The sequence below is a fragment of the Boleophthalmus pectinirostris genome, unplaced genomic scaffold, assembly GCF_026225935.1.
Source record: "Boleophthalmus pectinirostris isolate CB_2022bp ecotype Guang Dong unplaced genomic scaffold, ASM2622593v1 HiC_scaffold_23, whole genome shotgun sequence".
In the NCBI taxonomy this organism is placed as follows: Eukaryota; Metazoa; Chordata; class Actinopteri; order Gobiiformes; family Gobiidae; genus Boleophthalmus; species Boleophthalmus pectinirostris.
Window position 1 is genome coordinate 18,619,777 of NW_026571207.1, and position 139,810 is coordinate 18,759,586.

Sequence of the window (139,810 nt, forward strand, 5' to 3'; positions counted from 1 at the left end):
ACCGCAGGTCAGACCGACACACATGGTTATGGCTCTATTGTGCTACAACACATAACACAGAGGTTGTGTCTGGAAGAGCTGTACTCACACTGGGCTGTGAGCCAGTATGCAGCAATATTTAATCATTAAAAATCTCCAAGAAATATATTAAGTCATGAGAACTACTACTTTTTACTATACTATTACTGTTTTTTCTAATTATGACAGTTTGTGAAGAAAGTTGGGAAACAGTACATATCGCCAAGTTCAGATAAGGAGTCTCTCTGTGTCAATTTATGTTTATTTACTGTAACAATACCAATTAACTACTTCCCTCACACTCCCAATAACATGCATTCATTTCTTTAATTCATTCTTATGAGTCTATCCCAGCAACTCAGGGTCCTAGGTGGAATTACTGAGAAAGGCTTCCACTTTCACTGGCGTTTTTATCTTGTATTTCTATAACAATATTGTTAGAGATTCACTCCACACAAAGAGAGTGTCAGCCCACTCAAGGCTAAACATAAGACATGGTACAAAGTAAAGCTTTAAAAGCAAATCTAAAATATTACACATAGGCAGTAGGTGTTTATAGTTAAAGTGGACCAAGCAACCATTGGAGAATCTTTTTAAATGAGACCCAGTAAGCTTTGAACTCCACATATCTGTATTGACTATTGCTATTCCATGTAGTTTTAACTTCTGTGACTCTGCCATGTTTAAAGTTTGTCTCATAATTTTTCAGCAGAGGAGCCGGAGCATGAGCAGGACACAGTACTGCAGTTACAGGAGGTCATCGAACAGCTCAGAAATGTCTTCCCATCTGAGCCCGGTGAGTCCTGCCTTTGCCAATCACAGTGGACTTTAACAGACAGACTCCATCACTGCGGGGACAGACGAGGATAGAGACAAGTGCAAATATGTACAGGGCGGTCGATATTCAGACGGACTGGCACACAGATTAAATGAGGCCAGATAGAGACAGTTGTAAAGAATGGAGGAGGAAAGTTTGTTTCCTGATTAATTTGCAATTTGCAAAGCAACATCTTCTGTGACAAAAAATAATTATAATTACAGCTCAGCTAATCATAAGCTAAAAAGTGCCAAATTAATGGTGCAAAAAGGAGAAGTAGGAAAGGGATAAAGTCCTTGCTAAACACTGAACAATGAATTCACCCTCATATGCCTATGGCATGGCTGCAAGTGTTATATTTATTCAATGGTTGACATTGTAAATACATAATGGCTACAGATGCTGTATTTCAATTGTTTAATATATTACACAAAGTTGAGTCTTGTGATCTTTAAGCCATGTTATATAATGTTGCTACCTCATCAAAAATATACCTGGAGTTGTGTTTTGTTTCATTCACAACTTATTATGTCATGAAACAGTAGCTAACAGCTGCTTTTACCCTTTGTCCAGTAGAGATTGGCAATTCCAAGTGAGGGTGTGTGGAATTTAAAAACACAGTGGAGCACTGTATTACCACATGAGATCACCAGGTGGAACAGAGTGCTTTCCATTTGAGAGAAGAACTCACCCTAAATATGGAGGACTTGTGTGTTAAACAAGTGTGAATGAAACAAAACACAACTCCAGGTATGTTTATGATGGGGAAACCATCTTGTAACAGAGATAAATTTTTTAAAAAGCTGAGTATACGCTCTTTAAACAACAAATTCTACAGTAAAATTCAGATGAGACCATATACAATGTTGGCTGCAGTATATGGCATCATAAACATTAAATGTGATGTAATGTTATGTAAAATGTACTTCTTTTTCAAATACATACAAAATAATCAAGTAAAACAAAATATCTATTGAATTATAAAGATAATGTATAAAAGATAAAAGTAACAGACAAAAGTTCTTCTAGATGTAGGCTATTTTGAAAAAAAGATTAGATAGATGGATTGGAAAATAGACACAAAAAATATAGCATGTGTTCTGTGCTTTGCAGTGCTTTTTTGTCAGTTCAGTATTCAGTGACAAAAAAGATGGTTATAACTGCAAAACTCTTTATTACAAGCAAAAACACTTTTAATATGTTTTTCTTCATTTTTTATTGCAGGCACCACCTCTCACATCTAACTCTGAATGGGATGTGTCTAATCTCTGAGAGGAGATCTCGAGGCTGCAGCAAAGGTCAGGCCCACGATCAGGGCTAACCGTGCAGTGGCTACGCTAACAGAGCTAACCCTCCACTGGAACCCTGTGCACTAAACAGCCTTTTTCATGCAAACTGCTAAAGGCTCGCGCTGATGTCCGATTGGCCAGGCTAGCACCACGTGAATGCACCAAAGGAAACTTAAGCAGAAGCAATTCAGGGAAACGTCAAAGGAGCAGCCAAGACACTGTGCTCACCAGTATCTGTGTCGATGGGCTTTAGAGTCAACCCACAGCACAAACTGGACCGTTACTGGACACGTTTAAAGACAGATACGCACTTGTTTCTCCAATGTGTCTGCTCCAGTTGTTACTTTTGAAAAGTTGGTGGCATAACGTTCAGAAGATCAAGGCGGAGTTGGGTGTTGTGTTTAAAATGGCTGGTGGTACATTGTCAAGGAGTTTGACAGCATCCACAACAAGCTTATTTACTTTGTGCGGATGACACCACATCAGTTAAAACCATGATTTATTTACGACAGCCAAAAGCACCCACTAGCACAGCAGCTCCGTATGCACTCACTGAGTACACACACACTCCTCTAATCCTCTCCAAACGCCTGTCGCCTGCCTCTCCTAAGTGAGCCCTTTACCCCACTGGTACTCTCTCACTTTCTTGCTGCTACATACATTTATGGATCACTCTTTACGCATTGCACACAGCTCCATGAACCAGCTTTCTACATGACAATGAAATGCAACCACGACCCTTTTAACAGCAGGGTTTTAGACAAGCTAAAAGTTGTGCATCACTTTTTTTTGTGGACTAAAAATTGAGATTTCAAAAGTCTGTGTGCATAGTCCATTGGCATACCTGGTGCTATCCTGCTATGCCCACAAAAAGAAAAAAGAAAAGGAAGGAACTCCAGGCTACTGAGCTGCCAGAATCCTTCTCAACACAAGCTCACTTTTAGACACTGTACGGGGGTGAAGTCTGTCATCTTAATACAATCCTACACAGACTTCATTCCTAATCAAGTGAATCTCATGGATATATTGTTGTAGCGTTTGTTCCAAATCATTTTATTGTCTCATTTTATGTTTCTTCGTCGTGTTTTTACTGCACCGGAAAAGCAGTACAAAATACATTCCCAAATGAGTCTATAAATATAAAAGATAACATGAATTATTGTTTAAGTGCAGGTGTTTTTCTTACATAATATGTCTTAGAAAAAACATCCTCTGAGAGCAGACGCACCACTTCACAGATCTGACTTGTAATGTGGCAAGGTGTCTATGACCTGCTTGTATTTTTTTTTTACCTGAAACTGTCAAATCCACCACCAAAAGTTACAGAGTACTGCTTTAGAAAGTTCAATACATCAATAATATATTAGATTCATATTCTTTTCTTATAGTCAAGTCATTTCGGTTAATAGTTAAAGTACTCAACACCACGGTCCATGGGTGCTTCCTGTTATGAACATAGCACAGTCAACAAATGCCTTAAACTAAACGTAAAAACGTTTCTCACGGGAAACCGGGCGTAGCTTTTGTTGTGTTCATTGAGAGAGGCGGGTCTCATCTGGAGGACACAGCACCAGGAGGAAGAGGAAGTGCACACAGCATGTGAGCATCCATACGTTCTATCAACTCATGCCTGTTGTCAGTGAACCCACGATGCTCCAAGCGACTAGAGATCAGAGAAGTGAGAGGAAAGGTGAAGAAAAGATCCCGTTTTTGTTGCTTGAGGGCTAGAGGGAGGGAATTACTTTGATGTGCCTGCTGCAGCTAAAGTCTGGGTGAGTGGACGAGTGCTCTGAAACAAAGTCGAGTATGGGCATGTGAGAGTCGTAACAATCAAGAGGAGACAGACACAGCTCCATCTTGGACCTCCTAACTTCCTCTGATCTCTGCTACTTGAATGTGAAACCCAGAGCTGCATTCATTACATTTACAGGCTGATGCTTGAGGCACGTAGAGCCCACATTTGACATCCTTCTCCTCAGCACCCCTCTCCACTGCCTGCTCAGTTTTGATACAGTTGCTATGGGAACTGTCCCCAAGGACGCAGTTCCACAGATTTGCGGGTGGGAAAAGGTGATGTGCCGTTCATAATACAAATGCTAATAGCCTTAAGGAAAGCAGAAGAGCGATTTGTTTGCCAAATAACTCTCGTCTTCGCTCACTCTTCACTGAAGTTTAACCATTTTGTAGCTACTCAACACAGTCATTACCATCTGCTCAAGTACCATAGGAACAGTAGACAGAAATAGACTTAGAGTCTATGTAAAACATAATAAAAGAGTTTAGCAGAAGTCTCATCTAAAAGGTGCATCTAAAAATATATATATGAAAAAGACTAATGCTTTCATTTTTTCATTTCATTTCATTCAAAGAGAAACCTAAACTGCAGAATAAGAAGTATTTATATAAGTATATGTATATTTTGACAATACCATTTAAGTTTGATTACAACTCCCAAAATAATATTACTTTGCCCAATTATTCTAACTTACGGAGAACCTGTCCTGTATTGACTAATCACCACTTGCCTCATCTGTCATGTGTTGTTTTGTTCACCGTCTTTTGTGCAAACACCATTGATGCCACACTGACAACGTGTGAATAAAGAGAAAGCATTCCCCACAGGGCTTGCATGTCAACATTTATTCCATTTAATATTAGCCATAATTAAACACACACACTACTTAATGACATGACAGTATTGTACACAGTTTGTCCACACACATAACATCTTACTACTGAGATCTAGATTAGCATTGATGGTCACTCAGTTCAGTCCCATATGTATTTGTATGACGTGGGATCAATGTAGGGTTTTGTATGGAGGGGGTGTCCGTGTGTATAAAGCGCGTTCAGACATGCCCTAGCACCAAACTACTCCCTGCGGCGTGACTGAAGCTTTGAGATTGAAGAGAGCCCAGTCTCAAGAGAAACCCCACAACCAAGGCCTGGTATTGACTGGTGTTACAGCATGCGGTGGCCCCTCTAGCCTAACAGCTCTCATCATTATTATTCCCCTTGCTTCACAACATCATACCATGTCACTTTGCACATAAAAGGGCAAAATATGATGACACTGTCCTACCTTAAATCATATGTTTTATTTTGAGTTGAAATCACCATTAATATACCTCATGAATAACTTAAGAGTGTCTGATATGTTGATTTACTGTTGTTGTCCATGTACAGCACTTAAACACTAATTGCTGTCTGGAGTTTTTAATATGTATGTGTAAAAGAGTTTTATGAAAAAGAAAGGATTTATACTGTAATAAGTGAGTGACTGGCTGCTTTTTACTTTGTGTACAGAAATAAAACTTTGTATTTGCAATTAGTTGGGCCAATATCTGTGTTTTGTTCCCACACACTTTTGAAATAGTTTATACGAGTGTGTCCTCTTTGCTTAAAAATGGTTTTGTACGTGGAAGTAGGGCTGAGATTAGTAACAATTAGTAAAATCTGTAGCTCAGTATTCATCATGTCCAAGCAGTTTCCCCATTCCCAATTTCTCATAATTTATATATTCACATTTTCTTAAAGTAAAGTATACTGTAATATGGCTGTAAAAAAAAAAATCTATGGCCAGATACTAATCAAATCTAAAACTAGTATCATACAAATGAGAATAAGAATATATTTTTTAAAAAGAAAGAAAGCAAAGTAAAAATGTGACAATAATAAGTGTCTTGCTCTATATTATCAAAATTATTATCACATTAAGATCACATGGGAATAATACTATACTACTACTACTATCTTACATTAAAATGTGCAGTCTACTGTATTAAAAACAGTCTTTATATTGTCATTGTGGTATACATTAGTATCAAGATTTTTCCTTTGTATTGGGATGGAGTTTGTAATTTTAGCATTGTGATAAAGCTATATATACACTGTACACCTTATATTTAAACTGTATGCTTGTATAAATGCTACTCCTCATTGGTCCCAGCCTCTGCTCCCTGTGCCCTGCTCATCTCAAATGGAGTGCTCCCATCTCCTGTCTGATCACTGCTTTCTTTGTTTGGCTTTGTGCCCTTCTCTGGTTCTGGTGCGTCATGTGATCGACGCTGGCCTTTCTCTGTCGCCTTATCGCCCACTGATTCTCTGCTCTGCCTACTATCGCCTGCTTCCCTGATGGGCATCGGATCACTATCTTTAACTGCGTCTCGATTAGCTGCTGCTTCCTCCACAACATTCTTTCTATTATCTGACTCTCCCCCACACTCATCACAAGCCTCTCTTTTCTGATCTGTAAGTTTCTCAGTTCCATCTCGTACCATTTGATCTTCTTTGGTCTCCTCTTGTGCAAATTTGACATTCTTTTTCGGTTTTGCGGCTTTGGCCTTGCTCCCATCTGGCCCCCATTTTTCCTGTGTCGTCTCCCAGTAGTTCTTGTTCTGGCTTGAATGCTTGATGCGTACACTCTCGCCTAGTTTTTTCAGCTCCTGCCGAACAATCGGTCTGAACTTGGGGTCCAATTTCTCCACCATGGCAAAATCCTTTCTCGCTTCTTCCTCATTGCACAAGGCAGCGTGCGCCCGTGCCCGCTGGTAGATTGCCTTAAAGTTACCTGTGCAGGGGGGAGAAGTAAAATTATTTGTGTGAAGGAACAAGGATCACAAGGTCAGCTGGAGTCAAATATCTGAGTGCAAAATTGATGGTGAGACATAAATGAATAGAAAAGGGAAACTAAGAACAACGGTTTCACACGGGCTTTGACTATAAATAATTCAGATGCAGCAGAAACAAAAACAGTGAATATATTTCTGACTGTGATGTCCATGGGGTGGGTGCCAAGGGAACAAAAAGAAAGACTCAGCAATGCGGTGCTCAATGTTTGGTTGCTATTTCCCTGGTAAACAGAGGGATCAAGGATTGCTGCAGCATGAAAGCAGGCATTTGCTAAGGGCCATACAACAGATCTTATTATTTCTACAACCAAAATATATAAAAAAAAAAAAAACACCCAAAGTATATTAAATCTGAGGTATCTTTGATCCCATCTCCTGTTTTCTTCCCCCAGACACAGTCGCAGCCTTATATAATAATAAATTACCTTTGTGTTTCTTGAGTAACTTGTTGTTGAGCTCCACGACTTGCTGGTGCTGCTTCAGTTCCAAAAGACACTGGCTGAGGTTGAGGACCAGCGGAAGGCGCACTTTCTCCAGAGAATCCCAGTCATCTCCCTTCTGGTCTACCTGCTGTGCACACAAAGGACATGAGATTTAAAGGATGCTAGCTGGGTAATGTTTGTAACAAAATGTTTGATTGACAAGGTGAAGCAGTTAAAAGTAATTAAAGACGTAGATCAGTGTAAATGATGGAGGATGGTTGAGGTGCGTTGACTGAAATAAGGGATGACAGGGGGCGTGCTGATGAGTGCAGTGGACTTGATTGTGTGTGAAAGGTGTGACAGGCGAGACGGTGAGAGGTGGGGCAGCAGCAGAGCAAGTTTAAGAACGAAACAGCAGAGGCGCAGGCGAGCTGTCACAGTGATAACTCTTTGCATAGCGGTATTTTTAGCTCTTTCTCTCTGCTCTTCACTTTACCAGAATACCTACAATAGTGCAGCTGCCTCTGCTTTTTGAAAAAGAACAGATGATAACAGTTTATAGGCAACTGCAGAGGATTTTTCTGGCAATGTTTTTGTTACTGTGATAGATCCAGCTGGATGTTGTTGTCACAGAAATTACTGCAATATGGCATGCTTAAGTTTGAGGTACTAAAAAATATATATTTTTAATGGAGAAATCTTTGTTTCTAGAGTTTACTTTAAAAACATTTAACTTTACTTAAAAACATGATGAAATAATTATCTATCAACAAAGATATTCACTTTTGAGTCAAACATGGTGGTAGTGTACTTGTGTACTAAAGTTGCCTATGGGCAAAGTAACTGGAGAAATTGCCTTGCCCAAGGGCACATCAGTATACAAAATAAATAGAAGTTGAACAACTGAACTGAACTCACTGTATTTTGCAGGTGGTGCACATACTCCATGGCCTCTTTGAACTTCTCAGATGCCTCTTTAAATTTTCCTTGTGTTATCAGGAAGTTTCCTTCCTTTTGAAGCAGCATGACCAGTCGGAGCATCTGCTGCCAGTCTTTGCCCTCGGTCAAACTCGCCTGAGACAGCTGCTCCTCTTCATCACCTGCTTCATCTTCACACACTTCCTCACTGGGCGTTTCCAAGGTTTCTTCACCTTCGTTTTTCTCCTCCTTGTTCTCCAGCTTATTCCAGTACTTCTCCTTCTCCTCCCAGTACTTTTCTTTCATGCTTTCAGACAGGCTCCTGAGCTCTCGGTGCACCAGTGAGTTCAGGGTGACATCCAGTTGTGCGACCATGTTGAAGTCTCTCCTCGCCTCCTTCTCGTTCCACACAGCGGCGTGAGCTTTTGCCCTTTTGTAATAACCTTTCACACAATCTGGAAGAACAGAGAAAACAGTAATGGAATAACTAAGACAAAACAATGTCATTAGTGTCAGAGCTGTGCATATAATGATAAAACACGGCCATCCTCTGCTCCGTGTAATTTGTGTTATATAATTCTGTCTTTCTCGCCAAAGTAAAATATGTAAACATGACATATTGGATATCCACTGTAATGCCTCCCCTTCAGATAAATTGGATCCTGAGCTACTGGGTTAACTCAATTTCTCTGTTCCTTGGCATTTCATTTACCTTCCTGCTAAATCTTCATCCAGCCCAAAATTCAACAGATATCTATGTAGCCCGGGGCAGTGGCACAGACGTTGCAGCAGACTTCAGCAAGAGGAGAATTTGTATAAAATGATGGGGAACGGGAGTAATGCTAACAACCACAGGGAAAGTGATGCAGGTGGGTCGGAAAAAGCCATGCATCCGCCCAGAAAGTGTGACAATGATGATGATGACAAAGAGGCAGGCATTGGCATGTACATATTTCGCAGTTGCCATCTCATACAAGTATAAATCTGAAATCCACGGCACATAGCGAGCCAATGGCTGACTGCTGTGGCCGAGTAGCATAATTCATAAGGCTCTGGTCTGGAGTAGAAACTTTACCGGTATGTCAGCTCCTCAAGGAATGTGCATGTAGCCATGGGCATGACAGTTCAAGTCTCTAACGCGCTCTAAAGAACCCCAGGTGATGTGAACCTAAGTCCACCACACACGCTTATTGTACAATTGCAGCATACAAACTTGTGTTACTGTGAGTCAGTTACAAGTAATGAGAATAAACAATATATGCTGTGTGTGAATGAAGATACTTATTTGCTCTTGTTGCATACACCGGGTCATGTACAGCTGTAGTAGGTTTGCTCCTTAAAGCATATCGTCATGGTTGCCAGACCTTTATCCAGGTTTGGGACCAGCACAATGTATTATCTATTCATAGACTGTATAAACAAGTGGATTAAGTGAGTGTGACATCATATAGAGCAGTAAAATATGAACATTTTAAGACCAAAACAGCAAGGCTCACTGCAGAAGAGAGAATTATTCAATGTAAAATGAATTGGAGTCAATGGAGCTTGAAGATCCGCCACGCTCACCTATTTGGAATGCAGTGGCAAGCAAGTTATGTCCATTTATATATATATATACAGTCTACAGAACTAACATGCGATGTCTTAAAACAGGATTTCATATTACATAGGCAGTGATGGGATTCAGAATACTGAATGCCTGCATTAAAATGTATTTAGTTAAATATGATGAATGGATGGAATCCAGGACAGATTCTCAACACTCAGAGTACCTTCAAATTAAATAGCCTTAAATTATATTGTTTTTTTGTTCCATTTGTTATGCATTCATTTATCACTAATTTGAAAATGTACAGGCACTCACCCCAGGAGCAGTGTTTTTTTTTCCCTTACTAACACTGTGCATGATGAAATATGTAATGCCTTGGCTGGAGGATAGGGGTAATTTTACAGGAATGCAGTTACTCAAAATGAATATTATGAAAACATATTTTTGGTACATGTAATGTATTTTGTTAATTCCCAACACTGAATACATTCTCCACATTTTTTTTAGATAATCATTGACTTGTATGTTTTAATTATTTATACAACATAAGTTAGAATAAACCAACATAGTATAGGAATAGGATGGAGAGGACAGGAACACAGGACTGTTCCCACATTCCCAGTCTCTATTACTGCTCTACATTAATCTGGAAAGTATAGGACTCTTGGGAATGACTGTCATGATGCTAACAGCTAGCACAAACCCATAACTGCAGCTCCCACAGCAGTAGTTTTTCCTGCAATGGGGCCTGTTATGGAAATCATCTCGCATTTGCTCTGAATCTATTTTTGTCTTTGCTAGTAGGCCATTTAGATACACGCCACAAATCAGATTTTTCTTTCCCTTGTAGCATATAGTATCTCTGATTTCCTACTATGAGTTGTTAAAGCAATGACCAAAGTTGCAGAACCAGCTAGGTTTAAGATTACAGAAGTAGTATTAAGTAGTAATATAGAGCGGTGAATTGTGTTCTGTTTCAAACAAACAAAAACTGAAAAGCCGGCCAGATAAAAGTCAAAGGGCTGTTCAGGAGGGAGGGATTACCTTTGTGTTTCTCCAGCAGCTCAGTGGTGTGCTCGATGACTTCATAATACTCCTCCAGCTCCAGCATGCACTGGCAGTAGTTCAGCTCCAGAGGGATGATCATGCGGCCCAGATTTATGTAGTCGATATCACCGGGCATCTCCTGCACTCAAACACAACAGTGTTGATATGCCTCAACACTCACAGCGAACTTATATGTAGTGTGTACCACGTATGTATGTATGTTTGTATGTATGTATGTATGTATGTATATAATATGTGAAATAATAATATATAATACAATATATAATATAAATTATATAATTTAGTAAATAATATTCCACTGTACGGTATAAAACTTCATGGATTTCAGGACATTCTCCATGGTTTTAACATTCCATGGAATCATGCAGATGCATGGCACCTCCAGAAAGTTCCTTGATGTTACTTTAATAAAACAAAAATCTACCGTGTCTTACTATATGGACCTTAGTACTGGATTGTTGCGTATATATTGACATTATGTCCAATCAGCCACATGGTCGGACGGCTGTTCTGGACTTTTCCAGAATGGACAGATTGCCAGTCTGCCCCTGCCTCTACTCACTCTGGACTGGACCGTTTTGAGCAGCAGCACAGCCTCCTTGTATTTGCTGGCGGCCTCTCTAAACTTCTGCTGTTTGACAAGTGCATTGCCCTGCATGTGTAGGATGGGTACAGTCTGGAGCTTCTCATCCTTCTCCATCATCCAGGACTCCCTGTGGTAAGACATGGGGTCTCCCACCTGGAAACAGCAGGGGGGATGACAGCCGTGGCAGTGGATGAAGAGGGTGAGTGGACAAGGCAAGCATTAATAATAGCCTTTGTCTTCTTGTGCACAAATTTAGTCTGACAGTGATGTTAATTTACTGTAGCGACTGAATCAGGAAGTAGTTCAGGGTCATTTATAATTTCACAGTTACACATTTTTGGAGACAGGAAACCAAGATTTTTTCAGCGCCCTCACAGATTTATAGAAAACCAGTGTAAGGCCGCTGTATAAATAAATAAAAAGGTCTCTGACAGTGCCAAACTATTTTTACAAATGTCAGCAGACAAGCTCCCACTATTTAGGGAAGTTTACCTGTAAGAGCTCCATGATGAAAATGAGAGGCTGGGGCGTCCTCATCAGCTCATCCAGCTCTGGAAAACCTGTGGAGTGGTAGTGGAAGAGGTTCCCCATGCCGCACATGTGCCGCTGGCCTTCCAAGGGGTCTTTGCCTTGAGCGATCAACCGCATACCCTTAGACACAATGGGGTACAGGCCTGTGTGCTGGAAAAGAAACACCTCACAATCAGATACTATACAAGTCCTGTGGAAAACTTTGGTCAACCTTCCAGACTTTTAGATACGGTATAATAGTAGTGTCTATTTTCCCCACAAATTATAAAGATTGATTTCCAGAAATTAACCAATACCTTCTGTCAAATTTTGTGGTCTTCCTTTGGTTGATTCATAAACAACCGTGTTTCTTTCATCATTCTTTCCTATGGTCCTAATAATACTTTTGAGACAGACACTTCATCATGTCAGCCCCCTGGCGCTGTTGCCTTGGACCAATCAGTGCCGCATGAAAAAGTGGACACCATCTTACTTGCAAATGAAACATTTTCTCTCGAAGGAAAGGACCAACATTTGCACAAAGGAGCTATGCGGATGGTAATGTTACAGTGTGTTTATTATAGAAAAGATGTAGGTGGCTGGGAGCATACTTCATGTGCATGATAATAAGGAGCTCCCTTGCTCTCATAAAGACTTATTAGACCTCTCTCACTGGCTATTATTCTGTTTCTGTGTGTGTGCCTTCAGAATAACTTACTATGGCATCGCACCAGAACTCAGCCACTTCTCCAATTCTCATTGATGTCAGCAGTGTCTCCCACACCTCCAGTTTAAACATCTTCCCAACAAAGATCTCGGCTGGTCGGCCTGCACACCGGCTGTCATCGATAACGGTGCGTTCAAAGTTGTCTAGAAGCGTTTGGAAGTGAAACACCAACTAAAAAAGAAGGAAAAAAACACACTGATTTTTAACATTATATATTATATATCAGGTAGAAATGAGAGACATTATGTCTTTTCATTGCATTTCATTGGAAATTTAGTTAAAACTGCATCTATTATGATAGTTCATGGCTATATAGTTGCTTTGTGTGTTTTCAACATAGTGGTAACTGTTATTGGTTAAATGTGAGTGGGAAATTGAGTTATTTTCAGACTGGTAGATCATTAAAAGGTCTTTATTTATTTATTTAATTGTTAAATTGGCCACCTCTACGTTTCAGAAAATGTCACAATAATCAATTTGTGGGGCTTTTGATGATCTAAAAATGAAAAAGAAGGCATTGTACCAGCAACAGATGATGAGCAGAAGCAAAGACTGAGATTTGGAAGATAAAATATTGAGATGAAAATGATCAAAGTCATTAGGCCTATATCTTCTACAGAATGAACCAGATGCAATGTGTAAGAACAGGCTCCATTTTTATTACCTCCGCCAAGGAGGTTATGTTTTTGCCGGCGTTTGTCTGTTTGTTTGTCTGTTTGTCTGTTAGCAACATAACTCAAAAAGTTATGGACCGATTTTGATGAAATTTTCAGGATTTGTTGGAAATGTGAAAAGGAAGAATTGATTTCATTTTGGGGGTGATCCGGAAGAAATCCTGGATTCTGGATCACTTTGAAATTTTAGTTAACATTGTGGTAAATGGGGCCAAAAATTTTGTTTCTCAATATCTCGGTTAATTATTGACCAAACCCCATGAAATTTGACTCAGGGATGGACAATCGGATCCTCTTTCATATTCCAAATTGAAAGATACGAGACAAATATTTATGGAAAACACAATTAATATGAGGGGGACTGTAGTCCTTGGCGGAGGTCTGCGCTCTCTGAGTGCTTTTCTAGTTATTATAATGCGATGTACATAGTTCAATTTGCGTAATAGGCAGGTGATCACATTAGAAAATACAAAACAGTAAAACTAAGACAGCTGGTCATATAGTTTTTACAATATTATGGTAGTAAGACAAACATATGTGTGGAAAAATGTTCCACAATAATGAAATGTATTTATGGCTGTAAGTATAACCATAGTAATCTTATGTGTGCGAGTGGATATGGGCCCTAAGGGAGGAGGACACACATTATCATGCAGCCACGCAGGTAATGCTGGAGCCTTGCTGCTGCTGGCATTGTCCAGGGAAACGTTCGTCAGTGTGTCCAGGCCTGGTGCCATATGGAAGATGTGAGCGGGAAAGAGAAAACTCTACGACCAGCGCACCAGAGACACACGGCCACACTGCCAAAAAACATGTTGCAATTTGGTTGACCAAATGTTAGCTCTGCGCGTACAGCCAGACAAGAATAATTTCCTCCCCTTATGAATAATTCACACAAGTCTGACTGATGTGGACAATGGCTCACTAAACTAAAAATAGACCTTTTCTATGGAGCCAATACATCACAGAGGAATTAGCCTGACCGTAATTTAGCTTCAAAAAGTCTGGTTTGAGTAGTTATGTTACTTAGAATTAGGATTCTGACTAACCTTGGTGCCAGGTGGGAAATGTGGGAGGGGTCCACTTCCTCCTGCCAGGATCTTCTTCTTCACTCCTGGGTGCTTGAGCAGATACGTGTCCTCCATTGTCAGCACTCCAGACAGAAAAAGTTATTTTCTTTCCCTGGTGTTGTGTCCTTGTGGCTCTCTAATTAGCCCAGTGGAGAGTGTCTTGGCTGTTAGCTGCTCTCTGACAGATGGCAGGATTAGCCCGGGTTTGGAGACGGCCACTTTAATCTGACAAGCTAATCCCCAGTCTTCTCCTGCCATTGGTAGGGCAATTCCTGCAGGATGGAGCCAGAGAGCAGGGGATGACCACAGGCCAAAGGGAAAAAGGTTTAAAAAAAACTGAGAAGAAAGTGCCAGAAGAGTCTTGAATGTCAAAGTTCCTTCTGGAAGCGCAGGAATCTTATGACATAAATGATGCCTCATCCATAGGTTTATAAAACTTTAGATTATCAAGATTACTGTAAAATTTGAGTGTGACTTGAGAAACATGAGAAACAATGACTATGGATGGACAAATGTTTTTTATTCATTGTAAATAACTAACAGCAGAGAATGATTAAAAAAAAAAAAAAGATTAAGGGGAAAACACAACCCTATGATACAATTTCAGTACAACACAAACACAGAATAGTGATTCTTCAGACAGACTGTCTCTTCTGTCTTCCACTGTGAGAGGGAACAAGGCATAAGGCTGCCACCTGTTGGTCACTTCTCGATCAGAGAGTCCAGCTGCTCCTGCAGCGAGGCCAGCTGTTGGAGCAGAGAGTAAAGGTGAGATTGAAGTCCCACTGCCCTCTGTGTAATTGGAGGGTAAGTGGATGATGATTAACGTGTCTTTTCACATTAAATTATGGCCTTCATTTGTCAAATACAAACACCAGCTTGTATCACTCGAGGTGGTCAAAGCCAGAAAGAGCAGAACAGATTGCTACACTTGCTACAATGAACACAAGAATTCATGTCGAGAGCTAATAAACAAAGACACTGTCAAGCTGGAGTGATGCTGGCATTTTACAGAAAATATCTTACTTGTTCCATCTCTCGCTCTTCCTGCTGAATAATCTCATCCAATAAGGCCTGGAAACGGTTCTGTGAAGAGAGACAGAGGGTCTTTAGAGTCGACATGCTGAGCCTCATTAAATTGTGATTGTCTTAAATGTAGCTCTGCCTTGACTGCTCATGACACTCTGACACAAAGGCCATTTGGAATGCCAGTCAGATACAGCTGACCTTTTCCATGGGTGTGTGATAAAAACAACTGAAGAAGGGTTTTTGTGCAAAATCCCTGGCTGCTCATATAACAATGAGTCTTGTTCAATAAAACACAATGAAACATTGAGACATTGTTATGCTTTGGTGTGGGATTAATGTGATTAGAAAGTCACATGGGCTATTATATTTTAAAGCTTAAAAAAAATAATAATAATAACAACATTTTGTTGTTTTACTTCACTCTTGTGGCTTCAGTTTGCTTTTGCCTTCAAGCTCCTCTGTAAGTGATATCTGGTTAGTACATGCAGACCTACTTTCTGTAAGGCTGGTTGTGAGTCTTACTTTGAGGGCCTGGTTTTCCACTTTCATGATGAGCTCCTCCTGCTGTTTCTTTCGAGCACGAGTCTCTTGAAGCTTGGCCTTGATACTGTTGATCTGCACCTGATATTCCATTACTGCACAAACACAGGGTCAGAGGGGAAAGTGTCACATCAGAAATTTTTGCTCTCAAACAACACACGTCAGCACTGTTTGCCTTCAGAACCATGGGGACACCATCATTTCATTTTATGAGGAAACAAATACATTTCAGTGGTTTTCAGCCAGCAGCCTGCAAAGTTAAAGGCACAAAACTATCAATTTGCTCTGAGCTCTACAGAACTTTATTAAACCAACAACACCTGTGACTTCCTTTACCCACCAGTAAACTAATTGTGTCCAACCTCTTCTCTGGTCATTTTGCTGACAGGAAAATTCTCTTAGACAACTTTAGTGTGTAGAAAGCAGCCCATAGGAATCCCTGCAGACCCATTCATTAAGTTTCTTAAGGATGCCAAAACACAGCCAGCCCTGGACTCATTTTAAAAGGCTCTGCTTGACTACGGCGCTGGAGCTGGCCAGGTGACAGCTCCATGTATGTAGATAAACAGGCATTGAGCTGTCAGACCAGACCGCTGAGCCACAACACCTGTCAGCCCGGCGAGCTGAGGCGGAGAGACTGTCAGAGTGAGAATCTCTGTGGGCGAAGCTGCGATTTCAAGTTTAAATACGGGCTACAGTCGACATAAGTGTGTGTCTGAGGAGTGACCTGAAAAACTCTACTCTTATTAGAAGTTCAGACACCTGAGATTATTTCTTGCCTCTGTTTTGGCAGGAAGCTGGGAAGGTTTGATTACTTTTCTTTCAGGCGGTCAAGTCTCCAAGTACAGATCAGCATGCCAAGTACTCTTGACTACTGGGGCAGGTATTAAAGATTCAAATGAAAGAATGTAGCTAATGTTTAGACAGGGCGCTACCCCAAACCCAAGCAGTGAGGGGACAAATGTATAAAGATTTTTTAATTGTAATGCATACATAACAAGCAAACAGATTATGCATTATTTGTAATTAGCACTGAAACATGCTCTTGAATACCCTTGCTTTGGCAACTACTTCAGTATAGAAAACACACATTCCCTCCCTCAGTCCGGGCTCCCTCGTCTAGATTTTGTGTCAACGTGCCATCTGCAGTGGGAATTAACCATGAAAAAAGTTTACACAACAGACTGCTATGCTAATATAAGCATGTACTTTGTCTGGTGATGATTTACAGACTGGAGGCCTCCAGTTCCACTGAAACAGAGTGATTGTTGAGGCTCAGACCAAGAGGTCATAAACAAGATCAATAGGCTCTGTGCACAACAGCATGACCACTAGCTCACTGTGCTCCAGAGCTAACAGTCTTTTTACTAAAATTGTAAAACATAACATAAACAACCTACTTCTATATTCTATATCCAAATAATTAATTAAAATAAAGGCTACCCAATCATTTCCAGAATCCTTCAGTTTGTAGTGGAGTTGTAATATTTATTATGCCTCACCATTAGCATTAGCATTAGCATTGAGAAACAAACATTTCTTTCTAAACACAGAAAAATCTCCATTGAAGTATTTATTTAATTTGTGTAGTTCTTAACATGTTGTCAGTGACACTCACCCGCAGCTTCCTCTTCACTGCCTTGTTTTTAAATATGTACTCATTTAAGCATGACTCAAAAACCTCTTACAGATAAAATTGGACAGGAAGTAGTGATGCTAACCATGAGGTTGCCAGGTACTACTGTGTACAGAGCCTATTAAACAAGCATGAAGGTTAATACAACTCCAGTTATGTTTTGATGAGGGAACAATATTATAACAGACTGACTCCCCCCCAAATCTCTGCTGCCATATTCTCACCTATCTGATTGGTCTGATCGGCCTCATTCTGGGTAGAGTCAGACTCATTGAGTTTGTCATGTAGTTGTCGGACCAGATCATCCTCAGTGTCCATGATGTTCAGGTCTTCATCCTCGTGTCTGTCCCCTTCGTCCTCCTCATCCTCACTGGAGCTGCTTATGTCGTTGAAGATCTCCCTCAGTTCATCGCGCTGGGCTGCTCATGTAGGGCACATAGAGAAGGAAGTTGGCATGAAACCAAAAACAAACTCAGGGCTTAGAGTTGACTTGGACATGATAGTGAATATACTAATTATGCTAACAAGAGAACCACAAATGATATCTGCCTGGCTCTATAGCGTAAATCATACAACTCTATACCTGTAACCTGTATGGACCAGCACAGTTTCTTGGGAGACTGAGGTAGGAGGGAACTTAAAGGTCAGAGCTTAACAAATGCTTGAGTGGGCTCCATTTCCTTTTCATAGTACTGGGTCAGAGGTTATCACTAGTGACAGGGTGAGTGTGTACATTTAAAATAAAGGTTAATCTTCAATGCTAACTGAAGGACTGAACAAAACACTACTGAACAGGAGAGGGTCAAAACACATGCCACTTGTACATTGCTGTCTCTTCTCTAAGTGAAGAATGTTTAAAACAATTTTGTCATTTCATACATTTGTGTTTGGTTTTGCTTTTTATGTATTTGCTGATTTTGTTTGTTTGTTGCTACTTATGTTATAGATACTTATCCTGCAGACATCTAAATAACTGCTGTTTTATATGCACTGCATTCACACACCAGTGTACTCAGACACTGGGGGAGAGATGGATTAAGTGTCTTGCCCAAGGACACAACGACAGCATTCGCCAACCTGTAGGTCAGTACCTCTAACTGTTCTACCAATGATGTCCATGTGTCAAGAGCAGGATTCAATCAGCCAACTTCCAGATCAGCAAACAAACACCCAACTGAGCTACTGTCTCCCTAATCAAAGCAAGTCAGTTATATCTGAAATACCGACTGGTCTGTTTCCATATAGATTTAATTGAGTCGCACTTTGAGACTGGTTTACAAATGTTTAGAGCAACATAAATAAAATATATTATTAAAAAAGGAGCAGTCAGGGCTCGAAGGGTGTCCGGTTTGAGAACCACAGGACCACGGGAACACATGATGTTGTCCTTATGACTCCATCGAACCAGGACCTACAACATGCACTGGGTAATGATGCAGTCGCTGTATTAGATCATTGTGGTGAAGAGGAAGCTGAGCAAAAAGGCAAAGCCCTCAATTTTGCAGTCAGTCTATGCTCCTATCCTTGCCTCTGGTCATGAGTTCTGGGTAATGACCGAAAGGACAAGATTACGGATACAAGCGGTTGAAGTTTGTTTACTCCGCAGGGTGGCTGGGCACTCCCTTAGAGATTGGGTGAGGGGTTCAGTCACATAGGAGGAGCTCAGAGTAGAGCCACTGCTCCTCCACATTGAGAGGAGCCAGCTGAGGTGGCTCGGACATCTGTTCCAGATGCCTCCTGGACGCCTCCCTGGGGAGGTGTTCCAGGCACATCCCACCGGGAGGAGGCCCTGGGGAAGACACAGTACACGCCGGAGGGACTAAGTCTCTGGGCTGGCCTGTGAATGCCTCAGGGTCCCCCTGGAAATGCCGGAGGAAGCGTGTGTGGAAAGAGAAGTCTTGGCTTCCCTGCTCAGACTGCACCTCCGGAAGAAAATGGATGGATGGATAGATAGATAAAAGGAGTCACTGATTGGTCAGCTGTTTTGGTTTTAATGAAATAAACGCACTACAGAGGGTCAACATGAGATGAAACTACAAACGGAAATGGAGGAAATTTAATTGGGAGAGATTCCAGGGAATTGTTCTTGGGGCTCTTTGTCCAATCTGATGCCCTGGTTCAGATGAGAGAAGAGATACACTAGATACCATCCTATTGTCACATTACATTGAGACATGTGGGGACCATGCAAACTGAATCACATTTAGTTGTAATAAATCTATACTGTATGTTATAAAGATGGTCTTACCACTTTGTCCATGTCCCATCTTGTGTCCTGAGGTGCCAGGTGAAGAGTCCAGGTTGCCCAATGAACCGTGCTGATCTGCATCTTTGGATTCATCTTCAGCTATGACCTCCCATCCTGCAAAGCTTTGTTAAGGTCATGTCCAAATCAGGAGCTTGTAAAACACAATTTTCTCTGAAGATGTTTTTAAAACCCTTTAAATATGATATGTGTAAAATGTTTTCTTTGTTGTTTTCAAGCAGCAGCCTCATGTTATTACTTCTCTCAAGGATGTTAGAAAAATGTAATAAACATTCAGACAACTACAGACATTATCTACATTTTTGTCAATTACAAATAAATACAAATATATAGGAAGGATACGGACACTGACAGCCTCAGCATCTGTACTCAGCAATCTCTTCACTTCCTTCTCCACATCAGGAGATTCAATGTACTGCAAGACAGAGAAAGACAGATTGCGTTGCATATTGTATTAAAGATATTTTAATGCCCTCCTGCATCTCACAGTCTCTCTCTAAATCATGCAGACCGTCCCAGTAGGCAACATGCCAGGAAGCACATTAGCGATTAAAAACAGAAGGGCCAATCGATATGGCTCAGATCTGGAAGTTTTTTTTAAGAACGTAGCGGATGTGCAGGGTTCGTTCACACACATACACACACACATTATAACTACACTGAAAATGCCTTATCTAAATGTAAATGCTGGATTGAATTTGTCACAACAATATAACATTATATATAATAGAGCTAAGAGAAAAAAGCATACATCATCAGAAAGGAAATAGACTTATAGTGGTTATTGAGGAAGAAATGAAAATGTCATTACCTTCTTTTTAGCAGTTTTCCGAAATCTTCTCTTGCGAGTGTTTTTCAGGGGACAGGTGACTGAAAGGGGAAAAATTGTGAAAAATCAAAACAGCATACCAAGTAAGAAGTACAACAAATTGCATTAGCGCTGACTTTGTTGACTTACTTCCATGGTTCCAAACAAACTTCTTGTCCTTGTCTTTGTCTTTCTTCTTGCTTTTGGGGTCAGTCCCCGTTGGCTCCTCTAAAGGAGGGTAAAGATCTCCATCTAATGTACAAACCAGCATCTAGCACAGAAGTGTTAAATAATGTTATCAAGTATCTTACATAGGTTTGATTTGGTAGAATAGACTTGGGTCATATTGTAACCACAATGGTGTATACACAAAGAACAAGTAATGTATAGTTTTACCTGACAAACATCAGCTGTTTTGTAGAATGTCTTCTTATCAACAGTTTTAAGTGATTCAATCATACAGGGGAGATCAACAAGTTTGCAGGCCAAAGGGACGCGGTCGACTCTTACAATTCCGTGACGTCCATCAGCTGCAAATGAGGCCAAACATTCGAGCTTATTATTCAGAAGAAGTTCACATTTTAAAATGTTGGTGTACTTGTCCCATTTTCTAAGTTGTATTGAGAATATATCTTACGGTGCAGTTCAATGGTAAGTCTGTCCTTCATGTTCATGCTACTGGATTGGGCTATCCTTCTCACTGTAGAGGCATACTCCTGTGATGGTAAATCACATTAATAAAAGCATAGTAACTAAAAAGTAACTAAACTGACCATCTCTAACTACCTGAAGTGCTAGGACTTACTGTAGGCAGGCGCAAAACAAACTGACTCTCAAGCTCGTAAGGGGCATCTTCCTTGTTCTTGGAGCCAGCTTTCCCAACTAAGTATCACAAAGTGACAGAAATACATTGTAAAGAAGTATTGTTAAAATACATTTGCAATGGCATTAGTACAAAAGAAATCTAATAAACACAGATGCTGATATTAATGATGCCAAGTTGCTACTGACAATAACGTAAATTAAAATAAAATTAAATTAAACATAAATTATTTAACATCATAAAGGCATGGATAATGTGTTTTGTGTACATACTGTCTGACTAGAAAACTTCCCCAATCATTAAGCTTCAGATTTTCAGAACAATGGTGCCTAATTAGACATACATTGCTGTTCATGGGTTTCAGGCAAATGATTCATTCTGGACTTTAATATTTCTGAGAACAAAATGAATTATTATTTTATTAAATGTAATTGCTTAATTTCTATGGTAATAAAGGAATGTTAACACAGAATTTTTGGGTATACTCTAGTTCTAATTTGCAGTATGCATAAAATTCTGTTCTGCGTAACTTACAGAAGTTATTTTGGTCTTAATCTGAAGATAAATAATGGGGGATGTTTCCCAATCACATAAAACATGGACAAAATGTAATATGTGTAGGAAAATATTCTGGCATGTTGACCCTGCTAGATCCAAGAATATATTTTCCACATCAAGTCAGGATAGTATGTACCAAATTTCAATATCTCAGAAAATACACGTGTGTGTGGACTCTAAACTAAAAAGAATCATGTTCCAAATCTCACTGGTTTGTTTAGCCAGAACCAAACGCCAACTGGAAATCAAATCGCACCCAACCCACGTTAAATGCAAGGCACTTTAGCATAAAAACATGGATGCCAACTGCTGACGATTCTGTTCCCACATTCGTTTCAACAGATTTTTTTCAGAATTTGCAAAGTAAGGAGTAAATCATGTTTACAAGATGGTGCTAATGTTGTTAGCTCTATTAGCATCGATGGCTAAACATAGCACAGCCTTACCTTTAATCTTAGACGTCATCTTTAGAAATATTACTTAATATTAATATTAATCCTTGGAACTACAAAAAACAATACACTATCAACTAGTCGAACTCTCTAACTGCATTAATGTTTTGTGAGAGATTTAAGATTTGAGCGACAATGTTAAACCGCAGCCTCAGCTTGCCCTGGCGCTGCTGGTGTTCGACAGAGGGCGCTGTGCTCTCGAGCATCACCTGTGATGTGCAAATTGTATCATTATTGTTTTGAAGATGTATTATAGTCCTTGACATCAAATTGCCATTCTTTAAAACAATAGGATACAATTCCAAAAATAAATAATTACTTTTTTGTGTCAGGTTTTTTTTTTTTTTTTTTTTTTTTTTTTTTTAAGTATTTTGTAAATTAGTAGCTTTCAAATTAAAAGTCAAAGAAAATTAATGTATCTATCTAAGATACTCATGGCAGACTGTGTACTAGAATAAAATCCAGTTATTTAATATGTTACAATTTGGTGACAGACAGTCTGGCATCGTTATCTTTTGTATTTTTTCTTAGTTAGAGAGAATTTCGCTTTTGTTCTGAAAATCAAACGCACACTTTCTGGAAAATCACATTCCTCTTCCGGGTTGTTATCAATTTCTCTGTTGCTGTCGTCTGTCTGTTCCTGCTACCCGGTTGGTGTGTTGTATGAGGCCAAAGTAGTGATTTTATAGTGCACACCGCTGCTTGTGAGCGCGGTTTGGTAGGTATGAGCTTTACTGTGACTGTCAGATGGGCACGGAGGGCCATTGGGCCCCGGTGGCTGCTCGTGCTGGTCAGCCTCTGTGTGTGCGTGCGTGTTTGCCGAGCAGCATCACCTCCGGAGGAGGAGGATAGTGCCATGGAGAACATCGTTACGGAGAAAAGGGCAGAGGAGAGCCACAGACAGGACAGCGCAGACCTGCTCATCTTCATCCTGCTCCTCACCCTCACTATCCTCACCATCTGGCTCTTCAAACACCGCCGCTTCAGGTTCCTTCATGAAACTGGGTTGGCCATGATTTATGGTAAGAGCGGGGGAATGCCAGAAAAATACCACACGAGTTGGGTCTTTCTAGGGATGTTATACACATTTTATGACCAATAGTCTGAGTAATCACTCCCAGAAACCTTTTTCCCTGTTTGACTCATTGTCTGCATCCAATTCGTAGGTGGGTACCTGAGCGTACCTGTACCCCTCAAACTCAGTATGGGCCTAAAATGCTTCAAAATCAGAACAGACCAGTGTTAATATTTTGCATCTGATGTCATCAACATGGGTTACCCTGGGGGTGTGAAGATAACTGTAGGCTCTGCTCTGTTTGAAGCTCTGTTACTCAAATTACATTTTAATCCGAGCTTTATTTTTACACAATCTGACCATAAACTGACTTAACTGGAACCACAACAGGTGAGCTGGTGAGATTTTAAATAACATTAAGGTCCCAAGCTAGTTAACATTAGCCAATAGTTTTTCAGACAGTAAAACGTTCTTGACAGTGTTTACTAATGTGTGCATTGTGCCTCCATGGTAACTGATGAACATACAACCATAGACATACATAGAACACTCCCAGCAGGATGTCACCACAAAGTATCACTAATCCAGTCACTAAAGATAAATCATAACAGAGTTTAAGATTAAAACATCTCTTTTAGTGATATAGTCAAGAGGCATTAGCACTCAAGGAACACATTTGCAGATCATTCATTATCAACACATCCACCACAGCTATATTTACAAAGTCTCTCAACATAGATTTAAAAGAGTTTAGATCAGCTCTTGAACACACAGCTCATTTTGCAGCTGATTCCATTCGCCAGGGGACCTGAACCAAAAGACTATCTATCCATCTATTTATCCTAATTTTTCATGAGGACTGACAGAAGGAGGTGATCCTGGGATTGAAGAATTAAACTGCCCCACTTAATCATGCACACCTGTTTTTTTTTTCAGGGCTGCTGGTTGGTGTGGTCTTGCGGTACGGCATCCATATGCCTCGGGATGGTACCAATGTTATTTTGAACTGTAATGTTAATGCCAGCCCTGCCACTGTCCTCGTCAATGTCAGTGGAAAGTTCTATGAGTACACTTTGAAAAGAGTCATCAGCTCCAGTGGCAACAAAGTGGATGATATGTCTGACAATGAGAATGAGATGCTGCGCAAGGTAAGTTTCATACACATAAAATTGTTTTGCCACTTATCTCTAAATGATCACTTTTGTCCCAGTTTTCTTCTTGATGCCACATAGTTGGAATTTTCTTCTTTGATGGTGAATTTTTACCAATCTTTCATTGCTTTTCTATGTCAAAGGTGACCTTTGATCCTGAAGTGTTCTTCAATATCCTTCTTCCACCCATCATTTTTTACGCAGGCTACAGTCTAAAAAGGGTATAGCATTTGTTATTGTTAAATAAATTAACATAAAATTTGCTAAATATGTGCAATATGTTATTTAAAAATCATCTGAATTGTTGTATGCATTATGTTTTAGAGGCACTTCTTTCGAAATATGGGATCCATTTTGGCTTATGCTTTTTTGGGGACAGTAATCTCTGCCTTCATCATTGGGTAACTTCTTTGCTTCTTATCCATGCTGCTTGATGTGTTCTTTAGAATTTCATGTGTACCCACTCTTTATTTCCTTGTTAGATTGCTGATGTATGGCACTGTGACACTCATGAAGCATGTTGGACAACTGGCGGGCGAGTTCTTCTTTACTGACTGCCTCTTCTTCGGTGCCATTGTCTCAGCGACAGACCCCGGTAAAAATGCTTTTTACATACTACTTTAGATATTACTAGCTGTGAAGTTACACATTACATTTATAAGTAATATTCTGTCATTTGCAGTGACTGTCCTGGCCATCTTCCATGAGCTGCAGGTTGACGCAGATCTTTATGCGTTACTGTTTGGCGAGAGTGTGCTCAATGATGCTGTGGCTGTTGTCCTGTCTTCGTAAGTTATAGTTACATGTCACATGTTATAAGTTATATGTCTTTAAATTGTGATTTTTGCACAGCTTCTGGCTTTCAGAGGCTGTGGTCTTAAAATTTAAAACTGCTGAACAGCCTGTTTCAGTTCACAAAACAAATTTTCCAGCCATGAATTTTATGTTGACTGTTAAAGTTATATATAAAATCTGCTTTGTATCCAGCTGATCCAAGTGGATATATTTGTATATTTTCATGGGCTTTTAAGATTCATAAATGACGGTATACTAAACCTGTGCTAAGGCGAGGATAACCTTTTCTTCTCTACTTAACCTTATCCCTGCATTGGCAACCTGACAAACTAACTGAATAGGTGAACTGAGCAGTCCTTTCATTGTGTGATATTGCCTGGGGACACACATGACAAATTCATTACTGAATAGTCTTGAATTGCATTAAAGTAATTCACCATACTCATTGTGCATTTTTCAGATCAATAGTAGCATACCAGCCAGCAGGCGACAATAGCCACACCTTTGAGGGGATGGCTCTTCTCAAATCTTTCGGGATGTTTCTAGGAGTCTTCAGTGGATCTTTTGCTCTGGGCGTGGCCACTGGGATTGTCACAGCTCTTATATCCTTTTGGGATTTTTGTTGTCCACAAACAAAAAATAAACTTTTTTTTTCATATTTATGGTGATATAAAATAATAAGTTGATCTCTTTGACACCTGTTTGCACGTTACAAAGTTCACAAAGCTGAGGGATTTCCAGCTCCTGGAGACAGCCCTGTTCTTTCTCATGTCTTGGAGTACATTCCTTTTGGCTGAGGCCTGTGGATTTACAGGTAACAGACTTAGGCCCTGCACACCTCACAGTTACACACAGAAGCTTACTGTTGTGTCTGTTCTTCAGGTGTTGTAGCTGTGCTGTTCTGTGGGATCACTCAGGCCCACTACACCTTCAATAATCTCTCTCCTGAGTCCCAGGACAGGACCAAGCAGGTCAGCTCAATACGTTGTGCTTTGGAAACTAGCACAAAAATACAATTCGGAAGAAATGCATAGCATTTACAAGCCTAGCAGGCATGCTTAAAAATATGTAATACCTGTTGCACTTGACTAGTTAGACTTTGCAGTGTGTTTGAACATACACTTTGACACACATTCAGTTGAAATATAAATGTGGACATAATGTACACTTTTGTGTTTTCCAGCTTTTTGAATTGCTCAATTTCCTGGCAGAGAACTTCATTTTCTCTTACATGGGTTTGACCCTGTTCACCTTCCAAAACCATGTTTTCAATCCCATGTTCATCGTTGGAGCTTTTGTATCCTTTACAGTGGAGTAGGTCAGTGTTAAAACACACAGTTTTGCGTTGTTTCCTTTACTCACTCTCTCTCAGTTGGCCGTGTTCCTGGGAAGAGCTGCTAACATCTACCCACTGTCTTTACTGCTTAATCTGGGCAGACGTCATAAGATCAGATCCAACTTTCAACACATGATGATGTTTGCAGGTGAGGCATGTCTTTTTGTCATGTGTCACATAAACTGGATGTCACAGAGCAACAGATCCGTTGTAACAAAGTGTGATTTCAGGCCTGCGAGGAGCCATGACGTTTGCGCTGTCCATCAGGGACACTGCCACATACGCTCGACAGATGATGTTCTCCACTACACTGCTCATAGTATTTTTCACTGTTTGGATTTGTGGAGGAGGCACCACTCAGATGTTATCTTGCCAGCGCATTCGGTAAGTTTTCCGTTTGTTAATGCAAAATACGTGGCTGTATTCACATACATGTTATGTTCTTATCTCTTGTGCAGTACATGAAAATAATGATATTTAAACTTTTTTTTGTTTTGTTTTTCAGAGTGGGTGTAGATTCTGACCAGGATAACTCTGTAAGTGACAGAGTAAATATGTCATTTAATTATTATGACTAACATATCAATCAGGAACTAATTTTCTCCTTTTTCTTTTCAGATGAGTTTAGCCGAGGGTCCAGAGAGAAAAAGCACCAAACAGGAGAGTGCTTGGCTTTTTAGGATTTGGTACAACTTCGACCATAAGTATCCTTTGCCATTGACTCAATACACAATGCCTGTGTTTTTTTAATGTAAATATACAGAAGATTTTTACACTAAAAGGCCACTGTAATGTATATTAGTATAATGTATATTAGTGTAGTATGAAATGCTTAGTGTAGTTTGCATCTGTAAACAGCAGAGGGAGCACATTCTTCACATGTATTGATCTAAGCTCTGCTTTTATATTATAAGCCTATTGGTTTATGGACTTTTATACAGAGTTAAGCAAGTTGCATTTATTGCAGTCATTGATATTTGTATATGTTTTTATATCTGTCTACGCTGACTCTGGACATGCCCTTGACACTGACCTCTTCAGTTACCTGAAGCCTATCCTGAACTCATAGTGGGCCCCCTCTCACAGCCACGTTGCCCCCTTGCTGTGGTCCTTTGGCCCGCTTCCTCACCAGTCCTCAAGCTTATGAGGTCAGACTTTCATTTAATATATGAAATATATATAATATTGACATATTTGAAAAAATGATTGATGTTTTATGTTCCCCATACAGTGAAGATGAATTTGGTCTTGGTGTATTAGACTGGTAAAAGACATGATTGTGCTTGATGGTAACATTCTTTTTCTTTTAGAATGAGGGACAACTGAAGGATGATGACTCCGACCTGATCCTGACAGATGATATTAACCTGGCATATGGGGACATTACAGTCAACACAGACGCTTCAGGAGTGCACACAAGCAGTACTGGGTTTGCCAGTGGAATGATCTCTGATGACCTGGACCGCGAGCTGGCCTATGGAGACAATGAGGTGGTGATGAGGGGCACTCGCCTAGTACTGCCCATGGATGACTCTGAGCCCCCCCTCAAAGACCCTCACATACACTTTTGAATTGAAAAAAAGATGCCCTAAAGAGACCTGTGTCTTTTAACAAACAGTACCTGACGTCATTCTTCCAACTTCTCCCATTTGTACTTTTTCTTACCTTTTCTTTTACATCTTTTACATTTCCACATCTTTCCCACATTTTTTGGCAGCAAATTTCTGTCTCTCTACCTCATTCTTGTCCTGATCATTTCATATATGCTATGTGGCATTCACATTCATTTCATACATTTATAGTTTTGGAATTTATTTACAGTTAGCTACTCTTTGGGCGTTGGTATCGATCACATTACTGTAGCATTACACAAAGGTTCAGCTGCATGTGTTAGTGTGCAAATGCAAATACCAGCCACTAGCTGTTTTCTTTCTGTACAGTATATTATAAGAGTACTATATCTTTGATATGCATGCTGAGGATGCTTGTTTGACTTTGTATGAAAACTGGGAGCCTGGGCTTTTATGTTTTCAGACGTTGAATGTTGCCTTTGCTGACCCAGTCAATGACTTTACTGTACATTTGGTTACAATCAAGTGCCTGGGAATTGTAGTTTATCTTGGCAACTGATACCCAAGCCAGTTTAGGGTAATTCTCCTTATTTCTTAAATACACCATTGTCTATACATAGCAATATACTCAGTGGTGTTTTGCTGTTACTTTGCTGTAAATAGTAGAATATACAAATGCGAGACAGCGTATCAGGCAATGTGAGTCTCTCCCAATGACCTTTGACTGTGACATAGCGAGGGAAAAGACACTTTATTTTTAAACGGATGAAGCTTGCGGCAGACCAAAGGGCTGTCGTTAGGAGACAAAAAAATACGATAGAGTGCCATTTCCATTCTGCATTTGTTTGTCAATATTGTCAAATGTAAATGCAGAAGTACTTCATATTATTCCTTATTATCTGTAATATTTGTAGCCAAAACAAATTTTACTTTTTCATTTTATTCTTCATTCCCCAAAGTAATGTGGAATGTGTTAAGATGTAGACAGGCTAAAAATGACATAGTTTTGGAATAAAATGCAATGTAATTGTTTATAGAGATTTTCTACAGAGGGCTGTGAACATAGAAATCAAACAAAACTTTGAATGCTGACTCTGAGCAAAAAGCCCTTTGTAGAGCGGTACAGTGACTATCACTTTAGGAAATACTTGTCTCTGTTTTTTTTTTTTATTTTAGATTTAAATGTGAACCAGAGTAAAGTATTACCATGAAAAGGTACTGTGTAAAAACGGAAAAGGCTGTGATCTCATTTGGACGCTCAGTAGCAGCTGTTGTTGCCGGACGAACAGGATAGGACGTCTCCATGGTAACACAGTGTTGATGCAGACAGGAGCCAGGAAACAAAAGTACCACAGTGGCTGTAGTGAACACTGGTGTGCTGCATGTAAAAACAGGATGACATTGTGAGCGCATGCAGTGGGCTTGACAGGGATTATCTTCTGCTGTGCAGAAGTTTAGCAAGTGTTTTATCAGGCTCACCCTAGACTAAAACATGCCCAGGAAATTATTTTCACCTTTCTTTTTAATTTATTGAAAAGAAGCGCTAAAGTTTGGGAAATGTAAGGCTTGATTATTTGCACTCATCTTCAAAGAATGTTATTTTTCTGTATAATTGTCTTAATGTCTATTGTATTTACCTGTTTTTTGGAAAGATGTGTATAAAACATACTCTCACTCCTTTGCATTAAGTTACCTTCTAAATGATCAGTGTTTCATGAAGCCATAATTACATTTAAGGAAATTTGAGTGTATTATGCTTGCTTAAAGGCTGTGTAAATGCTTTTGTCCCAGTGAACAAGGCAGGGCTGTAGCCTCATCTGTTCTTTTTTCTTTATAAATGTATAATTCAAAGTAATTCAAGTACAGTTGTGTGCACAGTTTTCCACCACATATTTATATTTGCTAACATTCGTCTGAAGTAGCTGACCAAAGAGGCCTGCCGTGCTTGGTGTTTCAGACAGTATACCTGTACTGCAGTTATCTCTGTATGTGAGTGAGTCCATGCTCAAGTATCTGTGTGAGAGAAGGAGGGGCTTGTGCTGTGTCCCCTCTGTGTCACCGGTTGTGACTGTTTACATATGTGTACATATTTACTCACGTTTGTGTGTGTGCAGCAGTCAATAAACAGAAGCCTGTGCTTTTGATTAAACCTGCACTGGAACTGCCTCCTCTTTTGTATACACACAAAGAAATTTGAATAGAAATAGGAGCCAACATATTACAACCAAAAGCATTAATAATATAATAATAAATAACAATCTGACAAATGTTTTCAAGGTAAATGTTTTTATACAATTCAAGTGGCATCAATGAAAAAGTGGGACAGGGACCTGAGGCACAACTAAAAGAGGGACAGATGATTGCCCTAGTATTAGACTAGGTCCCATCTTAATTTTATAAGGATTATTCCCTTTACGATGCTCGATTCTGCACCTCTCAGACCCTTGGCCTGGGACCCCCTTCCTGTTTACTCACCTGAAGAACAGTAGTGTAGTGGTGCTTTAACATATTCAAATGTCATAGTAGGCTACTTTTTGTCTATTCAAACATGCATTCAGAATCCATAAGTATTGACGTAGGTGCGTGAATGTACCAACATATCAAATAGTGCGTCTAATTAGATAGGTTAGATAGTTTCCAGGATTTAAAAAAACCTAGGAGGTCCCACTATTTGTGAGTTAATGTGATGGTAGGCAGCTTCATATTGTAGCGCATTTGCTCATCATGACTCATCTAGGTGCGATTTAGTTTTTTACCAAACAAGGAGACGAATGGCGATCTTACACCATGTTTTATAGTTTCCTATTTGTCCTTAGTTTCTCAATCGCCCCGGGTGCGGAGAGAAGTCTTTTTTGATTGCTTATAAATTCCTGGTTGAGGTAATTGTTTATGAGGTCTTAAAGAGGTTTGGCTTGGTCCAGAAGTTTTCTCCCTCTCCTCTCGCTGTGTCTTTTAAAGCAGAGCAGCCACAACAGCGCGCACCTCAAAACTACAGGGAGGAGACGTGACAGTGCGCACAGACAGACGCTCATCTGCTCCAAGAGGTGAGTCCAAGTACGGTATCCTGACAGACTGAATGTTTAAATATGCGTTTTAGATTTGATTTGCAAATAGTTTTGGACATGTTTTGACCACTTTTATATAATCTTGGATAAGCTTTATTACTTCATATGCATTTTAAACATTCTCAGTTTCTGCATAGATTAGTATGGAATAAAGACAAAATCACTTGAAACAATGTAATGGCATTCACATTTAGCCATAACTTAAGGCAACTTTTCTGGTGGAGGGTGCGCCACCTACTTTTTTGCTTTGCCTGTAATGTTCAGTAGGCTACAGTATGGCATTGTATATAGGCCATTTTATATGATTATAGATGTTTTGATGAAAAACAAAACAAAACAAAAAAAACAAGAAACGATTATTTTGACCGAGGGAGACAAATATAGCCTGCCAGTAAAGATGAACTGAACACAGTCTGCTACATTTAGATGAGAGAATATATTACTTTATCTTTGTAGCCACATCCTTGCTAATAATGAGTTGTATGTTATTATGTAAGTCTCGCATTTTTTCTTTTTTGTTTGTTTGTTTTTGCAAAGTAGACCTAGTTATAAACACTGTGATCCCGCCAGCATAAGATTACTTCATGCAGTTGATGTCACTCTCAAATAAAAGCACCCTTCAGGTGCAGAACAGAAACTGGAGATCTCCTCTGAGAGGACATGACAACATAGTAAGAGGATAGTTATACTTTTTATGTGCCCTAGTTCAGCCCAAAAAATGTATAACAATCCTCTTACTGGTACTGGTACATGATGAAATGGTGAATTCTGATTAGAAAGTTTTTTAATCTTCACTTTTTTAATGTTAACAAAATCATCATGATTACATCATTGTTCACAGTTATGGAGATTATGAGCCAACAGTGACATTGTTTAAAGCATCAACCACTCTTCTAGTAGCTCTGAAACTCTGAAACAAAGCTATTGTGACATAAACAGTCAAATACAAGTGTGTTTATAAAATGATCACAATTATTTAGTTCTCATGATTATACAGTAACTTGAATAATCATTATGGTCAATGAACCAAATAATCTTGATCTTCCTGTTATGAACTATGCGTGTGATTCACAGCATTTTTACACAGCACTTTTACATTTGTTCACCTTCAAAACACATCTGCTTGTGTGCACAAGCTCCTCCCTTCTGCATGGACTAGGGCCAAACTAAAACCATGAGGTCACCATGGAAACCTGGAGATTGTGGTCAACTGTCTAGTCAAACAATGACATCACTACCACCCATCCATGTAGTGTTTACAATGCAATTAATCAGATTACTTGTATGTCTTGGGAAAGCAGTTTTTTATAACTACATTTAGTGATGTGTCATTTTAGTGAGAGATTTACCACTAAATCCTCCGGGAGTGTTGGTGCCAGCCGACAGTTTGAACATGTCTTTTATCTTCCTAAATGGAGTGAGGCGACAAAAGGAAGAGAGGAATGGTAGAGATGAGTGAGTTGAAGAAACACATGTGATTTCAGAGCCCCAGTGAATGCCTCCTAAATAGGGAATGCAGCCTGATAATACAAGTGGGGAGAGAGATATTAAAAGCTGTATTAACTCAAACTTATGTTTAATGGCTTCTGATCCACATACTTGTAACAACCTATTTACAAGTGATTTGGGAAAAATATGTAATTGAGATTTTTCTGAAGAGCTTTGCGATTGTTGTTTTAATAATAGGATTCTGTTCAAAGTGCACATTTTAAACACAGCTGAATTTATAAAAAGACTGGAATATGAACAGACAAACAAATAAAAGATCTCATTTCAGAACATGTTTGTATAGATATAAACCGCAGGGTTAGCAGTTTAATGCAGAATAAGACAGCATATTTGTTATTTGTGCTGGACAGTATGATATTTCAAAAACTCAGGTCTTCTCAATTTGCCAACTGAGTCCAATCAGTCTATTTGTACTACTTTGTGATTTTGTTTTGATTGCGATTCAATTTGCAGCCGCACAGTTTATGCACCTTTCAGGCCTTGTGTGGCATTGTTGTTCCAATAATTTACTTTCATCTGTGAAGTTTGCCACTATAAATATATTGGCACAGCTATATGAATCATTATCTTGGCCACAGACTAGCACAAAGCACTGATCCCAAGAAAATCCAATCCCTTTAATAATGGGCAGTGTAACAGTGTTGACAGAGCTGCTGTCCTGACCTTTTGGGCCCTGTGCTCTGGGCTTGGCTGTCACACCCTCTCTCTGTGGTCAAGTGCCAGATCTCTGTCCACAGATCTCCATGTTCAGTCCAAGCCTTTCCTTTGGACGGCTCAGACTGGCAGCTTGTTCCTACACAGATTAATATGCTCTATTATTTTAGCAGTACTGAGAGACATCCTGTTTCCAATAGCAGCTAAAGAGGAAGTAGGTGATAGCCCTCTGTTATGTCTCTACATAGCTGCTGTATGCAATGGTATCATGGCAATCACACACTGTAAATAGGCAGCTTTGTAAAGTCATTTAACTATGATTATGAGAAGCTTAAGAAACAGACACAATTGAAATTTACATTAGACTGAAATTAGACATATTATGTACATATTTCTCATTATTCAGACTATAGCATATATTATTATCTTATATATTGCCAGTATAATGCTCTACTGTAAAATTGTAAAAGAAAATGTTATTTTGTCAGCATCAAATGTTTTAGTGAAGATTCATCCTAGAGGTTTCTTCAGTTCTGTTCATTTCATCTTCTTCAGAACTGACAAGGCCTCTTGGACGACTGTTGAAACTTTTGTCCAGTTGACAGAATTGAATTTTCTTTTTCAATAACCTGAATGACTGAAGGATTACACAGACATTTTGTAATAATTTACCCAGATACCTGGAGGATTACACAGACACCTACAGTAAAATATTCTCAATAAAGAAGAGCAGGTGGTGGTGCCTTCCACCAGAAAAGTTACACAGTGCGTCTTTAATTACAAATATAAAACACAAACAGTACTGTGCTGCTATTTAAGATCTATTTGTAATCTAAGAAGCACATTAAACTGCAGTAAAACAAAGATCTTCCCATCCGATTGTTTACAAAGAGCCTGGAGCAGTCCATCTACTGGAAAGCTTTGCCAGCCTCAGCCCACCCGGTCATTACAGTCATTACTTAGAGCTCGTGGGTTTGCAATAATTGGGTGACAGAGTACAACAGGACAAACCTAATGTATGCACTAAATCAAACTCTTAATCACAACCAGATGCCCTTTGCAGTTGTAGACAGTAGACGCCTCATCAGTTTGTTATAAGTCTGCAGATGGTTTTATATGGTCTATCATCTTATTATTGAAAGAAAAGGCAAAATCATTATTTTAAAAAGAACTGTAGAAAAAATATGCTATACCACTGAAACAATATACTCCGTCCTCTAAATCTGAATTACCTGCCTATCGTTTCTGTAATGAATACAAAACATACATACCAGCGTAGATAGGCAGCGTGAAGCGGACTACTTGATCCAGTGATAACAGCCTAGTGTAGTCATTTGTACAGGATCAGAACAATATTTCTCACTTGATGGTGGTGGGGGTATCTGCTTTCCCCTGTGGCTTTATCATTCTGGTATTTTTACTCCTGATGTTATAGCAACGGAATTCAACGTGGACTTAATGCAACAAATCAGTCCACACAGTCCCCCGTCCTGTGCACTTTAATGTCTTATGGGAAACCTAAAAAGGAGCAGAGGGTTGTGAGGGTCGGGTCACAGAAGGGTATATAGACCACTGCCCATATTACGCCAAATAGTCTGCAGCTTTGACCCTCTCTGGATGCTACTGTATCGTTCTACATATAGACCAACAGACCAGAGCAACCATGACTTTCTACAGACACTCAGGTATCAGCAATTTAGTGTTTTTAATGACTGAATTATCTTTCTGTAGATTGTTTTTGAACATATGCCTTCTCTTATTGTGATTGCTAATACATAAATATACATAAATATATATAATGTTTTGTGAGCGTATGAGCTTATGTTGCTTTTGCTTTTGAAGTTAATGCAGAATTGATGTTTAATCCCCAGCGGTGTTGGTCAAGAGAACCCAAAACACAGGCACTTGTGCTTTTGGGTACAAATGAAAATACTTAAACCTGCACATATTGATGATTCAGTCATGTCTAATGGTCACTGATCAGCTCAGGCCTTTTTAATCAAGAGATCTACAGCCACTCTTCTGTCAGTAAAATCATGTGTTTTAGAGCGAGGTTTGTTCTGTGGAAGAATAAACGGGGCTCTTTTGTGCTAAATGGTACTAATTAAAAGTTTATGTTCATTAAGTAAATACTGAAAACCCAGATAAAAAATATTGCTGGGTTTCAGATTACGCAGCATTCCATAATCCATTAATACAGATAGATGAGATTTTTGTTGAAATGTAGTGAGTTCTTAGGTTTCTAATAGCAATCATCATGGTCACCTTTTATGAATTTACCTTTTAGATATTTCATGGAGAGTACAATACAATCAAATGGCAAATCTGGCTCTTGCCCACCAACCAGAAGTATGCCATAACATTCAAGAATCTGAAAACCACAAAAAAAAAAAAAAAAAAAAGAAATGTTTTTTGCCATACAACAAGGGTGGGCAATTATTTTTTTCCGTGGGCCACATGAGAAACAGAAAATATTGTGGAGGGCCACGCCAAAATGCTTAACTCAATTCTGTATAATATTAATTGTATTTCTTTATAAAAAGCAGAAGTTTTGACTTCTGGTAAGTATATGCTATGATGAGGCAATGAAATAATGAGGCTGCTTTACAAAAAATACCATATAAAAACACCTCTAAAATAAAAGCAATGCAGCTTTAGTCCATTTATGAGTTAAAATTATAAAATATGTTTATTTCATAATTTCAAATAATCTTAAACGGGCCGATCAGAGTCAACCAAAGGGCTGTATGTGACTCAGGAGCCATACAGTGCCCAGGTCTGACCTACCGTATTCCAACTCTCCTCTTAATTACGATTACACACTGCAAAAAAACAATAGCTAAATTAAAATGACTTAAATTGAGATCATTCTGCTTTATTTTATTTTTACCTGTCAACTTGACAGGTAAAAGTGGAATAAGTGTGTTTTTCTTAATTCAAGCAACATTTAAATTTGTTCCTTATTTTAAGTGTAGTACGATATTTTTTTATATTTTAAGTACAAAAAGTTCCACTGGCAGATAATTTTACTCGTCAGGTGAAATTTATTCAAATCATGATAAAACTTTCTTAATTCATGTCCTCTTAACTTGGATAGATTTTGTTTTTTTGCAGTGCAACAAACCGAACTAACTCATCTTTTGTTTTGCACAAGGGCTAAGCTTGTCCAATATGGAAATACATCATTTAAATATGACCTGCGTCTTAAACCCCCAACAGTGTAATAAAAATCACACACGGAATACCTGATTTTATAGGCAAATTGTTACTGATGGTCTGCATGATCTATGGAGTAAAACAGGTGAAGTCCCTCATTAATGATATATATTGTATTTCAACAGTATAACAAACACTTTTAGAACAATCTTATATAATACAGTAGTTACTCATCCTAATCCCACCCCTGTTGTTGTTGTAGCCCTGTTGCTATTGATGTCCAGTTGTAGACCAAGAAACTTTGCTGGCTGCATCAGATCTTCCCATGGCGCCTTTAATCCCATCTCTTCCATAGCTGTGACTCACCTCCATAACTGATCCTCCTTTGACCTTTGCATCTTCCAGTTGGACTTCCCAGTGGGGCTAAAGTGGTTTAGCCCTGTCCATAAAGAGCAGAATGTGGGTACATACCATGGCTGTTTGAGCGGGGGGCAGCTGTCATAACAAAAGCTTTACGTATCTCCACATCTCATCGTACCACAATAGCTACATAGTCCCACTGGTCTTCTGCTCATTTGCCCCGGGCTATGGAAGGTCACTGTACTTTAAATAGAGCCTGCTGGATAATATTGACTGCTTGGATTGATACATGGACTAAGTTGGGCAGATTTGAGAGTGGTGTGGCATGCCCCAGTTTTTACCTCTGATGCACAGCTGCCGATACAAGCTGTGTATACTTCTTCAAAATAGCTGCACTTAGAAATATTTCCACTATGTTTCTAAAAAAAGAACTATTTACTCGAATCTAAATGGTCTTATTATAGAATGTAATTACCAAATGGTGAATCTGATGGATGTCAGGTTTCAAATACATTGGGACAGAGCCATAAAAGGGCGACAAAAGAACCTTTTATTCACACTGTATTCATAGACATAGACTTCTGAACCATGCTATCTGAGTTATGCAAGTTTAAGAGTCTCTATTGAGACACAGAAGATCAGAGCACCCCAAACAAAAGGGTGCTTGTTTCATTTAACCAGATGCGTATCACCATTTCTGAGCCATTATAAGTGATATATCAGTGTTTATCAGAAACAGTAATTCATTTGTGATACAAAAATTCAAATTAGCTTTTTTCTTTTTTTCTTTTTTTTTTAGGTTTAAAGGGCCCATATTACTATTACTATTTTCTGATTTATTTTCTAATGTTGTTTCCTCATCACAAACATACCTGGAGTTATGTTTTATTTGATTTACACATGTCACACACAAACCCTACATATTCAGGCTGTGTTCTTTTCTCAAACTGAAAACACGGTTCCACTTTGTGATGTCATGTGGCAATACAGGAAGTGCTCCACTGTGTTTTAAAACTTTTTACACCTTCATTAGTATCATTTGGATAATTTCAACCCTGGAATTTCCAATCTCTACTGAACTAAAGGTAAAAGTTAACTGTTAACTTAATAACTACCACTTCATAACATCACAAGGTGGAACACAGCATTTTGTAGACTAATCATTAAAGGGTTCCTCAGACATGTGTGAATAAAACTATATTCAACTCCAGACATTCAAACATGGCTTAAAGTTTCATACGAGTCAATTTTGTGTAATATATGACATTTAAATTATGTTCACATTTTTTATTGATTACCAATGAATAATTCTATCTATTGTTTTAATATATTTGGCTATGTATCGTCTGGCTGACCCGTTTGAGCATGTTCCAGTGTGAACATTTTTCAGCTACAACATTGATAAGCTGTTAGAGTAGTTCCAGGAAACCACTCAGGCCACTCCAATGGGACCACAGGAATGCTGATGAATGAACAAACCAAGGCAATCCAGATCTCTGTGTTTAGACTGACTCATAAAAAAATGCAATCCCACATGAAATATGTAGACTCCATTTTGTGTTGGACAGTGTCAGAAGGTCTGAAGTCTGCTCTTTGTGTGGGGGAATAATGCAGATACACAAGTCTATAAATAAGGCCTAAGCTTTTCCAGGGAGGGCTTGATAAAAGTCACTTAAGCTGGAGGCGTGCAGACAGGCTCATATGAGTGCACTTTACTCTACTCACACATACCTCATCTGTGTAGTATGCTCATGTAGATGATGTATCTTTGTTTTTTTTAAGGAGAAAACTATGTGTTCAGGAATTATAATATTATAACATAATATAAAAGGACAGTTTTCAGTATAGCTGCAGCTGGAGAGTTTTTCGTTAAAGCAATGGGACCTGTTCCTCTGTCTATAAAATTCTGTAATACAGAAAATTTGCTATGCTTTTGAAACGCTATAACGCCAACACATCCAACACATACTTGAAGTTATTATCATTCATGAGTCATTGTCAAGCTATGAATGTTGAACACAGAGGATGATGTGGTGTATATACATAAGGCTTAATCTGCAGAGGTTCTGTAAAAGTGTTTTCCCACTGATAGGCAACTCATTTCCGTCTCCCACAATTGCATATTGCTGTTATGACACACCCATTTTGGCGATAATTTTATGTCTGATTTGCTAATTAAGTCTTTTTATGTAAATTTCCCATCCTAGGCAAACTAATCATTTGAGATAACCCTGAATACAAACCACGCTCTGTTGTTGTACATTGGCAGGCCCTAGACACTACGTGAGCTCCACCATGACAGACCGCTTTGACTGCTACTACTGCCGGGACAACCTGCATGGGAAGAAGTATGTGAAGAAGGATGACAAACACGTGTGCACAAAGTGTTTTGACAAGCTCTGTGCCAACACCTGCGCTGAGTGCAAACGTGCCATCGGAGCTGATGCCAAGGTCCAGTCCGGCTCATTTACCACATTTAGAGCATTCTTTCTCCTTACAAGGCAGCGAGAATGTCTTGCAATCAAAGTATTGTACCTCATGTTTTAGCTAAGTAAGATGCATAAGGCCAAGAGGGGTCAGTAAGCACTTTCGTACCCACTCAATCTACTTGTCTTGGATCACCACATCTTCTTTCTGACCCAGAGTCTGACTCCACAACATGAACAATGCAAACCCCAGTTTAATTAAGGGAGACTTTACTCTTTGTTTACACTTTACATTACATTATGCTTTCAGGAGCTGCACCATAAAAACCGCCACTGGCACGAGGATTGCTTCCGTTGTGCCAAGTGCTATAAGCCCCTGGCCAATGAGCCCTTCTGTGCCCGGGACGATGGCAAGATCATGTGCGGCAAGTGCAGCTCAAGGGAGGATGGCAACCGCTGCCAGGGCTGCTACAAGGTGGTGATGCCAGGTAACATGCTGCAGTCATGAATGCTATCTGGTTGAACACAATGTAGATTGCTCTGCTCAAAATAATGTTTTTGGTATTACCAATTAGTACTTTATATAAACGTGTGTTTCAGGATCCCAGAATGTGGAATACAAGAATAAAGTATGGCATGAGGACTGCTTCACCTGTTTTGAATGTAAGCAGCCAATCCGCACGCAGAGCTTCCTGGCTAAAGGAGATGACATCTACTGCGCTCCATGCCATGACAAGAAGTTTGCCAAGAAGTGCTACCACTGCAAGCAGGTACACAGACCAAAACAGTTCACCAGCCATTAAAATGTTCAGTATATTAGTGGTACAAGAGGATTTTCTGTTTCCTCAGCCCATCACCTCTGGAGGCATCAGCTATCAGGACCAGCCCTGGCATTCGGAGTGTTTCAAGTGCAGCACCTGCAGTAAACCTCTGGCAGGGACTCGGTTCACCTCCCATGACAACCATGTTTACTGCGTTGACTGCTACAAGACAGATGTGGCCAAGAAATGCCATGGCTGCAAGAACCCAATAACAGGTGAGACCAGGGGGTGGTTGAATCCACGTGTAACTATATAATATTTACATATATCGTAAAAATGTAATTAGCTTGTATTATAAGGCAAGATATCAACATATAAATCTGGAACAGTTTAAATACAAAACAAACATCAGAGGGGCTGAGTTCATCCTCAACATCTCCACTGTCTTCTGGGCATTAAGCTCCAGCAGCTGGGCACCTCCCTGTCGTAGACAGTCATTGGTGCCCAAGATCTGTTGTTGAGAATAGTAGTGGAGAGAGTACACACCACTGTGGAGATCCTGTGTTGATCATCAAGTGTACAGAACATTCTTCCCCAGCCAAGTATTTTGCAGTTATAAAAAAGGTGGGAAAATGAAAAGCTACATTTTAATGAGTAGGTCTGAGCATCCCCAAAACTGAAGTTTTTGTTTATTCCCAATCTTCATAGATTACATCTGTGTACTTGATTGGACAGACATGTTTATAAAATATCAATGTTTATTAAATTGCTTTTAAATCTAGGTTTCGGCCATGGCACAAATGTGGTCAACTACGAGGGCTACTCCTGGCATGAGTACTGCTTCAACTGCAAGAAGTGTTCCCTCTCTGGCCAATAAGCGCTTTGTCATCAACGGTGACCACATTTACTGCCCCGACTGTGCAAAGAAACTGTAAAACCTGATCATGCACATGGCAACAGTAGTACTGCTATGGAATATGCTGAGGTTGCATTAATAATTGTAGACCGGCAGTTTTAGACAGAACTCAGTAGCTTGAAGCATATGTATACATTATGTAAATAGAAGGTTTTGCTGCACATTAATATTGTCTAATCCAGATTACAAATGCTTGAGAGCAGATGCTATATTACAGGAAATCAAGCATGCCAGCTAAAAAGAGTCACTGCCTCTGAATGTTGCCAATCCGTAAAGGATCAAATAAAAATGTTCAGATGTTTCGCTCTGAAAATAAAGAAATGGCAAAGTTCTAATTTGTAAGTCTTTATTGTTAACAGTTTGAATTTTTTCAATAACATATTTACAGTCCAATTTAACCTCTTAACAAACAGGGCGGGGAATGGAGACTCAAAGGTGCCCTCCTTAGGTGGACTGATTGTCGAGGCTGAGGTGAAGACATTTTTTGTTAACTATATTATAATAAAAATAATCTTTAAGACACAGTTCTTGTGTAATGTTGAGAGGAAGGAGTCATAGTATTTATGAGTATAGGTCCCTGATAAGCAGCAGGCTGGGAATATATACAATATCTGTTCAAGCAGCATTTTAGAACATCTCCAGGAACAACCATAAAAAGGGCTTGGAAAACATTGGTGCACATATAAATTTCATTTTTTTATTTTAGTTACAAATTGAAATGGGCTGGTATGAGGACTTTTTTTAACTAAAGATCGACTGAACATTCTTTGAGCTCATTTTTCAAGGCTAAAAAATTAAGTCTGAAAAGGCAGAAATCTAGGTCCACACCTATCAAGTTTTACCACCAGCCCTGCTGTAACAAGCAAATATTATTTTCACAACAAGTTGGGGTTTATGGCTGACAAAAGTTTCCTGAATGCCGTAACACAAGGCCTGAGTCAAACAGCTACCTTCTGACACCAACTTTTCACAAATTCACGTCTAAGCCTTCCATCACCAATAGGGCTCCACTGGCCTAATACTGGCTATGCACAATACAAAAACATTTAAATATGTAGACTTGCATTTTCATATATCATCGGTCAACCATCAGTTATATTTTATGTAGCTATGTACATTTAAATGGCTGAAATGCGGTTTGTTAGTAGCAGCTAGTGAACTGGGATTTCTTAAGTTTTATGAGAACTCAGAACATACAACCTACAGGCATATCACTTGGTTGGAACACTGTGATTAAGTGTCCAGCTTTGTAACAATGTGAAACTAGTGGACCTCACCAAAAGAGGAAATTGTGCTTTAGTTTTAAAATGTTTGCTTTAAACAAGCTGAAATTCAGTTACAAAATGTACAGTAATTCCATTAGTAAACATACACCTAAACAAATAAAACCTAAAAGGACCATAAGCCTTACTGAAACTAATTGCTAAAACTTCACTGACCAAACACCTCCATCAGGCTTTCTTTAGTCGTTGGTTTGTAACAGTTGTGCTGCTAGAGCCTCTGGTGGCCAAAAGAGGAATCACAAAAATAAAGTCTGGAAAGCTATGAATCACGTGGATAGTGGGTCTACTCTAAGCAGATGGTAGAGTGTGGTGTGAAGTTTAAAACAACCCAAACAATATAATATTGAACTTTAAATATTGGAAAATAAGAAAACAATAAGGCCATACATCTGGTTGCTGCAGAAAACAGCTGGTCAAGTAATTCATAGATCACATGCTAAACTGGGGAGGACCGCAGCCCACCTTCACTCAGATTACAGCACATTTATCAGTCCTTCTAGTTTATATTGCCTCAGTACATAAATGATAAATGTGTAGTCTGTAATCGTATTATACAAATGCATTAACTATAACAAATACAGCAAAATTAATAAGTTACATTAATGTACCCCAACAAACAAAATTATTATAAAATATCATTAAACTTGAACATGACAAAGAAAAGGAATTTAGTCCTTCAGAACCAAACAGTGGAAAAAGGATGAGGCCTGGAGCTAAACAGGCTGATTAGAGGAATGAATTGTGTTTACAGGAGTAGTTTTGTCTTCAAATGTAACCCTGTTCCCATCAGGGGTCCCACCACAGTCCAGTAAAACCTGATTACAGTCCCCTGCCTCCATGAGGGGACGGCTGTTGTGACCATTAAGGTCAATGAGGCCCTCAAAGCTCCACTGGTTAGACTTTCCATTGAGACCGGAGACGACAATGGCTGAGTCCTGCTCATTCACAAATTCCGAGCCTTCCACAACACGAGTCTTGGGCACAAGGCTGGAAAAGAAGTGAGTAAATAACAAGTCCTTAATTTAATTGTTTTCTTATGAATATGCACAAAAACAAATAATGCTCAAATGATCATTTTTATTTAGCATATAATTACATATTAAATGGTGCATTACTAGTACTAATGTTGTCGTACCTGTCAGGTGGAAGCTCCTCTGTGCTCAGACCGTTGTTATTCTCCTTGTCTTCTGTTTCTGGGTTTCCATTCACACTGCACACAGGCTCTTGAGGTATGGGCTCTCCAGAAGACAGTTCACACACAGCTTTTTCAGCTTCAGCTAAAGCCTCACTGGTGTCTGATGCACCACAGAAAACCATTAGTCTTTTATAATTATGTATATGCTCAATTACACATCTTTACCTACCATTAAATTCACAGTCCTGGTCCAGATCCTGGTCTTGGACTTCTACATCTTCTACATCTCCATTTATGTCTTTATCTTCATCTTTCTACAAAAACAAAGGATGATGTTAAACACAGCCCTCAAGTTATTTATAAGCACACTTGTACAAGCATTTTAAGAGTACACTTTTTATACTTTTAATACTATACAAAAACTGAATATGGTTGACTAACCTTACAGTCACTCTGATCTCCTTTCCTAGTCCTCTTCATTATTTCTTCAATCCTCTGGGAAAAACACAACGGTATATTTAGTGATCTGACTTTACTATTACTTGGTAATTTGTAAATGGTCATATTTTTATATAGTGCTCTTCCACAATAAAGACATTCAAAACTTTTTACATCAAGGAACCAGTTCACCTATTTGTATGTGCACGCACACACGCATGCACACACACAGAGGCATTCATTTTTGGGAGGTGGAAACACACCCCCAACCTGTGATGAATTTGAATTCAGAATTGAACCGGCAACCTTTGGATCGGACGAACACTCCACTACTGTTGCTACACGCTACTTCATACCTTCTTCCTCTCCATGCGCTCCTGCTGGTTCTGTTGCATGAGACGCTCCCTCTCCTCTTGAACTCTCTTGGCATCCTCCAGGGCCCGGGCCTCTGCCTCCTCTTTCTCTTTCTGGAGCTCAGCCTGTCTCTGTGCCTCCTCTGCAGCTGCCTTCACTCTCTCCTCTTCAGCCTGACGAGCCTCTTCCTCCTCTCTGATCCTCCGCTCCTCTGCAAGCTGCTTCTCCTCCTCAAGCCGCTTCAGTTGGGCCTCCTCGGCTAATCGCTTCTCTTCTTCTAATCTGACTCTGAGAAAAAAATAATGTTAAATGTTTGTAGCTGTGTGCGTGTGATGTCATACATGAATATTAAAGGATATGAATACAAATGAGCTTACCTCTCCTCTTCTTCCCTCTGTATCCTCAGTTGCTCCTCCTTCTCCTTCTGCTCCCGCATCAGCCTGCGGTTCTCGGCCAAGATCTTGGCAGCTTCAGCTGCAGTGTTAGTGCCTGTTCCACCTTTTGCATCTATAGTTTAAAAACAACAAAATTGGTAGAGGAGGAGGTAGAGAAGATATGTTTAGAGTTAGGTTTGATTTTTAAATTAGATTTAGCTTCTGCCTTACTGGGAGACTTGAAAATAGAAGTGATCTTGTCAATTTAATTATAACCCTAGGAAAATGTTTTATTTTCAAAGCAAAAAATCTATTCTCACTTAATATTAACTATTTAAAAAAATATATTTACCAATACTTAACCTGGGAAGGTTATACAATTGAAACGGACAAAGAGAAAAAAAAAAGTATAAAGAGCTGGGAAGTTCTTAAATACCTGTGAGAAAATTAGTCTGTGTATTTATATGCTAAATATAGCATATAAACTGTTGTCGGCCATAAGGATTTAAAGTAGGGACATACATACTATTCATATATCCACAATTTATAGTAAAATAAATAAATAAATGCAAAAAAAGGGGAAAAGAAAAAATGCTTTGAGATTGTGACGGGTGGTGAAAGATGATGAAAAGGAAATGATGGTGAAAATAATATTAGTTTAAGTATGGGACTAAAAATGTATTTAAAAATGGGGAAGAAGAAAAAAAAGAGATGCCTTAAAATTATGATTTGAGTTTGTAATAAACTACATAAAATGATAAAAGGAAATGATAATAAAAATGGTAAAAGTAATGGTATAATAATGGTAATGGTATTTAGTAAAAATGGTAAAGGTAAATGCAGTGTGGTTTTCGTCCTGGCCGTGGAACACTGGACCAGCTCTACAATCTCCGTCAGGTGCTCGAGGGTTCATGGGAGTTTGCCCAACCAGTCCACATGTGCTTTGTGGATCTGGAGAAGGCTTTCGACCGTGTCCCTCGTGGTGTCCTGTGGGGGGTGCTCTGGGAATATGGGGTTCGGGGCCCTTTGCTAAGGGCTGTCCGGTCCCTGTATGACCAGAGCAGGAGCTGTGTTCGCATTGCCGACAGTAAGTCAGACCTGTTCCTGGTGTATGTTGGACTCCGCCAGGGCTGCCCTTTGTCACCGGTTCTGTTCATTGTTTTTATGGACAGAATTTCTAGGCGCAGTCGGGGGTGGGAGGGGGTCCTTTTTGGGGACCACAGGATTTCATCTCTGCTGTTTGCGGATGATATTGTCTTGTTGGCTCCATCAGGCCAGGACCTTTAATGTGCACTGGGGCAGTTTGCAGCCGAGTGTGAAGCGGCAGAGATGAGGATCAGCTCTTCTAAGTCCAAGGCCATGGTTCTCGACCGGAAAAAGGTGGCTTGCCCTTTCCGGGTGGGTGGAGAGTCCTTGCCTCAAGTGGAGGAGTTCAAGTATCTCGGGGTCTTGTTCACGAGTGAGGAGAGGACGGAGCGTGAGATTGACAGGCGGATCAGTGCAGCGTCTGCAGTGATGCGGTCGCTGTATGGGACCGATGTGGTGAAAAGGGAGCTGACCTGAAAGGCGAAGCTCTCGATTTACCGGTCAGTCTTCGTTCCTACTCTCACCTATGGTCATGAGCTCTGGGTAATGACCGAAAGGACAAGATCGCGGATACAAGCGCTCGAAATGAGTTTCCTTCGCAGGGTGGCTGGGCGCTCCCTTAGAGATAAGGTGAGGAGCTCAGTCACACGGGAGGAGCTCGGAGTAGAGCCGCTGCTCCCCCACGTCGAGAGGAGCCAGCTGAGGTGGCTCGGGCATCTGTTCCAGATGCCTCCTAGACGCCTCCCTTGGGAAGTGTTCCGGGCATGTCCCACCGGGAGGAGGCCCCGGGGAAGACAGGGCACGCAGCGTGTCCCTCCAGGACACGCTGGAGGGACTATGTCTCTCGGCTGGCCTGGGAACGCCTTGGTGTCCCCCCCCGGAGGAACTGGAGGACGTGTCTAGGGTGAAGGAAGTCTGGGAGTCCCAGCTTAGACTGCTTCCCCCGGATAAGAGGAAGAAAATGGATGGATGGATGGGTAAAAGTAAATATTAGTTTAAGTATAGGGACTAAAAAATATATATATATTTTTTTTTATTTAAAAATGACAGAGGGGGGGAGAGGAAAAAGGGAAAAAAAAAAAAAAGAAAGGAAATGAAACAAAAGGGAATTTCAATTATGAATTGGCCGCAATGTGTCAATGTGAGGGAGCCTTGCGGTGTATTTATTTTGCACTATCACATTATTTATCGGTGTGGGTGGTTGGGGGGACATGGAGGAGCTTTTTTTGTTGTTGTTGTTTTGTATTTGTTATGAGTGTTGTGGGTGTTGCTTTATGTTTTTGTCTTTGTTTTATGCTGAATATTGTAATTGTTAAATGTTGATTGTTGTTTTATTTTCTAAATGTTATATTCTGTTGTCCTTAATAAAAAACAAAACAAAACAAATAAACAAACAAAAGAGTTTATTTAAAATGAACTACCGAAAACTGAGGGGTTTAATTACAATACATTTGCTGCTGGTTTCTTATGAGAACTTAAGCTCAGGGCACTAGGCTACAGAGACTGGAGAGTTAGTGGGGCGCCTTCTGGTTTAGCCCTGGTTTAATGGAACTACTCCATAACTTTTAATTAAAGTAGAGCTCTATGTTAAAATGCCCAGAAAGAAAAGCTTGACCAGCTATGAATACAGGGCCCTGGATGTACAACTGATGGCACAATCACTTGCAGAGCACCACTCTGACCAGATGGTGGCAGATGTGGGAGCTCCCAAGTCTGAAACAGGAAGTGTCTGCAGCTGGGGGTTAATGGGCCTCCAGCTCCTTTGAGATTTACTGCAAACTGAGCTGTGCCACCTCACTCCCCCTTGTGTGCTCAGGGAATGAAAACAAATAGTATTTCAACTCCTATTGTGGAATCAACACAATTTTAAACTGTACCTGTATACAGCTTTAAATTAACTGCTCTAACATTTAAATAAGAATGTATTCCACCTCACAAGCATGTTGCTAGTTCTCCATGTTTTAAGTAAATCAGGACATTATTTTACTTGAATAGCCATATTTTCCACTAATGCTACTATTCCTTCTGAATACAACATCTTCCTCTGAAATTTAAAAAGTATACAAGAGGTTATTCACAGAACCACAGTTCATCGCTTACCATCTTTCTCTTTGGCTTTGCTGGAGTCTGGTGATGGGGCACCCACAGGCTGAACAGAGCACAAATCCTTGGATTTTGAGTCTCTTTTTCTGAGGGTGGGGGGCCCTGTTGGTGTAAGAGCTGGTTTCTGGATGGGTGGAGGTTTGGACGTTATAGGCTGAGGAGATGGAGGGCGCTGCTTCAGTGCACCAGGTGAAGGGGGTCGTGCTTTTGAATTTTGCCTAGAAAAAAACAAAACAAACAACATAACTGTAAACAAAAAAAATTCTATATATGTGTCAGTGTTAAGTGTTTTACTAACTTGGCTGCTCCTGGGGAGGGAGTTCTCATTGGAGCTGCATTGGGGGCAGGGGATGGAGAGCGATTTCGTGTGGAAGTAGACGGGGAGGCTGGACGCTGTGCTCCTGTCGGCCTGTTCTTCTTTAATGGAGGCAGAGGTAAGAAAATGTAAATAGAAATTCAAAATGCAATTTGATGTCATATACAAAGAATAAAGTGTATTTTCACTCTAATTGTAAACTACAAGAAACACAAGTTTGTTGTTGTTAATGACATACTGTAGCAATGAATGTAATATTGGTCTTAACATTAGGCCCATGGGTCAGGGCTGGGTCTGCTTTGCATAGTCAGTCTCTAATCAGGCCACTGTGATGCCTTTGTCTCACGCGATCACAATGAGAGCCTTCTCTGCTGCACAGGAGGAGCACTGGAGCCAGTCACCGCAGGCTACCCAGTAACAACCCAGTGCTGGCTGTGGTGTTGTCAGGACTGTACAATAACCCATTAAACTTCTGATTCATTTTGCCTATAGTTAGCATCTTGCATAAATATATATGGGCAAGCTGTCAATGCTTCATCCACTTATTTAAATGCAGAGCAATTTTGTTGGAACATTTTTTGTCATTTTCTGGGATTCATTTTGCTAATGATCACAAAATAGGAAAATCTTTCAAAAAAAAGTACCAGAATAAGTATTGAACCAGAAGTGTTCTATTACCACTGAATGGTCAAGGGCTCCATCGGCAGACACAGAAGTGCTCATGCCACTCTTGTGCCGATCACTGCTGCGGCTCCGGACGGGCCCACGCGATGGGTGCAGTGGGCTGGCAGAGGCTGAGCGAGGACACAGGTGACACTCTGGTAAAGGACAAGTCATTGCACGGCCGGTGAGGGGAGTGGAGGGGGGCAAAAATGGTGAAGAGCAAAGCAGCAGAGTGCGAGTAAAAGGGAATGTACAGGAAGGAACCAGAGACAGAGGGATATGAAAGGGTTTAGAGGATAATGGAAAGTAGCGGGAAAGTTCATTTGTTGGGGACAAGAGCACAAAAAGAAAGCCATTTTTTAGAAAGAGCATCATGAGCAGGCAGCAGGTTTAAATGGGTCTGATTGGTATGGGCAAAAAATCACACAATAAAATCTCCAAAAAGATCCCAAAGCTTCTATACACAAAGAAAATACAACCTTCAGTTAAGGATCTACACAACAAACACACATTTACACACAAATGCAGATTAGTCCGCTGAGTCATCAACTTCAATAGTACCTTCTACTCTTATGACAGAGGCAACAGGTTTCTATGTAAAAGATGAATGTAATGTAATGCAAATGGATCTCCCTTACTGTATAAAAACAATATGTTACAGTTCTCTTGTAGCCAAAGGGCAGCATAAGCAGTAAAAGGGGGAATCACTGTTGTCTCCAGGCTAAAAGCCTGCTGTGTCAGATTGAGAGATTAGCCCTGATAATCCTTAACCTGGAGAACTGTCCCTGTTGTGCCCTACCCACAAGTACCTTCTGGATCATTTAGGCAGCTGTCAACAGCCAAAAGAAATGACATGAGCAGAAGTCACACACAAGTCAAAACGTGCCCATGAACAAGGCTGGTCCTCTACAATGACAGAAAACTGACCTACAGAGAACAAATGACCATGTTTTATCAGTTATTAAAAGTATTGTCAGATATATTAAAAGTCCCTCTAAAGCTACCAAGAAACATTGTAAGTGTGTGTCATTATCTATGGAATAATTCTGATGTACCACAGTCCCGCACATAAGCAGCTTAAGACAAATCTTTCGGGACAGTCAGCCTCCTCAGGCACAACAGGTTAACTCACAGTAACTAACTCTTACTACAGAATCCACAGTTGTGTCCAGTCACAGAGTGCATGTGAGTTTGAGGGCTGATGTGTCTGCACCAACAGACCATGCAGCCTCACATGACACTAGTTTAGAGCAAATGACTAGCATGTGTACCACAAACAAACAAGAGCAAGAGCCCTACACGTCTACCACACTGCTTAAGATTGTGAAAGAAAGAAGAAGAAGAGCAATAAATAAAAAAGGATCACTCTACTATAAACTATACTATAAATAATCTGTCAAACAGGAGTCTGTGCCATCCTCCCTCCTCATATGTCTATGTGGATGTTACCTGGAGAATCTGTTCCTTCAGCGGACAGGGCAGCAGCACTCTTGCTCCTAGCTAGTGAGGCCTGGGTGGGTGTGAGCAGGCGACTAAGAAGCCCTTCATCCACAGAGCTGACCGGTGGCTTGCGAGCTACACGGCCGAGAAATACCCCCCAAAAAAGAGAGAAAGAAAAGACCCAGAAGAAAGAGTGGGGTAAAGAAGGAGAGGACAAGGGAAACAAGTGTGTTAATTTTGAAAAGGTCACCATGTGATTTAACATAGATTCAGATTCAGCATCAAGACATCAAAATAGTCTTACATGTGTCCACAACAACATATCTTTACTGTAACCTAAGACTCCAGCTGGGGAAAGGACACCATGGAAGAGTATTTAGTTTCAAAGCTAAGTATATTAAAAGTAGTAATACAGAGCTGAATTAGATGATCAAGTCAAATCAATGGGTCCTTTAGTTGTAGAGTTGTACTGACTAACAACTGAGGAGGAGAGACATTTGTGAACATCAAAGACAACACACCATATTACAGGGGAGAAGCAGACCAAAGGTTATAATACACTTGCTCTGTGAAATTAATCAAATGTATCAAGGAATGTAGAAATTAATGTGCACTGCTGAATCTTGGCCACAGATAAGGAAAAATATAGAAGTGTATATTTTTTTCTACACTCAAGCTTTCTAAATCGTACACTACACTAAAGTGGGCAGCTGTAAGTGGGTATTCAGGGGCCAGAAATTAGCAGTTATGCTGCCGTTGCTGTATTTACCCAGTTTCATCACAAAAAACACATTTTGCATTTGACAAAACAATACATTGAACAATGAGTTAATAGAAAGATGTTGTTGTTAGTTCTGAAAGAGTGAATTTGAAATGGTTGTGATTAGAGATGCAGCAATACTGTTATCAGGACCAATTCAGAGAGATTTCCCAGATCAATATAGATTATCTGTGTAATGTGGGCAATACTGAAGGATTCATGTTTTCATGTTAAATAGTTAAATAATTATTTTCATTTGGTTTAATGAATAAACAATGGTAATGACTCATTAGCATTGATATGAGGACTGAAAAAGCTGGATCGGTGCATCTCTAGTTGTGATGCAGAATAATGACATTGTCTAAAAAGAAAACCATCAGCGCCTTGTGACAAAAGACACCATGCTGTGTTAGGAGACATTGCAACACAGGACTGAGGATAAAAACATGTTAGAAAGCACATCAACTTGCACAATTATTTGGGAACGTGACAAGAGACAAGATGGAAGATATCTGAAATGAAAAATCTGAAGAGTAATGTCTCCATGAGACTGAAAGGTGTTGAGAAAATGTGTAATAACCCCGCCAAGCTCATGTGCAAATGCATGCTAGTCTTGAACACAGAGGCAAAAAGGCAAAAAGGTTGATTGTTCATGCCAGCCACCTTGATCATCCGTTCTTCCCTTATCAGGTTTGGCAGGGCTTTGTGGTCTGGCCACACTTACTCGAGTAAGGGAGGAGCTTCTCATCTTCATGGAACGGCCTACACACATGACATTGTTATGGCTAAACACGCCAAACCCATTACATATAGACTTATATCAAAAGGATAATAAATAATTCAAGACTGATAAAATATTTTGAGAAAATAAACTGAAATGTATAGTCTGAACTGATTGGTTAGACCATGCTATAGACCAGCATATGCTAGACTATATGATGTTGTTAGTTAAAAAATTATTTTTTTTTGCACCTGTCTGCTCCACCTGAGGTTTTTTGACGTCCTCCTTAGTAACCTGTGCAGCATTACGGTTGCTAGGCAACCGGTTACAAGATGAACTTCTGGCTTTAAAACCTGGGACACAATGACGAAACACCCAGCAATCAAATTTGGCACACAAGTACATAAAATAAGACTACCACTGAAATACTAACTGGATGTAATCTGAAATAGTAAAATCACTTAAATCAGATTTTCTAAGGCTGGATAACACTAACAACGTAACCTCAGATTAGTGAGATTTACAGCTTTTACATTTTAAAATTTTCAAAATGGCAATAAATGACCCTTGTTAATGCATACCAGCCTAACAGCTGATAACACTGAAAGGGTTAAAAACAACTGAGGAGAGAAAGGGAGAGGAAGGACAACACAAAGGTAAGGAGGACTTACTCTTATCGGGAGATTTGCCAAGGGCGGAGGAGGAGGAGGAGAGGCGTTTGCTGATGCCAGCCTCGGACGGCTGCTTCAGGTTGGTGGTGGATGTGGAACGGTTGTCCACTGTGAGGGAGGAGGAGGAGAGACAAACAAGGGAGGAAGGGTTTACACTGGAGGCCGGGTGATAGAGAGGGCATTTGGGTCACAACAATAGGGATACAGTTCAAGGATAAACACAAAACCCTATAGCCCAACAATGTGTTGAGATAAAAGACTATTCATGTGGAAATGCACCATGTTTACTTTCAGAAACTTCCTGTATTAAGAGTTAGTAAAGACAACTGTTAAGAGCACTGACATGTCACATGCTTCTTGATCAAATTAGGCTTCTGCAAACAACGCAAAACTCACTTCACACCAAAAACCAACACTACCAACAACAACAGTGCATATATCCAGCATATTCATAAGATTTGCCCAGGCCAAAGCTCATGCTGCAGAGAAAAACTGTTAATGAAGAGAACTGGTGAGGGTTCGGTTCAGTGAGGAAACTGTACATGTCTAAGTGCCCGTGCTGGTTCAAACTATCAAAATAAAACCTTGTCGACTCCGCAGGGGCTTTTCTGGAGAGGCAGGGGAGATTACTATAGTTACTGGAGATGAGGCGCTGGCATCAGAGTCTCCTGTAGGGATACAAATCTCTCAGGGAGGAACACTACAATACAATGCAATTACATGTAGGTGATGCACAACCTCCACTAAAAGTAAAGGTAAGAAAAACATTGACATATAGGAAATATATAGGAAAGTGATCTACCAGTTAATTTCTATAACTGAAAAGATTTTGTCCAAATAAGCAATTGGGAAATAATTTATGATTTATGTTCACTTTAGTTTCATGCTAAAATGTGACATCAGAATTTCAGACAGGCACGTTCCAGTATAACTCCATGAAAGATTCAGACATTGTGGCAGTTTTTCTTGTGGAAAAGCTTGGTAATGGCCATCTGCATTTTCTCTTTTGACCGGTCCTCCAAATAGATTTTAAAATATGAGGAGAGTATAACCTTATGACATCACAAGTGTACAACCTAATAATCCCAATAAAAATTGTAAATTCAAACTAAAACCTCTTACCTGCTCGTCCATCTGAGTCGAGCCCTCCCCAAGACCACCTTTTCTGCCTCTGATCCACTCTTTGGTTCCGCTCCAGTGTCCTCAGCATCACTGCTTTATAGTGTTCCTAAGAACACAGACAATTTTATTTGTTCAAAGTATGAAAAATAATTCAGTGAAAAGATAAATATTTGTTAAATCCTCGTGAGCGCTGAGCACCTTTTCCTCTTCCTGTTTCTGCTTCCTTTTCTCTTCCGCCGCCAGTCGCTTCTGCTCTTCTTTCTTTCGTTGTTCCTCCACTTTTTTCTGCCGTTCTTCCATTTGACGTTCCACTTGTATTTTAGATTTTCGCTCCCGCTCCATAATCTGGGATTCTCGTAGAGCTTTTTCAAAATAGGGGAATAAAAGAATGTTACTCTTTGTACAACAGGACAAAGAATTTACTTTAGATCTAATTCAGTGGTTTCCAAACGATTGTAAAATATACCCCAGGTGTATGCCGAATGACCTATGGGTGTATGCCGCTGGACATCAAAAGTCTGAGGGGGTACACCACTACACAAAGTTTGGGACCACTGATCTAGTTCACTTTCTAAAATAAAAATCTAGTTGTATATTCTTACCTTGTTGTTTTTCTGCTTCCTCTCTTCTCTCTCTTGCTACTCTCAGTTTGTCGTCTATTCTTAATGTGGCACCGTCAATAACTGAACAAGTACAGACAAATAAAGGAGCATGTAGACACAGTGACAGAGTGTGTTGTGCTGCTGCGGAGGCATGTCACCTGTTATAAGATGATGACTAAGGACTAGCTGTAGTAAGGCCTGACAACAGTGTGTTTAAGCCTTGAGAGCAGTACATAGACAGGGGCAAGGCACAGACAGGGGCAAGGCACAGACAGGGGCAAGGCACAGACAGGGGCAAGGCACAGACAGGGGCAAGGCACAGACAGGGGCAAGGCACAGACAGGGGCAAGGCACAGACAGGGGCAAGGCACAGACAGGGGCAAGGCACAGACAGGGCAAGGCACAGACAGGAGCAAGGCACAGACAGGAGCAAGGCACAGACAGGAGCAAGGCACAGACAGGAGCAAGGCACAGACAGGAGCAAGGCACAGACAGGAGCAAGGCACAGACAGGAGCAAGGCACAGACAGAGTGTGCGTACTTTACCTGGTTTACAGCCCTGAGCTTTAGCGGCGGTGTTGGCTGCAGGCACAGGACTGGTGCCTGTGAGACTTCTCCGCTCTTCAGCCTGGGCCTGCGCTGCAGCAGCTGGAAACGAAAACATAGCAGAAAAATACAATCACATCAAAGACCAGAACTGCAACCATTGCAACATTTTTATTAAAAATATACATATATTTCATTTGCTCCCCAGATAGATCCAACAGATTTGAAAGTACTGAACAATCCAGCTATTGAGCCATGTGCACACCCCACTCAGTGCAGCCTGGAGCCAGCACACTGCACTCTGTCACAAGCTCAGTCAAACAGGCCGCTGTGAAACACCTTTAGGACCAGCACTGTGAACTCATGCAAACTACTCTCTGGGCTACAGAGAAAAAAAATTACAATAAATAAATACAAGTTATTCCCTCTAAAATAGGCAAAGGCAGTTTGTCAGTGTATTCTACAAAAAAAGTATCATGGTGCTTTATAGTCTCTGGGATTCTCCTCCCTGTATTTTCTAATCAAGGATCCACAATCTGATCAATGCCTCCTCTGCTGCTTCTCATGACAAACAATGCAAAAAGCATTTCTGTGATTGGCTACTCAGCCTGTCAATCACACTGATTTGCACTCTGGGCATAAACCCAGACGATGTGTCTTTGTGTGCAGTCTTGGTTGGCCAGGCAAACTGTTTTTGTTGAAGTTATTTCAAGGCAAAACTAAACTAACCAGACAAACAACAAATGAAATGTAATGTGTGTACAGAGCATGATAAACTACCCTGCTGACAGTTACCACAAAGGAAATACATTTTCATTCAAATCCCAATCATACAAAGTAGCAAACAATTCATGTGATGCAGCAGTTACCATCTCGCCTTAGCACACTCAAACTCCATGTAAAAAATAAGAGAAGTTTGAAGTGAAAGACGCAGGAAGGAACAAGGAGGATGTGATGAAGCATTATGAAGCTTCGAGTCAGCCGGACCTCTTCCCTTCTTTTCCACTGTGTCAGACAGATCACACTCAGCTCATCCAGGTACACATTCTAATTATTAAGGTGTCACTTTCTGGGCCAATGGGCAAGGCTGATTTTTAAATTAAAATTAGATTATTTCCCCAAATAACCTCATTTGAATTCAATATAAATTCACCCACAGCCTCGTTTTACAACAAACTGCATGAGAGAGCAGGCCAAACAAAATATCGGCCTCTGTAGGAGAAGTGTTTAAGAAAGATATCAGATACACTAAAAAAGTGCAAATACTGACCAACTGATATCAGTCTATATCAATTTTAATTCAAGCAAGACCCTCAACAGACATTTGTATAATACTGCTCAATATTATGACGCAATTACAATTAACTGGATGAATGAATTGTATGAAGACTCTAGTGGTACATCTATGTGATCCAGGGGGTAAAAACAACCAAGTTAAGTGCTGTGACCTCAGACTACAGCATTGTGGGTAATCCTAAAGCTGAGTGATCTAATGAGGAGAAGAGCAGATCATGTATCTCCATTGCCCTTGCTCTGCCTATGGTCAAAAACCTTTGTCTCACATTACTCTCTCTCCTCCGTCTCTGCACATCCAAATGCACAAGTCATAAATGAGTAATCACAGGACTACAGCTCAGTGATGCCCGACTTAAGGCCAGTCATAACAAACTTTACCACTGTACATGTGAAACATGCTGGTGGAGACCATTTTATTACCACCAAAAACATCAACCTTATGATAAGCAAGATAATCCCATTTAAATTATCATTATTATTTAAATGTATTGGCATGTAAATAAATGGCACATTAGCTCAATGTTAGCAGTTAAGTAAATAGTATCTATGATTCATATTGATACTTTGCAACTGATGTCATGCTAACTGAAGGCTCTTCTCTGTCTGACAATTGGATCTGTTAATCAAGTTAGACTTTAATCTGAGCCGGTTTTAACATCTGAGCAGAAAGATCTGAACTAAAACTGGTGAGCTGATTTGTGCTGTTCAACAAGTCTCTCTCTCACATAAAATTACTGTGACAAGCTTGTTAGCATTAGCCAACAGTTTTTCAGTTAGTCACTCTCACCTTTTTTGTTAAAAACTAAAACAGGACCATGAACACTCGTAATGATCAGACTTCTGAAAATGTGTGGTTTAAAAACATTTCGTATTTGTTCTTAAGATTTCAGACTATCTTAAAACTTTTTGAAAATGTTTGCTAATGTTAGCACTGTGGTTGGCATGGAAACTGCTGAACATTCCACCATAGGCATATGCATAACACCCCCAGCAACACTGCAACATATCAATAGCACCAATTAGTTCCGTAGTGAAAGTAAAAGATGCATTCAATCTGAAAAATATTCAGTGCTGGAAGAGGGCGATTTAATTTTTATTATTATACACTGTACACTAGTGTTGTCACGTAACTCACAAATTCACTCAGTGCTCAATACCAACTACGATACCATAATGGAGATAAAATTTTCCTTTTTTAGAAATAGAATGTAATATTCATATACAAAATCATAATACTTTATCTTAGTATGAGGTCTTTCACTTGTTCTAAAGCTCATAATCGTAAGACAGATTTTTTGCAATATTGATACTTGCTCAAATGAGTATCTAGTTTGGATTATTAGTTTTAGTATCAGTTTGTATCTGATTTGATACTTTTGACAAACCTGTTAAACCTACTATAGATGGTGCAGAAAAACATTCACGATATTTTTGATATTTCATGCCTATTGAGTGCCAGTTTATGTCTAATTTATTGAACAGCATAGTAATAATCATGAGATGCCTAGACTTATGCTCATGTTAAATATCAGTGACATGCAGTATCTGAGCAGGAGTTTGTGTAAAAGCCCCATTAGCAGTACTGAAGCCAGCCCTTACAGATAGGACTGCTGATGGAGCTGACTGAACAGTAGTCTGTATGGGGCAGGTGTGCTGTGGTCATAGACATGCAAAGAGCCCTCACACATCACTTCATCACTATGGAGATCCTCGTCACGCACAAATCCAACTGTCTCCTTCACACAGTCCACTATTAATAAGAAACAAGAACCATTTTTTATCATTTGATTTTTCCTTGCTTTAGTGAAAAAGATATTGCTTCCCAGGAAACAAAAATCTGACTTGAAGTTGAAGCAAGTTAATCAATTAATTGCAACAGATCAATATTTGAAATTGTTGTCATATTTTAGTATTTGAATAATAGTATTAACGGACATATTTATACCAAAATTACACTGGCTGCAAACATCAAGACATACACATTTCTGAAGCTTGTTGTCAGATAAAATCAAATTGAAAATCGTAATTGATCAAGGCAAGCCAGTCCTAATAATAATTTTATTGGTGAGTTTTAGGGATGTAAGGATATCCAAATCTCATGGTAAGATATTATCACGATATTCATCTCACGGTACCATATTTATTGCGATATTTTGAAGAGGCTAATATAATTGTACATGAAACACTTTTTTGCTTTTAAAATACATTGGGAAGATTTGGTGTGAATTATTTCCATCAATTCAATTAAAAAAAACATATCTACATGTTGTCTGCACTGAAATCATGGAATATGTAGTTTCCGATGTTCATAAGCTGTTGCAACTATAAAACCATGCATTTAAGCAAAAGAACTTGTAATGTGATATACTGTGACCTTCCACGATATTATTGAGACTTTTGACGATACGATATCACAATAGTTCGGTTATTGTAACATCTCTAGTCAGTTTTCATATTTTAGATTGTAATGGGGTCATACTTCCAAACGAGGGGATAAGTATAAAATATTATTGGCCTTTAAATTGTTATGTCATCTGAAACCAGGTAATACCCTTGCAATATTGCATTACTACATGTTGCAGTGATTATACACTAATTTTTTTCTAATTTTGCACATCTCTACAACAACAATGTGTATCATTGATAAATATCTGCCATCTCATTCTCTAGTCTAAAACACCTATTGCAATTATGATGTTACAATGGAATACGTCAATCCTTCTGAAATTAGATGGTGCATTCTCTTTGGACTCAAATGTAGCTTTGCTTTGAAGCTGTATGGAGCACACTGCAGTCACTGAAAAAGAAGCACTTAAAAACAAGGCTGAACGTTATTTACCTAAGTCAATTTCAACAAACCAACTGCACAAAATCAAAAGTCAATAGAAAAACTACATTAATCTGCTCTAAACTCTAAACTAAACTCGAACATATTTACTGTAGTTTCATTTGCTCGTGCTCCACACAAGGCTTCTGTGGGATTACTTAGTGCTAACGTGCAAAGGTAAGCCTCAGCTATTTGAAGTAAGTTAATGATGACACAGGCTTTCTCCTTCATCTAATAGGTCCAATTTCACACCTTTAAAAAAGACTTCACGTGTAACTAATACCCAACATTTTTAGTGAATGAATACAAATATTAAGTACAGCCTCAAATATTGTGATGCCAGTCTGAACTTCAAACAAATGATTTTGTTTTGCAATTCAAATCTGAGCGTGTGCACAGACTAATGGATTTCATCAGTAAAAAATAAAGCATGTAGTACTAAAAGAAAGCATTTCAGGGCATAGTTCCAAAGACCTTGTGTAGAATTAAGGCAGGTCCATTTCCTCTTTCGGTTAAATTCAACCAACTCTGAAATATTTGTCATGCTTTTGATTCAACAGCAGCTACAGTACAGCTGACCAGGGCAGCCTTGCAGAGTGACTTGCTGCAGACTCCTCCATTGTATAAGCTTGCACACATTCTTGTGGAAATATCTATGTACAGCTCCAGTCCCCCCCCTCCTGTCTGGAGAAAACATGCTAAATCTGAAACTTGAAGTAAAAATACAACCTCAACTTAGACTGAACAGACATTTTTGTAGAACCACAAGTATGGGTGGATGAGAATTCCAGTTCAAACTCTGAAAAAGTTAGGAACAGGAAGAGGAGCACTGTCAAATATACACTGTTGCCAAAAGTAAAACAGCAATTAGTGCATCAATGATCCAAACATATTTGTATTTCTAGAGGAGCATATAGAAATGTAACAATATATCAGGCCAGTGCTTAGACAAAAATGTCATACTGCAGAGGTTCCAGACTAAATATGCATATTACTTCAAGGGATACGCATTGCTTTGTCGCTATACCACCACCAAGTAGTGTCCTGTCACAGGCCTGTCTCTCCTGCATTATCTTAAATTCAGGTCAGACATTGTTGTGATGTTCTCTCTCTGGGCAGTGGAGGGGGTTTGCCATATGTTGACAAATAACTGTACTGGTGTAATGCTGATCGATCAAATCAAATAGTTATCCACTGTTGCATTTACGCATGGGCCATCACTTTGAAGACGTGGCCTCCTTAAAATGTCTCACAAGGCAACGGTTCAAGTATGCATGGTCGTGAATAAAGCTGTTAAGAAACTAAGATGGAATAATATATGCTAAAAGGAGGGTGTGATAAACATTGTGAGCAGATCAACATCTACAAAACAGTACAAGATGATCTGGCCTGCTCTTAAAAGAAGAAAATATAACGTTAGTTCACTTTATCAAACGGAGTCTCCATTCATTCAGTAGTAGCTTTGGCGTCACATACACGGAGGGCAAACGCCTATCACAAGCACAAAGCAGATATTATACACTGATGAGTTTGATGGATGAAATGGCCTGGTTATTACTGACTTATTATTATTGTTTGGACACAGGCGCACAGTCATAAAGTGATGCGCTGTAAGCTAACGCTAGTCAGACGAGTTTCTGCATGTCAACCGGCTCTTTCACACAACAAGTTACAACTTTGGCTCATGTAAACAAGACGAACAAACCTAAAACCGACGAGAACTTAAATAATGAAAGAATACCACGTGTAGGCTCATGAATTCATAACTTTTCGTCTTTGTTAATTGAAACCTCACCATTATAGACCGATCTGGCGGCTACTTGCTAACCGCCTTTACAAAGCGTTCAAATGACCCGGTTAGCCGAGCACGGGCCAGGCAAACGCAGCGAGTAATTGACATTTTACAAGATAAAATAGAGCCAAACAAGCATTATGATCCGGGTTAACCTTACCCATCTGAGCTCGCAAGCCTTTAAGAGTTGTAGCGCCATCCGCCATTTCTGTGAAGTTTTCCTTTCCTGTTTTTTCTAACCCAGGGGCGCGTAACACATCGCAGCCGGTGGACGGTGGGGCGGACCGTGGGCGGACCCATGGATCTATGGGTGGACCGTGCGGACTTTACTGGGCCAAATAGTCAGTGAAACTACACTACACACTCTGCTGCATTTCCGGAGGAAATCACAAACATAAATAATGTGGGAATAAATTTATTTCAAATAACAGGATAATAAATTAACGACATAGAACTTATATACATAGCAAAGACTATCCAGTTGTTTCAGGCTATGTACAAATTAACTTTTGTAGTGGCATGTTGTTATTGTCTATTTAAAGTGTTTTATAAGCTAATGGGTATAACACTGCCACATGCAAAAATTGCATGTGCATGTGCACTGCTTGATTATCAGCTTGTCTGTAATGTTTGAAACAATGGCTTGACACAAATAGCATGATCTGACGTGTCAAATACACCAAGCACTCCCTCTAGTGTTCTGTGTTGACCGCCTACACACACACACACACACACACACACACACACACACACACACACACACACACACACACACACACACACACACACACACACACACACACACACACACACACACATATATACATATATACATATACACACACACACACACACACACACACACATATATATATATATATATATATATATATATATACATATACATACACACACACACACACACACACACACACACATACACACACATACACACACATACATATATATATATATATATATATATATATATATATATATATATATATATAGATATATATATAGATATAGATATAGATATAGATAGATAGATAGATAGATAGATAGATAGATAGATACTCAAACAAAGATATATTAGTAACATATTACAACCCCAAAAGCCTCAGTTATAACAATAATCTCGCTCTAAAGGTCATATGGCATCAATGAAAAGGTTGGGCATTTTCTAAATAAGTGGGACGAGTGGCAGAGGCCTAAATGGTTGTGGCAGAGAGGGACAGGTGGTCATACTATGCAAAGTGCAAAATCATTAGCAAATGAAAAGTAGAAGAAATGTATCTTTGAAATGTTATATCCAGAACTACCAAGCAGGATAGTGTTATTCCAATCACAAGTTGTTCAAAATTCTAAGAACACTTCAAACAAACAATTGTCTATAAAGTAACAATATAACAAAGAATATAAATTGAACAAAAAAGTCTGTAATAATCTTACCAGTTTGAATACTTCAGAACCAGTAATGTCCAAAGTACCTCAAGGAAAGTATCTTTTTGCAGTCTTCATTTGAGAGACTATAACACCAATTTGCAGGCTCTTACTTTTATTGTTGAACACTACACCCTCTGTTCTGGTCTCTCTCACATGCTTTAGCCAAAGGGCTCATCATCTGTTTTACAGGGTAAACAGAAAGTGCATGAAGGTAGATGATCTGAGACATCTTGGATATTGTGTTGAAATATAACACACCATGTAGCCTATGATTGACCCAAAGAAAAGCCTATTTAGTTTACAAGAGGTGTATTGCCTAAAGCATGCCTTGGACTCATTGTTTTATGTTGTATGAGTATTAAAGGGAGACTTTCTGAATCCAACATCTCTTTTGGCAACACTGGAGCAGACCAACCTTAGGTGCAGTGTAGCAGATTGACAACTGTGTCTTCAAAGCACATCCCCAGAGGTTTAAGTGGTCACTTGAACAGCATAGATATATCCTAGCAACTAGTCCTACTTGAGGATAGGGCAGGAGTGTAGTGGTTTGGGTCAGCTGCTGTAATACTGTTGGTGGACGTATGCTGGAAGAGGTCCGGAGTCTTGGCTGGAACAGAATCTATAGGGACAGCTAATGAACACAGCCCAAATTCCACATCATGTTTCTGTTGTTGTCATCAGAATCAAGAGGCCAGTGAGGATAAGTTCTTCACAGAACCAGTTAAGAGTCTACTCTTCTCAGGATCAAGCCATAGCCTCTATTGAATAAGTTAAAAACATGCTTTGTCTCCTTCTCATATTTTGCTCATAGAAAGAGAAACAAGATTCATCTTTTATCAATATTATGTTATTTATTCTTTCAAAACACAGAAATAGCATATGTATGTAGACTGCATCTCAGTGATCTCATTCCTTTTTCATTCATTACGGAAATCTAAACTTTTACTCAAATCTAATTAGTAATCTATAGAACAGTATTTCTAATGCCCTTTTAAGTCTATGAAATCAAAGAAAATTTTGGTTACAAACAAGTGAACACGTTAACACGAACCAATTAAATCCAGTGTTCAAGAAAGAGCGTTTATCTTTAACGTTGTAATACGTATATTTAACCACAAGGTGGTACTGTAGACGCAATTTCAAGTGTAATATCTGGATTCCGTTTTCTTTAATATGTTTTCCTTTCATTTCTCATTAGCCTAGCAAAACAACAAAGTGTGCACAAAGAGTTCTGTTAGGTTGGTAGGCAGCTTGAATGTATGATTGTTGATTGTTATGATTGATTTTATGTAGGCCTATAGGCCTATTATGTAAGTCGCAGAGGCTTTTAATTGCCCCTCGGGTATAGGTTACATAAAACGATTGAAGTGAATTTGAGAAATTTTGTTAATGCTAGTTAATGCAAATACAATATAACAATAACCGTGTTCTTGTTTGTGTTCTTGGTGTGGTTGGAGCCATGGTTGGAACTTGGATTAGACTTGGGGCTGCTGTCACTGGAGCTGGATGCCATGAGTCCCGCGATACGAAGCCCAACCCGTGCCTCTTCTTAAACGAGTAAGTCCAGCGGAAACACATTGTTATAAAGTAGACTGCATTGTGACTCGTAAACTACTTGTAATACCCCACTTGACCACTGCTGGGCAGGGTGCGGTTAAAATTACCTGGGACATGAGCCTATTTGTATGTACTAATATAGTGACTTTGGCAAACAGTGTATGGCCCCGCTGTGCTTCTGGCCTTATGAAGCAAACATCCTACTGAAGTCATAATCCCCCATCAACACACACTATAAACTAATTAAATTTGTTGAAATTTTGATAACGTGGGAACAAAAGTAATAGATAGGGACATCATTTGACTGTGTTTACACACAATAGCTGGATTTAGGATAAAAACATAATTTTCTATAATGTTTAATAGAAATTTTCACAGGTGAAATGACTCTTGTTAAACTGTAGATTGCATGATAGCATAATCACAAATGATTCATGACCAAGTTCAACAATTGCAGTTTTTCCTTTGGTATAGTAGCCTATCACTGAACAATTTCCTTCTCTGATGGATTAAATGCTCTACCATTTAATCAATCAGGGAAAAATCCGCTCTTGGCCTTCATCTGATAGTATGACATAATTACAGAATAGAATGTGAAATAGGCTACATAGATCTCAGTTTACCGTCATTTGTCTCTTTAGCTTGCGTTGTTACTAGTTAGCTACACATACTGTGGTAATTTATCAGTAATAAAGTGACAGTGAAATGAAATGATTATCATTTCAGCAAATAAAGGTGTGGACCACTGTATTGCAAAGTTTACTAGGCAACTGTAGATGCCAATGAACATTTCTGAGGAAAGATTGGGCAAAAGTTTTACTTATTTTAACTCATTTTACAATAGTCATTCTCATGTCACACAAGAGATTATGTTTAAACATTTCTCCTTGTTTCATGTTTATAGCGGTTAATTAATGAGTAACTTGGCCAGAGGGCGTGGAACATTTTTTCCATAGGAATAAAGACATGAACTTACATATTGATGGCTTCAGTTTGTGTAAAAACATATTGTGTCTAAATATGTGTTTTACCTGTGACTGTAATTCACCGCATTTTCCATTATTTTGAGGAAGTCAATCTGGTAAGTGCAAACAAATATTTTATGACACTCAGTTTTAGATAATAGCAACTGTCCTTCTTTTTCAGTAAACTGTCTTATCACCGCTTAGCCAAGACTAGTTGTCATGCATTTTGTCAGAGGTCTGTGTTTACTGGTCATATGTATGGAGTTACCATGCCTACAGATCTCATGTAAGATTTAAAATGTCATTTTAGCTACTGTAAGTGTGTCTCTGTCTGAACATGCCTATCTGTTCTGATTTAGCGGTCTTGGCGAGCAGCAGCAGTCTTTGGGGTAAGAAGCTGGAGTTTAAGCCTTTCTGTCTATGGCAGCTCAGCCCGGACACTGTTATACCTGCCCTGGAGGAGCTGAGCGTATGCCTGCTGTTGAGGAGTGCGTCTGGCACAGAATGGACAGCGTTTGTGTACAAGGCTCCCAAGAGTAGTTACATTGAGCTTGGTCTTCAAGGCAAAAAGGATAATCTCACATTATGGTTGTTTGGAAATGAAACAAAAGTTGTAAAAAGACTAAGTCTTAATCAGTGGCACTCACTCTGCATTACATGGTCTGGGAAACAGCAAACATTGCAATTATATATTAATGGAACTAAGGTGGCTTCTAAATATTTAGAAGCTAAAAGCCCCACTCATTTAGCCTCAGGTGGAACGCTCACATTGGGGAGATCTCACTTTGTGATGGGAAAAGGAGTGCAACCAGAGTATGGGAACAGCCTCATTGGTGACATTAGTCAGTTTAGGATTTGGTCCAAACAGTGGAGTGAAGAAGAGCTTCAAAGACAAGAATGCACTGATGCAGATGTGATCAGCTGGGACGAACGACACTGGAAGTCCGACTGCTCTCCTCCGAATGACCACCACCTTAAATGTAGTAAGTATCCCTACTTTAGATTTTTGTCTTTATGGGCTTCATGTGTGCTTATCTGCTGTGCGTTATTATTTACTGTACAATAACTAACTGTTATGATAAAGACCTATAGGTGATACTTACAGTAAATGTTAACCCTACAACTGCCAATTTGTTTTCCAGACTGGTCATGGTACAAGGTCAAAATGAACGTTCTGTATCAATATGTTGGTGGAATGTACTCAGTTACATTTTTGAGAAATGCTACAGAGCAGTGGGTATGAACTTATCATCTGATTAAGGTTGACATAACACTCTACAGACGACCAATTTAGTGCATTCTTGGCTTGTTTTTTCCAGTTGAAAAGCGTTTTTCCAAGCAACGTTTCTATCTCTGACACCTATGTCACACCAAGGTACTGTAAATAAAAGGTACAATTTAGAGGTGAGTATTGACAAGATTTCAATTTGACATTATTGTTACTTGTGTTCCCATATAGCTATGCATGCAGACAAGTTAATAATTCAGCAGTGTTAAATGGACAGCAAAGGCAGGTATAGTCATTGAGTCTTAACTATTATCTTTATAATAAGGCTTCCTCTTACATATTATTACATATGATCAGCAATTGTCTTTGTCTCTGTCTGTGTTTAGGAATCACACTACTCGACTTCCATTGGCTTTACATGGTAAGAAATTAAATTCTCATAAAATATGACATAAAACATCTAACCATATTTTGTGAATAGTTATCTTGTCAAGCTCACTGTAAAAGTGGAACCTGCAGCTGATGTGGGACTGGTTCAAGCAGAAATCACAGCGAAGCTCAGTTTTCCATTTGCCTCTGACTTCCTAAATGCACAGCCCGACCCTGAGAGCATTCTAGTGTTATCTGCTGGTGAGTACTATTACCTGCAGGATCAGAAGAACTACAATCAATATGTCAAACTGTCTAAAAAAGGAACAACTACGGATGATAGATCAAGATAAGGAGGGAAAGGGGTTTATAATGTAAATTCTGGTATTATGAACATAATAAAACCATAGAAACAGATCCCCAGATCAACAAACAGATAAAGTCACATATCAACACTAATCACCACATCATCCCTCATGAATGAGAAAATACTCAATCCATCCAGATAAAGCAACAAGAAATAAATGAATGAATGAAAAATATATAAAATGTAATGACAATTTTTTTCAAACAGTCAAAGGTAAAAAAAAAAAAAAACAGGATTTTTTTTTTATACACCAGAGGAGGGGCATTTTGATCTTTTGTCATTAAGCACATCTCTTTGTTTTGTGCAGATTCATATCCTGCTGTGACAGATAGACCATCAACAGTCAACACAGTCAGTTCATCAGGTACGTCCATATGTTTACTATGTTCTCAGCATTATATGATGTTTTTTATATATGTATTATATTACATACAGGGGTTAGGCCAACACAAAGTGTGCCAGCATATCCTGGAAACACAACAGAGGAGCCTGTAGATATAAACAAAACACTTGGTGAGTAAAATTTAAAAAGTCTTTACTGATCATTTACATTTTGACATCATTAAATGTATTTTGCTGTTGCAGACAAAGCTGATATATTCTTTAGAGTGAATCTAGTATTAGGAATAACTGGATTTCATTCAGACCCCCTGCTTTTTATAAAGACATGGGTAAGAGCTCCTTGAAAAAACAAAACAAAAAGCTGTTTAATCCAGTATTATAAGTCCTTGTTGTTATTTGTGGGAAGGTGAAGGAAAAGTTGATTTACAGCAGCACCATGAAAGCACTGAACTTTCTAATATCAGGGACTGCTGCCAGGTAAGTCCAGTTCATCTGGAGACAAATTATATACAGCTTTTATGTGTCAACTAAAAATGTGCTGTTGTACTTTTACAGCAATCTTGTCCTGTACAATGGGCCTTTGGTAGGTGCCCAATATTTAATTTCCGAATTTTACACTAAACAATATGTGCCTCTGGATTGATGCTTTGTTTTTTTTAATTTTATCTAGGCTCCCATTGAACAACAAAAACAGTATGTGAAGAAATCAAGCTTCTCTGTCCATATTTGATTCAATGCTTGCATGACCTCCTTTTTAAAGATTTACCTTACTCCTTGAACAGATACATTTGTAACTTCCACGTACAGGAAGATTACCTCTACAGTGTTTCTGAGGTTCAAACCTATATTGAAAACACCCTGAATGTTTTATTTTCAAATGAGTCCATCACTCTTCAAACAGTTAGTCTGAAGACAAAGCACATAGGTATCTATTTTTTATTTATATTAATTCAATCAATTAATTGTTGATCTTATAAACCAACTTTGATTATTACACACTGTGTTCCAGAGCCATCGGACTGCTTAGAAGAGAGAACATCTACAATCTATGGAAAATATTTTTGGGCTAGAACATTTCCTCAGGACATTCAAACCATGAGATGCCAAGACCCACCTCAAGAAAATGCATATAGGCTTTGGTATAACTGACAATTACCAAATGAGTATTTAGTGTATTTATTTTTATCATATCACAATGAATAGTTTTAATTTGTGTTTGCACATTTTTGTAATTAAATTGTTATGTTTTGATTTAATTAGTAAGTTGGAGATCAGCACTGACACAACTAAATGGGCTAAAGCTGATATGACTAACTGCAACCCAAGAGTGACCATACCCCAAATAGAAAATGTCACTGTCACTACAGGTGAGAATGACTATTCCATGTATATTGCATGTACTATATTCCAATTGAACTATAACAATGTTTTTCTAATGATCAGAAAATGCGGGTGAGGTTGTGGAAACCATTCAGGACTTGGTTAATGAGCAGCTCAGTAATTCCTCTCAGCTCTCCCCCGATGACCTGACCACTGTGGTGGGAAAACTCAGTGAAGTAGTGGACGTGGGCTCAAACTCTGAGCTTGGAGCAAACATTGTGACTATTGTGGCTGACATTCTTATTTCCAGTACAGATGTTACTACGATCTCCAATGTGTAAGAGAAGAAGATCTATTGTCAGTGGTTATGTGTGAGAGTACTGTGATTATTTGTGTGCTATTACTTTCAAAAGAGTGTTGAATCTGACGTCAAAGATGGGAGATACTCTGGATTTCCACGGCACTGCTGAGACTATTGCTGCTCCATCTGTGGCTCTTTCTTTGTGCAACGTGGAAACACAAGGATTTAGTGGCCTCACGTTTGGTGTATCCTCTTTGTCAACAAACCTGAAGCCACAGGTGGGTCTCTATATAAACCAATAAGAGCCTCACACCTGCTTCAAGGACACAATGTTTAGTATTGAATAAATAGGTAACAGGTAAGTAATGACTTTGTCACAATAGACTAAGTCAAAGGACAAGCAACTATGTAACTTTTCTCTCTGAACTGGCCACTTAAATATATCTGTTTCCATGGAGATAGATGGAGACCCAAGTCACTTTTAGAATGTGTGTTCTTCAACATATTTTAACAGTAAAAATACAACACATAAAATAAGTTAACTGGCATAGTGTTGAACTTTTCAGTCAAAGCAATTATAACATCTCCCTAAGGACTCCCTTGAATAAAAGATGATGCGTCTCAAGGGGCTATCCAAAATAAATGAATGAATCTCCTCTTTGTTAATATACAACAATTTTGTGCTATTCTTAGGTTTTTGTCGATGAGAAGTTTGTCAGTGATCAAATCCAAAACATAAAGGCAAGCATCTCAGTGCCACCTGAAGTTCAGAATTTCTTTTCTATAGAGAGGAATACAACACGTCTCCAATTCCAGTTCTTTGCAACAGACAGACTTTTTCAGGTATGGTTGTATTGTAACATATGTGTCTACCAATGTGTTTATAATGCTTACTATGTTGAGGTCTTTATTTTATAGGATCCTTATTTAGCCAATTCAACAACAAGGGAAAGAATGCTAAATTCCTACATTGTTTCTGCCAGTATAAATGATAGCAATGTGCGGAACCTATCAGAAAGAGTTGTGGTGACTCTTAGTCATCAAAAAGCAACACAAGTAATACATTTATTTAACCATTGAACAAGTAAAATAAACAAATTTATATCATTTTAAAAATTTTGCTTTTCTATCTTCACAGCCAGATGATCAAGTGCACTGTGTATTTTGGGATTTTCAGAATAATGGTTTGGAGCTAGTTATTTAGGCTTGGCCTAGTGTAATGTTTGCTGCTTTTGCTATGTTGTGTGTGTGTGTTTTAGGTGGACGTGGCGGATGGAACGAGAAGGGCTGTGAGACACAGACCACCTCTCACTATCAGACCAGATGCCTCTGTGACCATCTCACACATTTTGCAGTGCTACTGGTGAGTGATTTCAGTTCATTAACTGTGCAACAGCCAAACACACATGTGCAAAACAGACACTGTGCAATCTGGTTAATTGTATTGTTTTCCTGCTCTTTAGTTTTTCTGTTTGAATTAGTGGTGTGCAATATATAAAATGATCCACTGTAGTGTGAATGTTGTTTTGATGATGAAAATTTGAAAATGACTTGATATTTCTGCACTTTTGTGGGTACATTTTCAGTCCTTTTGATTCATCTGATAATTAAACCTGTTTTAAATTTGGATTACAGAAAATATGTTCTGATAATCACTATTGAGATACTCCCAAGAGCATTCATTTCTTCAATAACTCCCATCCCTAGTTATAATACAATTTATCTTTATATATTTTATCTATTCTTTTTTTTTTTTTTTTGATTCTCTCACTAGGGGGAGCCATACTATATATTTAACCATGTATGTGATTGTGTTTTAACAGGATGTATCCAGAACTCCCATTAGTGACATTGACTCTCAAATATTGACAATCATCTCCTACACTGGGTGTGGAATTTCAGCCATTTTCCTTGGTGTTACCCTCCTCACTTATCTTGCATTTGAGTAAGTGGGAACAATGTTTATGATTGTGGAGTGTACTTTTGAACTATAAGAGTTTTCTCTAACAGGAAGCTGCGTCGGGACAACCCTTCTAAGATCCTAATTAACCTGTCTGCAGCTCTACTGGGCTTGTGTATGCTTTTCCTGCTTGATGGCTGGCTCTCATCTTTCTCCAACTACAGTCTGTGCATTGCCACTGCAGCTACTCTCCATTATTTCCTGTTGGCCTCATTCACATGGATGGGCCTGGAGGCTTTGCACATGTATCTGGCCCTGGTTAAAGTCTTCAACATCTACGTGCCCTCATACATACTCAAGTTTTGTGCTGTTGGATGGGGTGAGGAATTCATTATTGTACTCTTATTAATTTTATTCAGACATTTTAGTCCAGACTCAGAGATAAAGTACAGCCTGGACTTTACAGGAGCTGGGCTAACAGACTTACACTTTACCTTTATCTGCATGAATGAACTGCAGAATCACATGAGGATTTATTGAAAAATGTATAATATTTGCAATTGCTGTTTTGGAGGTACATAACTAACCTGACCCAGATTGATATGTGTAACCCCCTGAAGAGTTCTAGACATCATTCTTGGATGGCTCTCACCGAAAGCGCTCGGAACAAATGATCAGAGTGTTCATACAAATAATAATTCTAATTCTACGTAATTTCTATGTAAAAAAAATACTGTAATTCTCAGAACAAAGGTAGAGTGATATATCTGCACTTTTGTGGTTTTGCGAACATTTGCAGCCATGTTTTAGATATCTGTAAGAGCAATCACAAACCTCTAGACTCCACCCCTCACGTCACTCTCCCCTTTAGTCCTCAGGTATTGACCAGTTTAACAGCTTGATTTGAAATGTGATTGTGGGTGGAGTTTAGGTGTTTAGTTCCACTTCACGTTAACAGAAGAGCTAAGCACGTCAGGATTCTGCAACTGCATAAAACCTCATGCATTTTACATGTTCCTGCATTAAAAAAGATGTACAATGCTCTGTTGTTGTTTTTTACAGTGAAAGAATGTAATATCAGATATATAGATAATTAATTAATATTAGGTATATAAATGTACATTTGAAAAGATTCAACTGTGATTCTGTTTTGGGCAGGTCTTCCTTTGGTCATTGTGAGCCTGGTGCTGGCTATTGACAAAGACAGTTATGGAAGTTCCGTGTCACAAGAGACTACAGTGCTTCAATCCAGTGATCCCTTGTAAGTGTATATATCATTTTTTATTGTCAGTCTAACACAGAAAGAGCTGATTATTAGTGTCGTTTCTGTTCCACTAGCTGCTGGGTGAACAGTGATGAGGTCTACTATGTGACAGTGGTGTGCTTTATCCTGCTAATCCTGCTGGCTAACCTCTCTGTGTTTATCGTGGTCCTCATCCAAATAAAGCGCATGAGGCTCAATAAACCATCAGCAAACAGCAGCAACCCTATGAATGACCTGCGAGCAGTGGCCAGTCTCACCGTCCTGCTGGGCCTCACCTGGTCTATGGGCTTCTTCTCATTTGGCCCTGGGCGGGTAGTCATGATGTATCTGTTTTCAATTCTCAACACCTTGCATGGTAAAAATGCAACCACTGTGTTTAATTAAACGGCTCCACAATATAATCAAAATCACAATTGTAAACAACAAAGTGTGTGTTTTTTTAATTTTTTTTTAAATTGCATTAGTTGAGCTGTTCCTATTCTCGTCCCATCTTATCTAAAATTATGCAGCCCTATTTATTTAGCTTAATAAGGAGCAAAGTTTGTGAAAAAAGATGGTGTGAAATTGTGTCTAATTACTACGCTGCTTTGTCCTAGGATTCTTTGTGTTTTTGTTCCATTGTCTTATGAAAGACAACGTAAGAAAACAATGGAGGATTCATTTGTGCTGTGGCCGGTTCAGACTCAGCAATTACTCAGGTAGATGATGGAGTAAAACTGTGGAAATGCAGTGGAATTTAGTTTTTACTAAGTTGTTGTGTCTTTGTGTTATGTGTTCAGACTGGACTCAGTCAGTGACGGGAGTACACCAAGTCAAAAAGAGACATCTGGTGAACTTGGACTCAGATTCTTCCCCCACAACCAGCACCAGGAAGATTTCCAATTCCTCGAGTTAACATGAAAACATGCAGAGAGAGTCCATGAGTCAAACTTATTGTGATATCACATATAAATTCAATATATTTTCAATATTAATAGCCTAGATACCTTATAATTTTCTTAAACATAAACTGTACATGTATTTTAATGGTAAAGCTAACTTATTCTGCTTTATTAGATTATAAATATAATAATAAAAGAGATCATTCAAATCTCTCTCTCTCTCTCTCTCTCTCTCTCTCTCTACCTAAGTTACCTTCTTTCACACACTTATTTCTTCATCAACCTGAAGTACCCCCTGCTAAGATTTCATGTACTAATGGGTCTCTCGCCACATTGAAAACTTTATTTAACCCTGGTGTTAGTGATTGCTGTTGGTAATTGTGCATGTCATAAAAATTGCAATCTGATGCCAACATAACTTTGTTAGAGTCTGCTTATATCCTTTAGTCCCATTAGATATGAACAACTGGATTTAGGTTTGTTTGAGCTAAAGGAATGTATTTATAAGGTGTCATTTAGCTTCTGGAGGAACTGGCAGGTTAACATTCTGCTCATAGCTGTCTGCATACAAGAAGCATCACACCCTTTCACTGTAAGCCATATAGTCAGTGTTCAGCTTTAAGAGTGTGAACCCATTGGACTAATGACGTGGATACATTTACAATAGATTGTTCTCCTCATGTTGGCAAACAGGGCCACTTAGGTTCATCTTTATACAAACATCAAACCAGGTAAGAAAAATTGGCATGTTAAATTTGTGCATGTGTCTATATCTAGATTTTTCTTCAGCATAGACTAGACTGAAAGTTTTAATAGAGTGATTAAAATAGTGTACATAATAAAACTTAAATTATGTTATTAGAAATGTATTAAATAATACATAATTTCTGACCTTTTTAGTGGCAGATGACCCAATGGAAGACCCAACAGAGAATCCAATAGCAGTGAAGGTGGAGGAGCACTCTCAGAGTCTCATTCTGACTTATTTCCATGGAGACAGCAGCAGTATGGTGGATGCACACTTTAGCCGAGCCCTAAACAAAGCCACTAAAGCAAAGGCACCTGCAGGCAAACCGAAGAAAATACACAAAAAGATCAAAAAAGGTATTTTCTATTTAAACTATAAATAAATAGTTCTTTATTGCCTACAGAGTATTTTATCTTTTACAGAGGATGTCAGAGTTTTTCAAAATACCTCTGCAGACACATACCCGGAGCCACAGGTTCGACCGGTAACAGAGCACCTTGTTTCTTTTAACCCTGCAGAAGAGTTATGTGGCCCGTGGCACACGTTTCCCAGCAGGACAGGAGAGGGGTCGGCAGGGCCGCCCAATGGCTGTTCACTGTCCCCTAATGATCTTAGTGCAACAGCACAGCACTGCTCTGCGTCTTTGCTCAATCTGTTACACACTGACCGCACAGATATGCCCCCCAGCCTGTCTTCCAGCTCCAAAGCCGAGCTGCTCCCAAACTGGATGATGCCACAAATGGACCCTTCCACTGTCTTTGAACCTGGTAATTCAACTCTCACCTTACCAATATCAGTCAGGTTTGAAAATGGCTAACATATACATGAATTATATCACAAGTCAGTGAGCAGTTTTGCCTAGACAAAAATTGTCCTCAATGATGACAGGAACTACAGTACTTTCTTTAAAATTACAAGGCAGTGGTGCATTAATATGAGTCTGGCAGATATAAATTTAATACCAAGTTGTAATGAAGTGCTCTTATCTGATAAAGTAATGAGTAAAGAGTAATGTAATGAATGAGACTTTTCTTCAATTTGGCTGTATTAAGCATGTTAACTCTGTTATACACTGTATAATAGACTGTATGCTTTTGCACACTATATACATGTATATGTATACATGTGCATACTGAGAGATAAGAAAACACCAAATACTAACTGTGTTAAACTAGTATTTGTTTTCATTTTTTTTCTGCTGAAAGTTGGTTACATTTTTAATAGTTTGACTTTCTATGTTTTAGGACGCCGTTTAGATAAGAAGGATTTATACTGGTATTGAGGAGAACCATGAGGATCCCCAGGTTGACAAACATGTCATATTATAAACCCAAAGACTCGGACTGGCTAATAACATTGCTTCAGCACCTGCCTGTCTAAAGTGGAACAAGGTCTTGAGGGAACAGTCTCTGGTAAACCAGTTTGTCTGCTTTCACATTCCAACAGTAAATCACTGTAGGTCTTTTTATATTGTGTCAAGATGAAGGGATTTAGTTTGAGCCACCTGAGTGAGTGGGCCAGTAAATTATAATACAGTATTAAACTAAACATTGAACACTGTGAATAGGAAATACATTGTAACTTTACCTGAAGGTACACTGTGTAATTTATCTGGTGGAACCCTGGTCTCTTTGGAGATGTTATTGCTTTGTCTAGATTAGAGTGTTCCACAGTTTGGCTTTAAACGTATCTACTGCCATGGAAACAAGCATGTAACACCGCCAGACCATATATCTGATCAACCCTGCTCTCAGCAATAAAGTAATTTTAAGGTATTTTGGAGCAATAAGAATACCTTTAATGAAATAAATGCTAGAGAAATAACAACTCCATGGAGGTGACACACCTGCCACCAGAAAATCTATATAGTACACCTTTAATGATATTGTCTGTATTTAGAGTTTACCTGTATTTTTTTACACTGGGGTTTATGAGATTATATTTACACAATTGTATCTCTTCACACACATTCTCAACTGTGTAATTAGAAATGTAATGTAACGATGCCCAATGTGATTCTATTTATCTTGTGTAATATATTGTGTAAAATTATTAAATTTACATGTGTTGGATATATATCTCATTATATTATCATCAATACAAACATTATAAACTGAACCGGGTGTTTTTGTTTGTTTGTTTTTATTGTTTTCATTAATGATGAATAATTAGGAAGGTCTAGTGCTGTTTAGCTAATCATTCACTACTAGAATATTGATAAATGACAGAATATGCTGCAACTATTGGCCATGATATCTGCATTGATAACTGACATGTTCAAGATGTGATCAATATCTTCCAGTATGCCAATAAAGACGGTGCAATCAATATGACTAAAGGTAAGGACAGGGCTAATCAACGGTAAAGGTAAACATCAGTTTTGTGTGTTATTATAACTTATTCTTCGGCACTATGAAATTAAAGGTGCACTAAGGAATTTTTCTTGTGGTGGGTCTGGCACCTAGCCAGGCAGGCGCCACCTAGTGCCATTTATCTTCAGACAGTTAGATCTATTTTTCTATCTCACAGTAGGAATGCATATTGTCCAAGGTATACAGCACCTTTAGTTGAGTAAAAGCAAGATAGATAAGGTTAATGCCATGCTTCGAAACATTCCAGGCAAAGCATACATAGTGCCCAGAACATTTTACATAATTTGATTTAGACAAACTTTATTGATCCACAAGGGAAATTATTTGGACACAGTAGCTTATATATCACAATATAATGTAATATATTATAATAATGAATTCTAAATAAGTAGCAAAAATAGCAAAAGACTTGTGTCAAATAAGGCATAATTATATTGCTTTGATTTCTTGATTTTCAAACATGTAGTGATTTTGCCATAAACAGATATTTTGCATCCCCTCACCCACATTGGCCTTGGCAGAACATCATAAGAAAGCAAAAGTCAGTTGGCAATTTCTCAGGCATCAGGCACTAATTCCTCAGCTTTCTTTGGCATAACCAGAGATGGATGGTTGGATTCCAGTTGTGCATGTGCATTGATGACCACTTCTTACCTGAATAAGACAATGACAGCAGCCTGAGGGTTATGTGCTGTGTGTGTTCAACTGCACTTTTCAAAACTGGTTGAGGTGCACAACAAAATTAATGCGTTTTATAATCTTCATTTGTAGCCTCTCTCCATGGAATCACTCATAAGATGAAAATGCTGAGGTAAAAACAACAACAACAACAAAACTGTGAATAAAAACAGTACAATTGGACAAAGTGGGCACTTCTGGAGCGTAACGCTGGGATAATAAAATTGTAATTTCCTCTTGGACAGTCACATAATCAGACCGGTACATGTCATGAAATTTGAATAATGCGTAAATTTGATTCACAAAACGAAATTAACTCAGCACAATCGCCTTGAAACGCAGCATCTGGAAAAAAAAGTGATTTGATCTATTTACACAAGCATTTGGGGATAAAGGCATGAGAGGCTGAGAAAGGCTGAGAAAATCTATGGAGGGTCCTGTCTGGTTAGGGAGGGTAGCTGTCGTGTTTACAGCTTGACAGGGCACACAGGTCTCCCCCATTCGTTCTGGTCACAGCAGACCCATGTGCCTCTCGCCTCTCTTGCCCTCTTTGCCCATTGCTATGGTGGTCCACATTCGCACAGGCTACAACCTCTCCGCAGACAGCCAGCCCTCCCTGAGCAGCAGCACGCAGGACGCGACTCACAGCCCGGGTAAAGACCAGGGCCATGTGGGACTGAGCCAAACCGGACACAACGTGGTAGCGGTTTGCCTCGGATTCATCCTGGTAGTGGGGTTTGTCAGTAACTTTTTGGTGCTTCTCGTCTTTGCCAAGTTTCGCACTCTTTGGACCCCCATCAATCTGATCCTGCTAAACATCAGCCTGAGCGACGTGCTCGTGTGCGTCTTTGGGACTCCGTTCAGCTTCGCCGCGAGTCTCTACGGCAGGTGGCTCATCGGGGAGGTCGGCTGTAAGTGGTACGGATTCGCCAACTCTCTATTTGGTGAGTTGTAGAGAAAGCTCGTGAATGATGAACTACATCATTTTCATTATTCTATACTTAAAGCAGCATTTTACGCTACTAACTTTGACATGATGATGACAATTCTGTGATGACTGTTAGAGCTTTATGGAGCCTATTATTTTGTTTTTCTTTTATTTAGGGAGGGTAGACCTGCAAAACATACTTCTAGTTTGCTAAAGACTTAATTGACGTTTAATTTGAACTCCATGCCAAAGTACATGGCAAGAGCTGATGAAAACTACACAAATATACTTCTTTGAAAACATTAGTTCTAACTTGGACTTGTTTTTCCCGTATGAGGCATTGTGTCCCTCGTGTCCCTGGCTGTGCTGTCCTACGAGCGCTACACCACGGTCCTGAGGTGTGCCCTGGTGGACCTGTCCGACTTCAGACAGGCCCGGCTCTGCGTTTTGGGCTCTTGGCTTTATTCTCTACTGTGGACACTGCCTCCGTTTTTGGGCTGGAGCAGCTATGGGCCAGAGGGGTCAGGCACCACATGCTCTGTCCAGTGGCACCAACGATCAGTGGCCAGTGTCTCATATGTGCTGTGTCTCTTCATCTTTTGCCTGCTGCTGCCTCTCCTGCTCATGATCTATTCGTATGGACAAATTCTGGTGGCTATTAATAGGGTAAGTCAACTCCACATCCATTGTGGACTCTCTTGGTAAGATCATATGACGATATGATATCAAGACAAGTTTCTCATGTGTGCCCCCACAAATGAGGAAGCTTGAGATGGCAAATAGGTAACTGGTTATGACCCCGTCAGATGGCAGTGACTCATCAGGCTGCTGTGCACAACCATTAAACCGGCCAGTTGATAATGAGGGAACTGACTTGCTGTCAGTCTTGTCACATAGTGTTTTGCAGCTATCAACAGCTCATATTTAAAGAAGGGTGAATCACATTTCTGTAAGATTGTCCTCCCTCCTGTCTGGAGATGACACTGCGCCTCAGGGCTTTGACTCCTGCAGCTGCTGTAAGGGGCTCAGATGGTGTGCCCACATTCCAGCTGAGAGCCCCACCTATTTCCAGAAGCTCATTAGACTACACAGCTCTATGACCAGCCATGTCAGAGGGCCATTACACTCAACTCAAGTCATAGAGCGTCACATGAAGATAAGGTTACATTATGGTTTACTCATATTGTACTTGTATTATCTTCTGCTTGTTGTTATAACTGGTTGGTCAGTAATTTAAAACTCACACCTCTTGACATTTCTCAAGTTAGTTGTCCAAAATGTCATCTCCTGTAACTGTAATCCCACAGTATTACCAAATAAGAGTAAAATGAAAGAAAAAATGTGTTGAATTGATTCCCTGAAATAATTAAAATAAATCTTCACGTAACACTGCCAGGATGCACCACCAAAGCATAAAGCCCAGATTGAAATTAGAGGTTGAAGAGGTGAAGGAGCTACAGTGAGAGCCCCGCTGATGCACTAGCCCTAATTACTGGGCTCATGAGTCACGACACAGACTTAGGTTAGCTCATAGCTCATGGTGTGTGAGACAGTAAGACAGGAGGAAACAACTGGTTCAAAATATAGGCTTAAAAAAGACCAGCAAATTCCTTTAACTCATGATCAGACAAATCATCACATCCCCACTGAAGAGACATATAGTCTCCATCACATGCTGCCTGTTATAACTTTGTCAGTTTATATAATGTGTCCACTTTTAGCCATCAGATGGCGCCATGCAAGCATTCTTTGAAATATTAAAATTATTTGTACTCATGGCGATTTTTTTTATACTGGTAGTAGTAGCAAAAATTCTCCCTAACTTCAAGCTAAAATATAAACAAATAAAAACAAAGTGAAGGGCTTTAAAAAATGTTTTATTAAAACTCGCTGCTTGAGTTTCAGGTGGGTAAGATCAACGTGCTTTCAGCCCAGCGGAGGGAGCAGCACATCTTGCTCATGGTGCTGTCCATGGTGTCCTGCTACATGTTCTGCTGGATGCCCTATGGCATCATGGCTCTCATCGCCACATTTGGTCGCTCTGGGACTGTGTCTCCTGTGGCAAGTATAGTGCCCTCCATTCTTGCCAAGTTTAGCACTGTGGTTAACCCTGTCATCTATATCTTCTTCAACAACCAGGTGAGAGAGGAAATAAGATGTCTTATATTCCTGTTGCTTAGATCTGATAGAAGATGTTTCCTTAGTTTTACAGGTGTTTTGTGGCCTTCATAAAGTGTCAAGATGATCCAAATTGTGCTCAAGAAGAGGGACCTCCAATTCCAAAGAAGCCTTTCACTGTATTGTCTCCACTGAATAGACAAACCTCTCTGAGCTCCACACAACTGCACCTCAGCACACTTAAACAGGCCTCTGTTTACAATGGGCGGACTGAAAACCACACTATAGTTGTTCACTATACTGCATAAAACTTCATAATACTTCAGAATATTTTCATGCCATTTTTTTGATTGTAACTCTTATTTCCTTTAACTTTAGACTAAATTTATTTCAAATGAGACAATGAAGAAGACATAACTTGTGAAATGGACTTTTAACTATTCTATAAGTGCTCAGAAAAATTCTGTATCAAATACCCCCTATATCTGCCCACTGCTGTGGACTTGCTAGAAAAAAAAAAGAGTTGAACAGGAAAGCAGGAATGTTATTAAGTTGTTTTAGAGAAATATTGCAGCTTATAATGAACAAATAATAATTACTGTTATACAAAACAAAGAACAATATATATATATATATAAAGTGTTATTCATCGTACCATACTTTTTTTTTTACCATTACAACTATCCAAATTTCACTTTTGTTTAATTATTCAACTCTAACTTAATTGTTCCCTGTGATCATCTCAGTATCACTGTACCATGTGAATAAACTCTTTCTCATGAAGTCTATTCAGGTCAGTCTGGTTTGACAGAAACCTCAGCAATGTCTGTTTTTGAGTAAATGTCCCACCACAGCTGAGCTGGCGTGCACAGGTGAAAAGTATTATTAAATGCTCCTATTTTTTTATCTTTATTTATTTATTTATTTATGTAATAGTAGTATATAGTATATCTTCTTTATAGTAGTAATTGTATATCTTGATATCTTGATTTAGAGCAAATTATGTCAGTCAAAAAAACATGTTACAACATCTTTAAACACATTTAAATTAATTAGTTTATGAAATAATTACAAATTTACAGAAACAAAAGTGCAGAAACATCATTTAATTATTTGGATGTTTACATAATACTTTCCCCTATTTAATTCATAATTAGTTTTTAACAATAAAATTGTATATTTGATATTCAAATTTAGCATATCACAATTGTATTCATTTTTGATCATCTGCCTTTAATGTATAGTTTTATGTTGTGCTTTTTGTAAGATTTTCCAGTTCTCATTAACAGCAGAATATGCTTGTATAGTGAGTGCATTTTGTTGTGTGGTTATAATGAAAGAACATCTGTAAATAGAAGAGTTCTTAGTAATGCAAAGGTGAAGCGTGCAAGCAGAGGAAGGAAGAACATATGAAAGCCTTTGAAACATGTATGTGCACACAGAAAGACTTCATCCTTTCCAGGAAGTCAAACGAGAAAAACTGAAGCATCTTAGAGCAGCACTCTTGAAGAGCCTCTTTGCACCTCCAGCTCTGCTATGATCAACACGTACCACAGCAGCGTGGCCCCTCCGCCGGTGCCCCCGCGCCTGCACAACTCCCGTAAGGGGCCCCAACCTGTGCTCATCCCCACCACAATGCTGCCCCAGGGCCACAGCAGGACCGTCATGTGCTTCATGGTCACAGTGGTGCTGTTCAATCTGCTTCTGTCCATACTGGGCTTTATCTACCTGTACACGAATGGCATACCACAAAGAAAACAGGTATGGGAAATTCAGCTCCTTTATAATAAAAATTGCTATACAATTTCAATACATTGTGATACTAGTTTTAAGTATGTTTGTTTGATCAATTATGGTCTAATAGCTGATGTGACCACAACCTGACTATCTGGTGTTTTTAGGATATGCCTGTCTCATCTGCTGAAGCAAGTAAGTGCTAACAAAATGGTTCACTGGATTCTCATTGAGTCCCAGATTCAACATTTGTTATTTTTTCCAGAGTTTTCTATGCAAGAGCAGCACAGCCCCCATGTCGAGAAAAGAGAGTCACATAGAGTTTTTGCCCGAATGAAGTTTCAAAGGCCAACCACGCCACACAGACCCCAACGTAATAATCTCTTTTACTATAGACTTTCCTATGAGTATGCTTTATTTTTACTGACTATAGGTTTATATTTTTTTTAGGTGGACATCTCAAATGGGACCTCAAACACAGTCAATACAGCCAGCCATACATTAACTACTACAACAGCAGCTGGCTGACCATCGAGAAACCCGGAGACTACTTTGTTTACTCAAGGGTGACTTTCTCCAAAAGTCACTCCTCTATCCCCCTTACCAACAGAGTGCTGTGGAGGAAAACCACAACGGATAAACCCAAATCTATAATGGATGCATTTTGCCTTACAATATCCACTTTGTGCACAGCCACTGCAGAAGATGTGATCAAACTGGAAAGAGGCAACCAGCTGAGTATATGGACTGAGGACATCTCTCTAGTCCGGTATGATGAAACAGCAACAGCCTTTGGATTATATAATCTATGATGGTGCCAGAGAACGTAAAATATGGACTCAACTGTTGAATCAATTTTGGACTTAAGTTATGTAAATAATTATTTATTGAATTTAAATATAGGTTAGTAAAGATTCCTCACTTTGGAGAAGCAAGAATTAATTATTATTTTCTGTCTTTCAACTAACCGTCCGCTGTTTAAAGTATCGCCTGTTTAAGACGGTACAGACAATAGTCTCACAGGAATAATTAGAACAGGATGAAAAATGCATTCTAACATTCACCTCTTACATTTCAGAGTATTGCAATTGTTAATTTATTTCTGTAAATAAATAATGTTTACATTTAAACATATATTTAAAGTTGATCCCTTTTATTGTTACTTTTATTACAAAGCCAGTTTTTATCACAGATGTTTTGTGGTTTATGCAGTCTCTCACCCCACTTATTGAAAATTGTCTGTACTTTAAGGAGCTCATTGCATCCCGTAGGAAGCGATTCAGTCATGAACCGCATACAGCCTCCCCATGGATTAAGCGACACCATGGAAAGATGTATATTTTTAAAATCTCTCAGATGGGCATGTTAATACTGGCATTGACATCAAGCTTGGGTGTTCTAAAATGCATTTCCATTGCGGATGTTCAGCAGTTACCATGGACACAAAACTTAGATGAAAAGTTATGAGAAAGTCTAAAAACTGATTTAAACAACACATTTTCAGGAGCCTGTGATCAATATGAGCGTTCATGGTCTTGTTTAGGTGTCACCAAAAATGGTAAGAGGGGCTAAATTTCTTTTTTTCACAGAATCATTGGAGTCATTGTCCCAACTAAGACAAATGGCCCCTCGTGCCCCATCACCTCCTGCAAGACATCCTCGGAAAGCCAGAGAGAAAAGACGGGTAAGATTCAGATATTTTTACTTTTTTTTAAAGTGATAAAAAAAAATTTGTTTAATTTGAATTACTTGCAGTGATCCAAATTTATTCCTCACTTACCTTGTGCATTCCTAATGTCCTAATTATTCACCGCGATGAGTTTAAAGTGCTTATCACAACTTTCAGAGTGGAATTTTGCAGTCATGGCAACAAGGATGCTAACAGCACACTTGCATTACTTCCCGGGTCCATAAAATTATTGTACCTAAATCGTATACCTATGAATGATCTTTTATTTTATTTTATTTTATATATATTTGAAGGGTCGTAAGCCAAAGCGGTACACCAAGTCCCCAGAGCCAGAGGTCCCCAGCGCCCCTGTTAACACAGAAGTGACATTGAAAAGTGAATACGGACTGAACGCCTGGAAACAATGGGTCCATTGGAGACGAAATCAACCACAGCTACAGAAACTGCGCATTGGCTGTAAATAGAAACTGTGTTATTTACATTATTAGAACTGTCTTGTGTTTTACATTTGTATTTTTACAGCTCGCCCCTTTGAATTGAAGGAGGATGTGCTCCAGTGCACCACAGCAGAGCTCAGTATGAGTCTGTGTTTCTTCATGTCTGAAATTAAACGTCCAAATGGAGAACCCTATTCCCCCGACAGCCTCTACTACCTCTGCCTCGGCATTCAGAAGGTAACAGAATACTCTCACAGTAATTTACATGGTTAAAGGTGTATTCTGTAACGTTTTCGTGGGTTTCTGTCAACTGCTTGTCCTCATGGAGATACTATTGTTATTTGCTCAAATGTTCAGCTGGTTTCAAAGGTAGTCATCTATTCAAAGCGAGGAGTTATGGCCTGAAAATGTTTGAATGATCACAATAAATGTATCTGTATCGTGGTAACAGATATCTTTAATGCTATAATGTAAAATATTCCTAACAATACGATCTTCATGGAGACAAGCACATGGCAGACATACCACCAAGAAAGTTCCATAATGCTTATTTTTAACTTCAGCCTTTAAACCTGTACGCTCTTATTTCCTGTTTTAGCACCTGTTTGATAATGGTCGTGTGGAGAACATCTTCATGGATCGGTTCTTACAGTCGATTTTCTGCAGATTTCACAAAGATGTTGGGAGACTTCAAACCCATCGTCACATCCAGCGGTGAGTTTTACCTGCTCATTTTGCAATCATTAAAATGTTTTTTGTATTTTATTTCAATGTTTTTTTTCTTTAATGTTTCAGTTTGGTTTAATAATGGTTCTGATACAGATCAAGATCATTCTAAAATTATTCAGGAAATCTCTTTTTCCCCAATTTTTATGATTTTTTTTTTTTTTCTTCAGTATCAACGTGTTTGAATGACTGTGTAGACAGATTATTTGTTCAACACAGCCTAAGTCTTTTAGCACGTGAGAGCAGGCCTCTAGTGTTGAAAAAAACAAGCTGAATTCAATGTGCAGGTGTGTTTGTGAATGATAGCTGTTTTAAAAAATGTGCTAAAAAGATGTAAACCTTTGTATCTTCTTTCTGTATTTTGTTAACAGGTTATGTGCAATGTCTCTCTTCACGTGTCCACCAGTCTCCATATTTGATTTGACATTAAACCCTTGTATCTTCTTTCTGTATTTTGTTTACAGGTTACGTGCATTCCCGTGTGGAGGAGTCATTCATGTGGGAGTGTAAACAGTTGGGGGCATATTCCCCCATCGTGCTGCTGAATACACTGCTTTTTTTCTGCTGTAAACACTTTGGCTTTCGGACGGTGGAGCAGCATCGGCAGCTCTCATTCGCTCACGTCATGCGCTGCACAAAAACCGACCCCAGCAACAACAAGACCACCTTCCTCCGCTTTTACCCTCCTGTGCCCCAGCACGTGCTGCCACAAGTGCCCCCAGCAGCAGGTATCACATGTTGCAAAATAAAGCTGTGGAAATAATAGTAACCTTGATTTGATAGAATTGCAGGCTCCTTTGACTATAAAAGCTTGCAAAAACTTATATTATACAAATCAACTCTTGTGAGCTTTAAGCCATGTTAGAATGGTGATAGCTCATGAAAAACATACTTTGAGTTGTGTTTTGTTAGTCTGTCTACATCTCCAAAGCTCAAAATGCTGGGCAATTCCAGGGCTGAAATTATCCAAATTATTCTAGTGAAGGTGTATGGAGTTTAAAACCACAATGGAGAACTTCCTGTATTACCACATGACATCACAAGGTGGAACAGAGTGTTTTCTGTTTGAGGGAAGAATTCAGTCTAAATATTCAGGGTTTGTGTGTTAAACATGTGTGAATGAAACAAAACACAACACAACTCCAGGTATGTTTTGATGTGGAAACAACATTATAAAACAACCTTAAAAGACCCACAGCAGTGAAACTATGAAACTACTTGGAAGCAACATATGAATATGTGAATGTGTATCCTACCATTAGATCCAAAACAACCATTGGCTTAAAATCTTGAGTTTTCTATTACTTACTATTACTATTACTATTGTTTAAAGGTGCTCTTTTTAACTTTTTCAATTGAGATGTTAATGCTTTGGACCCAATATCAGGACTTTTCTTTAGTACCAGAATCAAGTTTGAAGTTTAGTATTTTGACAACAGTAAGTGCCATTTTAAATGAATGGCATAATCGAGTTTTGCAAGTTTTCTAGAACTCAAATCCATAAATTGCCATTTTATTTTTTCAGAATAATAGATCATTATTAAATTGTTTGACTTTTTTTTGGTCAGATACAGATGCACCAGCGCCAAAGAAGCGGAAAGAGCGAGGACCCAACAGAGGAGGTGCTAGAGATGCCTGAAAACTCAGAGAATCCTCTTCGATGTCCTGTCCGACTTTATGAATTCTACCTCTCAAAATGGTGAGACTTGATGATGTATTTGACATCAAACTCTATAGAAGCCTGAGTTATATCTGTGGTGCACTCTGTTCATCTGTGATATGATCATTTGAAACTGTTTAAGAAAATAAGGGTCTTGTTCTGGTTTGGTCCTTGTTTGAGCCATGGATCTATAATAATAATTGGATAAGACACGCACCCTCTGTCCTGAGCGAGTTTGACTAGCTCTGGAGCTGCAGTACCTAAGAAAGAATTCTCCCATAGAGCACAATGCATTTCTATAGAGACAAGCAGGCGGCGAACTCTCCACTAGCGCACCTTTAATTGATGCTACAGTTTTTATTTTTATTTTATTTTTATCCCACTGTTTCCTTTCATTGTTGAATAAATTGTGCTTCATAACTTAATTTCCCAAACCTTTACTTTTTTCCTCTCAGTTCTGAATCAGTGAAGCAGCGCACAAACCTGTTCTACCTGCTCCCAGAGCGCTGCTGTGTCCCGAACAGCCCCCTGTGGTTCTCCTCCACACCACTGGATGACACCACCATGGAGTCTATGCTGGTCCGCATCCTGTCAATGAGAGAGCTGCACCCCAAATACAACAGTAACCATGGCAACGACAATTTTGACTCCCTGGACGACAAACCGTACATACCAGAAGAGGAGGATTCGGAATGACGCTGAAGATGCTAAATCGGCTGACGTGGCAAATCCGGCTTCTGTCTTTTTGTAAATATTTCTATGGACAAAAAAACATTTATGTTGTGTTTTTACAAGATGAAAAGAAAAACCGGTCAAGTTGCACCAAGGATTCGTAATGTTGATCTACACAGAACTGTCAAAAAGGACAATTTGACACTACATTTTCACAAAATTTGCTGTTTTTTGTGATTAAAATCTGCAGTTTATTCTTTTTCGCACACAATCATTTTGATTTTTTTCATTATTTTCAACTCTTAAATCTCTTGTCATTTCTTTTTTTCCAATCATTTACAGAGTTTCGCAGTTTATCAAGTGTCATTGCACATATTTAAGCACAAATAGCCTTTCCTGTTCAGTTTATTAAGGTAAATCCATATCTTTTAAAATGTCTATCAAGTCATTTTCAGTGACATAAATTGCTGCAACCTAAAATACTACTGAAATACTACTGAAAATAATACTAAAATAATACTGTAGCTTTCAATTTCTATCAATACTTTCTCATGTGGGGTTACTTGCCACCATAACACAATTGCACAAGAAAAAATTATTTGTAACGGTTATCAAAACAGATCAAAACTAATAATATGAATGGAATTATTAGTTATATTTTATATTCAGGAGTTGCCTTGGCTAATAACAAGACTTTTAAACTCTAATTTGAAGTATTTGGAAGAGATATGCTAAAAACAAGGCTATATTTCTATATTGTCAGAGCAACAGCCTTTATTAGGTCTCTAAACCAGATGCCCTCCCAGATCCACAATTTTAATTTTGAGGCTTTACTACTTTGCCTTTGCCACTTTGATTAGTTTTCATATATTTTAATCACTTAATTTTTTTTCTTCCTTTTTTTAACCAAACATTTATTTTTGTTTTCTTTTTATAACCACTTTATAAGCTTAATTTAGTTATCATTTCTTAGATCATATCTGGAACCCATCTCTAGCCATGGTAGAGTAGATACTGTCTAGGAAACACTGTATATTTTTGCCATTTAAGAAATTAATCGTCTGAAAAGCTCTCGCACAAAAGTATTGAATGTAAAAAAGTAAATGCGGACATTGTCAAGTAATTCACTGAAGGATCTAAATGTTTCTCTCCATAACATAAGACTGTTCTCCAATGTGAGTCTCCATTTTCTATTGTATGATCTTTTTCAATAAAACACAAAACAAGGCTTATTACATTTATTTCAATTAAGATATGCTAGATATCCCCTGTTTATTATTAGAAGAATACAGTATATGTGATCTCCATCAAAATTGATATAAATGAACTGTGCTTAAAATCAAAGACTGCTTTAAAGTGCACTATGTAACTTTGGTTGGATCTGTCACCTTGTTTCTATGGATATATCATTGCAAACAGCTCTAACTTACATTTATTAAATTACGGATAGTTTTGTAGTTCAAAAATATCTAGAAAAACAGGCATTCTCACTGAGTGGGTTCGCCTCTCCACAGACCTGACCTGTAACCTGGTCTGGTTTGGTCTCCATGACGATAGAAAGGTTTAATAACAAACTGTGAATGATTCCCGACAAAGCAATAACATTTCCATGAAGAAAAGCATTAGACTGACCCATCAAAAATGTTACACGGTGCACTCTTAAAAAACAATTTAGCTTGGACCATTTTGGACTTATCAAATAAATGCTGTAAGGGGAGGGATTTCAGACCAGTTTTGTTTTGCATGGTGAAATGGGTACAACACTTAGCAACAAGAATGTTCAAATGATCATTACAATTCAATACTATGAATATACTTATGCAATACTAAGGACACAAAATTGTCAAATCATACAGTTAATATGGCTTTTTATGGATAGTCTCCACATTCAGACTAACTACACATTAACGGATTTTATTTAAACTTAAAAAAAAACTGAAATCAGTGCAACAGGTGAAACAGTATGACACTTTGAACTATAAAAATAAAAAAATAATAAATGCAACATTANTTCCAGAAGCTCATTAGACTACACAGCTCTATGACCAGCCATGTCAGAGGGCCATTACACTCAACTCAAGTCATAGAGCGTCACATGAAGATAAGGTTACATTATGGTTTACTCATATTGTACTTGTATTATCTTCTGCTTGTTGTTTATAACTGGTTGGTCAGTAATTTAAAACTCACACCTCTTGACATTTCTCAAGTTAGTTGTCCAAAATGTCATCTCCTGTAACTGTAATCCCACAGTATTACCAAATAAGAGTAAAATGAAAGAAAAAAATGTGTTGAATTGATTCCCTGAAATAATTAAAATAAATCTTCACGTAACACTGCCAGGATGCACCACCAAAGCATAAAGCCCAGATTGAAATTAGAGGTTGAAGAGGTGAAGGAGCTACAGTGAGAGCCCCGCTGATGCACTAGCCCTAATTACTGGGCTCATGAGTCACGACACAGACTTAGGTTAGCTCATAGCTCATGGTGTGTGAGACAGTAAGACAGGAGGAAACAACTGGTTCAAAATATAGGCTTAAAAAAGACCAGCAAATTCCTTTAACTCATGATCAGACAAATCATCACATCCCCACTGAAGAGACATATAGTAAAATCTTTGTATGACTCTAACTCCATCACATGCTGCCTGTTATAACTTTGTCAGTTTATATAATGTGTCCACTTTTAGCCATCAGATGGCGCCATGCAAGCATTCTTTGAAATATTAAAATTATTTGTACTCATGGCGATTTTTTTTATACTGGTAGTAGTAGCAAAAATTCTCCCTAACTTCAAGCTAAAATATAAACAAATAAAAACAAAGTGAAGGGCTTTAAAAAATGTTTTATTAAAACTCGCTGCTTGAGTTTCAGGTGGGTAAGATCAACGTGCTTTCAGCCCAGCGGAGGGAGCAGCACATCTTGCTCATGGTGCTGTCCATGGTGTCCTGCTACATGTTCTGCTGGATGCCCTATGGCATCATGGCTCTCATCGCCACATTTGGTCGCTCTGGGACTGTGTCTCCTGTGGCAAGTATAGTGCCCTCCATTCTTGCCAAGTTTAGCACTGTGGTTAACCCTGTCATCTATATCTTCTTCAACAACCAGGTGAGAGAGGAAATAAGATGTCTTATATTCCTGTTGCTTAGATCTGATAGAAGATGTTTCCTTAGTTTTACAGGTGTTTTGTGGCCTTCATAAAGTGTCAAGATGATCCAAATTGTGCTCAAGAAGAGGGACCTCCAATTCCAAAGAAGCCTTTCACTGTATTGTCTCCACTGAATAGACAAACCTCTCTGAGCTCCACACAACTGCACCTCAGCACACTTAAACAGGCCTCTGTTTACAATGGGCGGACTGAAAACCACACTATAGTTGTTCACTATACTGCATAAAACTTCATAATACTTCAGAATATTTTCATGCCATTTTTTTGATTGTAACTCTTATTTCCTTTAACTTTAGACTAAATTTATTTCAAATGAGACAATGAAGAAGACATAACTTGTGAAATGGACTTTTAACTATTCTATAAGTGCTCAGAAAAATTCTGTATCAAATACCCCCTATATCTGCCCACTGCTGTGGACTTGCTAGAAAAAAAAAAGAGTTGAACAGGAAAGCAGGAATGTTATTAAGTTGTTTTTAGAGAAATATTGCAGCTTATAATGAACAAATAATAATTACTGTTATACAAAACAAAGAACAATATATATATATATATAAAGTGTTATTCATCGTACCATACTTTTTTTTTTTACCATTACAACTATTATCCAAATTTCACTTTTGTTTAATTATTCAACTCTAACTTAATTGTTCCCTGTGATCATCTCAGTATCACTGTACCATGTGAATAAACTCTTTCTCATGAAGTCTATTCAGGTCAGTCTGGTTTGACAGAAACCTCAGCAATGTCTGTTTTTGAGTAAATGTCCCACCACAGCTGAGCTGGCGTGCACAGGTGAAAAGTATTATTAAATGCTCCTATTTTTTTATCTTTATTTATTTATTTATGTAATAGTAGTATATAGTATATCTTCTTTATAGTAGTAATTGTATATCTTGATATCTTGATTTAGAGCAAATTATGTCAGTCAAAAAAACATGTTACAACATCTTTAAACACATTTAAATTAATTAGTTTATGAAATAATTACAAATTTACAGAAACAAAAGTGCAGAAACATCATTTAATTATTTGGATGTTTACATAATACTTTCCCCTATTTAATTCATAATTAGTTTTTAACAATAAAATTGTATATTTGATATTCAAATTTAGCATATCACAATTGTATTCATTTTTGATCATCTGCCTTTAATGTATAGTTTTATGTTGTGCTTTTTGTAAGATTTTCCAGTTCTCATTAACAGCAGAATATGCTTGTATAGTGAGTGCATTTTGTTGTGTGGTTATAATGAAAGAACATCTGTAAATAGAAGAGTTCTTAGTAATGCAAAGGTGAAGCGTGCAAGCAGAGGAAGGAAGAACATATGAAAGCCTTTGAAACATGTATGTGCACACAGAAAGACTTCATCCTTTCCAGGAAGTCAAACGAGAAAAACTGAAGCATCTTAGAGCAGCACTCTTGAAGAGCCTCTTTGCACCTCCAGCTCTGCTATGATCAACACGTACCACAGCAGCGTGGCCCCTCCGCCGGTGCCCCCGCGCCTGCACAACTCCCGTAAGGGGCCCCAACCTGTGCTCATCCCCACCACAATGCTGCCCCAGGGCCACAGCAGGACCGTCATGTGCTTCATGGTCACAGTGGTGCTGTTCAATCTGCTTCTGTCCATACTGGGCTTTATCTACCTGTACACGAATGGCATACCACAAAGAAAACAGGTATGGGAAATTCAGCTCCTTTATAATAAAAATTGCTATACAATTTCAATACATTGTGATACTAGTTTTAAGTATGTTTGTTTGATCAATTATGGTCTAATAGCTGATGTGACCACAACCTGACTATCTGGTGTTTTTAGGATATGCCTGTCTCATCTGCTGAAGCAAGTAAGTGCAACCTAACCCTAACCCTAACCCTAACCCTAACAAAATGGTTCACTGGATTCTCATTGAGTCCCAGATTCAACATTTGTTATTTTTTCCAGAGTTTTCTATGCAAGAGCAGCACAGCCCCCATGTCGAGAAAAGAGAGTCACATAGAGTTTTTGCCCGAATGAAGTTTCAAAGGCCAACCACGCCACACAGACCCCAACGTAATAATCTCTTTTACTATAGACTTTCCTATGAGTATGCTTTATTTTTACTGACTATAGGTTTATATTTTTTTTAGGTGGACATCTCAAATGGGACCTCAAACACAGTCAATACAGCCAGCCATACATTAACTACTACAACAGCAGCTGGCTGACCATCGAGAAACCCGGAGACTACTTTGTTTACTCAAGGGTGACTTTCTCCAAAAGTCACTCCTCTATCCCCCTTACCAACAGAGTGCTGTGGAGGAAAACCACAACGGATAAACCCAAATCTATAATGGATGCATTTTGCCTTACAATATCCACTTTGTGCACAGCCACTGCAGAAGATGTGATCAAACTGGAAAGAGGCAACCAGCTGAGTATATGGACTGAGGACATCTCTCTAGTCCGGTATGATGAAACAGCAACAGCCTTTGGATTATATAATCTATGATGGTGCCAGAGAACGTAAAATATGGACTCAACTGTTGAATCAATTTTGGACTTAAGTTATGTAAATAATTATTTATTGAATTTAAATATAGGTTAGTAAAGATTCCTCACTTTGGAGAAGCAAGAATTAATTATTATTTTCTGTCTTTCAACTAACCGTCCGCTGTTTAAAGTATCGCCTGTTTAAGACGGTACAGACAATAGTCTCACAGGAATAATTAGAACAGGATGAAAAATGCATTCTAACATTCACCTCTTACATTTCAGAGTATTGCAATTGTTAATTTATTTCTGTAAATAAATAATGTTTACATTTAAACATATATTTAAAGTTGATCCCTTTTATTGTTACTTTTATTACAAAGCCAGTTTTTATCACAGATGTTTTGTGGTTTATGCAGTCTCTCACCCCACTTATTGAAAATTGTCTGTACTTTAAGGACTTAAAGATTTAAGACATGTTTAACCACTAAGGGCCAAAAACATTAATGTAGCGATACTAGGGCTAGAAAGTTTATTTGAAAAAATGTATTTATTTTTGTTAAGCATGAGTTGGTATTGCTGGTATTATTGGAGCAAATTTTTGTTCCCACAGCGGACAATAAAAAGGGGACAGATGAGTAAAAAAATATAATTTAATAACAGAAATCAGTTCAGTTTCCACATTTAGTGGAGTATTCTGGGGAATGAATTTTTTTTTTTCTGAACAAGTGGGTAGTGCCGATTTCAGTTGCTGCTGCAGCAGTGCATGGAAAGTGTGAATCTTGATCAGAAATTGTTGTGTAAAGGCAGAGGTGATGCATACAGGATGCTACTGACTCAGTCCTTCCATCAAAGCTGTCTGAACCCGTCAACCCACAAATTCCTGAACCCCACTAAAGAATGCAGCATGGAAAAGGGGTAGTCTGAAGATGGAAACAGATTTAAATATTATTTTTATGGTTGTTTAATACAAGAGAAAAGTCACATACAATTGAGATGCATCTCATTATATTAGATTTTAATAAAATAAATGCATATGGTAGAGTGTACCGCGAAAAACAGTGTCTAGAAAAAAAGCTTCTCCAATATTGCATAGAATACATTTTCAAAAACACTCAATGGGAAAGATATAGTAACAAAAGCAAGATGTTGGTGTGTACAGAGGTCAATGAAATGGATTGTACAGTCGAGACAGCTTGAAAAAACTAAGTCACATAACCCTGACAAACGCTACACGTTTTACATGTTAAAATATGTGCCTGACAAATGGCTTAACAATAAGATACAGCTGTAACAAACCTGTTTGAAATCTAGGACCTTATTTTGGACACAAACATCATCACAGGACTAGTGGCCACTGCCCAACAAGTCTGTCCTATTTTGGTTAACAAAGAGGATTGGTATTTTATTTTTATTGCTATTTAGTCAAATACAAAAATACCACCCATGCTGGAATAACATCAGCTGGCTTAAGTAAAACATACTCATTGTACCGCTGCAAAAAATTTACTTACCCAACACCCAAGTCCCTTAACACTCATGACATAGATCAATAAACCGTTTAGTACAAACCATGCATTTTAACCCTAAACTGATCCTTATTGAATACATTGTGGACCACTTCAGAGAGGCACTTGTTAGCTTAGCTCTACTCATAACCTGAAATTTCATCACTGCTTGTTATAACCTTAATTAACCTAGAATAACAGTCCAAATTTTAGTAGTACTTGCATTTGAACTATACTGCTATTGCCATGGTTATAAAACAAAATCCACAGTATTTAAAGGCAGCAAACCATAGCAATAAGGTGAATGATGCATTTTAAACAATAAATAATTGTAGTATGTAACATAACTGTAAATGCAAAATGTAAATGTATCAATGTTTGGCAAACTTTATACAATTTTATTTTATGTTACATTTTTGTGTCAATTTGGAATTTGGAGTTGTGCTCCTGATTATTTGAGGTCCTGTTTTTCTGACTTTCACAAATTATACTCAAAGGACGGAGCAGATTTATTATAAAGTCAAAGTATAGCACTGAGTCACTCCATGCATTGGAAAGATAGTCCAGAAGGAGTTGTAATCACAGAAGTGCTGTATAAACAGTCTGACGGGCACTTTAAACCCTAAGGTTGTATTGTGTGGAAGGTCAGTGGGTACCATCCTCCCAAGTACAATCATTCTTCTGCTTGGCCAGTTTCCTGACCACCCTCTCCAACTCCTTTCGAGACTTCTGCTCCTCCTCCAGAAACTGTCTCATCCACCTGTTCTCCTGTCATAGAAAGAAAACACATATACATTCAGAAGAGTCTACAACAATGCTGCCTTCAAATGTCAATTGGCACCACATTTTATTTCACAAGTCAAAATGTCTGTTACCTTTTTAAGCTCATGCACCTCATCCTTTAAAGCATAAACGGCATCAACCAAGCTCCTAAAATGACATTTAAATGATTATTTCAGTTTAATTACATACAGGTTATTCTTTTGTTTTATAATGTGTATCTCATGCTTTTTTCTTTTTAAAGCTACGCTATCTTAAAATTGTGGTTTTGCTTCTTACTTGGCCTGCCAAAAACACATTTTGACAAAACTTAACGCATGGGGGTCTATAACCGTATCCCATCTCCCCAATTTCAGGTAGGCATAATTGACATCTTATCAGATTAAAGCATGGCCTATGTGTGTCAAAACAAAAATGCACAAGTAAAAAGCAGTTGTAGTTTGACGGTTCCAAGTGTGGACAGTGGTTTGTCACACTCTTTGGTCTGATTCCTGACCCTTTTGGATTTGAATGGAATGTACAAAGTCAGTTCAGTTCTGCGGTGGCAACTACCAGAATAACACTAAAATGTCCTTGAACTTACGGGGACAGAAAATCAGGGAATCTTGCATACTTCAATAGCATACTGAAAAAGAGGGTTGAAATTCTGGGACCAGCGATGTGACCAATTCAGCAATTATTATAAAATGTATAAAAATTGTATTTGTATATTGTATTCTTTGTGCACATTTGCCAGAACAGGGAAGATATGTATTTTATTATTGTGTAAAAAGTATAAATGATATTTCTCACTTTTCCTCAATCACTGTCTGCCCGTTGCTCTTCATCTCTTCAACAATGATCTTCTCCTCTTCGGGCAGAAGCACTTGAGGGACACACTCTTTCCGTACGGCTACACAAACAGGCAATTCATGGGTTTATCATTATTTGGTATGCCGACAGTCTATTAGGAAAATAATCAATCTTTTATTTTAATGGTATCCTCACCAGTTGTGGTTTGGTGCAGGCTGGCCTGTGTGCAGTAGGCCTCTATCACTCGTAGTATCTGGGCATCTTCCTCAAGAGCAACGGTGCCTAAAAATATATTTTTTAAAGTAAGTAAAGTGCAAAATTAATAATGTTTCTGTATTTCTTACTTTTTCTGGTTTGAATGTCATCATCTGATGGTTTGCGCTCTTTTTTCCTATTACCAGGCAGGAACTTTTTCATAGGTCTTGGGCTTCTGCTGGACTCCTACATTAAAAAAACAAATAAAAAATCTAAACATTTCATTCATTTTACATTATGTTAAAAGGCAGGTCCAGACCAACATGTATGCAGAGCTTAGATGTCAGAAATGCAGACAGCACACTTTCAATTCCAGTCAGGTAATATTAATGACCAAACTAATACAGATACAAATACAGTGCAGATGTAGTCAACAAATGGAGTTAATGCTACTAAATTCACATTTAGCACAATTCCTTTGCAGTAAAACTTAAAATGTGATTAAGTAAAACTACAACCACAAGAGATTATACATAATATATGTAAACTACTGTGTAAACTGTTGTATTAGCTCTTACATGTGGTTTATGCAATATGGAAACTAAACATTCTGAGAGCCTCGTCAGCTTTTGTTAAGTGAATCAGATCAGTTTTGTTTCCAATTAAACACTATGATGGAAACAATAGCATAAATGGGCATTCTGGAAGATACAGATTTATAGTAGGAACATTTCCAGTTAAATGTTTGATATATCAACATTTATCAATATTTTGCCATCACAAAGTGTGTATGTATTTCTCAACTGAGAATCAAGCAACTGAAATTTACGTATTATATGAACAACAGGATTCAGAAATTATATTAGGAAATTATAAGGATAACAGAAAACAGTTAATTACAATTAGCAAAGCCATCAGAGAAAGAACAGAAACCAGCATGACCAGCCTGCTGCCCTATGTCTCACCAAGGCAATCCTTAACTTAACTTTTATCAACTTTGCAACCACATAAATATATGGCTACTTATGATACCGTTTAAAATCCAACCCAAAAAATCCAAATTGAAAAAACACGAGGGTGAGTTCATGTAATCTCACCTACAGACATAAGCACATTCATCATTTACAATTTCAAGCTGTCCTGAGCAGATCTCATATGCTTATGTGTTATTTGCACTGGTTTATTTTGATTAATTATATTTGACTTGAGCCATAGTAACACATATGTCTGCTGTTCATATTACTAGAATTCATTCAACAAGCCTTAGTAAACTTACATGTGTGAAAAAAATAATAGAAACAGACAAAAAGCAGAGCAGCAGACACAGCAAACACATGCCTCAACACCAAGGCAGACGCCACAGACAACCCCATGTCACTCAGCCACAAACAGGGACTGCTGTTCAGCTAACCTTACCTTCATGATATAAGACATCCTCTATATAGGGCAGAGTGGAAAAAAGAAAAACAGAACATGTGCATGAAATAGGAGACACCAATGTTCAAGAGTCATTGATGAATATTATCACTATGCACCCTTCACCTATTCTTTGTCTCGGAATAGGATCATTAAGAAATTAGAAGAGGAAGAGAGAAATTATTCATGCAATACCTACTATGAAGATGAGCAGGACATCAAGTAACTCATTATTACAATGTGAACATAACAGCACCACAAAAACACCCATAGCATTACTGGATTAATTTTTCATACATCATTTTAAATAGGACAACTAAGTCAAAAATAGCTTCAAGGCTTTGCAAATTGTAATACTCCATTATTTGTATTTGGTGCCTATCAGTTGCATACCTCTTTGTATCCAAGTGCGGCAGATGGTTTTAGGGGTGGAGCAGGCCGCAGACAGCTCAAGGACCAGGGTTTATTGACCTTTGGAGGTTCCAAAGGGCCACGAGAGGCTGCACTGATGCTGCCCAGGTGAGATAAGTGAGTGGGGTTGCCCACTATACTCAGTGACTTCCCCTCTACTGTCTAAAGGAGATATATTTTCAGTCACTTGAAAAAATCTTCTATGGAACAAACATGTTTACAACATAAATATTCAAAAGAAATGCATCTGTTTAGTGTAGAACCTTTATGATGGTGCCTGTGGGGCTGATTCCTTTAGTAAAAGGTTGAAGGTGCTCCAACCACTCTTGTAACTCCAAGGCACTACTGCAGAAGACTGTAATACGCTCAATCATGCTTCCTGTGCAATATACAGAGAAAAATAAGTCACATTTTATTTTTAAAAACCTGCTACTACTTACCAACATGCAAAAAATGGAAGTAAAGATCAGGTGTTTGAAAGGGACATGTTAAAAACGTACAAGGTAGGTATATCATAATTAAGTAGGTACATTATTTTTCTCTACCGTTAATAAAACAAGTATTTGTTAAAAACTAGTCAATTCACAAGGCTCCAAAAACGATGACATTTTTAAACAATGGACCCAAATGTGTACAGACTTCTAGACTTGTGGGGATGTACCTGCAATATCAAAAGCAAACTGCACACTGTCTGTTTCCTCTGCATGTCTGCTCACAGTGGTGCCTGTTAGAGGCAGTCGTCCCTATGACAAATAATCAAATTTTACAACTTTATAGAAGAAGTATCATTAAAAACAGAATGTCTATTCATTCACAATTATATAACAATTACTAATATTTTGACATCACTTTCCTTACCTGATAAATGAAACCACTCATGCGTGGGCTGGCAGACAGCATTACTAACACATTTGGGAAAAGCATTAGGTAGCGCTCCTCTTTTTCCTGTAACACAAATAGGTGCCAAGGCTGGTCATATTCATCTACTTAACCTAGTTGTGGGTTGCAGTATGTATGGCACTTAGTCAAGTGTGAAACTCTGAAACTCAATAATATTATGGCGGTAAAACTCTAGTTATGAAACAAATAAGGTTATTTTAATTATTATGATTAAAATAACATCTGGAAACTGCTTGCCTGATTAGGCGTATCCAAATGTCTCTTTTGCACACTGTTAGACCACAAATCCGAAGTCGACCCCTTCAAAGAAACCACACTAAAGGGAGCACAAAGCTTTCTCACTAAATTATGGTTTACACTGGTTTCTGTTCTATTTTTTTATTCAGCAAAACAAATCACCACAGCAACTCATTTGTACACTATTCACCAGTAAGCATAAAGTATACACAGGTGTATTAAGTCACGTTGGCCAGTGCAGCTTGCAAATCCAAAGAAACTGTGATAAGCTGTATTGGTCATCATACCTCACTGGAACCATTCTTCATGTAGACTTGGGACATGTAGGACACCTGACCCATGCTCTTAATACAGTCTCCCTCCCAGCCTCGCACTGGCTCCGACAAAATCTGCAGCTCCAGGTTCTTACGTTTACGCAGATTTTGGCATTGCATCTACAAACAAAAACTTGATGTGAACAATTGTGGCACAGTGGCTTACCACACTATACAAGGCATAGGGTAATAGGGAATAAAATCGAAATTTTCTTGGAGTTACATACATTATGATTTGCAGTAGAGGGGACTCTCCCTTTTCAGAAATGACATTGCAACATTTTCCACATCACATTTCTAAGAGTTTCATAAAAGTGCATGTGGTTGCTCACCACTCAGGATGTCAGAATATTCATTTTTGTGTGAGAAGAAACACAATTTTACAATTATTCACACTTCTTGAGAAACAACTAAAATCCTTAATTCTTTTACACTGACACTGTCTAATACGTATGTTTCCTCTAGTATGTCATCAGCTTCACAAAATCAAACTTTCTAAATAATAAAGTACAGTTTCGGTGATACTTAGAGCCAGATTAAAGTAATTAAAATTTAGGTTTGCTGTATTTATTGAATTTGGCTTTGAACATATACTGTAAAATAAGATTATCTACTCCCTCAAAATACAATGTATTTAAATATTGGTGAGACTTACAACAAGGTTTTTAAATGCAGCTGTTGCCTTTATGATGTCAGGGTAGTCAGGATGGGTCTCCTGCGATTGAAATCAAATAGTGAATCTTAAAAGTTAAATCAGTAATTTCACTGCGTATGTTGGGGCAATAATATGTACCTCCACATGTCTCTCCAGTTCCTGAAGAAGTGTTGGATATTTGTCCAGCCTGATAAAAGGTTTGCTGAGGCTGGTGGTCAGAGTTAGGATCCCTGGAACATTTGCACCTTGACTTTCCATAAACTTGTCAAGCTCATCGCTGTTTAACAAAATAATATTTTTTTATTATAATAATCATTTAAAATAAAAAAAATTAAAAAATGATGCAGGATTATACTTTGGGTGCAAATTAGATCAGATGACAAGGATAATTAGGAGCCTTCACAAAAATGAAAAGGCTTGCTTGTCACCACACAAACCACAATGTGAATATATATCCTGTCAACAGATGGCTTCCTGTCTGTATTTAAAACTGCAACACAGCAATAAAACCTTATAATGCTGCCTGGTAGACTTCTATACTCTGAAACCATTTTGTTAACAACAGTCAATTCACCGTAAATGAAGTAATGCACATACATCCTCTACATGCTGGTACATATGATAACAAATATAAGTGCAAATAATATATTTGCTCTTCACACTATAATCTACTGAAATCTTGTGGCCAAACTAGAAATTGCTAACTAAGAAAAGAAGAGGTATAAAACACAATGATTTATTTATAGAATAATTGCAAAAAATGAAAAAAATGCCAACCTATGGTCAGTGAGAATGCAGACTGCTGAAGGATGACTAGAGCAGTAGGCCAGGTATAATGCCCTTATTTGATTCATCAAAGCAACATAGCAGCCTGCCACCCGCTGCTGGCACTCTGGAACTCTGAGGTTTAAACAAGAAAAAGACACATAAGATGGGGGAAAAAAAACTATTAGTAATAAAGTGTAATATGATCTGTAATATTTAGACAATACATTTAAAATTCATAATAAATTTGCTGTTTAGAGCTTAAGATATGTGACTAAAAATAACTCCTTCTGTATTCATCATGAGGCAGTTAATGCAACTTTGAAAAGGTTATAGACTATAAATCAAGTGGAATTACTTGGTGCAGTCTTCCAAAGCTGCGCAAAGGCCCTGCTGAAAGCTCAGGATTTCTTCCAAATTTCCACAAAGCGTTGTACTATCAGTTGGACTTAATCTGACAACAAAAACAGAAGTAAATACATGTTTTTTTGTTGTCAAAACAAATGTGTACTCTGGCATGTACACTGTGCAAAAAAGTCATTATTCATTATTCATTATTTGTTTATGTCAAACAAATATACAGAACTTGGCTTTATCATTAGTCTTACTTGTCACTGGCTTGAAGTGGTCGAAGGTAGGAACCCAAAACAACCTGTAAGTCTTTTACAAATTCACGCTCATGTTCTAGAATATCCTGTACCACCTTTAGACCAGAGAATAAAACTGAGTATTATTCAAAGCTACATTTGTAGTTTAAAGGTAAATATGTGCTCAATATTAACAATTACCACGCTGAAGTAATTCTTTGTGAGTTGAGTTCCTTTGGGGGATACAGGTTTCTCAGCTTAAGAAATTGCACAGAAACAAATTAGTACAGACAGTACCATCTAGTGGCACAAAACAATCATGATACATGCTTCTTACACCAAAAACATCAAGTTTTTTTAAACCAGACTCACCACATGTTTTGACCTCTCGGACATAGTTACTTGGGAACCAGCCTGTCTTCCCATTAAGCGTGCCCTCCCACCAGCCTCCCTCTTCCTGCCGTGTCACCAGGATCACTTCACCTTTGCTGAAGGATAACTCATCCTCATTGTTTTGTTTGAAGTTGAAACGAGCTTTAACCATCAGCTGTCCAGCGTTCCCTCCACTGTCTCCCATCTCCTAGAAATATAAAGCATAACCATACATTAATGGACAAAATGGACAAATGTTCAGTTTCACAAACTTCAGTTTAAGAATATCTTACAGCAGATTTAGACTGTCTGCGGAGAGAGCCTTTAGCTTTGGAAAGGGTGTGTGAAGACGAGGACTGACTAGGTGAAGGCACTCCAGACTGTGGACATGACCGCTCAGCACCACTGTCTATAAAACAGATAAAGCACACACACAGAAATGTGTCAGTTTTGTAAAAGATTCAAAAATAGAAATTCACAAAGAAACAAACACACTACAGTACAAAGACAGGACATTGGTACTCCATCTACAATAACAGTATGAAGCAAAAACTATTATTTTGTGTTATTAAGTTAAACAGATTTTTATAAAAGTTATACAAGAAGGATGAAATAAGGAACACTACAACATAAAGCTAAAGAATACAAATATAAATGTGATTATCCGAGTTAAATGCAAACAGTGCTATACATTAGGTCATTTCATTCTTATTAAACAATATGAACATGAAAACAGGAATATTAATTTTTTCTGTTCGACTTGATGCAGTGTGTCAGAGATCAACAACGGTGTAAGAAAATAAACTCAGCAACCTGTTAGTTAAGAAAAGGTAAAACATCAGGTTTAAATCACTTCACAAATGTGACAACAATTGTAATTTATCTGCATGTAGTGTTGGCCACAGCTCACCTACCGTAGTTTCAACCAGCAGAAAAAACAAAACAAAGACAATAGTACATTATTCTCTTTGAGGATTTCATGCTATTGTTTGTGCATAAAAAAATGATTGAAATGTGGGAAATTGTGGGAGAGCTAACGTTTGGGCAGACTTTTTTTTATTTTTCTTTAATTTTTATTTCCACAATCATTTGCATTGTGGATTCTTGTGAATTCATGGTGAAATTGTTTGAGATTTTAACAAAAGAGCTACCCTTTTGAGCACTACTTTGCACTTGGCATTTCTTGACCTTGAAAAGGATGCCTGTGAAGTGAAAACCATTTGAGGAGACTTCATCACAAAGCTCATTGTGAGAAGGCCAAGTGTTTGCAGTGTTGTCAACAAAGCAAAGGATGACTTCTCTGAGCATTTGAATATAAAATATAAAAAAATATTTAGTTTAGTTTAGTTATTTAACTTTTTTCCTTGCAACATAATTCTATATAGCTTGCATCGTATATTTGATTTTTCCTGAGTGTATATAAATGTATTTATTTATTTATTTTTGCATACACTGGAACGATTATGATTTTAAGTCAGAGCAGGGATTGGTATATTTCAAACAGGGGAAGTTCCATGTCCATTTTGTTAAATGAAATTGTAAACTTCTTCATCTACATTTGTATAGATATGTAATCTAAATTTAATAGATTAAATTAGAATGATATTTTTTGCCATTTGTTATCATTTTAACCAATTGTTTAATTTGCTGCTTTGCAAGTAACAAAGTCAGGAGTTAACTTGTTTAATAATGATCCTCGATTTTACCATTTTGCAATTTTCATTTAAATGTTGATAATTAAAAACATTAATTAATCAAATTTATTTAATTAATTGCCAAGCCCTAGTAGAAAGCAGTAAACATGAAAAAAAGATGAATGAGATGGCAATATACATTCTCACATGACCAAAACATTTGACAGCGTAAAGACAGAATGATCCCATGCTTCAGTTATGGCCAATGACACTTATATGACATTTATATGATTACCTAGTATTTCATATATTTTTTATTGAAGATGAAAATGTCTTACCTTGTGTGGCAAAGTTGACTGCTAATAATGTAGTCAACACCTTGCTAAAGTTTTCACCAGAGTACAACCACTCTGGGTCAAAGCCCTGAAAAACAAGTGATGTTTTGAGAAAACAATAAACCTCAGTCCCAATGCTAACAGTAATGCTATGGTGAGAAATAGGGAAAAAATAAAGTGATTTGTTAATTGTTGTACTTATTTTGTTTAGCCTGTGCTGCATTGTGAATTTACTGTTAACTCACAATGTTCACACACACTGTCAAACCGCTTGTCGACTTAGTCTCAGACAGCTATCTCATTTCTTTCCATGGATAAGGTTTCACATTTTAAATAAAACATTTTAAATATAGAGGTGGAGTAGTACCACCATCCTCAGTAGTAAAGTATGACCTCATTTAGAGTTTAATTGGGTATGACCACAATGCTGCAGTCAATTTATACATATTGACTACAAAATACAACACATTACATTAACCATTGGATTGTGACTTTGTGTTCAGTCAAAACCTGCCATCAATTCACATGGTCCATTAGATTTTGTGTGTCAATTTGTATTAATAGCAAATTTATAAGTGTTTCCCCTTTCAGAGTCTGATGGCAGAAGTGAAAATGGTATGACTGCTCATTGTGCAGTCACAGGACACAGCTGCCTGTGAGGGCAAGGAAAAAGTTCAAACTGTAAAAGACTGCCGACCAACAAGACAGACCAATGTGGCCCCATATCATAGATGACATTGGAGGGTGGTTCTCTTCTAAAAAGCCAGTGACCAGAGCTGTTTTTGTATACAGTAGAAGCAAATGAAGACCTCCCTGAGTCCCTGGCATAATAAGCCTGCTGAACATCAGTTGAGAGTCACTTTAGAGTAGAAACACTTTACCAATTGGCCATTTACAGAAACCACCAACCACAAAATGTTAGTCAATTTATGAAGCCACGAAGACAAGCACACTGTCCAGTGTGGCAGAGAGAGTGCAGGTTCACAACATAAAAAAATAATAATCACGTGCTATTCTTATTATTTATTTAACAATATCATCAACAAGATTAGTCAAGTCAACAAATGTAAATGAGGAAGTAGTGAGTTTAAAGCAGTGACCACTTGAAAAGAGTTCTTTATCTGTGCGTTAACATTTAAGAAACACTGACTTTATGCATGCGGTTAGTCTGTGCGAAACTGTGCCACCATGATAAGCAGCTGAACAACACAGCTGAGCAGTGTGTTAATACCACTCTGACTGCACAGGGCTAAAAAGCAACTAGAGAGCGACCACGCCAAAGCATGTAGCAAAAACCAAATAAACTAAGGCCTACCTCCACTTTTAAGGACGAGCATCCCTTTAAAAACTCACGAATGTTGCCCAGACACTCAGCTTCAGTTCTTGGATCCTGGCAATACTGAGTAAACACAAAATATTAGACATTGCAAAGGCTAAGTTTTGTGATCTGTGTCAAATACTGACACGGATCAAACAGCCATGTCAATTTCACATTAAGAATAAACTCTCAAGATACGATGTAGTTTCCATTAGCGTCCTATCCGCAATTCTACTAAATAAATGTAGATTCTTTTCGTTTCTCCTTCATGCAAACATTTACTAAAACTACAAGAAGTCACATTCAATGTGTTCAGATGATCCGCTAAGGTGCTTTCAAAATAAGACTACGAGGTCAACAGTTTTGAGGTGTTAATATTTTAATATTTGCAGGCCCACCCGTCATGTTTATAATATCTTCCTCTACCCAGTAATATGTGGTGATTCTAATCTTTGATGCTTATAAAATAAATAAATAGGCTATAGCCCTTCCATAGACAGTGAGAGCTTGTGCTGTGCTCCGTGCATATACAGTCTATTCTATGGCTCCGTGCTGACGCCGCCTTGACAGATCAGGGCATCGGACAGAGGAAGGTTTTCAAGAGGAAGTGACGATCAGTCTTTGCAACTGTTCAGCGTTATCAACATGCTTATCTAAACAGCTAAGCAACTTTTTGGCGCAGATGATGTCTAACCTGTATGCACAAGCAGCCGCAATTACACAGCTGTAACTATAGACACTAGAGGACACCGTACGTAGTGAAATGTCCCGTCGACTGGCCAAACCATGGGCCACATTCACTGTATCAAGAATGCGGAATCATAGCTTCACAGGAAGCAGGACTATATCACTTCGATACCGTACCTACCAACAACATTTCATTTGTCGATTTGTCCATTTTTAAAATATGTTTTCCTTTTACAAACGCGCATTTGCGTGAACTTACACCAGGCCTCCTGCGTTAAGCAATTTGTTGTCCCTAACCTACTCATGTTTTACATCTAACCCCTCCCTTCCGTGCTACCCTGACTGTCCTAAACTATGCATGTCTAGTGAACTTTTATCAACTCACCTTTGGCGTAAAGCCAGGTATGAGGCGCTCGGTGAGCCTGCAAAGGACAACGCCATCCTTCAGCGATGTTTTCAGAAAGTCCTCTGGGTCTGCTATGCTCTTTTTAGGAGAGCTCAGAACTCCTAATGATATTAACCACGTAACCGCCTGCTCCTCTGAATTCATTTTTAGTGAAGTACAGGCTACATGTTTTGCAGCAGTTAGTTCACATCCGCACTTCTGCTTCAAGATCGAGGGAAAAAAACCAAAAAAAAAAAAAAAACCGTCGGGGTACGTGTGACGCGGAACACACTGCTATGATCACCCCTACTGGCAGTCGAGATACCTCCACAATACCTGCCTCCAGGATATGTAGACTTTAAAGTTTCGACGCAAGTTATTAATTTACGTTTTACATATGCAATTGTACATTAATTACTAGTGAGTAGTAATAAAAAAAAATCCACTTGATAATTATGTTTATTGAAAACACCAATGGACAACAATAACTGAAACCACAAATACACTTCATCTCCATGTCAAACCACCTGGGTGACATCTAAAAAAAGAGGAAACAATGTGATTTTAGAATACTGCACTTACAAACAAGCAACAATTACTTGAACTTACCTAGACTGCTGTGTTGATGCACCATTACTGCTCAAACATTTTTGAAGTTTTATTTCCTTCAGATTTCTACTACTAGGCATCATTGTCTAGTAGGCGCTCATCCTGCAATGAGAACAAATGTTAAAATTTGTTCAAAACTGCATTCAATTTAAAATGCTAACATTTTGAAATCCTGAGTTTGACCCAATTTATCTTCAGTTTTAAGTTTGGCACTTTGCATGGAGGTTCTTCCAGTGATCTTCAGTGTTAGAACTTGCACGTTTGTTGATTGTTCCACTTAAGGGGGTCTTACTATAACAAACACTGCTTACAAGTTGAAAGAGACAAAAAGAATCTCCCTCTAATTTGCAGTTTGAAGAACATTGTTGACGAGTGGTTGCACTTAGTTGCATTTAAACAGAGCATCATAGTTTTAGACTGACCTTCATAGGAACTCCTTTGGTCCATGGGCAAATGTTCTTTTGAATATTAGGCATTGGTATACAGGACAATGAGAAATGTATGATCAGAAACAAAGGGTTGCTTTGCTTACCAGCTGTTGACTTATCAGTTGAGTTGAAAAGGCTTGCATTTGGTTGTTGCCTTTGGGTTTGTCGCTGCTTGCCCTCAGGCACAAGGTTGATGAGTCCATTCAGAGGAGCATTTGGACATGAACACTTTATCTTGGAGAACATTTGATACTTGGCCAGTATTAAGGTTAAAAATTAAAAAGAACCTTTACTACATAAATTTTCCATTTTATGACTTTAAATTGACAAGCAGCTGCAGTCGTCATGTTACAACTAATAGCTTTATTAGAATAGGAAAGCCAGACGTCAAGGGCACTGCAGATTTCAACAGCACTGATATTACAAAAAACATGTACTTGGGGACGGTACTATTACATTTGCAAGAAAAAAATACCAATTAAAAGACACATAAAAAACTTGGAAAGTCAAGATACATTTCAAAACTAAGATTCAAATCCACTGACTCGACTACAATATGTTGCCTTGTCATATTTTTCGAAACATTTTCGCATTTTTTTTTTTTTTTTTTTGCTTTGTCCATGTTAGTATCTGCTGCGGCCCATTCCTCCATCAGATTGGTTGCCACGGCCACGACTTGAGCTGCTGTACGAATTGCGATAGCCTGTGTTGACAGGTGGGGCTGGGCCCCTGTCCTGTCTGCCCATACGCTCACGGCTTGGTGCGTACGAGTCATTCCGACTGCTGGGGTAACTGTCACGGCTCCCATATCCGTCCCTGGAACTGCTGCCATAGTCATCATAACGACTGCTTCCACCACTTCCACCATAGGATGGTGGGGGGCCCCTTGAGGGTGGGGCACTGCGAGAGTTACCTGCAGGGTCAATGGTTCAGGTAATTGGCAAGGTTCAACGTAAACATTTTTTTTTTTTTTGCATCGTTTTTCCCAGACGTATTTGTATACATTATTATTATTGTTTTTTTTTTTTATCTTTATTTAAGCAGGGAAACCAGGGAAGTCCCCCTGGGATTCAGAATCCCTTCTACAGGGGAGTCCGGGCCCCAGAGGGGACAATTATACATGTTTTAGTGGTAGACCTGGAGGAAACATACACTGACACGGAGAGAACATGCAAACTCCATACGGAAAGGCCTCACCATGTCTGGGTTGGGGCCTGAGAATCAAACCCAGGACCTTGCCAAAAGGCGAGGAGGACACCAACCGCTGTACCACAATGGTACATTTTTTTTTTTTTACGAAATATTTTAGTACCGAGTCAAATTAACTAATGAGCCGTTTTACCCATTCCATTCAGCATGCCATTGCTCTGAGAAGCCATTTTCCATTGGAAGGTCCAAGTGAACGTTGGAGGTGAACCGATGTATTCAGTGTTGACATTTTTTTGGAATGATGTACTTGGGGTACAGTTGTTTTCCCGAGAGCTTTACTTTGACGGATAGTATAATTTTGATATTTGTGCTTGTAGTTTCAAAACTTATTGCATGACAGGTTTTGTCGGAGACAAGTTTGCAATTGTTTGATGCAATGCCAATACTAAAGCAATTTGTACACGCCTCTTTAATATTCAACTGCATTTGAATAAACGCAACACTGAAGGTGTCCACTGGCATTTAAATCACATTTTCCTCAGTGGAGATGAGAACTGGTTTCTTGTGACTTGAGGTTTTGAGGTTTGCTGCTGTGACTGATTTGACCACTTTTGCCATAATCAACCCTCTAAATTACTATCCCATTACACCCATATGATCCCATCTTACCGTAACCATCGTATGAATCCCTGTAGGACCCACCACTACGTTCCATGTAACGAGGTTCTCTTCCTCCACCATAGCCATCACGGTCACTTAAATGAATAAAGAAATATTAAATTAGTATAACCAGACGAGCTGTAAAAATAAAAAACAAACACACATTACAAACATACCTGTACCCGCGGGACATCGAACCATAATCGTCTCTTGAACTAGAATATTCACGGTAAGAGTAGTCTCTAGGAGGGGGGCCATAATCCCTTGAATCTCTTGAGTTGTAGTCCCTACTTGAGTAGCTAAAAATATTTTGGAATAAGTGTCCTGTTTGATTTTTTTTTCTTTTAAAGCATCTAACAAGCAAATATACCTGTCCTTAGAGCTGTAATGATCATCTCGTGGAGAAGGGTAATCGTCCCTCCGGGACATCATCGAGTCTCTACGAGGTGGAGGTCCATAAGAATCTCTACCTCTCGACATTGGGGCTGAAATAAAAACAAAAGATATAATTTAATTAATTTGGAAATAAAGATTTTTTTAAGCACACTTACGTCTGCTAATTGGACCAGAGGGGGCAGATCGTTTGGGTGGAGGCCCTCCATTTCGAACCGGAGGTCCTCTCTTCATTGGAGGGCCGCGAGAAGACATCCCTTTGAAATAGGGCTCACTGTCACCCGAATCATAATAGTCTTAAAAAAAAAAAGACAAAAATATGTAAAATATATAAAATCAATAATTGGCCATCTATAACCAAGTAGACACCTGCAGCCATTATGTGCTTAAATAGAAGCTTCAATTTTATCAGATTTTTTTTTAACCACCACAGCATACAAATGCTTAAATTTGTGGAAATTACCAAATATATATATTTTTTTGCAAGTGCTGCATTTAAGGCTACTTGAGTTTCTTCCATCTGTTATAGTTCTTCGGTATAGTACCCAGATATGAACAAACTCACTGTTTTCACTTTCCCTCACAGCTAATAATCACCTCTAGATGGCGGACCCCTCATTCCTCCCCTGGACCCACGGCCGCCTCTGGGTGCACCACGAGAGCGGTGCATAGGCGGCCCCCTTCTTCCAGAGCTCTCAAACTGGGGCTTTGTAGCTTGTTCTACTTTAATATTCTTTCCATCAAGGGACTGAAATGAGAGAGTGCGGTTATAAAAAACGTTGTTGTCAATGGTTTAAAAGATAAAAGCTGAATACGTTCAATAAGGAGAGCGTACCTTCCCATTCATTTCACAGGCAGCATCCTCTGCATCAGCTGGTCTTTCAAACGTAACAAATGCAAAACCTCGTGATTTGTTGGTTTCGCGGTCTTTCATCAAAAGAACTAAATTGAAGAATGCGTTAATACACTGGAAGTGAATTCACGAAAAAATTTGGGAGAAACATTTAACGGGGTTTGTACCTTCGACAATCCTTCCATACTTGCTGAAGTACTGTTCCAGGGCCTCCTCGGTGGTCTCGGTGTTCAACCCACCAATAAATAATTTGCCGGGACGGTCAGCTTCTGCCATTCTGCAAATATCAAAACAAATGTTAATGCACCACACATAATGGGCTGATTCTGTGCGTTTTCTATCTTGAAACAAAGCCCATTCAGCCATAATGGAGATTACCTTGCCGAATGCTATCCGAATGAGAAGGTGCAAAATGGCGATGAATGTGCACGCAGTTAGTCAGATCGTGTCCTCCAGCAAACTACGAGTCAAAGTTATAACGGCCAGAAGACTCAGCGGCATAAAAAGTTACACAACGAGACACAACACGTGAAATAACACTTACGAAGCAGGCAGAGAAGCGCAGCTTTCGTAGCTTTGAATAAAACGTTGGCGATGCCGCTACTGCAAAATGAACAACGACGCTCTTCTTCTCTGCACCCGGAGGACGTGCAGTCAGTGGCCTAGTTACTACAGCGCGCCACCTGCTGTGTAAACAATGTGAACTCTGAAATTCTTATTTTCAGTATTTCATATTTTAAAATGTTATTGTATCACTCAAAACTGAATTATATTTTTGATGTAAAGGAAAAGTCCAAACATTAACGGAGAGAAATTTGCACGCAAACCGTAAAATGGAAGAGATCCATGAAGAACAGCAACGTCAGTGTTATTAAACGGATATCAAGGCTCTTTAGCATTAAAACACTGTACTTCATGCATGTATGACTTCATGACATTAATTTGTTGTCGCAGATAAAATATGTTCATCCTTCTTGTGTGTATTTCAAAACAACCAATTGATACTATAAAATGTATTGTTTTGTATTGCAACACATTTCATGCATTCCAAATTACAGCACACTGTATATTATAATTATTATTATTTTGAAAGGCGTCGTCACTATTTTCTGTTTTCTATTTCCGCTTTACAAAACTGCTGTCTGTACGTCACGTCACACCGACCATAGTTGGGCCAGGCAGGCCGATAGGTTTTCATCCGTGTCTTTGAGATAAAATCTTAGATTGCCATTTATTCTCCTCTCTAAACGAGGCCACAGTTTATTTACAGTTGAGCTTATTGCACCGTGTCCGCAAAAATGAAGCTGCGGATACATCTTAGTTTCGTGCTGGTTTACTCGCTCGTCTCCTGCTATTCATGCTCAGGTTTTTATCTTCCGGGTTTAGCTCCAGTGAGTTTCTGCGAAGAAGGAAAAGGTGCCGAGGACTGTCCGGTATGTTTAATGACATATATTCACAATGAGAGGCCGCAGTGTTGCAAGAAACCGCATTTATTAGTGTCACATTGATCAGTTTGAATGTCGGTTACTTGCTAACGCTGTATAGGCCGCGACTTGATATCAAAACAAGTCTGGTATTGAGACCCTCCTTACTTGTTAAAATGATTTATAACATAAGCAGTATAACCTGTTGCTTTCGTGACTGATGCCAAACTCATTGTCTTTGTGTCGAGAAATAAAGAAGCAAAATTTTATATTTGATTATCGTCCATTTTTATTCTACAGACAAAAATCCAATTGTACGTCAATCGGTTGGACTCTGTAGAGTCAGTTCTGCCTTATGAATATGACATGTAAGTAGCCCCGCTCGTTCCATCATTGCGTTGTCAATGTGTGTGTGACTAATATTTAAAACATTTTATTATAGGTTTGACTTTTGCAAAGATCAAGTGGAAACGAGACCATCAGAGAACCTTGGACAGGTTTTGTTTGGTGAAAGGATTGAGTCGTCCCCTTACAAAGTGCGTGCTTCATATTTTTATTTTGTTTCATATTGTTTAGACCAACTAGTTCAACCAGTTCATTTAACGTTTAGTTAATTATTGGCATTATGATATTGTGATTGTTCATATAATAGTAAATATTACAACATTAATGTACTAAGCATATTCTCATTTTTGCAGTTCACTTTCAAGCATGATGTAAAATGCCTACCTGTATGTACAAAGAATTACAAGAAAGGCAGCCAAGATGATGCAACACGATTAGATTTTCTTAAAATGGGGATGCAGCTAAACTATCAGCACCACTGGTAATCCTAGCCAAAGTTATGAATAACTGGACTAACCTGTCAGACAACAATACAAACTGGTTATCTTATTTTCATTTTCAGGATCATTGACAATATGCCCGTGACATGGTGCTACGATGTGGAAGATGGGCAGAAGTATTGCAATCCAGGTTTCCCTATTGGCTGTCTTGTTACTTTAGATGGTAGAGCAAAAGATGCCTGTGTTATCAATGTGAGTATGTGTGACATATGTACAGAAGGAACTACATCATATGAAAAACTTGCATTCATTTGTTATTTATTTTACAGGCTGAGTTCAATAAAAAGAATACGTTTTATGTTTTCAACCATGTGGAAATTAAAATTACTTACCACAGTGGAGCATCTGAAGGATGGCGAGGAGCACGACTGGTTGCTGCAACCCTGGAGCCAAAAAGGTTAACTTAAGCTTTTTGACTCTATAAACTGGCCAAATAGAGTAAAACAAAATATATATAGTACACTGAAATGTTACTGTGCTAGTTTTCAATGCTCTGTCTAATGTGGGTTGTGTCTTACAGTATAAATCACAAAGATGAAAAATCGGTGAACTGTGATGCAGGCACCCCGATGGAGATCCCGGGAGAGTTTGAAAATGATGTCTCTGTAGTTTATACTTACTCTGTCACTTTTGAAGTACGTATACAAAGGTAAAGGCAAGTGTGATTGTACTGAAGTAAACTGATGTTTTTGCTTTTAATCATTTGCAGGAGAACAATTCCATTAAGTGGGCTTCAAGATGGGATTATATCCTTGTTTCCATGCCTCACACCAATATCCAGTGGTTTAGGTATGGCAGTATTTTAAAAACTGAAATAGTGATGACTAAAATGTAACTTCTCATAAAATTTATCATCCTCATTTTATTGTGTTATTTTTTAGCATCATGAACTCGCTTGTGATTGTCCTTTTCCTGTCTGGCATGGTTGCCATGATTATGCTGAGAACCTTACACAAAGACATTGCTAGATACAACCAAGTTGACCAGGTAATGTACTCTGCAGGTGAAAAGATAGCTATATACACTTTTAAAGTACTGATTTTGTTATAGTATTATTTGCAAAAGCATCCTTTGGTTTATATATGAGCTGCACACAAAGTATTTGCCCTTTGTTCTGGCCACAACAAATTTCTGTCCTTTAAAGCAAATTAATATTTACAGAAGGACTCAAATATTGCAACTTCTGTAACTTTGGTACATACTGTAAATATCATATTGTATTACATTTTACAGGCAGACTTGATAAAGCTTCCCTCCTCGAAGGAAAAATCATCATTTACCTATGTAAGCCTGTCCTAAAGAGCTATGTACTTCTATAGACTGGGTGTCTGATTGAAGCAAACACTGTGGAACATATTGTAAAATGTGGTGCGGACACATGTTAATCAAACATGAACCCAGCAACATTGCTCAATTGGAATCATAAAACAATCCTCCCATCAAATTTTACAACTTTTAGACCTTTTCATCTTTGCTGTACAAGTCACACTTTCAGGATACTGTTTGGTGGCTGGTTAAGCTCTAACTTTTATAATGATTCTTTTTTTTTTTTTTTTTTTTTTTTTTTTTAATTAAAGGAGTTAAGAGGTAAAATGGTGTCTAACCTTTTCCCATTCTCCATTTCAGGAGGATGCACAAGAGGAGTCTGGATGGAAGCAGGTTCATGGAGATGTGTTCAGGCCACCAAGGAAAGGCATGCTTCTGTCTGTCTTCTTAGGACAAGGCACCCAGATCTTCATCATGACCTTCATCACACTTTGTAAGAACTTTATGGTTAACTCACACTAACCTTTACCCCTGAATAAATTGACTTTTAAGTAAAGGCACAAGCTGATCTTTTAAACATGTTATGCTGTGCTCGTGGGTTTCGCGTGTTAGCATCATATTCCTTCAGCTTTGTAAAACCTTCTCCAGACCTCTGGGTTGTTAAGGAAAAACTGACATTTTTTCTTTCTTCATCTCTACAGCTGTTCATGTATTGTTCTAAGGCTAGTATGAGTGGTATACATGCTTGAGTATTCCTGTGAAAATTGTAAAATTTGATATTTTAAGTTAATTAACTAATGTTGAATGCCTAGGGGTTTCCTGAATAATGCATATTAGGGTCTTTTAATTATTTGCTATCTTAGGTAATTTAATGTCATGGTTTAAGTCTCAATTTATGTGTAAGTAATGCTTCTCTTTAGTCCTAGCTTGTCTTGGATTCCTGTCACCAGCCAATCGAGGAGCTCTTATGACGTGTGCAGTTGTCCTGTGGGTTCTGCTTGGTACTCCTGCTGGCTATGTATCTGCTCGCCTCTACAAAAGTAAGATTTTTTTTCTAAAAATAAAATTACAGTGCTAAACAGGTGGTAAAGACACAGAATCTCAAATCTGTCCTTTTTGTTTCATAGCTTTTGGAGGGGAAAAGTGGAAGACCAATGTCCTGCTGACTGCCCTCCTGTGCCCAGGGTTAGTTGATGTAGCTTGTTTAATTAACTGAACAACTGAACTAGGCACATTTCCATAAGCTTTTGGGATCAGGTGGCAGTTAATAAGGGTGTTAGCTGGTTCAGAGGTGTGCTACATCAGCAACTGGCGTCGGGCACCTGCAGGATACACACTGACCCAGTGCCTTATAGTTTTACAACCCTGCCCTCAGAAAAGACATGAACAGTTTGGTCAATAATCACTGTTGCGCTCCTCCATACGTAACTTGGGACATCCATTCAGATTCAGTCAGGACATTGAAGGTACGCACAGTGTGTACAGGCATACCCCTGCAGGCGCCACTGGCGTCACCCAAACACAGCAAATATTTTGAAATGATGAGATGTTGGTAATTCACAAAAATATGTTTAGCACTTTCAAGATGCTTTCTGTGAGAACAGGATAAAGCTACAGTGAACAGTGGCATTGCTTCCAGTTTATTCTTCAGTTCTTTTATTTCTGCTCCTGTGTTGTAACATTTCATCATGTAGCATGTTGGATTAGGTGGGTTAGAAGTGTTCTGCACTGGAAGTTACAATGTTTTTTGAAGCTGTTTATCATGAGAACAAAAAATGTTGTTCTTGTCTGTTTCTGATGTCTTATTTTCACCCAAGTTTGCGTTCTCTTTTGTCTAACAATTGTGCCATAGTGCACACATCCTTCTTGACGAAAGCATTCTTGCAGCTGTGCTGTGCTAGGTTGCCTCAAACAAGACACTAGGGCTCGCTTTACAGAATGACACCTCCAACCCCTCCCAAAATGCATAACACACACACACCTCCAAATAGCAAATACAGCATGTGCTTAAGCAAATAGAAGAGCAGCTTTACAATAAGCTCTTTTGATGGGTTTACATGCATACTGGGTTGTCTGTTTGTCTTCTGCAATATGTTAAAAGAGTAACAATGACTACTTCAGCATAAGTTTATACTAATAAAACTAAAATATAAACTATAATTGATTTATGAAGTTTATATTGCAACATTTAATTTTGATTTATTATCTTTTTCTTTCAGCATTGTATTTGCAGACTTCTTCCTGATGAATCTTATTCTCTGGGTTGAGGGATCCTCTGCTGCAATCCCCTTTGGCACGCTTGTTGCCATTTTGGCAATGTGGTTTGGAATTTCTGTGCCCCTTACATTCATTGGGGCCTACTTTGGATTCAAGAAACCGGTCTGTTTTGCATACATCTTACCTTTGATCCTTATAATCTTAGCATGTGCTATGTGATTAAATATAATTGCTCTTACAGGCAATTGAGCAACCAGTGCGTACAAACCAGATTCCTCGTCAGATTCCAGAGCAGTCATTCTTTACTAAACCTATTCCTGGCATAGTGATGGGGGGTATCCTGCCCTTTGGCTGTATCTTTATCCAGCTTTTTTTCATCCTCAACAGCATTTGGTAAATCAATAAATTCACGTATGTTATGTGTTCGAGCTTATGCACAGTGTTGACTTTTATTATGACTTCCTCTTTTAGGTCTCATCAGATGTACTACATGTTTGGCTTCCTTTTCCTGGTCTTTATTATTCTTCTAATCACCTGCTCTGAGGCCACTATCCTGCTTTGCTATTTCCACCTTTGTGCAGAGGTGAGTTCTACATATAGATTCACTGTTTTTACTATTTATTTGGAGCATTTATTACATATATCTGTTTTTCTGTTTAGGACTACCACTGGTGGTGGCGATCATTCCTGACTAGTGGCTTCACAGCTGTCTATTTGTTTATTTATGCTGTGCATTATTTCTTCTCAAAACTGCAAATAATTGGTGCAGCCAGCACTTTTCTGTACTTTGGTTACACGATGATAATGGTACTGATCTTCTTCCTTTTCACTGGTAAGAAATTTTATTTATTATTACCATAGGTCGTATGCTTCATAAAAAATTCTTTCACTCCTCATGCTTATAAAAGTATATTATTATTTGTTTATTGTTCCTATTTAAACATCTGTGAAACGGTTATTGACTTTACAGCAGTCTGTAATGATAGAACCAGGATGCAGAAATTACTATTTAGTACACCCTACACCTTAAGTTAACAATTGATAAGTGGAACAACCAGAAATTGTTTGGGCAATTTTAGCGTAAGATTTAAGGATTTTAGTTACTCAATCAGATAGGTACCCTATGGAGTTACTATGCTGCCTAGGTTGTCTTGATACTTCAGAAATAATCTACTTAGTTGAGCAAGAGATTACTGGTTTCCTTATTACTTATTTCTCTGATCTCATCCCAACTTTGATCACTTGTTAATTCGCTTCATGGCCCCAGAGAGCTGGAAGCTAAGCCCTTTTTATCCCGATAAACAGATCCAGGATATTCTTAACTGAATGCCTGAGATGGAATTGTAGTTCATTTTGAGCACATTTAAGCATTAAAATGACCCTAAATAAAACAATTAACTTTTACTCTAAACTGAAACGAATTATATGTTGACTAAAATACAAATACATATTTTATTGTATTTTAGATGTATCATTGCATGTTTTACCCGTTATTGTCATGTCATGAGTAATATTTCTTGGTTTTTACTGGCCAGGTACCATTGGATTTTTTGCCTGCTTCTGGTTTGTCAATAAGATCTACAGTGTGGTTAAGGTTGACTGAGAAGCCAAGTGGAATTAATCAAAGAGCCATTCTCTAGAGCGCTGTCTGCAAGTGGATGGTCTGACCAGGGCCTGAACTGGAAAAAACACGTATCAGTAAAAGACCATGAAAGCAGCGCCCGTCCTTTTTATGCTTTAAACATATGTTGCTATTTTTTCTTTTTCTTTTCTTTTTTTTTTTTTACATTTTGTTCAGTTGACCAATAATTAAATAATAAGAGTATTGCCTTGAACAGCAATGTGTATTCCAGCTAGTTTACTATATGAACATTTTCGGTCAGTGGGTCTAAGAGAAAGGTGTTATTGGTTTTGTTAAAATTGTTATGTATTTTGCTTCTCCTTCTCCTTTTACAGCTAACTGTTCTTTTTTTCATGACCTCTACTTTATGGTTAATAATTTGAAGTGTGTAAATATATTGTATAGAAAATGCAACAGTGAGAATGCTTAAAGATTGTTACTATTGCATCAGCATATGTAGGATATTTTAAGGTTGGTTGGATAAGATTTCTGAAATGTTAGGGTGTATTGTAGTTCAAAATTATATAAACTATGGCTTCATTATACTACATGTCCATTGTCTTGTATTTAATGGTAACTATCATATCAACTGTGATTCAAAAGCACATCTTTATCATGAACTTGTGAAAATACGATATTCGGATAAGCTCCAAGTGTATGCCTCACTGGTTCACACGCAGCCCACACATTTATTTATACATTTATCAGCTGACACATGCTCATCTCCTATCCCCCTATAAGCCATTTATGGAACTGTAAATACAACACTGCTGCCTTTTGCCTCAGGCAGTCTGGAGGTCTTTTTACAAATAAAAAAATCGAATTAAACATGACTTACTATTTCTTTGCACTAGTAAATTCTGCGAATCACCCCTATCACTTTGGTTGCAACACAGAAGCAACGTCGTGTGATGTAAAGATCAATTCAGACACTGAACAACAGATTCTTGTCAATTTTATTAACCAAATAACATTATTTAAAGTTAAATCTTAAAACAATTCTATTGGCACATCTGTCTATACCCTGCATTGGTATATAGAGTGGTACAAGACAATACATCTTTTATACATACATTTACACAAATCTTGATTGTCTGCTAAAATGGTAATATGCAAGAAACCCCATAGTGCATTGTTGTGCCGTACAGTGGAAAACATACAAAGCAATACCATATAATTTTGTAAAAAAGTCCAACAAATATTTTGGCCCAAAGTTATAAGTTATAACAGTAACTTTATGCTATTTAAAGATTACTTATGAGGTGAAAAAGACAGACACCTAAGGCAGCAAACCCAATACAATGATCTATATTCATGTCACATAGGCCTAGCTGTGTTGAGTGGTGTTGCGTGTAATTTTTTTCTGAAGGCGCTGTGGTACTTATAAACATGTATGTTTTATGACGTTTTTAATACTGACAAAAGTTGACCCTGAGTTTTTTCATGAATATATTCACTAACAGTGCAGTGTGCCTTTTGTGAATATGCTGATCATTGTGGGGCAGTGAGGTAACAGAACATTACTGTGCTTTGTGGTTGTCTTTTTCTGTATTCTATTTTGTTCTTAACAGTGTAAGGGGTCCACATTTTTTCCATACCAGACTTGCATACTTAATGTTCAAGATGTTTTACAAAACAAAACATAGATGAACCGGCATATACTGACAACTACAAGTGTATTTCCTGTACTAACAGCTTCAGACCTTCAGTTCAAAAGCTTCTGTCTGGTGTACATGAATCAGTCTGTGCTTTGCTTGCTGGGCACCATTATCTCTTTCTCAGAGCTAATACTTGTTGAGGTGGTCTCTTTGCGACTATCTCTGGACTTCCTCTCAAAAGTAGGAGAGGAGGATGTGGTGCATTCCTCCCAGGTGCGCATGGGAAAGATGCGTGCTGCCAGGCTGGGCAGGTGAGGATTGGCTGCAGATCGCCCCTCTGTGGTGAAGCAGCTCTCCATTGCTGAACTCTGTCTGGGACGGCCCTGTTTACAGAAGAGTCCACAGAGCAATGCCAGGAACTCTTTTCTCACACTACGATGCATGTAACCATAAATGTATGGGTGGAGACAACACTGCAAGAAAAACAGCACCAAGGCCAATGAGCACATCCACTGGGGCACAGCTGCTTGTGAGCTCATAGATATGGTGTTGATAATACTATATGGCCCCATGCTGAGAACATATGAAGCCATGATGACAAAAACCACTCGCGCTGCTTTGCAGTGGTAATAGAAGCGTCTGTGACGTACACGCACAGGGTATGCCCTGGATGTTGGAGCTCCATCGGGTGAACAGGCCAGTTGGGACAGGGTCTGGCTCTGTGCTGTGGGCTGGTGTGGAATGTCTGAGGGGCAGGGCTGAGAGAGGGACTGTGACTGTATGGGATGTACCAGTGCATTCTGCCTTCGAGCTGCTCTGAAAACCATCCAGTAGCATCCAAGCATGATGAACATAGGCAGCCAGAAAGACAAGATGAATACAAGCACAGCATAGGAGGGGCTAGCTGACCACAGCACTGAACACATATGGAGACGGTGGTCAAAGTCAATAGTACCCCAGCCATACAGAGGAGGGGTGCTCTGAAGGAAGCTAAGAACCCATGTACAGATGATGAGATTTGTGCCCAGATTTGGGGTCATACGTGTGGGGTAGGACAAGGGGTGGATAATGGCCAGATAGCGGTCCACAGAGACCACGATAATAGTGTTGACACCTGCAAAAGCAAACAGATGCTGGAGGACCACCAAAGCCTGGCACAGTCGAGAGTGCAGGGGCCACACACCTGGGACAGTGGCTGCGATGGCAAAGGGCATGACCAATATGGTCTGGAGCAGGTCAGCCAGGAGCAGGTTGAGAACAAAGCGGTTTGCCACATGAAGAAGCTGAGGTTTTCTTTGAAAAACCAAAAGGACCACAACATTCCCAAAGAGGGATACACATACAATCAGCATTATGCATACCATCTTTACCATACTATTGATAGTTGAGGACCAAAGAACTGCACCTTCACTGGAGCTGCTCAAAGTGTGCAACCAGGGAACATCAGTCTGGTTGTTGCCCATTTTTACAACAGCCTGTTCAAATGCATCTTAAAGGGATTATTATTAACACGTTTAGTATACAATATGCTGTACAGTAACAATTGTCCTTGTTTTCCTGTATAGGACTGTTAAATAACCTACAGTGGATCATTAAGTCAATAGTCTGGCAATTTGGTGCGGCTATACCAATTTGTCCCCAACACGCCCTCCATAATTTCACCTGACCTGACAAAAGATAGAGAAGTGATCCAAGACTGTGCCACGAGCTGGAAATATTTTTATCCTCAGTGGTTCGATGGTTTTGTGATAAATGGTTATTGCTGTTCTCCCAGCGACACGGGCCCTTCTCCACATTTTGTGATCAAAATACGCTGGAAAAGAGCAATTTGATGACAAAATATCTTGTCTGTTTTCTGTGAAAATCGCTCGCTTGTCCAGTCATCTTCAACGACGATATAAACCATTGTACCTTCAAATGGCCAGTGAGGCGACGCTTTTGCTTTTGCACGGAGATGCTCACTTGTCTCCCTTCACTGCGCTCCAGTCAATGGCAGCGAGCGTTCGCGGCTCTGGCAGCATACGCTACGTGTCTTCACCCAGCGGGGGTCTTTCATCCAAGCATATCTCGCCCTCGGATTAGAAGATAGTTCAGGCATTTATTATTTTATCATCCAGAGCAGTCGGCGGTCCTAGGCAGCTTACAGTTTGGTCGCGCAGTTGAGGTGTCACACAAACCAAGGACACCTGCGCTAAAATGAAGAGCCTCTGGAGCCTAGCAGCCCCCTCCCACCCCCGCACTTCTTCTCCTGTTTGATTTCTATTGTACACGGCCATTTCAACACACACACACAGGCTACGTAACCTACTCTACAATGTAGCCTATTAACAAGCCCTTCACGGCAATCAGGCTAAAAATAATTGCACAAATGCATCACACGATTACACCATAATCAATCCCACCCGGCTCGAGGTTCTCTTTGCAGCCCCTCCTCACATCTCCACAGTAACCAAACCACAAATGAGTCAATCAAATGCCCGTCCATGTGATCTTAACACGAGAGAATAGACGCAAGGGCTGCTCAACACTTAACAAGGCAGTGTAACCCCGGTGGAAGGCACATCATCGCTAGTCTGCCGCGTATTAAAACAGAACACTGCTACCTAATAGCGTATCTTCAGTAGGATGAGCTTTGGCAACATGAAAACACTGTGTAGGTCTAATGTTATTTCTATGGTCCTGTGTTATCATTACCAGGCATTTTGAATGGCCAAAGCAACATTTTGTTTTAAGAAATCTCACCCCCTACCCACCCAATGTAGGCTGGTCTATATCCCAGGCCTACTATACAGTAAATTCCACTTTCAGGTGGGGGTTTGAAGATTGAACATTGGACATTTAAAAAGTATGCACAACTGAATTTCCAACAGTCAAACTTTTAAGCTGTCAGTGGCGCTAAATGTCTTTTCCGGTGCCTTTGTTCAGACGTTGCTGATTTGTGTTTAGCCTTTAGCGCTTGCAGCTTCTCTCTTCACAGGTAAGAGTATTCATACTGAGCAGCCTTATGCTATGCAAGGACATTCATTTCATTTCTTTTTGTCATTATTTCAGATTAAGCAAACCCTAGCTTCACAAACCTGCCATATTAATTTTATGACTCAAAGTAGAGTTAAATTATTACAATGTTTTCACTTTTGTTTTTTAAATGCTGACAGTAGCTATTGAACTCTTCCAGTTTGTTTCATGTGGACAGGTCTAGTAATTACAGAAATATTAACCAGAAGTTCTCCAGGTCCATTTTAAACAGGGGATCCTAGAATGATTTCACGTGAGCGAAAACATTCAAATCAAGATGTTGTTTTTTTCACTGTGTTTTTTGCCTTGGCACTGTATCCTAGCCACGCACTGCAGTTCTTTGGAGCTCCATTTCTTTTTTGTTTTTGTTTTTCGTTTTTTAATTTATTTTTTTAATTTTATTTAAAAAGCCCCACATTGTGACTTTTCGGGACCAGCCCTTTCTTCAGACATTGAGGATTCGGTTTCATATCTGTTATAAGCCAAGATCGTTACCTGATCAACCATGGGACAGCAAAGATTATGACTACAAATGAGTTTGAAATAAGTTATGAGATCACAATTGTTTCATGGAATCCTATGAAAGATAATCTAAACAGGTGTTCACTAATATTGCTGAAGTGGTGTTAGTTCACCACAGTTGAATACATTTACACTTTGTACAGCACTAGTTCATCTAAAAACACATAGAGTGAAGCTTTTCAGGTGTTGACATCTTGACATTTTTAGGATTATGATTTACAGATAATGAAAACCTAAAATTCTGTGTCTCAGAAAATTTGAATATTGTGAAAAAGCTGAATATTGGGAAATCACTGTATCACACCTTCATTAGATAATGAACTGAAAACACCTGCAAAGGTTTCCCGAGCCTTTCAATGGTCTCTCAGTCTGGTCAGTAGGCTACACAATCATGGGGAAGGCTGCGGACTGGCAGATGTCCAGAAGACAGTCACTGACACCCTCCACATGGAGGGTAAGCCACAAAAGGTCATTGCTAAAAATGCTGGTTGTTCACAGGGTGCTGTATCAAAGCATAAGGCAAGGCAAGTTTATTTGTATAGCACAATTTGTACACAAAGTAATTCAAAGTGCTTTACAGAATAAGAAATACATTAAAATCATAATAAAAACAAATCAAAACATAAATAATCATGAATATTAAAATTAAAAAAGAGAGACATAAATTGGAGAGAAGAGTGCGGAATGAAAACCTTTCAGTTATATGCACAGTTAAACAGAAATGTTTTGAGCCTGGATTTAAACAGCGTCACAGAAGAGTCTGTCTCACATGTTCAGGAAGACTGTTCCAGGTTTTAGCTGCATGAACCTGAAACGCTGACTCCCCTTGTTTAGTTCTGACTCTGGGCACCAGCAGGAGGCCGGTCCCTGAGGTCCTCAGAGTGCGAGATGGTTCATATGACACTAACATGTCACAGATGTACTTTGGTGCTCGGCCATGGAGAGACTTGTACACAAGCAGAGCTGCTTTAAAGTCTATTCTCTGAGCCACAGGAAGCCAGTGCAGAGACCTGAGCACAGGACTTACGTGCTCGCACTTCCTAGTTCGAGTAAGGACCCGAGCTGCAGCGTTCTGGATGTTCTGCAGCTGTCTCACAGCTCGTTTGGAGAGACCAGTGAGCAGACCATTACAGTAGTCTAATCTACTGGAGACAAACGCATGGATAAGTTTCTCCAAGTCTGCTTTAGACAGTAAACCTTTGATTTTTGCTATGTTTTTTAGATGGTAAAAGGCTGCAGATGTTATTGATTTTGATGTGGCTGTTAAAGTTCAAGTCTGAGTCCATTATTACCCCTAGATTTCTTGCCTGATTTGAAGGTTTTAGAGAGAGAGACTGGAGGTGACTGCTGACACTGTCCCTTTGTTTCTGTGGCCAAACACTATGACTTCAGTCTTGTCAGAGTTTAGCTGGAGAAAGTTGTTTTTGCATCCACACACTGATCTGTTGGATGCAGTGACAAAGTGAGTCCACTGGTCCATAGTCTCCTGCTGCCAGAGAGACGTAGATCTGAGTGTCATCTGCATAATTGTGGTAGGACACATTATTGCTTCTTATTAACTGGCCTAATGGCAGCATGTAGAGATTGAACAACAAGGGCCCCGGATTGACCCCTGAGGCACCCCACAGGCCAGGGCCATGTGATCTGAGACACAGTTTCCAATTTCAACAAAATACTTCCTGTCTTCTAGATAGGACTTGAACCAGTTTAGTACAGTACCAGAGATGCCCACCCAGTCCTCTAGTCTCTGTAAGAGGATCCCATGATCGACAGTGTCAAAAGCAGCACTAAGATCTAACAGGATCAAGACTGAGACTTTGCCTGCATCAGTGTTCAGGCGGATGTCATTTGTCACCTTGATAAGAGCAGTCTCAGTGCTGTGGTGGGCTCTAAAACCTGACTGGAAAACATCAAAGGACTTGTTTATTTGGAGAAAGTTTGTAAGCTGTTGGTAAACAGCTTTTTCAAGGACTTTGCCAAAAAACGACAGATTTGCGATGGGTCGGAAATTGTTCAGTACTGTGGCATCAAGACTGCTCTTCTTTAGGAGAGGCTTAATGACCGCAGTTTTCAACGCGTTTGGGAATGTTCCAGATTGAAGTGACATGTTAATTATGTGAGTGGTGAAAGTAAACTGTTGAGGACAGACTTTAGAAATCTAGTGGGGTAACATGTCCAGGCAGCAAGTAGATGAACTCAGACTGGTAACGATCTCTAAAACAGTTTTGTCAGTTACAGGTGCAAAGTGACTCAGCTCTAAGTGTCTCTGTGGTTTCATGCTTGTTATTTGTGTTGTGGAATTGATGGCATTTTTGATGCCCTGAACTTTGTCATTAAAGAAAACTGCAAACTCATTACATTTAGATGTGGAAATTAGTTCTAATGGCAGTGGAGCTGGAGGGTTTGTTAATCTGTTCACTGTTCAAACAGGACACGAGAGTTGTTATTGCAATTACCAATAATGTCTGAAAAATACTTCTCTCTTGTTTTAGTCAAAGTGTAGTTGTATATATGCATTTTTCCTCTGTAAATCTCATAATGAACCTGGAGGTTTGACTTGCGCCATTTCCGCTCAGCCTTCCGGCACTCCCTTTTCTGTGCTCTGACTGAATCGTCATTCCTCCACAGAGCTTTTTGCCTATCTTTAACTATTTTAACCTTTATCGGGGGCGATGGCATCCAGAACATTCAAACCACTCAAAGTCACAGAGTTCAACACATCATCAACATTAGAACATGAGGCAATTTCAAAATTTATCATTTCCATGAACAGTGCACCTTGTTATCATTTATGTGTCTTCTTCGAACAACTGTAGGAGCAGCCGATGGTTTGGGAATAACAGACAGGTCAAAGAAGACACAGAAATGATCAGACAGAGCAACATCAACCACATTGACATTTGAAATATTTACACCCTTTGTAATGAGCAGGTCCAGAGTGTGCCCTCTGTTGTGAGTGGGCTCACTAACATGCTGAGTCAAAAGTTTCAAGGATAACACTAAACTCTTTGGCATTTTTGTCACACACATATCCATGTTGTTATTGTTTTCCACATGTACATTAAAATCACCTGTAATGACTAAACCATCAAAGTCTGTGCATACAACTGAAAGCATCTCAGTAAAATCATCAATAAAACTTTGACAGTGCTGAGGAGGTTTGTATATGACTATGTAGAGTATGGACGGTGTTTGTTTTAGCTCCATTTTGAAGGAAACCTTCTCAAATGATGAAAACACCCCAAATGACAACCTGTGTGTAACCAAATGATCTCTAAAAAATGCACACACTCCTCCACCCTTTTTTTTGCTCGTGTTTCAGATTCAAATTTGAAGTTGGGAGGGGTTGATTCCACTAGCACTGCATGACCTGTGTTTTTGTCAAGCCATGTTTCAGTTAAAAACATAAAGTCAAGATTAAAAGAAGAAATAAAATCATGAATTAGAAATGATTTGTTACATAAAGATCTGACATTGAGCACAGCAAGTTTCTGATCAGTTTCAGTAGGACTGGATGTTATCTTCTTACAGGGAATGTGAACTAAATTTCTCTGATTAGACAGTCTAACTGTCCTTCTTTTAATCCGTCTACGTGTTGTAACTGGAGATATAGCTCCATCGCAGGGCCCCAGCCTGATATTACCTTTATCATGACTGTATGTCCTGGGACAGCAGAGGCCCTGTGCGTCCTAGCTCTTGGTGATAACAGCTCTGGGGAAAGGCGGGGAAGGGCGAGCAGGGGAGAGTTTGGGTGAGGGACCAGGTGAGGGACCAGGTAAGGACCGAGGAGGTGTATTACGGGGAGGTTTGGGTGAGGGACCAGATAAGGACCGAGGAGGTGGAGTAGGGGGAGGTTTGGGTGAAAGATTAGAGGGGAGAGCTGAGAGAGTCTCTGGTGGTGAAACAGGCACAGTTTTGTATGGGGGAGAGTTCAACATAGTTGATGTCAGAACCCTTGACCGTGCTATCTTAGGTGTGAGAGGAACCATCTTGATTCCCGATCTGATGAGGCTTTCTAGATGGTTGGGAAGTGCCATGGGTGAAGGTGGGGAGGAGAAGAAGAGTGAAGAGTCCGTTGATGGAGTAGATGTAGCAAAGGGGACTCCAGGCTGGTCTGTGGACAGCGGAGGTGATGGGTGTGCTGGTGGCGCTGGGGGAGGTGGTGGTGGTGTTGCTGACTCATTCTCTGGGGGAGGGGAAGGTGGTGCTGCTAACTTGTTCTCTGGGGGAGGGGGAGGTGGTTTCTGCTGAACTTGTTCTCTGGGGGAGGGGGAGGTGGTTCTGCTGAGTCGTTCTCTGGGGAGGGGGAGGTGGTTCTGCTGACTCGTTCTCTGGGGGAGGTAGTTCTGCTGACTCGTTTTCTGGGGGAGGGGAGGTGGTGCTGTTGACTCGTTCTCTGGGGGAGGTGGTTCTGCTGACTTGTTCTCTGGGGGAGGGGGAGGTGGTTCTGCTGAGTCGTTCTCTGGGAGGTGTTCTGCTGACTCGTTCTCTGGGGAGGGGAAGGTCTGGGTGATGCTGACTCATTCTCTGGGGAGGGGAGGTGTTCTGCTGACTCTCTTTGGGGGGGAGGGGCTGACTCGTTCTCTGGGGGAGGGGAAGGTGGTGATGCTGCTGAGTTGTTGTTTCTGGGGAGGGGGAAGTGGTTGTGGTTGTGGCAGTGGTGCTGACTCGTTGGCTGGTTCTCTCTTTGGTGCAGTAGGGATGCTTCTCCCATTTCTCTTTTCTCTCAGTGGATTGGAGTGATGATGTCAATATTTAGGAAAGTCACAGAAAGGGCCTCAGATATGGAGGCATTGAACAAATAAAACAACCCAGCCAAGGTGGCAATGTGCATTCAATTTTATTGAAAAGGGAAGCATTCTGGATCTATACTCTGGGGACACCTAAAGGCTTCAATTAAGACTTTGGTCTGAGGCCCTTTCTGTGATTTTCATTAATCTTGACTCCAGTCTGTGGCTGTATGTGTACCTCTAATAATACTTTAATTTCTGTAGTGTTAGTGCTAATTTTGTGTTTTTCAGTTTTTTAATATTTGCATATACTGTATGTTCAAAGTGTAAATATATTCAGCTGTAGTACACAAATACACCACTTTGACAATATTAGTGAACACCTGTTTGTATTATCTTTCATAGGAATCCATCAAACTATTGTAATGTTGGACTTATTTCAAACTCTCATTTGTATTCATAAGCTTTCCTGTCTCATGGTCGATCAGCTGATGACCTAAATTTGGGTATAACAGGTACGAAACCGAATCCTGAAGAGGGGCCTGACTCCAAAACGTCACATTGTGGTGCTATTCAATTAATTAAAAAATAGGAGCTCTAAAGAACTGTAGATCTGTTTTTTCTTTTCTACAATGATTGTCTGTGGATGCAGCACACAGTTCCAAATTTTATCAGATGCAGCACCAGGAATAAACAGGCTAGGCTGCTTCATGGTATGTCAGATGAACTATCAAGAGGTTTGCTTTGACACTATTTCTGTTTTTGTAAATTTTGTATGTATTCTCAGACCATTCCTATCTTGCAATTAGAGATGGGAAATATTATTGTCCACAGCTGCTTGCGATGCACTTCACCACCACATGTCCTTGCTGTTCTCTAGGTACCACCAGCTGACTACCTTGCACTCTTCTTCCAGACTATTTTATGGCCCTATACCTCTTTTTTTACTTGAAAGGTAAAGGCTGCATTCACATGAGGTGCCAGACCATGGTATATTGAGCGTTTTCCTGTTTTTCAGTCTATCATCATTTCCTACTGGATCAAGTTTTCCATCTCTGCGTTTTATCTGACATCTGGGGATTGATGGTTCTGATGGTGTTTCTTCATCTGAGCCATGTGATCTACTCTTCTGCTCTTCATCTTGTGTTGTGTCTGGTCAGCCTCCAAGATTATAAGGTATTTATCTCCTTTTTGGTCCATGGTGGTCGGCTTGGTGGGAAGATGAATTCCCTTTGAATAGACAAACTTTCTAAATAGATCACATCTATTTCAAATCACATACACAGGTCTTGACCAATTCTTGTAAATTGCGTTCACTGGAATTTGCTGTTGAACTATCAGATTTCGGATTTGTTGTTTTGGTTTATGGTTAATAATTCTCCACATGAAAAAAAAGATGGCGCAAAATGCAATGTCTTCCCTGTCATCATAAATAAACAAAAGTGAGAGTATTTTTTCATAAAAGCTCCAGAAAATGGTGCCATTATTCAATTATTATCAGTCGCTGTAGGACTTAATGCCATAAAATTATTTAGGCAAGAATGTGAATCCAATCCCTGATAAATAATGCTAATGTTTGACATCTGTGGATCTGTGGATCATATGAGCCCCTTCCCTCCATTTGATATGACGACATCATCAAATTGTAGAGCGTGAATGCGACCTCTCCTGGTTTAGAGTATAGGAATAGGTGATATATAGGTTCGTTTTTTCTATATACGTATAGGCTAATATTAATATTTTATACCAATGTTTTTGTTGGTCCCTGCCCCAGTCCATTTGTCATTACCAGGTGTCCTCAGTGCAGATTTGTCTTTATAAACAGACTCATGTGGAACAATACTGTAGTGTAATATGGCTGTATGTTTACACAAACCTCTAACAAATGACTTTATATCCCAGGCCTTTACTTCAATTTAAGATACATTTTTGGGTCTTGTTATGGATTTTAAAAGCTAAATATTGATAATGGCAAATATCAGTTATTGGCCACAACAGTAAGCCATATCATATCAGCCCATCCCTTTTAGAGACTGCTACAAAGCAGGTCTGAAATTCTTGAATTAGTTCATGGTTCAGTCTGCACTCAGATGTCAAGGCTATTGTGACCTGAATCTGGATTTTTGACTGAGTAAATCATTATAAAAATTGATTAAGGTGTAACCCCTGAAGGTAAATGGCCTGTGAATATGAAATTTGTACAAAATATAACCAAGACAAAGATGAAAGCAATGGCGTGTAACTTTTAGGAGGTGCCGCATCACCTTCGTGATTCCATGGAAGTAGGATAATTTGATAAAACAATCTAGAAAAACATCTCATCCTTACTCAACTCACTGTACGTAGATAAACTTTGTATTAGCTTACTCTCCCTTCCCCTTGTCGTTTAAAAGAGAACTGCTTTCTGTTTGAAGTTTCATTTTATATTACACATTTTTCCTTCAACAAGTAAGAAAAAGTTTTGGGGAGATTCAGGTCCACTTAGAGTAAGTTTTTCACCTCTTCAACAGACTTAATGATTGGATTATTATTTCAATTAATTCAGTTAGTTGTTTGAGCCCTACAGCATTCGAATCAGCCTGTAAAATCACAAGCACATTTTTATTCTATTCTGATTAATTCTGTTCTGTTTACACCTTTATAATATTTATATTGACACAAAAAGCACCACTTTGTGCAATCCAATTATGATGCAGCAGTTCACAAGGGCGACAGACCACTCAAAATTAGACATTTATTTCAAGCCTTTGCTCCATCGGACCTATCAAAAAAGCCTTTGATGTGGCTCTCAGACTGCTTTTGTTTACTATTTTGATTGCAAATGAGAAATGCAGAGACCACAAAGGCCTGGGGGACCTCTACTAATAGTCTAATATGTTTCCTGATCCACTGCTTTATATCAAAATCTTAATATTCATACAATATATTTAGAAGCTCTGTAATTATATGAAATCATAGTCTGTGTGTATAATGATAGCTTTCCCTTGTTTGTCAGCTGCCATCTTCTGCCCTCTACTGGTCCACTAGAGGCACTAACAAGAAGTGTTTATGAAAAATACAGCAAAATCTGGTGCAAGTGTTAAATAAAATCTTAGTGGAATTGCAGCCTTTTTCTAGACAATTTATAGCTTTCCTTTGACACTCTGAAGCAATGTTATTGTTCATAACAGTAATATAGCCTAGGAGTTACAAAGAAGTACAAAAATAATGATACACAAATGAACGTTGTCTGAATTAGTGGAGAAGATTTTGTGTTTCACAGTGTAGTCTGCACCATAGTGTTTGATGCCAAGTCTCTAATATTGGACCTATACCAAATATATATAGGCAACATGGTAAAGAAATAATATTGGTATTTTTTGTGGAACCAGACCTCAATTTCAATTATGACGATTCATGTAGACTGTACTTTATATTTTTCTATTGCCTTTAAGGGGTAATTAAAGCCATCTTCTGTGATTGGTTGAATCCAGCTGTCACTCTCTCAGAACCTTACAGAGGCTAAACAACAGGAGACGCGAGTAGGAGTGAGCAGACTGTAGCATTTTCCCCTTCACCCCCCTATGCATGTGAACACATCCAGTGAGTATACTCAAAATGTAGATCAATTGCATGTAGTAGGTAAATGGTAGATCTGTGTAAACAAACACAAACACATTGGAGTGACCATCTAAAAAGAGCCTTTCATTTTACTGCACAATTGTAGATGTCTCTGAGGAGCAAACATTTTAGAAGTAATTACATGTGTTTTCCCCAGAAGGTGATTCCTTTGCCACACTTGGCAGTCATTGTCAGCGGCCATGCACCGCGCTCATCAGCCACACAAAAACAACAAGTGTTCTATTGATGAGCTGCCTGTTGTAGCTGTAGGAAAATGTAAAAGTACTTGTGTGAGGCTCTTTCGGCAGATTAACTTGCAATAAGGACTACCTGCCATGGACACATTCCCTGTATTTATGTGCTACGACAAAGGCGTCTTTAAGAGGGGCACAGCTGCATAAAAGCAAATGATGAATAGGGATAATAGTCACAAAAGACAACAAGGCTCAAGTGCAAAGAAATAGTTTTTTTTTTTTTTTTTTTTTTTTTTTTAAGATGGGACAATTCTATTCAGAGCCAGACCATTCCTCCCTTTGACCATTGAGCTTCCAACCACTTCACTATCCAAGGCCTTTGTCTAATTATTTTAGGACAAGACATGTTATGGTCAAAGTGACAAAGAAGGAGCACACCCGACCAAAGTGCACTTTAATTCAATCGTTCTATTTGACAGGTGCCTCCTGCCAATGGACGTCACTCACCAGTACACTGACACAAGAGGCCTGGGGGCAAAGCTGTAGGCCATGGCTACAGCTCATGATAGAAATCACACTGGCTTTACTCACTTAAATGTGAACTGGATTTAAGTAGGTGTCCAATGGATTTTGCAAAGATAATACTCCTACATTTCGAACTAAAGTTTTTATGTTGTAAAATTGTGGAAATCCTCTAAGGAGGATTAGACCACAGTCAGTGGGGCCCAGATTGGACATCATTCATTAACAGTACAGAAAGAAAAAGCAAGAGCCGGCATGTGTCCTTGCTAGCCTAAATGTGAAAATTGCTCATGTCATTATTTCAGATGAGAAAGTGGGAAATGAATGGGTTTGCTTTAATATAGTAGACATAAGATGCCACATACAGAGAGAGGCGGGAGGTGGGGCCAGACCCCTTTTTTGCTTGTGCTCATGCAGTGGAAAGGCCTGACAGGTGTGCTTTTGTGTGCATATGCACAGGCAGGCCACAGCAGTTTATGTGTGTGTGTGTTTGTGTGTGTGTGTGTGTGTGCACGTGAATGAACTGTGTGTATGTGTGTTAAGCCTTTCCAAGTACTGCTGCCACTCCCTGGGGCAGAGAGGGGCCTTTTCACTACTCCCTACCCTGATCTGTTCCTTATAGTGGGCCAGGATTCAGTTCTGAACCTCATTAGACATCTTGAGATGTAGTGAGGTTGAAATATAAATGAAAATAATGAACATAGTTGCATTTTATTTATCTATCTATTTATTTATTTATTTTTTAAATGCTATGGATTTGTTCAAACCACAGGAATTTTTGAAATACCTGCACTTCTTTGGTAAGCAAATATTTAATTTTAAATAGCATTTTTCAAAAACATGGTAACTGTGTACATTAAGAGCCATTTACTTTTCCATTCCGACCTGTAAGCGCATAGTTCAAAGGTCAGCCCTTAAAGGGCCAGTTCTAATGCTGGTTGGATCTGGAAGTTGTTCTCCTCCTAGTAATTATGAGAATTATATTGCCATTGTATAGCCTTGCTGTGTGTTGACAAAGTAAATAGATTAAGAAAGATTATTGATCCAATCTTGTGATCGCGGTTGTTAATATTGCACCACTAGATGTCAGGATTTGTCTATTTACAGAGTGCTGCCCCCTCCTCTCTCACCTGGGAGAAGTGGTGTGTAGCTGTACATAGTGTGACAGCTTCCCCAGGAAGCTGGGGTGACATTTGCCTCACTTAATGACACAAGCTAATTAATCATTAGCTGTCCCAGAGGTATTTCAGTTAGAGAGGCTTTGTCGTGTTTTTCCTCAGTAGGAGGTCCCACCCTTAAAGTGTTATATATGCATAACTGCTTCATCCCAGGCTACATCTTCATTCTGACTCATTTAGCTAGTTTGATAGAAGCATGCAGACTCTTAATACTCTTCTCTTACATATGCTGTTCTCTGGTTTCAGCTTTTGGCTGTTCACATAGCAAGATGTGTAATACGCCATAGAAGAGTGCTTATTGTAATGATGTTAAGTGGGTTACTGCTGAGTAACTGCTGCATCCTATATATCCCTGTATATCCCTATGTATCCCTGTATCACAACTTACAATTAGAAGGAGCAGAAGGAACGACATGACAATGTACTTGTGCCAATGTTTTGGTGAATAAACAGTATGCTTAAATGTACACACTTAAGTGGTAATATTGAAGTACCTGCACCATGCAGGTCATGTGAGTCATTGTTTCTTGTGAGCTGGAATACACTCGGTGTGTACATCCAGTGGAGATACGTGCAAAGCCTTTGTGAAATATGGATAAAATGATATCTGCCCCCTTGACGTGTTTCTGCCTCCTCAGCATCATTACGCACCCCCCACTGAGACACAGGCTGCTTTGGACACAGTGAGCTAGTTGGTCACGTATGGGAGGGCTTCAGGTGGTGCACTCTGGTTCTCTTCTCACCCACTGGAAAAGACCGTGGGCCGGTGTGGATGTTCACAGGGCCATACAGGGCACTTACTGATGAGGACCAGGGCTGCAGGAGGCCTTTGAAAAATTCTGCAAGTTTTGGGATGAGACTTATGGTACCCTTGGGATAGCATGACCCCTGACTCTTCCTCACTGGCCCTTATTCTTTGTTGTGTGACCTAAGAATGCAGTGTACACATGGAGGAGAACACACCGTCTGAGCTAATTCCCAACATAACTCAGGCTAAGCAAGCTGAAGGCCTATTTTTGTATGCATATATTCACATTTTGTACAATTGTGCTTTGTACAGAAACGAGGACTGCATTTCTTACCAATTAGCCAAACTTTATGGATAACTGGTAGAGCTCATTGTTAACTTCTTTAGGTTATATTTACATTTTTTTCTGAAAATCTTCCGTAGTTTCCCTAGTAAATTTTTACTTACTTTTTAGACATGTTCAACAGCTGTGACATCATTCGAGGCAATTCCATACCTGTACTCGGCAACCATACTGTAACCATGCTTGACAGGTGTCAAAGCTTGTCTAATTTGTTAGCTATTACTTGTCAGAGGAAAATTTATGAATTTATTAAGTTAATGTTTATAAGTTTGTTTTTTACATGTTAATACATGTTATAACCGGACTTATATGGACAGATGGATAGAATTCCATTCTCTGTCCATTCCATCCCTCTTCCTTTGTGTTTAGACCCTTAAAAAATACAGGTGGTAAAAAATCCTCCTGCTCTTTAAACGTCTCAACATAAACTGCTACTTGACTGGCTTATCTTAAGCTATGCTTTAATAATAATTAGAAAAACATGAATACCTGTCATATGCACTTTGTAATAGATGAAATAGGCTACCATTGCTAAGGTGTCCTATGCTTTTCAAAAGTCTTCAGTACCTTTAGTTGCTGCTGACTTCAGCTTAATATTATTGAATGTCACTTGATTGCTTTCACTCTAAATGGCACTGGTCTGTGTGACCATTGTAATTCTATTGGTACAGAGCAAACAGCCTTTAGGGTAGAGAAAATGAATTCTGATCCATGATGATAAGAAAGAAGACACACATGGATCCTTGAGCAAACTCTTCATAAAGATGAAAGCCATAGAAGTTCATTTATATGCACTTATTGTGCTCATGCTCTACTATGTCACCTTGATGAAGCACTCCTCATTTACTTACACTTTCAAACTGAAAGTGAAGCTTGCTAAAAACATTTTCGTGTGACATCCAAGTCTTGACCTTGTGAAGATAGACAAGTGAGCTTGGTGTGTCTTGGCAGGAGGCCTTTAGACAAGAGACTTGCACCGAAAATGGAAAGGGATTGTTCTCGGCCTTAAAAGTATGTCCTGAACCTTAAAGATGAAGACTTATCTTGTTTGCTATACAATGTGCCTGTACTTTTGAACAATGGGGCGTGTCCCTCCACTGGGAACCTCATCTGCAGGCCTGTAGCGAAAACACCACCCTTTCCTCCACTCCCATCAGCTCTGGGTGTCAGTAAAGCAAACAAATGCTACTACAAGCACGGAGCCAGTATGTCTGCATTAGGCCCACGAGCTGCACCTGACAGGGCCAACATTTGTGCCTCAGAATACATTTAACAATGCACACTCCACAGCCGGCCCATCTCAGCGGGAGGCCGCAGGAAACAGATGAGGACTAGTCAGGTTGATGAAGAAAACCACAGCCTACCTATACCTGCCAGGCGCTGAGCGCACACTGCCAACCTCAAGGCTTATTAACAATGAATCAACATAATTTTCTGCAGAAAGCAGTGTTCAGACATGAAAGGGCCTATACCATTAAGCTGATGCTGTGGCAAATGGGAGGGAAATCACTTGTCGCTTTGTGCATTTCTCCTGGTTTGCCTCTGTACACCGGACTCTGTGCATAAAATTATTTTAACATGCAAGTGGTGGTTTGTAGAAGCATTAAGATAACATATTTACTCACTTTATAACACATCAGAATTATTCAAACTTATGCTCATCTATCCTGACAGTTAAAGCTTTTAGCAATAGCCTTGATTCTTGATGTTGGGGGTGGAGCTGCAACCATTCCACATTATTCTCCATCTTCAGGAACCCTGCAATTACATCTGGCACAACTCTGCATGAAGTAACGCTTTATAAGCCTTTGTGTACGTCGGCTTTGAAGGCTGCCGCCTTTTATACAAGTTTGCTTTTTGTCCCTGGTCTGTTGTACGCCCCCCTAAACTGACATGCACCCCCTCCGTATGGGACAGAGGACAGAATGTGATGTGTCGTCTCCCTCTACACAGAAAGGCCCAGTGCATTGGATACACCTTGGACAGCACAAAGGATGAAAAGCACGGCAAGGCTTGGACACGCAAGACCGCGCTGCCAAGCCAGATAAAGACGCTTCAAAAGTCCAGCGGCAAATGCTCTTCCGCTCCTGGCTTTTGCTTCCCATGGCTTCCCTCAAGTGAAATGATCAGATAAAAATTAGAAATGTTGGGCACATTAACTCAACAAAATCAATTTTAATTTTGTATTTTAAGTTTCTTAGCAAAACCTAATGATTATTAGAAGGAGGATATAGACCTAAATCTAGACACACATGGTGCCATAAGGCACCTATAAAAACAATGCTTTACACTTAAATGTTATTGTCTTTGAATGAAAACAAATGTATAATCTATAAGAGTTCTCCTATGTCTCTATGTGGTCTTTTTTCCATTTACAACAGATTTATTTCTAAGGAACAAATAAAAATCTAAATTGATATATAGTTTTGCATTTACCCACCAATATTTTACTGATATAAAAATTGATGTCGCTAGAGCTTTGTGATCCTGTCTGCCACCTCTCTCTACCTCATTCCACATTGAAACAGATGGTGTTTTATGTTAGGCACAATCAGGACTATTCAGCATTAGGCTGAGCAGGCCCTCCCCACCTGCACTCAGCCCAATCACAACCTAATGAACACATTGGGAGCAGTCTGTTCCAAATGAGTCCCAGTTGGAGCCGAGGCCACAGGTAACCCCCTGTGCCGCCTGAGCCTGGCCCTTGGACTCCCTCTGCCCACCCGCCTCGGCTCAAACTGCAGGGCCAGGACCTCACCTCAGAGTCCTAATCAAATCAAGATTCATATCAGAGTGCTGTCAGCATTCCAACACAGCACCGAGAGGCAGTCCCTCCAGAACAAGCATATATGTTACATGTGAGGATATAGATTGACAGCTGTGCGTTCAAGTGTTAGAAGTGAAGAGCTGTTTTCCACATCTATGGAAATTTATGCTTACAACCAGGCATGTCTCTCACCTGCTCTGTACATACAATCAGACATGATACAGGGAAGAGCTCCATAGGTTGCAGTGCTAATGACTTGAGGACAACTCATGTCTTATCTATTTCCGTTTGATTTCTGTCATGTTATTTTCAGATATGAGGATGCTCAGCTCAGTGAAATAGGTGAAATGTGTGTGTATAGAGAGTGCTTAGATGCGGCCTCTCTTGTGAGCAGAGCGTGGCCAAACACAGGGCAGCTGTATATCTTGAGCTGTTGACACCAGAAGTGTGCTGCAGTCAGGAGGCTCTGACATTGGTATACTCCCTAAACGTCCCCAGGGACAAAAGAATAGAGCCGGTTTGCCCGCCTCATCATGTCCCATCAGTTTCTATTGGAGCTCTGAAAGTGCAGGCCAACAGCAGCACCCTTGTGGGTGTCCATCAGCACATGTGACAGGAGCTCTGCCCTCCTGGCTGCCCTCTTCACTGTCCCTCTGCTCAATCTGCACCTCAATTGGCCCTTCACTGGTGGTGCGGCCTGCTCCTTCTGCTGCATGTCAAAAAGAGTTTGAACCACAGAGGAAGTGCAAATATCCTCCAATGGCCTTGATCCAGATGGATGCTCTAATGACAATAGAGCTCATGTCTTTAGTGTGAGAGGGCAGAGGCTGCCACAATAACTCTGTAGCATTATGCATGCAGACCCGGCACCTATTGACATGTTAAGGAGCCCAGTTATGATAATTAAGTTAGCTCATTCAGGGAACTACTCTTTTCTCTTAACATGTCTGTAAAGGCACTTAGGGGGCACAGCACTGGCTTGAAACAATGGATATATAATGGATACACAATGGAGTTATTCATAGGTCACTGTTTCAATGGCCATTTGCTTAACATAGGAGTGTACATCTTTGACTGAATAGTGCTTGATGGGTTTGCCTTTAGGCGACTGTTTTGTGGGTTTTACATTCAAGTCTTCAACACACTGCGTAGTATCTGAACCCAGAGACATCTTAAGAATAAAGAAGATTAAAAGAGAGTCCATAAAATATTCAGATGACCGCTCCTCTTCAAGACAGTACCAACTTTGAATTCACTTCACTTTGAACACCACAAGTGCAATTCGTTTTGCCAATATCACTAGCTTCATTTTATGGGCATAAGGTGACCCAGTGGAGTTTGCATACAGCATTTAACATGTAACTGTTATTTAGTTACATAAAGGTGTGTAGCGTGTGCTTCCATAGTCAATGCAAGTGGGTGACGTGTACAACTGCAATGTGCAATTTATAGTTAAGAGCTTTCATACAAATAATATTAGTTCAAACATATCAAAAATGATATAAATAATATTAGAAGTTTAAATATATAAAAAGGAGTCTTTTTCCCAGGTCTGTATCTCATTACAAAGTTTGTGAATTTTATATTTTAACTGTAATTTGCTCTAGAAGCTGATAAAGTTAAGCATGTCAAAATTATAGTTTAAAGATTCAAGGAAACCTAAGTAGCTAACTCCACTACTATGTCAGCTGTTGCTCAGGAGTCTGATAGTGGAGTGAAAAAGTTTCTGAATGTGGTGCCCTCAATACACCTGTACCTTGGACTGGAGAGTGAATGGCTCTTGTTAGGGGTGGGAGGGGTCCTTAATATGGAGGCAACTTTCCTGTAGACTCTGTTCTCTGATGCTTTTCAGAGAGATGTGAGATCCTGGGGACCCTGGACACAGCTGTCACCACTTGGATGGTGGTTGAACTCTTGTTTGTAACCTGACAGACAGCGGACAGTCAGTGGAAAGGTCCAAAAGCTAGAGGACATAGTCTTAAAGATATTTTTGGGCTGGATGCCCTCTTTGCGCCATAAATGACTGCAGTGGAGTCTGCAGGGATATAACTGTATGTGTCTTGAGTGTCAAACGTTCTGCTCTTGTGAAAGCTTACTGACAGCACCATTGTCAGACTCTTACATTGCCACATATATTTTTTTCCCTTAATAATGATGCCAGACAGGCACTGAGTGAAAGATTTTAAATGCAACTCTGGCAGTTTGAAGCAGGTCTTCTGTGTTAACAAGATGGTAGTTAATGGTTGTGCTTTTATGGCGGTGGTCACATGTATAATTAAGCTGCTGTTGTATTTGTCATAAAAATCACCGGGGGAGCAGGAAATGTTGCACCAGCCATTTTCACTTTGAGCAGTGGAAAATTAAAAACATCAAATCTCACAATGTTGTTTTGACATCATTCCAATGTTTATGGAGTTTCCTGTGTGTTGAGGTTTTGGTGTTAAAACCCTTCACCTTGTGTATGTTGAGGGAACAAAGACTGTGTGTTTAAACAAGGCACATTCACTTCTGGGAGGTCCACCTTGAGCTGATACAGTATTGTGATCATAGAGGCTCTGTTGTATTTGGAAAGTGATATGGCCTGAGTACAGTATTTCTTTCTATACTAATACTTTAATGATACTTCAACGATGCATGGATTGTGATTCTAGATCCTGAAAAATACAATACCAGTGTAGTGTTAATTTTAACAATAAAATATATATAAAAAAAGTTTATGTTCATAAGTTAAATAAAAGACCAAATTCTAAAAATAAACACTTGCATTACATAAAGTTTTTTTTACACTTATTTTGTAACTGCACAGATTATGCTGTGTCGACACAAGAGAAAACTGCATCTGACATACTTTTAGAAAACTTAGAATCAAGTGTAATGCTAGATCACATTCGTGCTTCCAGGCCTGACTCCAACTTTCACCTCGAAAGACATAATATCACGTGCACAGACATTATCACATACATCCATGAGGGCTCTAGGAGACTCTTATGTCAGTATACTTTGGAATGCCCAAAACTACACTTCATTTCCCTCTATCACACTCTCTACAAACAGATCACGAGAAGAAAACTTCAGGGATTACACAAAGATAAAAGAGCTGCCTGGAGACAGATAGCTCTGTATGAGTATAATTCTCATCCTCCTGATATCTATGGAGATGAGCTGGGTGTCATGGCCCTAGTGTCATAGTCCGGGTGTCACCCCAGCAGCAGTTTCCTGCTAGGCTGAGGACTGGGTATCTATGCTAATATGGGGATCAGTGGGATTGAGTGCTCGACTGCCAGTGCAGTGTTTGCTTTATCTTATCAGACTAGTGGCCTGCCTGTTTCTAAACCATACCTCAAATACTGTTAAACTCCAAAGAAGCCCAGCCTCATGTCTCAGCCACATGCCACATGTCACATGCCCACCTTTACAGTTATATTTCAATTTTTTTCACAAATTTGTAATGTGTTAGGCCTGAAAGAGAAATTACTACATTAATCTATCCATTACATCTCAGATCAGACAGCAATCACGTGTGCAATTGTTGATGAAAATGAGCCTCTCTATGAAAGAGTGAATTAACAGGGCACTCAAATGAACATTATAAAAAGTTGTCACGTCTCACATTTCTTTTTGGTCTTAAAGGAACACATGCAGACAGTAAAGCCTGTCTGACTTATCTCACCCCCTTAGCCTCTTTGTCTGCATCATGCCCTCCCTCACAAGCGTGATTATTTCTTATCATGTATTTATTTGTTTAATCCGCCCCTCCCCCACAGTTCTTGGCGGCCCTGTCCCGTGCACGAGCTGCCTGTCTGGCAGTGAGAGCCCCTCTGCCCCTCCTTTTGCTTGTCCACATCCAGTCCTCATCCT

At 39.1% G+C, this 139,810-nt stretch overlaps 16 protein-coding genes and 1 pseudogene across 37 annotated transcripts; 11 read left to right on the top strand and 6 right to left on the bottom strand.

Moving 5' to 3' along the window:
* Positions 1–6,053: 6,053 nt before the first annotated feature.
* Positions 6,054–14,582, bottom strand: LOC129410555 (aryl-hydrocarbon-interacting protein-like 1). The gene is made up of 8 exons (XM_055159014.1): positions 14,259–14,582; positions 12,527–12,706; positions 11,791–11,979; positions 11,275–11,451; positions 10,689–10,830; positions 8,096–8,550; positions 7,181–7,325; positions 6,054–6,694 (listed from the first exon to the last, which is right to left on the bottom strand). The coding sequence occupies exons 1-8, from the start codon at positions 14,352–14,354 to the stop codon at positions 6,054–6,056; spliced, it is 2,025 nt and encodes a 674-aa protein (XP_055014989.1). The 5' UTR covers positions 14,355–14,582.
* A 200-nt stretch (positions 14,583–14,782) lies between these two features.
* Positions 14,783–22,583, bottom strand: taf7 (TAF7 RNA polymerase II, TATA box binding protein (TBP)-associated factor). The gene is made up of 12 exons (XM_055159632.1): positions 22,386–22,583; positions 21,364–21,440; positions 21,196–21,274; positions 20,955–21,088; positions 20,709–20,829; positions 20,562–20,620; positions 20,093–20,165; positions 19,733–19,846; positions 17,709–17,903; positions 15,831–15,943; positions 15,306–15,365; positions 14,783–15,026 (listed from the first exon to the last, which is right to left on the bottom strand). The coding sequence occupies exons 1-12, from the start codon at positions 22,402–22,404 to the stop codon at positions 14,982–14,984; spliced, it is 1,089 nt and encodes a 362-aa protein (XP_055015607.1). The 5' UTR covers positions 22,405–22,583; the 3' UTR covers positions 14,783–14,981.
* Positions 22,584–23,007: 424 nt separating this feature from the next.
* On the top strand, positions 23,008–30,414 carry slc9a6a (solute carrier family 9 member A6a). Its single transcript, XM_055159404.1, is given in 17 exon segments — positions 23,008–23,413; positions 24,343–24,554; positions 24,701–24,778; positions 24,882–24,958; positions 25,040–25,152; positions 25,240–25,345; positions 25,813–25,959; positions 26,066–26,166; positions 26,235–26,323; positions 26,536–26,649; positions 26,725–26,836; positions 26,919–27,072; positions 27,194–27,224; positions 27,307–27,392; positions 27,730–27,748; positions 27,750–27,836; positions 27,999–30,414. Coding segments are annotated over 17 exon segments (2,085 nt in total). The 5' UTR covers positions 23,008–23,115; the 3' UTR covers positions 28,260–30,414.
* Positions 30,415–34,897: 4,483 nt separating this feature from the next.
* On the top strand, positions 34,898–41,441 carry fhl1a (four and a half LIM domains 1a). The gene is given in 7 exon segments (XM_020923369.2): positions 34,898–35,172; positions 39,273–39,454; positions 39,740–39,917; positions 40,030–40,199; positions 40,279–40,465; positions 40,973–41,051; positions 41,053–41,441. Coding segments are annotated over 7 exon segments (891 nt in total). The 5' UTR covers positions 34,898–35,150; the 3' UTR covers positions 41,126–41,441.
* Positions 41,436–60,924, bottom strand: map7d3 (MAP7 domain containing 3). 19 transcript variants are annotated; one of them, XM_055158859.1, is made up of 19 exons: positions 60,795–60,924; positions 54,720–54,821; positions 54,175–54,255; positions 53,771–53,934; positions 53,573–53,678; positions 53,035–53,118; positions 52,451–52,558; positions 52,031–52,132; positions 51,722–51,820; positions 50,308–50,433; positions 48,874–48,989; positions 48,178–48,293; positions 47,877–48,097; positions 44,694–44,823; positions 44,319–44,604; positions 43,966–44,019; positions 43,754–43,838; positions 43,525–43,684; positions 41,436–43,376 (listed from the first exon to the last, which is right to left on the bottom strand). In XM_055158859.1, exons 1-19 carry the CDS (start codon positions 60,838–60,840, stop codon positions 43,103–43,105), a joined length of 2,460 nt encoding a protein of 819 aa, XP_055014834.1. In that variant the 5' UTR covers positions 60,841–60,924; the 3' UTR covers positions 41,436–43,102. The 19 variants fall into 19 exon arrangements, with proteins under 19 accessions (XP_055014834.1, XP_020779074.1, XP_020779073.1 ...); XM_020923415.2 differs by having other exon boundaries at positions 48,178–48,296; XM_020923414.2 differs by having other exon boundaries at positions 48,874–49,013.
* A 4,222-nt stretch (positions 60,925–65,146) lies between these two features.
* On the top strand, positions 65,147–68,831 carry LOC129410556 (uncharacterized). Its single transcript, XM_055159015.1, has 16 exons — positions 65,147–65,585; positions 65,745–65,839; positions 65,922–65,977; positions 66,062–66,116; positions 66,217–66,251; positions 66,312–66,460; positions 66,874–66,930; positions 67,152–67,237; positions 67,315–67,385; positions 67,464–67,491; positions 67,579–67,601; positions 67,691–67,833; positions 67,918–68,047; positions 68,169–68,275; positions 68,352–68,565; positions 68,642–68,831. Exons 1-16 carry the CDS (start codon positions 65,393–65,395, stop codon positions 68,829–68,831), a joined length of 1,632 nt encoding a protein of 543 aa, XP_055014990.1. The 5' UTR covers positions 65,147–65,392.
* On the top strand, positions 68,264–72,646 carry LOC129410686 (adhesion G-protein coupled receptor G2-like). Its single transcript, XM_055159470.1, has 12 exons — positions 68,264–68,275; positions 68,352–68,565; positions 68,642–68,807; positions 69,223–69,372; positions 69,448–69,585; positions 69,668–69,892; positions 70,353–70,474; positions 70,540–70,808; positions 71,588–71,690; positions 71,768–72,048; positions 72,290–72,391; positions 72,473–72,646. The coding sequence occupies exons 6-12, from the start codon at positions 69,749–69,751 to the stop codon at positions 72,586–72,588; spliced, it is 1,137 nt and encodes a 378-aa protein (XP_055015445.1). The 5' UTR covers positions 68,264–68,275; positions 68,352–68,565; positions 68,642–68,807; positions 69,223–69,372; positions 69,448–69,585; positions 69,668–69,748; the 3' UTR covers positions 72,589–72,646.
* A 532-nt stretch (positions 72,647–73,178) lies between these two features.
* vgll1 (vestigial like family member 1) lies at positions 73,179–75,434 on the top strand. The gene is made up of 4 exons (XM_055159291.1): positions 73,179–73,305; positions 73,475–73,678; positions 73,745–74,089; positions 74,567–75,434. The coding sequence occupies exons 2-4, from the start codon at positions 73,489–73,491 to the stop codon at positions 74,602–74,604; spliced, it is 573 nt and encodes a 190-aa protein (XP_055015266.1). The 5' UTR covers positions 73,179–73,305; positions 73,475–73,488; the 3' UTR covers positions 74,605–75,434.
* A 1,500-nt stretch (positions 75,435–76,934) lies between these two features.
* On the top strand, positions 76,935–79,888 carry tmtops3a (teleost multiple tissue opsin 3a). Its single transcript, XM_020923600.2, has 4 exons — positions 76,935–77,316; positions 77,638–77,966; positions 79,206–79,439; positions 79,505–79,888. Exons 1-4 carry the CDS (start codon positions 76,935–76,937, stop codon positions 79,724–79,726), a joined length of 1,167 nt encoding a protein of 388 aa, XP_020779259.2. The 3' UTR covers positions 79,727–79,888.
* A 940-nt stretch (positions 79,889–80,828) lies between these two features.
* Positions 80,829–82,286, top strand: cd40lg (CD40 ligand). The gene is made up of 4 exons (XM_055159384.1): positions 80,829–81,179; positions 81,320–81,347; positions 81,418–81,525; positions 81,603–82,286. Exons 1-4 carry the CDS (start codon positions 80,955–80,957, stop codon positions 81,962–81,964), a joined length of 723 nt encoding a protein of 240 aa, XP_055015359.1. The 5' UTR covers positions 80,829–80,954; the 3' UTR covers positions 81,965–82,286.
* Positions 82,287–82,746: 460 nt separating this feature from the next.
* On the top strand, positions 82,747–85,608 carry LOC129410558 (zinc finger MYM-type protein 4-like; annotated as a pseudogene).
* Positions 85,609–85,610: 2 nt separating this feature from the next.
* Positions 85,611–87,567, top strand: LOC129410744 (zinc finger MYM-type protein 4-like). The gene is made up of 2 exons (XM_055159672.1): positions 85,611–85,704; positions 86,121–87,567. The coding sequence occupies exons 1-2, from the start codon at positions 85,637–85,639 to the stop codon at positions 86,359–86,361; spliced, it is 309 nt and encodes a 102-aa protein (XP_055015647.1). The 5' UTR covers positions 85,611–85,636; the 3' UTR covers positions 86,362–87,567.
* Positions 87,568–90,834: 3,267 nt separating this feature from the next.
* Positions 90,835–92,320, top strand: LOC110158999 (tumor necrosis factor ligand superfamily member 15-like). The gene is made up of 4 exons (XM_020923562.2): positions 90,835–91,185; positions 91,326–91,353; positions 91,452–91,559; positions 91,637–92,320. The coding sequence occupies exons 1-4, from the start codon at positions 90,961–90,963 to the stop codon at positions 91,996–91,998; spliced, it is 723 nt and encodes a 240-aa protein (XP_020779221.1). The 5' UTR covers positions 90,835–90,960; the 3' UTR covers positions 91,999–92,320.
* A 595-nt stretch (positions 92,321–92,915) lies between these two features.
* Positions 92,916–105,535, bottom strand: arhgef6 (Rac/Cdc42 guanine nucleotide exchange factor (GEF) 6). Of its 2 annotated transcripts, XM_055159198.1 has the most exons (22): positions 105,271–105,535; positions 104,196–104,279; positions 102,884–102,968; positions 101,205–101,320; positions 100,912–101,119; positions 100,741–100,796; positions 100,561–100,655; positions 100,311–100,406; positions 99,965–100,087; positions 99,326–99,464; positions 99,188–99,247; positions 98,506–98,652; positions 97,940–98,026; positions 97,743–97,824; positions 97,345–97,460; positions 97,064–97,243; positions 96,671–96,691; positions 95,404–95,500; positions 95,255–95,341; positions 95,060–95,159; positions 94,363–94,417; positions 92,916–94,255 (listed from the first exon to the last, which is right to left on the bottom strand). In XM_055159198.1, exons 1-22 carry the CDS (start codon positions 105,433–105,435, stop codon positions 94,133–94,135), a joined length of 2,322 nt encoding a protein of 773 aa, XP_055015173.1. In that variant the 5' UTR covers positions 105,436–105,535; the 3' UTR covers positions 92,916–94,132. The 2 variants fall into 2 exon arrangements, with proteins under 2 accessions (XP_055015173.1, XP_055015174.1); XM_055159199.1 differs by lacking the exon at positions 96,671–96,691.
* Positions 105,536–105,711: 176 nt separating this feature from the next.
* On the bottom strand, positions 105,712–110,208 carry rbmx (RNA binding motif protein X-linked). Of its 2 annotated transcripts, XM_055159389.1 has the most exons (11): positions 109,907–110,208; positions 109,741–109,822; positions 109,530–109,639; positions 109,345–109,451; positions 109,107–109,257; positions 108,668–108,805; positions 108,487–108,601; positions 108,293–108,415; positions 108,126–108,211; positions 105,880–107,220; positions 105,712–105,808 (listed from the first exon to the last, which is right to left on the bottom strand). In XM_055159389.1, exons 3-10 carry the CDS (start codon positions 109,636–109,638, stop codon positions 106,931–106,933), a joined length of 1,119 nt encoding a protein of 372 aa, XP_055015364.1. In that variant the 5' UTR covers position 109,639; positions 109,741–109,822; positions 109,907–110,208; the 3' UTR covers positions 105,712–105,808; positions 105,880–106,930. The 2 variants fall into 2 exon arrangements, with proteins under 2 accessions (XP_055015364.1, XP_055015365.1); XM_055159390.1 differs by having other exon boundaries at positions 105,880–105,981; positions 109,741–110,205.
* A 290-nt stretch (positions 110,209–110,498) lies between these two features.
* LOC110158850 (transmembrane 9 superfamily member 2) lies at positions 110,499–117,280 on the top strand. Of its 2 annotated transcripts, XM_055159440.1 has the most exons (18): positions 110,499–110,795; positions 111,087–111,154; positions 111,229–111,322; positions 111,485–111,612; positions 111,694–111,823; positions 111,901–112,028; positions 112,152–112,266; positions 112,341–112,420; positions 112,513–112,618; positions 112,865–112,915; positions 113,258–113,390; positions 113,818–113,937; positions 114,025–114,082; positions 115,117–115,276; positions 115,356–115,507; positions 115,586–115,697; positions 115,775–115,946; positions 116,650–117,280. In XM_055159440.1, exons 1-18 carry the CDS (start codon positions 110,661–110,663, stop codon positions 116,715–116,717), a joined length of 2,010 nt encoding a protein of 669 aa, XP_055015415.1. In that variant the 5' UTR covers positions 110,499–110,660; the 3' UTR covers positions 116,718–117,280. The 2 variants fall into 2 exon arrangements, with proteins under 2 accessions (XP_055015415.1, XP_020779036.1); XM_020923377.2 differs by lacking the exon at positions 112,865–112,915 and having other exon boundaries at positions 110,500–110,795.
* Positions 117,281–118,473: 1,193 nt separating this feature from the next.
* On the bottom strand, positions 118,474–119,796 carry gpr101 (G protein-coupled receptor 101). The gene has a single exon (XM_020923597.2). The coding sequence runs from the start codon at positions 119,794–119,796 to the stop codon at positions 118,474–118,476; it is 1,323 nt and encodes a 440-aa protein (XP_020779256.2).
* Between the last annotated feature and the right edge of the window lie 20,014 nt (positions 119,797–139,810).

Coding starts and splice junctions, on each gene's coding strand:
- LOC129410555 (XM_055159014.1), bottom strand. CDS start 14,354: ATGGAGGACACGTATCTGCTCAAGCACCCAGGAGTGAAGAAGAAGATC. Junction 11,452..11,790: donor TCATCATGGAGCTCTTACAG/GTAAACTTCCCT, acceptor TGCTGTTTCCAG/GTGGGAGACCCCATGTCTTA. Junction 7,326..8,095: donor TGCACCACCTGCAAAATACA/GTGAGTTCAGTT, acceptor TTGTGTGCACAG/CAGGTAGACCAGAAGGGAGA.
- taf7 (XM_055159632.1), bottom strand. Junction 21,275..21,363: donor TTGTTTTGCGCCTGCCTACA/GTAAGTCCTAGC, acceptor TTACCATCACAG/GAGTATGCCTCTACAGTGAG. Junction 15,027..15,305: donor AAGAGCGAGAGATGGAACAA/GTAAGATATTTT, acceptor CTGCTCCAACAG/CTGGCCTCGCTGCAGGAGCA.
- map7d3 (XM_020923413.2), bottom strand. CDS start 60,840: ATGGCGGATGGCGCTACAACTCTTAAAGGCTTGCGAGCTCAGATGG. Junction 44,824..47,876: donor CAAAGCCAAAGAGAAAGATG/GTAAGCGATGAA, acceptor TTTAAACTATAG/ATGCAAAAGGTGGAACAGGC. Junction 43,377..43,524: donor GAGGAGCTTCCACCTGACAG/GTACGACAACAT, acceptor CTTCTTTTCCAG/CCTTGTGCCCAAGACTCGTG.
- LOC129410556 (XM_055159015.1), top strand. CDS start 65,393: ATGGGAAAAGGAGTGCAACCAGAGTATGGGAACAGCCTCATTGGTGAC. Junction 67,238..67,314: donor TGCTTTTTATAAAGACATGG/GTAAGAGCTCCT, acceptor ATTTGTGGGAAG/GTGAAGGAAAAGTTGATTTA. Junction 67,492..67,578: donor TCCTGTACAATGGGCCTTTG/GTAGGTGCCCAA, acceptor AATTTTATCTAG/GCTCCCATTGAACAACAAAA.
- LOC129410686 (XM_055159470.1), top strand. CDS start 69,749: ATGTTTGCTGCTTTTGCTATGTTGTGTGTGTGTGTTTTAGGTGGACGT. Junction 70,475..70,539: donor CTCACTTATCTTGCATTTGA/GTAAGTGGGAAC, acceptor TTTCTCTAACAG/GAAGCTGCGTCGGGACAACC. Junction 71,691..71,767: donor CTTCAATCCAGTGATCCCTT/GTAAGTGTATAT, acceptor CTGTTCCACTAG/CTGCTGGGTGAACAGTGATG.
- vgll1 (XM_055159291.1), top strand. CDS start 73,489: ATGGAAGACCCAACAGAGAATCCAATAGCAGTGAAGGTGGAGGAGCAC. Junction 73,679..73,744: donor ACACAAAAAGATCAAAAAAG/GTATTTTCTATT, acceptor TATCTTTTACAG/AGGATGTCAGAGTTTTTCAA. Junction 74,090..74,566: donor TTCCACTGTCTTTGAACCTG/GTAATTCAACTC, acceptor TCTATGTTTTAG/GACGCCGTTTAGATAAGAAG.
- tmtops3a (XM_020923600.2), top strand. CDS start 76,935: ATGGTGGTCCACATTCGCACAGGCTACAACCTCTCCGCAGACAGCCAG. Junction 77,967..79,205: donor TTCTGGTGGCTATTAATAGG/GTAAGTCAACTC, acceptor CTTGAGTTTCAG/GTGGGTAAGATCAACGTGCT. Junction 79,440..79,504: donor ATATCTTCTTCAACAACCAG/GTGAGAGAGGAA, acceptor ATGTTTCCTTAG/TTTTACAGGTGTTTTGTGGC.
- cd40lg (XM_055159384.1), top strand. CDS start 80,955: ATGATCAACACGTACCACAGCAGCGTGGCCCCTCCGCCGGTGCCCCCG. Junction 81,180..81,319: donor GCATACCACAAAGAAAACAG/GTATGGGAAATT, acceptor TGGTGTTTTTAG/GATATGCCTGTCTCATCTGC. Junction 81,348..81,417: donor TGTCTCATCTGCTGAAGCAA/GTAAGTGCTAAC, acceptor TATTTTTTCCAG/AGTTTTCTATGCAAGAGCAG.
- LOC129410744 (XM_055159672.1), top strand. CDS start 85,637: ATGCCTGAAAACTCAGAGAATCCTCTTCGATGTCCTGTCCGACTTTAT. Junction 85,705..86,120: donor GAATTCTACCTCTCAAAATG/GTGAGACTTGAT, acceptor TTTTCCTCTCAG/TTCTGAATCAGTGAAGCAGC.
- LOC110158999 (XM_020923562.2), top strand. CDS start 90,961: ATGATCAACACGTACCACAGCAGCGTGGCCCCTCCGCCGGTGCCCCCG. Junction 91,186..91,325: donor GCATACCACAAAGAAAACAG/GTATGGGAAATT, acceptor TGGTGTTTTTAG/GATATGCCTGTCTCATCTGC. Junction 91,354..91,451: donor TGTCTCATCTGCTGAAGCAA/GTAAGTGCAACC, acceptor TATTTTTTCCAG/AGTTTTCTATGCAAGAGCAG.
- arhgef6 (XM_055159198.1), bottom strand. CDS start 105,435: ATGAATTCAGAGGAGCAGGCGGTTACGTGGTTAATATCATTAGGAGTT. Junction 104,280..105,270: donor TACCTGGCTTTACGCCAAAG/GTGAGTTGATAA, acceptor GTGTTTACTCAG/TATTGCCAGGATCCAAGAAC. Junction 99,248..99,325: donor AACTGGAGAGACATGTGGAG/GTACATATTATT, acceptor TTTCAATCGCAG/GAGACCCATCCTGACTACCC.
- rbmx (XM_055159389.1), bottom strand. CDS start 109,638: ATGGCAGAAGCTGACCGTCCCGGCAAATTATTTATTGGTGGGTTGAAC. Junction 108,806..109,106: donor GAGGGGTCCGCCATCTAGAG/GTGATTATTAGC, acceptor TTTTTTTTTAAG/ACTATTATGATTCGGGTGAC. Junction 108,212..108,292: donor TCGATGTCCCGCGGGTACAG/GTATGTTTGTAA, acceptor TATTCATTTAAG/TGACCGTGATGGCTATGGTG.
- LOC110158850 (XM_055159440.1), top strand. CDS start 110,661: ATGAAGCTGCGGATACATCTTAGTTTCGTGCTGGTTTACTCGCTCGTC. Junction 112,267..112,340: donor CTTACTCTGTCACTTTTGAA/GTACGTATACAA, acceptor AATCATTTGCAG/GAGAACAATTCCATTAAGTG. Junction 113,391..113,817: donor CATGACCTTCATCACACTTT/GTAAGAACTTTA, acceptor GCTTCTCTTTAG/TCCTAGCTTGTCTTGGATTC.
- gpr101 (XM_020923597.2), bottom strand. CDS start 119,796: ATGGGCAACAACCAGACTGATGTTCCCTGGTTGCACACTTTGAGCAGC.